Consider the following 144,179-nt stretch of genomic DNA (forward strand, 5'->3'; position numbering starts at 1 on the left):
CCACGACGTAATACGCGTGGATACTATAACCTATCATAGTGCTTGTTTGCACGTGTGCACAGAAGAAACGAATCAGTCACATCAAGTTAAATCTTCCTGTTGTACATAAACGGCGCCGTCAACTAATCATGGTGTAGGAATAGCGGGGGCGAAAGAGCCGTTGGACTGCCGTCGTGACTTGCCGTGTAAGTGCATGCCATGAGGTAGGTGGGCGGGCATCAGTCGGCCCTTTGATAGGAAAGGAAAGCGCTCATGCGCGATTGGGCTGGAGAGAGCTGACCAATGGCGCGTTACCCATCTCTTCGACTGTTTTTGCATTTATACTTGTTTGAACAGTGGTACCGCAAACACACGTGTCCTAGAAAAGACGAGGTTAAAGAAAAGAAAAATAAGGATCACGCTAGGCGGTAGAAAAAAAAGTGCGTTAAAGATAACCTCTGGATAAGGCGAGTCAATAACTTATTGGTGTTGGGGCACCGAAGAGGTCGGCACGTGGAAGATATTTCACAGAGCACTCAGAGCATACTCAGGATAAGCTATATCGCTACTTAGGAATCCAAGGCGATGAAAAGATGGATTGGATGCGCGATCCATCGGCTTATTTGCAAAACATTCCTTGTGTTAGCAACAACTGGTAAAATATCAAAGAAAAATATATTGTATTTGATTGTGGCGCATTTGTCAATTATACTTCAGTCATCTGGCACACTCCTTAGCGTAAATCCTGAGGGAGCTACCTTTGATTTCTAATAAATATCAGCTAAATATCCTGCCCCTAAATATACCCTTAAAGGGCAACTCCGCCTCATTTTCGATGCTGAAAAAACAACGCAGTTTTCTTTAGTATCACCTAGAAAGACTACACGTCAAGTTTTACGACGTAATTAAGCCTAAAAGTTTGTTAAACTGGTAAACAAAGTTTGAGATGCCTCAAGTCTCCGAAATCTGCTAATTCTAGCGGCCGATGTGCGGCGCAGAGAACAGCGCAGTCAATACCGCGTGTTGGCGCAGCCAACACTGCGCCGCACGTCATAGTCTGGGACCGCTTTTTTTTCTTGTTTTTTACTTTATTGAGGCGCAGCCTACAGGCGGCGCCAGCAGCGTGCATACCGATGTCCACGTGATCCAAAACGCGCATGCGCTGATGAGTGTCTGAGCGAGCGCGCTCGTCGTCGGGAAGACCGAACCTGCTGCGTCTCGGAGCAACGTTTTGTGCTGCGATGCCTGGCATATTACGAGTGGTTTACTTAACTTCAACTACTAATGGTTCCAAAACATAACTTTAAAACAACTTGCCTTTTTCTGCGTCAAAACACTCTGCGGCCGCGGTAGAGCACACGTCGTTGGATAGCAGAGACCGTGGAGCAGACGACACGGCGCGACGACGCTTGCTCCGCCGATCCGTCCGTCCGCGCGGTCGGCGAGGTCGTGCGGTGACGTTCGTACCACGTGGGTTGTCCCAGACTATGACGACGCGGGGCCAATGTTGCCAGGCGCGGGCGCAGTTTCGGTTTCGGTTTGTGATCAGGAGTAAATAAGGATTACGAGAATTATATTTCCTTTTTTGAGAAACAAACGACGTCGAGCCGTTTATTAGTATACCTTAGTGTATAATCACCAAAAACCCCGAAATTCCTGGAATTGAGCGGAGTTGTCCTTTAAATATCAGCTCAGAAATTTCTATATACCCCTAAATATCAGCTCAGACATTTTTTGCTAAGTATTGCGTGTTTGCTAAGTATTGCAGGACACGGTTTAATGTAGAAATATGCGTGACGCACGACTAGCACAACTGAAGAAATTGTTAGTAAAATGGAAGTACACATTCCATGTCAGTTCTGCTGCACACGCTGCATAAATCTTATAAATGCCCTTACAAAAAAAAAGTCATGCAGTTTATAAAAATCTTATCCACATTTTAATGACTAAACTTGTTATCCAGTCACGTCGTGTCGACAATTTTCATTTGAATTTTCGTAGACTTCTTTGAACCAAACTCTTTAGAGTACAGACGATGGAAATGAAGTCGAATTTCTATCGCATTTGTCAATAGATCTTCCGACGCCATATTTCTAGAAACTAGACTTTATACAATATTATGACGCAGAGCAGAGAAGCAACGTCACACACAATTAAAACGTCAGTGCGAAGTCAGATTTCTTTTTTTTTTTGTCAAGCTTTGTATTTGCACATTGGAAACCATATTGTGTATAAGTTATTGTCGAAAAAAAAAACTAATTGTAGTCTCTTTATCTTCTGGAGTGGTCCTCGCTCACGTGACTACTTTACAAGTGTCGGGTATATATGGCAGTGGTGTAGTCAATACTATGAATTACTGGTGTTACAAATGCTACATGGCGTGTGTATTTGTAATGTCTGCCTATGTTCACAAGGCAATTAGAGAGCGCATGTTTTTATGGATACGTTGTGAGAAGCCTGAAATAAATGTCTAGGATTGATTTATTTGGTTCTGAAAAGACTGTCCTATTGTCAATAGAAATGCAAGAGAAACGCTGTTACAATATTTACGTTTTCGATATAAAATCTATACTATTTCTGTCCCATCTCTATACACTGAATTCCATTACAAGACTACTGAAAAAACGGCCAAAAAGCAATACACAGTGGATGAATTTCCTTTAGAACATATCTAGCCTCCCTCTACATTTTTTTCTCTATACAAGTTCTATAGTAAGTGGATACATCATTTCGTAACGCTGGAGTAAATGTTTGCTTCGCAGTCACCGGAAAAAAAAATAAAGCGTTAAGAAGGTCCCACTGTATTTGGTCTCTCAACCCGAGAATTCAATAAGGATGACGCTAAAGATGCACTTTCAAAGAAAAGCTTGCATTGAGTAAGAGTGGGACCAACATTATACTGTGGTGAAGCAGAAAACACTATTTATTTCTAACCTAGTACGAAAGCAGAGAGTCAAAGGGTCGACGTGATTTATTTATGTCCCTAGTGTTCATAATATATATAAAAGCAAAATAAAACAGAAACGCAAGCTAAATGCAGCGCAGAAGACAAGCTGTAACCAGCATCAACTATATAATTTGAAGTAATGCAACAAAAGTATGCGCATATGCAAATACCATCGAATCGAACGCCTAAAACATGCTAAAAAGTATTATCACATGTGGCAATATACCCAACCCTGGTATAGACTGACACGCCGTTTACAAGCAAGGGTTCTACAAGTTCAGCACTCGGCGAGAAAATAGGCAATATCGCCGACTGCCGCGATTGGTCAGAGCCAAGGCAAAGCGCGGCCCTGGCCAATAACGGCGGCAAGCAATCTTGCGTATAGTCTCTCCCGGAGTGCCCGACTTGGAGCCCCAGGTCTGCGCTTCCACCAGGTGTGTGCATTGCGTTTGTAGAGAAACCCACAGATTGCAGTGAGGCGTAGCGTCTGCACATGCGCCGTCCCGACAACAGGACCACCACAGGAACGTGAAGTCGGCGTAGCTTGTCGGTTTAGGGAAGATAAAGGTTAATCGTTTCAGCAGATGCAGCAAAAGCTTATCAGTGTCATGTTATTATCATGTCTTCTATACACAAGTGCATGGAAGGAGCGCCTGGAAGGGGGGGGGGAGGTCACGTGACTTTTCTGATGCGCAGGCATAGAAAATAAAGTTTAAACCGTATATGAACCCACGATTACATGAGCAAATCAAAGACGAGGAAGGCGAGGCCGAAGTGGCGAGATCCTGAGGAGCAGACGACGAACCGCGACCAGCTAGTCGCGTCCCGACCGGCACCTGGAAGGTTTCGCCTGACAAAACTAGAGGAGCGGACGCGGTGCGCGTTATATCATTTGTGCGCGCCGGACTTCTGCGCTCGCTCGGATTGGTAGATTTAACGAGAGCGACGAGAAGAAAAGACAGGCGTGACGTGCGAGACCCCGATGAACGATGAACCATGACGAGAGGACGAGCCGACCCGCCGAGCAGTTTGAATAAACGAATGTGTGTGGCGTTGCCGAGGCCAAGATGGGGATTTGCATTGTGAACGGCTGCGAAAACCTTCCGCGTGGAGTTTCGTTCACCGGAGTCCCTGTTCGATTACGTCGCGAACTTCGCAGTAGCGTGAACGTATAAGCGGTTCTCTTGGATTTCCGGGAGCCACCGAGCTGCTCAGACGATGGATTTCGACCTTTTGTTGCAACAGCGACTCGACTTCATTGAAGTAGGGTTTCGTAAGCTTCAAATCTGATAACTTCAGGGGTCAAAATGCACATAAAAAATCACCGCCATAAAACTCGACTGCGCGGTTTAATGTTGGTTTGGATGCATACCAAGAATACCCGCACACGTACTTCGAAGTGCTGTGAGCGTTCCACAAAACCTTTTTCACGGGCATGCACAAAATATTCGCTGTCGAAATTAGTACATCAACAATTTTATCGATGCACAACATATTTATGAAGTTGAACGGAGTTTCACACATCGTTAGAACACCGGTATCCGCTGGCACAATGGTAGCTGAGCCTAGGAAACACGGCAGAACCTGGCAGCGCTCAGTTCGTAGGTGCAGCCTTGTACCATTCAAGGGTCACGTGTTGTTCATATATGAGAGAGGAATGGGCAAGGAGGATGAGAAAGATTCGAGCGAAACGGGACGATGGCTTGGACAAGCTACATAGCTGAAGGCATGCAACCCCCCCCCCCCCCCCCCCCCCTTCCCCAAACCCCGTACACTCGTAGACATCATTTTGGCCAAACAAGAGAGCGACAGGTAGCATCACAGCACTCGACAGAGATTATGGTATCAATGCAGACGTTGAGCTTTCCTGCGTCCTTCAAAAAAAATCACACGTGTATCCCAGACGTATCTACTGCAAGAAAAATAGATCGGGAGCTTTTCTCACCTTTTATTTGTGCACACGTGTGCCTCAGTACAGTCCGTAACAGGAGAGTTTTGACTGATCACTTCGCGTTAGTGGAGTATAGGAGGATGTCTTCTTTTGCTGCCCTCATCATGCTGACGGCTCTTTTAGTCACCGTTTTTCTCAGGTGAAGTAAGATTCATTTCTTGGTCGATGAGTCACAGTATTGTTTTGTGAATGAGACAAATCAACTGTCGCGTGTTTTCCTATTTTAACCTCTGTCGTAAGAACATTGCGTTCATCAATTAGAGCGTTTTAAGTTAGAGGAGCTAAGCAATTTCTTATTTCTCCTGAAGTTTTATCACGTTCAAAATGTTTGATATGAAATAAATATTTAATAGCTTTGAGTTACCTATTTTTTCTTCTCTAGCTGTGCTTACACGTTCACTTACATTTTAGAGAAGACGTTCCACTGTCTTGCTCCATTATCCATGCATTTATTTCTAAAACGGCAGAAATCCGAAATGGCAGAAAGGGACTTCCATTTCTAAAACGGAAGTCCGTGACCGCGAGTTGCTTTCTCGGCGCTACGGCCGGCAATATATATATATATATAACTGAGAAGAAAAAAACCCTTAGTGAAAACAGCAACAACGGACGATTTAATCTTCGACGTTTCGGCCGGAGTCCGGCCCACACACATATATATATATATATATATGTGTGTGTGTGTGTGTGTGTGTGCGTGTGTGTGTGTGTGTATGTGCACGTGTGTGCTAATTACAATGAAATCGCTGCGTTTGATTATCTCGCTATGTACATAAATGTTATGCCCTAATAACTGTTTATTTGCTTTTTATGGTCACTGACGAGTCAACACAGGCAACATGTGGCTAGTCTCGATCACCTTATTGCCCCTCAGGAACCAATGAATTGCGTCATTAGCCGACAAGGTCACCGAAAAGCAAAGGACAACCCACAATATTTATATATATTCATATTAAACACGCTCTGAGTTTCTTAAAGTGCCACCAACGATGCTATTGAACTTTCAAATCAAGGTGCTCATTAAGTGACTCTGCATTTACAACAAAAGCCAGGATGTGGTGTTATATTAAACAAACGTGATCAATCACCTTCATTTTGTCTTATCTGAAAGAACGCTGACTTTTTAAACTAAAATAGATATGTAATCACCTAGATCATAGTTTAAATTTGAGATTATAACTCCCTGTGAAAATTTTTCAATCTCTTTATTTCATTGTATGAGTAGTTCCTCACTGCTGCCTAACATCAGATCTACCGCCGACCCCTTTTTTTAACCTCGCAGATTGAGCAGATTTGTATTTAAGACAAAAGACAATATAGAAAAGCGTATTCTGAGCAAGGAATGCGTTTTGTTAAAAATCACACGCTCACACTCTTTTAACGCCCCTCAGTCTAAAACAAAACATTAATCTATAAGTTCTGTTAACATGCTCATCTGATATTATATCAAGTATTTTTTTTCTCTAGATGGAGAAAGAAAAACTTTGAATACTTCCGAAATTTAGGTATACCAGGACCGGAACCGAGCATTCTCTGCGGAAACCTCAGAGAATACCACCGAAAGGTAAACGTTGTTTTTGGCCTGGTCCTACTCCCTCCGCCGCTTTGTGCCCGCATCGCCGCCTTCGGAGGAGGGGGCGAAGCGAAAGTCTTCGTGCATTGTTGGGAAATATATGACCTTTGAGAGCCCACAAGAGCCAAGAAGGTATAGGCAAATCTTAGTTTATTTGGCCGAGGTCTGGACATATATACTTGTCCAATGTGTCCAAACAGCGCCGAAGGTAGGCTTCATTGCTGGTTGCTGGTTGTTTGACTGTCAAATGGAATCTTTTTGGACATGCTCGCCAAACATGTGCCAGAGCTATTCGGTTTTCACACGGCAACTTTGGGCCTCAATTGCCAATGAATTGTGAAATTCTGGCTTCACTGCTGGAACTTAGGTTCATACATGACATCTTTGGCTAAAGTATGAAATTTTAGAATTATGTGGGGAGCCAGAAAAAAAAACATAGAAACGTCAAGGAAAAGCCATCTGCCACTAACTAGAGCATTTGAGCAAAAACCATTTTAGACACAAGCCCTGGATTTCCAAGCTTGTGCCAAGTCAGACGTTTCGATGGCATGCTACCTGTGCAGGCTCACGTTTCTCAAGAGACGCCCGACCCTTATTTTTGTATATTATGCAATTACTTCGATAAAATATGTCATTCGCTGTTAATTCTGTGAAATGCTTTAGAAAGCTTTTCACTGCTGGCGCAAAGGTTAGTCGTAAGGATCACTGGTGCACACTTTCCCATTTTCAATAAAAATATTGGTCGTCTTTATTAATCACGTACTGCTTTCCACGTAGGGCCGACACCTGGCTTTGCAAAAATGGTGCGATACGTACGGCAACATATTTGGGTAAGTGCAGTCATTTAAAGGGACACTGAGATTTAAAAAAAAAAACCTTTAATGAGCCTCGAGAGTGCATAAATTGTTCCAAATTTCTTCACAAAAAATGAAAGCCGTTTACAACTCCCCGTAACGCCGGATTAGAGCACAGCTCTTGAGGAGGAGGAGGGAAGGGTACTGAGGGGAAGGTATAGGCTCCTTGCACATGACGTCATTTTCGATGCCCTCCAGAGAAGAGGGGAAGAAGGAACTCCCCTCTTATCAGGACCCTCCTTTGTGCCTCCCGGATTTGTACAGGCGTCGCTATTCTCCCCCCAGAAGATTATAGAAGATTAACCTGTCACTCAAAATTCTTACAAAAGCTAGCTTCCCTCTCCTCCTTTTACTTGGTGTTCAAAAGTATGCGATGTGACGTCAGTGCAAGGAGCCTATATCCTTCCTCCCTCCACCTCATCTCCTCATCCTGTCTGCTACTCCTCCCTCCGAGCGGCGTCGCCGTCGTCTCACGAGGGTCACGTGACCTCAAGGGGGTCACGTGACGTCACTGGGGTCACGTGGTGCTACCGGGGTCACGTGACGTCATTGGGGTCCCGTGATCCCTATTAGGTCACGTGCTGATGACGATGACGTTATTAGTGACGTTACTGATGACGTCATCAATGACGATGACGATGCCGGAGACGTCATCAGTGACGATGACGATGCGGATGTCGATGACGTCATCAGTGACGCCACTGATGACATCATCAGGGACGGCGATGATGACGATGCGGATGCCGATGACGTCAACAGTGACGATGCCGATGCCGATGACGTCACTGATGACGTCATCAGTGACCTCACGCGTCTCATAAAGTACCGCGTGGTTACGCCGACGGCGACCCGACGCCGACGCCGACGCCGTCGCCGCTCAATTCGGAAACAGGCGCCTAAGAGCTGCGCTCTAAAATGAAAGCCGTTTAGAAATCCCTGTAACGCCGAATTAGAGTGCAGCTGTTGAGGAGGAGGAGGGGAAGGTATGGAGAGGGGGCTATGCCCCTCCTCCTCTCCTGCTCGCCCCCATTTAAGGAAAATGTTCCCGCTAAATCTAGCGGGAAACTTTCACATCATGCACCGCGTGGTCACGGCGACGCCGACGCCGACGCCGACGCCGACACCGCTCAAGCCGGATACGGGCGCCTAAGAGGTGCGCTCTAAAAAACAACAAAAGGAACAGACACGTTTTCAGCAATATACATGCCATTAGACGAAGTTTAGTCGGGAGTAGCCCTGCTCTAGGCCCCGCCCATAACAAAACGTGCTTAGATAGGTAAGCAGACTTTCTCGGCTCTATTTAATTGATGAGGTGATTGACGTGTGAAATGTTCGCTGTGAAATTGTTTCCCCGTGCCGTAGTAGTATTTTTACTAACAGTTTATGTCTGAGAAACAAACAATCTAGATTTAAGTAAAGACTAATGCTAGAGTGCCTTTCTCGCTTCGGTTTCAAACGATAACAAGCATGGCTGCCCGCGTTTGCGGCATGCTCAACAAGCTACGCAAGTCAATCTTGCTTGTTTTTATGAGCCCGAGCCGCTCTGCGTTCAGAAAGGTGTTCTGAGGAAGATTTTATCATCCGAGTACGCGCCTTTGGAAGCGCTGTGAAGGAGCACGTTTTCGTAGCGGGACTGATTTAAGCCTAGCGTCTCACGTCAATTATATTTCTTGATCTGGCTAGATTTATCACAGAGCGTGCGTTTACTCTAAATTAGGATGTTGGTTCCAGTAGAAGCGACCCCGTTGCTCTGTGAATTGCCCTCCGTCGTGATTGCAACCATGGTTTCAATACCGAGAGATACTTACGCGGGTAAGAATTTGCGAGCCATTTGGCTGGAGAAAATCGGGCGTTCGCCTCGCACCAAGTTTGTCCAGGTATTTTCCCGTCATCTCGCTTCGAGAGGCTCGCAAGTTTCGCCATGCCTGCCAAAGCGAATATTTTTCATGTCACGTTTAATGGTGCGTCCTGACGCTCACCACCTTGCTCGCTGATGCCCTGTGGAAAATAGAACAAGAACAGATAAGCTGGGGGGACTTCATATTTATTTTGTTGATTTGTTAGTCCTCCCGGTAACTTTTTATCGTACGTCGACAGACACTGACACACGCTTGCATTTGAGCCTGGCTCGTGCATGAAGGAATGATAGAACGCCGCTTTTATGGTAGCGTCTTACGAGCGTCGCAGACGTTTGAGACGGTGCTGAATAGCACACAGACGAAGCCGAAAACGAACGCCGACGCGAACCTTCTATATCCGCGTCGGACATTGCAGACGATGATACACGGTGGTGGAGTAGCTGATGATGCCGGAGACTGCCAGGCGTGGGGTAGCAAGAAGAGGAGGCGACATAGCGGCTCAAGCCAGCGAAACTAGAAAATCCCAAGCGAAACCGGAAGTAGAGGTCGCGGTTGCTGGGAACGCCTTGAAGGGTGCCCAAGTCCCGTCCAAGGGTACCTAAATCCATTCAATAGCGTCTTTTGGTTTTGTTTGCCTTTGGCAATCGTTGGGGTTCTGTCCCTCAAACCACAAGTCTCTTTTGACTTCACCTATGGTTGCGTGATGCCGCCTCCAGAAGCTTCCTACCTCCATGCTGCCGCTCGTCTGCTCACACGAATAACAGGAGGTGTGAGACGCCAGACTAGACACATAGGATGTCGCCATAGGGTGACAACAAGCTCAGCGAGTGTGTTCAATCGATCAGCCATGCCAATCCAGTAGCAATGGTTGGTTCCACAAGTCTGTGGTAGGGGCTTAGAGCGGGCCCTGATCTCCACATAAATTGAGTCTAACGGCGTAAATATTTTGCGAATTAATTTTTTTCGTGGAAAATCTGCAAAAGGAAATGTTCGTCAGATTTATGCACTTCAAACTGTTTTTAAATAATTTCAGCGCCTCTTCAAGGACCTAAAATATATAGTCATTGGCCTAGAAAGTGCAAAGACGCTATCTTTTTTGATGCTTCTGTTTTGATAATTTATTTTTTTATATTACAAAAATAATGCATGACCGTACACTATCTAGACTTTATAAACATCACATTTGTCAACGTATTTATTATCCAGATTCTTTCACTCGTTTTGTAAGCTAGGCATTAATTACTTCTCCACAGGTTTTATAATGGCGATGTTCCGACCCTTGTAGTTAAGGACCTTGATTTTCTGCATTACGTCTTCGTCTCAAACTTCAAAAACTTTGCCGAACGCGGGGTAAGCTTTTTCAGCAATGGTAGAAAAAATATATATACTCAGGAATGTTATCCTCTTACACAATACATGCCTTTCTATTTTGATTGCTCATAATGTGTGTCTTGCCCCTACCTTTCAAAGAGGTACGGAAGTGTTTTTAGTTAGAATTTCGTTTTACATCATGATGTTTAACTTTTTATAAACACTCCCCTACTGAAAAAAACCATTTGGCGCCCATATGAAAATAAACGGGTCCATACCGGTAACCGTTTAACCATACTGGTCACCAGTTTGTCAAAGGGGTCGCCCGTATGGCTCAAAGGGGTCCCCCGTATGAGCCATAACGGTCACCTATTTGGCAAACGGGTCGCTCGTCTGGGCAAATGGGCGACTCGTTTGGGCAAAGTTGTCGCACGTTTGCTCAAACCGGCGACCATGTTGCAAACTGCACCGGTTTAATCAAACGGCTCTCCGGAGCCCGTTTGATATTGAACGTACAGATCGGCGGCGTGGGCACGCCTAGCGTTTCAGCCGTGGCAGCCAATGTTTTCCGGAAGGCTGGGAGCGCCGGTTCATCGATTTCAGATCGTCCGCGTAATGCAAGTAATTATATTTATATTTCAATTGCGCTGATTTTCGATTATACTGCAACTAAAACTAACACCTTTTTTTTTTGTTTTACGTAAACGCGCGACGTTGGTGAGCCAATATTTTTGACAGACCTTTAATACTTTGTCCATCTTTGTTGCCTAAATGTACTTATTCAGCTCGAATCTCTCTCGCAGAAGACGCGAACGCGTGAAAGAATGTACGTCTAGACTCCGTTTCACTTTAATTCAAGACGCAGCGAAGGTAGCACGCGTACACGCGGCTGCAAGAACATCGAGAATTGCGAGAGCACGCCCGCCGTTGCAGCACTCAAACTACGAGCTTGCGCTGAGTTCTTTCTTCGCTCGGGCGCAAGCCGAGCTTCTGGCAGCCCCGCCGCCATTTCCAAAGTTCGAGCGCGCCCGCGCGCGCGTTTGTTCTTCGGGACTACAAAAACGCATCTCCCTGGAATGCCTGGGGAGAGGGAGAGGGGCTGTCCTGGGCTGTCCCGGTGGTCCCAGCGCCTTGACCTCGCCCCCTCCCTCCTCTCTTGTCACCCCTGTCACGTGACCCACAGCAGCGCGCGAGCTACACGCTGATAAGCATCGAGATCCGGAAGGGCGCGCCTTGCAGCCGCTTTTTTCTTTGTCTGCTTGTTGTCAGTTGCTGCTCGAAGTTCGCTCGTCCTACCTGCTTCAATCTGTCGCCTAACCCTGCGGTCTTATTGGGACGCCTCTCGACAACGTATTGGATGTGCACCAAAGCTATCAGTGTTCGAAAAGACCCACGTGTATGTCGGCAACGAGCGATTCTTCAAAGAAGTCGCAAATTCTCGCGGTTTGGTTGGGTTCGGCAAATGACAGCTTGTGCGCCGCATCGTGTTGAACTTCCAAGGAGCCGTTCCCTCTCGTTTGTGTTTGTGTGGTTGTCCTGCTTTGACCGTGTCGACAAATATCACGGATTACCTCTTTCAAGTCCGCTATTGTTATGGTAAGTGCACTGCAACCTACGTGTTGGCAACGATTGACCGTTCTTCTACGCGTACTCTTCTAAATTATCTAAAGAATTATGCAGCGCCTATTCGCGCGGCAGCCAGGAGAATAATTTCCCCGAAAGTCTACCTGTATAGTGTTCACAGATCGCTTGCACGTTTGTACTTGTCTACAGAAGAGGTAATAAACTTCGAGGAGAATTGAAAACAATCTTTTGTGTCGGTTTTCCTGTCCACTTACAAGCACCTACGCGAGTGCATTTGTTCTACGTGTTTTCTCCATGTTATAAATACGTTTATGAGTTTCGGGACGTCTTAAATATGTTTAAGATAACCAACCTCCCAGACGATACCCATTTAGGGCTAGCGCATAATTTGCCATTTCGAAGGGCACGTTCAAACGTGGGGTCACGTGCCATGTCGAACGGGTACTCGTACCATACGGCACCCGTATCAAACGGGCACCTGTATCAAACGGGTACCGTTTCGAACGGGTACCGTTTCCAAACGGGTACCGTTTCCAAACGGGTACCCGTATCCCATAATCACGTTTGATCCAAACGGATCGACAGGTTTGATTCAAACGGGCGACCAGTTTGCCACCCGTTTGAATTTCAAATGGTTTTTTTCAGTAGGGTCGATTTAATTTTTTCTTATGATTGTAACTGTTGAAACGAATGCCTTAGAATTTTCGAATGTGCCTATTATGGGTGGTTCCTGTTTCGACCCATTCCCAATTCAATCTTCCCGTTTGTACCTTCCCGTTTCGACCCGGCTTAAAACGACCTTCTCGCTTCATCCTTTGCCATTTCGCCCTATCCCGAAACATTGACCTTCCCGCTTCGGCCATCATTTCTTCGCAGTTGGGTCAGTTCGTTTGTATTGTAGGTTCAAGTGTCCAATGTGTGGTCCTCCTTGCTGACCTCACTTCTCCTTCTCCCGAAACAACTTTGGAGATGGCACCGTAAGATAAACGCGGTGTCAAGGAGGACTCACCCGAACATTTGCAGCTTCATCGATTCGATCAAACGGGATGAGGCTTTGACAAGGGTGTCTTTTGCAACAGCTTGCAAATAGTGGTGCTGTGCGGGCCAGGGTGCACAAGTGGGTCAGCAAGGACCACGAACTATCAGAACTGGAGTGTCGCTTTTCTGATGGCACGATTTCCCTGTTCGACCTTTTCAACAAGGCGAAGGCATTGTCTGGTTTATGATGTTTTCCTTTGTGCGCAAGTGTTTTCTGTTCGAAAATGTAAAATAAAATAAAGTCGCGATCATATGCCTGTTACCGTGTCTGATTTATCGCTCTCCAGGGTATCAGGATCACTAATATGAGGTTTTAGAATGATGTACGAAAGCACTTTGGGTACGCTAAAAGTAGCATCGCAATGCTGACGCTAATTTTAGCTTACCGAATGTGCTTGTGTACTCAAGACTTATTGTACGTAGCGCGAACAAGCCATCAACGGTGTTGCTGTTTACTCGTAGAATTAGAAGGCTGCCATAAAAACTATTACTGCCTTTGGAAGTGCTCATCTGAAGCAGTAGCCTAAGTCCTAAAATGTGGTGCCTGGTAATACCATTTTGAAGTAAAATTAAAAAAAAAAACGACAAGGTCGTCTTTGCAGTAACGGTGTCGATTAGCGTACATAGACATTTTCGCGGTAGCACGTTATGAGGATCATCTTGAAATAAAAAAAGCAAAAGCACTTTAAGTGGTTGAAGTAAGAAAAATATATTACTTCGGATCTTTCCTAAAGAGGGGCATATTTTTATAATACATTTGCATGAAATAATGTTTCAGAACATATATTCTTAAACAGAAAAGGTGCGCAGACCAGGGGTAGGACGATTACCCTTTTCGCGAAAAGGTAGTGATGCACAGGGTCTTACTCAAAGGGGGTGAAAATGAACGAGTTCAAACGCAAAGGGTCTTTTGTGTATCGGTTGAGATGGGACGGGTTTAATGAGAAGGGTGTAGTATTTGTATATATTCCATAATGCCGGCAATGAAAAAGAAGGCGATGCCGCGCGTAAAATAAACTGGGCCGGGCGTTTCGGGCATGGGACAAAACAGGACGGGTTCAAACGGGAAGGTCGTTCCGAGAATGAATGGAAACGGGACAAGTTTAAAAGGGAAGGTCGATTCGGGAATTGGTTGAAGTGGGACGGGTTCAAACGGGAATGGGTTGTTTCGGGCTAAACCCACTATTATTTATCTAATTGATGAATTAAATTCGACATTTCATTCTTTGTGACTACAAGAACCTGAAACTATTTATCCTATATCCTAAAAAAAGTGACTAGAAAATTTCGGACAATGATTATTCTTTTATTGCTAGAAATTATTTCATGGCACTCTTGGAAGTTATCATGGACATTCTGATGTTCGGATTAGGTTCATGATGTGTTATAATTTACACCTGGGATCTGTAAAAATAAATGCTCATAAAGCACACGGAATTTTTAATTAAACTGCTTCAATCGTTACAAATTAAAGAGTGTTCCGGGTACGTTTTGTTAAAACAAGATGATAACTTCACTCTTTGCTGGTGGTTAGTCAGAGTTATAACTGGTAGTTTCATAGAAATGCCTCGTTAGTTAATTGACATCCCTTCAAAGAGTCTACTTAAAGAAAGGTTCCCAATGAGAAAAACAGATACTAAAATATTTTTACCCGACTTAAAATCTAAACGCAATAATATCGAAGTCACTGATTTATAAAAGCAACTTTAAAGTGTAAATTCTTTTACAGGCAAGCTTAACAAAATTGTTATTTCAGATCACCATGCGGACAGATCAGGTGCATTCTTCCCTAGGATCGTCCATGATTCATGCCAAGGAAAGTCAATGGCGTTTTCTTCGAGGCTGCACCTCGCCTGAATTTACTTCGTGCAAACTAAGAGAGGTAACTAAAAACTCCCAACACGATTCCACTTAAGGGGGTTACGAAACACAGAAAAAAGAAACCCGCCAAGAAAAGATCACTGTCGATATCATTGAGGTGAACGTATACGCTTCTAAAATGAAGTGACAACCCAAGGTCCTATTTTGTATTGTACCACGGGTCTGAAAATGTTCTCTATATATTATCATCAAAACTTAAGAACTAGAAACCGCGTAATTGCGATGGAAGAAATATTTAAAAAAATGCGTTTAATCTTTTTCATTGAGTCGAAAACGTAGATGGCGAACTGGGGAGTCCTTCTTTTTGGCTGCTCTCAAACGGAAGTGATGTGATAAGTAACTTTAGAACTCCCAATTTTGCGATGTGTATGCCGTTAGCAGTGTCTACGTCAGGGAGGATCATTGTGGCACCAAGTAAACAATCATTTTATAGCATCACAGCTAACTTGGTCGAACAAACAATAATATACCTTTCGAGGTGTTAAAGACACCTGGATAAGAAAATATTGACAGAGCGATCATAGGTGACTTTGTAAATCGTGCCAGCTTAATTAAGAGTAGAGCTGGTTAGGCCATTTAAAGTTACCATAATAATAAGAACCAGAGGACAAAGAGATGAAAAGTGCTTTCCTCCGCCAGTTCTGGCCCTTCTAATATTAACAAAAATGACCTGGTACATCGGTACGAGCTGCAAGAAATATGTATTAGAAATGTTATAAATGAGTGTTACACATTTTAACTTGCGAAATTTCTAAATTTGTTTCCCATATATGTTATGAAAAAACACTAGAAAGGAGGAGCCAAGTGAATACGTATATTGAAACGCACTCCACGCACTAGCAAATAAATTTTGGTAGTTTCTATTTTGTTTGCTGGGTTGCGCGTTTAAGCCAATAATAACACATTTATTTTGTGGTTCCATGCGGCATTTAAGGCAAAAAGAATATGTAAATAGGTTGCCGCGATAAAACCGTTCTAGCTGCAGACACAAACCATCTCGACGACATATAGGAAAAGGCAAGTGAAAAACGCCTCATGTTGAATTCCAGATGATGCCTTTCCTCACTGAACAAGGGGACGTATTCATGAAGGTGCTGGGCAAACTTGCCGATGAAAGGAGGGAGGAGTCAATGCTCGAATCCTTCCAAGCTCTGTCTATGGACTTCTTTTGTCGGGCCAATTTTGGAATAGACTCCAACTTTCAGCATACCACGGCAAGTCTGTTCTACGTCAAAGCCGAGAATGTCATCCCAGGAATGATGATAGGCCCCTTCCACGCAATTGCACGTAAGGAAAGTATCGTATTGAGCTTGTCACCTATATCACCACACGAGAAATTATCTGGTGTGATACCAATTTTGGTCATATAATTTTTTTTTCATGCCCAGTACCTTGAACATAAGGTTTTTATACAGAAAGATTGATACACCAACAATTATAATTTCAAAACCAGGAACGCTTAGTTTTAGGTTTCAAGGTTGATAATACCAAGTGTGACTTGAAAATGTCAGAATTATGCCTAGTATGAAGTTTCAGACATTAGCAGAATGAATATTTGAACGAGTTGGTACGCATTCATTTGAAAACGTCCCGAATTAACATGAACAAAATGAGAGACTCGACGCAACAAAGGTCAGACGTACTTTATAGTTTTTGGCTAAAACGCAATTTGAGCCCCGCCCTTTCCCCCGTAGATTGGAGTTTTTGGGTCAGCCCAGTGCCTTGCGGAAAATATAGTGCGGCTTCTATAGTATTATCGCATGATCTTTTTTGTGCATGGAGCCCTTGGCATGGCTATAGAAAATGTACGGAAGAACAGCGCAAAACTGGAATTTTGAAATATTACACTAAGCACGATGTGAGCTTATGAAGTACTGTCCTCAACGCCAAGTCGGGTACATTATTTTTCATTGAAAGCAGTTTTATGACCCCATCGATCGCTAATCTTCCTTTGTACAGCGTATTTATTGGTTTTCATGAGCTCTCTTAGGCAAGTAGATGCTTCAGAATTATTTAGAATATGCAGTACTGGTTTGCGTTTTGGTACCTTGGTACGATGAGCATTAAAATGCTATCCTAAGTTTTCTTCCGTCCCGACCACGAAAAGCAACTATCCTTCCTTGAAACAAATGGCAACGTTATGTTTTCTCAGCTAAGCAAAAACATTTGGTTTAGGTTATGCACAGCCTTAAGATGTCTTTAACAATATCCCGAAAGGGTCGACCGCTGCTGGGACGGTCAGCGCCGTACCCAGGCGTAGTGAGGTGACCCCTGCGAGTATGACCGTTAGCACACAAAGCACATTCATGTGCGAGCGCTGTCAGCTGGACTCCTCTGCTGACTGCATGCGGCTGCTGCTTCTTATCTGTCGATAAAGCTATCCGCCTCAGTGGCCGCGTCCATGGACAGACTCCGGTCAGTAGAGTTGCGGAAATGAAGTCCTTTGGTATTACGTCTGCATTCCTTCTCTCCAAGAAATATTCTACTCACGCATATTTTGGATTAATTTCAGCCGATAGATACTACGGGAGTGTATGACCGATAACAGAACAAGGCGACTTCTTTAACTCTGCGTTTTATTCTTTATCGAGAGCGTGTATCAGCGATACCTTAACTGTACAAAGATAACGTATCTCGTGTTGGCTTACTGTGCACCCTTTTTTTACGTCGACCGCAAAAAATGTACTTCTTTTGCGTATTTTCTTAAGCAGGTACGCAGTAGGTAGGTTAAACGCGATAAATTGGCGCGTAGGAGTATCGTTTTTGATGAGGCAACTGATTTTGTTAATTTCACTATTGGCGCCGAGGTATATCGCCGGCGCCCTCTTATCATTTCCGCTTGTGACATCACGACCAGGATGTACCTCGCCGTGATTGGCAGAATTTGCCTCCCTCTAAGCCGGCGACTTGGTAAGCATCATCAGTACACGAAGAAGCTATGGCTCGGCCAATCCCGAATGCCGACCACAGCGCCGCTTTTGGTCGGGCACGCCGCTAATAGTGAGTGTCAACGTAGGAAATGCATGGCGTATTGAGGACCCGAGTGTCTTATTTTCAGATTGCAGCCAATAAGGTTGCCGCATTCGCCGATTAGAACGCCGAAGAAGAAATCACGAAGAAAGAATCACACGTATAATAAGCCACTCCATGCGTTTTTTTTTTTTAATCTGTCACTGAGGAAAACGTTACTGAGAGCTTAGGGAGTTCAGAGAGTGGCAAATGTCGATCGCCCTTATTATCTCTGGTTATTCCATAGAATTTCAGCTTAAGCCAATAGGAACGCCAACCAACGATTCACAAAGAAGCGTGAACATTAGACGCGAATCCGTCTGCTTCTTAAGTTGCTAGTAACTCTGCATGTGCGTGGCTTGAAATGCACAACATTGCCGGAGTTGGGAACGGAGCTAGAGCGCTCCAAGGTTTCAGTTAACATTGAACTATAAGGTTGTGTTACTTTTGTTTCGAGGGTCCAGAAAGATTGTGAACGATTTTTGAACGCATCTCTCTACTCTCGCCTTTTGGTCTTCATTGTTCGCGCATGAAGAGATGGGCGACCCAGAAATAAAACCGGATCCACTGATGGTGATTTCCTTTTTTAAAAAAAAAATGAAAAAATTAACGAAGGTTTCAAAGCGGCCTCTTTTCGTGCGAGTGCTCTGCCTAGCGATGCACCTGTCGACTACAATATTTGAACCTTTGCCACGTACAGACAACTCCATGTGGCGAAAACTAGAACTATGGTTCGAATCCGGAAGTGGAGTTGCGATAGCTCTCCCGCCTCCTCCACCGCCTAGGAGGCAGGAAAGAAAGCGGAACACTTTTTCCCGACGCGAAGTGTAGTTCAAATTTTCGCCGCTGTGACGGAATTCTACTTGTAACTGCACCAGTACTTCATGCACCAGGCTTTTGGTATATGCTTGAGACTTTACGAAAGGCTCTTTCATTACATATATAGGGTAGGAAGGAAGCAGAACCATAAAAAGAGGTATCAAAGTAGATAACTCCAGCTTCACGTACTGTGAACTGGCATGATATTTATTTTTTATCAACGTGGTAGAAGGTGGGTTGCGGGTATATCTGCGTCAGACATGTTTTAATGCACAAAGCACAAATACTAAATAATAAGTCAAATTCAATAAGTATTTTAATCAGATCAACTTCAACACTCTAAATCGTGACCTGCTGAGTTTGAAGCACGTGCCCTCAATTGCATGCATCTCTGTTTCCACACGAGTTTAATTTATGAGATACAACTTATAGCTAGATACGTATACTGAGTAATTTTCAACTATCATATAACGGCGTTTTCTAAAATCTGTTTGAAATATAACTTTAAGTTATGTCTCTTATTATCTGAAAGACTAAGCCTGCACAAAACGCCGGGCGTGATTAAGAAATTGGCTAGTGTCTACAAAGTACTCCTTTCATAAAACTAAGCTCAAGACAAATGCACATCTAGCAAAAAATAACTTCAAAGCTAGCTGATGCCTTGAAGGACTGCTATTTAAATTTACTTAACTACCCTGACCGGGCTTTTACATACATTATAATTAAAATACACAAGAAGCAATCTTAAGTGTCATACAATAAAAATGACCTTTTATTTTTGCTTTTATGTAGGTACCAACAATAATTTTGAAAATATTTCCCATCTTTCTGCAGAATGCATGACGACACTCAGAGTGTTTATGAAGCCATTCTTTTGGATTAATCGTATACTCGGAAGTTTTACCATGAATATATTTGCCGAAGAGATGAAGAAGGTTGTTCGACTCAGAACAAAAAATCCTAAAGTATGCGACTTTTTTCTGTGACCATACCGCCCATGTGTCGAAGCAAAGCTTTAAATTCATTCTCAAAAAGTTTTAAAGATTGGATTTTGGCATTGCAATGGGAACGTGGATTGCAATACTGGGTTATACTACTTTTGTTAATCTTTATTGTTACTGTTAATGCCTTAAGTGATCTAGAAGCAACCCCTTGCACTGCGTTTATTGTTATCATAGGCATATGAAAACACTATCAACGTTTTCAGGCCGATGTTTCTGTTATAATTTGCATTGGAAAAACCTTGATATCATTATTAAGTAACAAAACTATCGCGCCTAAAATATTTTAGTTAATTGCTATACACCCGAAGTACGAAAGTAACAAACTAGCGGCTTTCAAATGTAATAGCTTACTTTTAATACCAGTCTACAACTAAAAACAAATTGCCACGCATAATTGTTGTGTACCTTATTAACGATTGCTTATGTGTGAACTGTGTGGTCGGTTTGCCTTGCTGCATACCCGACCCGGAGGAATAACACGGAGCCGACGGTTTCAACAACAAGAAACTACATTTAATGGGACGTGGACAAGACGATTAACATTGCTACCGGCGGTGCCGGAGTCCAGGCAGCGACTCCCCGTGCGCCGCCTCTGATCTGCCTTATCAAGGCGGCGCATCCGATGTGCGCGTGGCTGGCGTGACGTCGCCGCCACGCGGGAAAAGTTCGGCTTGAGCCTCGCAGTCGGGCAACTTGGCTTGGGAGCCGCCAGGGTGCCCACAACTGGTAGACTTTTTTCAGTTTTTATCACATTCATAGGCTATTCAATTTTTAATCTAAGTGCCGGTTCAGCCTCTTGTGACGGCTTACGGCTGAAGATGTTTGAAGTCATTTTTAAGCTTCTCCAGATGTAAGCAGTCCCAAGTGTGGGAACCAGCCTTAAGTGAGGGCCTCCGATGTTTCTGCAGTGATTCGAATTGTACACGTTGGCATAATTTAAAAATTTTCTCAGATATATATTTTGTAATTTAAAATAAAACTTTCGTCTTCATGCACATCACTCAATAAAAACTGCCATATGTCTTTCAGCTACGAAGAAACGACATGCTGCAGAACCTATTGGAAGCCGAACTGCATTCCAAGCACTTTACTAAAGGTATCGAATTCGAATCACCTAGGTGGTTCGTGGTAGAATCTTAAATCACATCCTAGTTTAGTATAAAAAATAACAATAAGTGTCTTTTACAATATTTTGTACTCCCAAAATACTTTGTTTGAAAGTAGACGCGAACACTTCACAAAAAAACGAGCCATGATCATGGTAATGAACTTTAAGATATATTTAGCTTTCACAAACCTCTTCTCAAAGAAAGATTTACTTAAAACAGCTGCAAGGTTTACAGAAAAACGTTTTTAGTCTCATGTTTGTGTGCATAATACAAGGTGAACGCAAAAGAAAAACTCTAGGCATGGAACCATTGTGTCTTTAACCTCAGTCTTTTTCTGGTCTGAAGGATATCTTATATGCAAATATATATATATATATATATATATATATATATATATATACTTTAAACAAACAGGCGGGCTTCAAGAATTTCGGCGCCTGTCCGAAGAAGAGTTGGTGTTGCTGACGACAGTTCTCTTTCTTGGAGGGTAAGCGAAAACGTTCGGCGGCATTTTGCCTTTTAATTAACACGTTTCTAACACCCTTTATCTTCACCACGGTTAATAAGAAATAAAATCTGATTAGACGTCTGTTTCCTTACGGCTTCTGAATGTTTAAAAAATGCTTGGCGAGGCTTGTGATATTCATCCTTCTTGCTTCTTGATTCCTTCAGTTATTTGCCTGTAATGCCTAAATATTACTGGCTGCTGTGTAAGAATAAGACGCTCAAAACGAGCCATGGTCAGTTCATCTTAAGCTCTCAGTAACGTAAGAGTGAGGAGGGCCGAAATTTATATGTCGCTGACGGCCAACCGGAGTGCGCCCGAATTCCCAATAATGGCGTTGTCGATCATAAGAGCGCTCAAACGAAAATGATTATTATGATTTTGGAACTAAGGAGAGCGGTTTTATTACATGCCTTTACTCTAGTGGTGGGCGTAGAAAGGATTTTTTTTGTTGTTTATTTGAGCATGTCAGCGTCCAACTGAAAGCGGGAATCTCCAGTCGTTTGTGGGAGCTTTATTTTTTACAGCATCAACTCAGGTACATTTAGAAATAATTATTGTAGATATTTTTGGTAAATCCGTGGTTCCAGAATTGAAGTTTCGCGCCATCAAGTTTAACGCAAACGTCGCAACGCGTTTTTTTTTAATTCTAAATCTATTTGAGGTGTCAAAGACAAGGGCGATCTTTGAAATGCCGCTTTCTCTTCACACTTTTTGACACTCATGATGATAAAAATATTCATGGGCATTTGGAGTCAAAGTGTGGTATCGCATTTTATTCGTAGTTGATATATGTATAGAAAATCGAAAATTAGAATGAACTTGAAATGCATATTTAAATACCATAATTCCAACAGTTTAAGAAGATTAAGAAATAAAAATTGACGGATGATTCTAGGTAATGTGTCATCCTGAAAATGTAACAATTTATAAAGTTTAAATGCTTATAAATCAATGATTATTTTTACAGATTTCAGACCACTGCGGTGACATTGAGCTTCATGTCCATGTTACTCGCTATGCATCCAGAAATTCAAGAGAAAGTGAGGCAGGAAGTGAAGGACGCAATTTCAAGTTCGGTAATGCTCCTGTAATATTTACTCACTACCAAGGGTACTAAATATTTAACTACACTACCTGTCAAACAAGTAATTCAATGTATGTATTTTCTTTGTCAAGACATCATAGGAAATGAGATCAGATCTTATTATTTTTCAGTAAGGGGCACGTTACATTTTGTTAACAGCGTGACACGTTTTGTTTCTGGGATTAAAATGTAAGAATCAAAAAGAACAATGTATTAGCTCATATTTAAAGAAAACAAGCATAAACACACACATCACCAATTTATGATTTAAGGAAAAGTCATAAGAGATTACACAATAATATTTTATTCAATTCAAATAACTCATAGGAAGACGGGATTTATTCATGTCAATAAGTAAATTTAACACAAAAACATACAAATTGACGCCACCTAAAAAACTAATTTAGTCCGCAGCCGTTCATGCACATTACATAATTCGGAAAACTGCTAGCTAAAAAAGTCATAAAATGAAGAAAGAAATAGTAAAGCCTTCTTCCTCCAAATTCTAAACACCCACGCCGAATATTTTTAAAATCTACACGAAGAATAAATAGTTCGTCTATATTAATGTATATATGTTCCTAATTTACAACAATAATGTTTTCCTATAGCGTTCATAGGTTACTCATCATTTAAATTATTCTTATTCAAAGTTACATTATATGTATAATCTTCATATTACACAGCGAAAAATCTTATTTAGACGCATAAAACCAACACATAATATTATATAAAATTGTACATATGAGCAGAGCCGTGTGTGCAGAGAGTTTGGTCAATGGGAGGCGCGGGCAGAGCCAGGGCGTGCGTCAGATTCCGAAAGAGGGCTTGGCATGCTCTCTTGACCGACCAGAAGCGGAAAAGAATCCCCTAGTGGTGGTAGCGAAAAACAGTTCTGATCAAAGGTATATGTTCGTATATGGTTTTAATAAGTACGTAAGATTGAAGTGTAGTGACTCTTCGTGGTTGAAAATAGGGTGCACGTGTTGTTTTGATCGTGATCATGCAGAAAGATGTAAGAAACGAATGCGCCGCTCAACTCTGTTTTGCGCGGACAGAGTGTGACCGCTCGGACGGCAGATTCCCGGCCCTCAGCGCTTGGCGTAAGGATTATGTCGATCTTTCCGCTAGTCGCACTCTTCCACCATCATTTTGGATGAGCGTGATTGAAACATCATGTGTACCATATTTTCAGTCACCGAGAGTTACTCCGATGCAGTTATCAGGTTTGTTTCTCACGACCACCGTCAGGGTATTATTTCCGGCTTCTGGTTGGTCCCATTCGCATTTCTCAAGACGCTCTGGAACACGCCCAGCCCGCTTTAGGCCAATAGCGCCTCCTCATTTGTCCACTAAACTTCCCAACGAATGACCAAACTCTCTACATATACGGCTCTGCATGTGAGCACCTACCGCTCATGTGATATATGTAACATTTGACATCTCAATTTGACGCATTTTAAATTAAATCTTTCTTTCTTAAAAGGTTAAACATCTGGGTCGTTAAGTATATGTTGTTACTCTCCTAACATGCGTCCATTTCTACATATTATTTAAATAGCAGAAGGTGTCTTATTTTACCCAGGTGTGTTGCGCTATTCAACGCAGAAAAAGGCGTGTTGGCTCCGTGTTATTAATTATATTATTTCTTGAATATATAATCCAACAGGGATGTCTGGATTATGACACCACGGTTCACAAACTGAAATACATGACGCAGGTCATGAACGAGACGCTGCGATTTTACCCCCCCTCACTTACGTGAGTTGGCATCACTTGGCTCGAATTCTTAAGGCAGCACTGTTTTGCATTTTATTCTTCCATATTTTCCAACGGACAAAGCGTAAACATTAGCTAAAGAAAACTCAGGTATGCGATCAGGAGTCTGTACGTACCCAGAATAGAGTGAAACCTTTCGGACGACGCAGTTGTTTCGGGTAGGTTCACCTAGGTACTGTTAGTATTGAAATTATGTGCGTTCTTGTAAATTCGTAAAATGTAGTAGAAGTCTAGAATAAATGCCCTCGTCTTTGAAAAAAAAATTACTGATGTGTAATGATAATAATATGTGTCCTCGTGGTGATTGTAAACTATGAAATTGTATACTTTCCGTCTTCACACTTCCGTAAGTGTTGCTAAATAAGCTAATTTTCGCAGAATAACCATCCATATATTCAATTTACGTAATTCAAATGTGGCACCTTTATTAGTTAAAAAGCTGGCAATTTTTAATACTCGAGAACTGATGTGCATCAAACATTAATGTGGAGTCAGTTACATAGGAGGGCTGCTTGTTAAGCCATATAATAGCCTCTCCCATTTAACACAAATCTGCTCATTTGCGTGAAATGTCATCAAAATTCCCAGGTTCCACACAAGAACTGCAAAGAACAGCTTTGAGTACAAGGGTACAACATTTAAGGCCGGAACGTGTATCATGGCACCCGTGATGCAACTACATAGAGATCCACAATATTGGACTGACCCAAACAAGTTTGATCCTGACAGGTAACTATGCACAGCGTTTTAATGGAGGGTTGGTTTACATCCCTAAATATTAGTTTTACCTTTCGTGATAGCCTTCACTTAATGCGTTAAAAAATTTTTTTGGTGGTTAAATGCAACGAAAATCAATCTTCATTTAAAAGACTGTACGAATGTACACTAGATGGGATGTGCCCATCATAGATTTATATGAAGGTACCGCTGACAGACTAATATCCTCCGATATGCCGGTACTGGCAACCACTGTTTTACTGAGAAACGCAGACTTCAAGTTCTGAAGAATGTACCAACCTGGGCACTTTTGAAGCAGCGCTTGCATTGAATTATTAATTTAATTTGCTCGTTTATTTGAAAGACAACTACCATCAATACATAACATTAAGTGCCCTTAAAACATTGACTATCTACGGTGGCAGCTTTTACTGTGTCGACAAACAATGAAAGCAGTGAGGGTGGCTAGAGAGATGCCATATCTCTTCGCTTCGTTTAAGCGAGGTTCCTAACATTTAAGCATTTTTACTCAAACTCTCAATAATTGAATGTATAAGAAAAATTGGTTTTCAGGTCATGGTCGCCTGCCACACGAGTGAAATCTACGCTTGTTTTCACTTTAGCGTACGTAATCTTATTTATACCATAAAACTAATTCAATAATATCTGTGCACGTTCTATCCGCTGCTTTGACCTCTCGATACTGGGTGTAGAAAAAAAAAAAAACGTGTGCCAAAACTTTTGGCCGACTGCTCATTTACTTGTTCTCCGCCATTCTGGGGAGTATTCCAAACCGCTATCTGTTTACCAAGACTGATGCGGTGTTGCGCACTGTCATTCATTATCTTACGGGTAAGAAAAAAAATAATACGTACCTCCTAATATATTTATTTAAACTTTGAAGACAAACTTACGGATGTAGTTGCACGGACACTACTAGTTATAACACGGCAGTCGTGGCCGTTCTGTACCCGTATCACCACACAAAAGGTTCATTCCGAAACACCGCGCCTATCCCGCCTACCCTTTGCGGTTAAATCACTTTTCCGGGTAGCGATCACACTCTCTTCTTGTCGTCTGCTAGGCGACACCGCCACAGCGCTTGCCGGTGTTTGCTTCCGCTTTTTGGGGTGCCTCTTTCAGTACGATGATTCCTCGAGTTAGCGAAACGAGTCGGGCAAACAACCAACGAAATGGAGACACCGAGCTAAGCATAAGTGTTGCCGCCTGTTCCTGGAGTGTCGTTTGTCAGAATCTGGAGCACAAGCTCGTCTGCTTCTTTTGCAAGGGTTGTGGTGACGTCAGAACGCAAAAACCTATATTGACTCTGATTGAAGAATAGTGAGTTGAGCTCAAAGCAACCTGCCTTAAGATCTACCACTATCCTTATATCAGAGTCAGTCAGAGCTCGGCGTTTTGAAGTCAGCGAAACCCCTGCAAAAGATGCAGACGAAGTTGCACTCCCATTGTTTTGCTAATTGTGCTTGTCTCGGTATGTCATCTTCGTTGGATGATTGGCTGATTCGTTTCTATCACATTGGGAATCTCAGTACCGAAAGAGGCACCCGCAAAAGCCCGTGAACCAAACACCTGCACGTGCTGCGACGGCGTCTGCTTTGTACCTAGCAGACAAGGAGATGGTGTTATTGCAACGTGAAAGAGCAATCCCATCGCGCAGAGTAGGCGGAGTAGGCGTGGTGTTTAAGAATATCCCTGCCATGTGGCGCTGTGGGTGCGGAACGGCCACGGCTGCCGTGCTACACGCCTCGCAAGTGGGCTCATTTTCGTCGACTGCGCATGAGAAAGGAAGTAGCAGTGACGTCAGAACGCCGAGCCCTGATTGGCTGATCGCGAACCCCTATCTCAGCGTCTTCTGCTCCTTTGCAACGTCGTCTGCTCGCAACGTCGCCTGTACGTTTCCTGCGACTTTCGAAAGTCGAGCGAGCTCAACTTCGCCTTTCAGAGAGGGCAGAGGAAATAATTTGAGCAGTACGTTGTTTTTGTCTAACAACTAGCAGACGCGCATCAAGGAGGGAAGTCAAAGGACTCACTGGCGAGGTGTAACGAGGCGCCGAGGTTTGTTTGCTAAGAACCGAGAGTGAGCGTGGTTAGTGTCCGCAAGTTCCCTCACAAATACTGTTTCCCTCCTTTCGTGTGCGGCGAGACTCCTCACTCTTTAACGGCGTCGGCGGGTTGGCGCAGTTAACGTCGTCTGCTTTACGTCTGCTAGTCAAAGCGATGGCTGCGTTACCTTTCCTGCGTTTGTCGGAGATCCACCGCCTTTTTACCGGCAAGAGTCACCGTTGCCTCGGAAAACAAGGAGATGACAAGAGGAAGAGATTGACCTCTTAACTTAAAATTGAGGTCAGCAATCAAAGTATAAGACGGGAAGGGTTCACAAGGGTCGCGCGGGCATATTCCATTCAGCACGCCAGCCGGTTGTGGGCAGACGGTCGCCGAGTCGGAGTGCCGAGCTCGCTTGGTCGTTGTCGGTGGAATCGTGGCCGTTGGAGCTCTTCCCGGGTGTTTGTGGATCCAGCGTTCTTGTTCGTCGTGGTCTGTTTTAAGTACCTTTTACGTTTTTCTTGCTGCTTGAAGTCGGGACGCGTGAGAAGGGCACGTAGAGAAATAATTGTCCGTCGGTCGTCGCGACCGCGACGCTGTCGGCCACGCTGATTTGATCGTAAGAAGTACGTAAGACAGCTTCGGAGCTGTCGTAGGATTTCGTTGTAACCTGCGCAAAACTTACGAAAATTTCGTTTCGTGAATACAAATTTGTACTCAAGTTTTGCCTTACGCATATTTCTGGCGTAAGATCGTTTTGTGAACCTGGCCTCTGGCCTCTGCACTTCCGAAAGTCGCAGGAAAGGTAAGAGAGACGCAGACGACGTTGCGAGCAGACGACGTTGCAAAGGAGCAGACGACGCTCAGATAGGGGGTCGCGATCAGCCAATCAGGGCTCGGCGTTCTGACGTCACCGCTACCCCCTGCGCAAGAAGCAGACGAACTTGCCCTCCGCATCGCTAGTAGTGTCTGCGAAAGTACTTGCGCGGAAACTATAAGCTGAAACAACCCTTCAGGCTTCTTCAGTTTACTGGTCCCTTTGTAAAGGACTTTCCATGAAAACATGTGATAGAACGCAAGGCTGGCCTCTCGGCTTCTCGTCGATTAAGAAGTTTAACCCTATTGATCGCAATCCTATAATCGAGTAATAAAACCATTAATCGGTTTCGTTCATTCCCATGCAAAATAGTTTTCAAAAAGTAAAAATTAACTGTTTTTTCTCTGCTGACTATTTAATAAACGGCGCAGTACAAATTAAAAGTTTAAATCAATCTTGATACGTGGTTTACAACAGTCAAAAGACACCCACACTCACAAATTATTACTTCAATCTCAGAGAACCGAGATGCGTTGATAATCTCCGGCAATAGCGAACTCCTTTGATTGTTCAGAATTGTCTTTGCTCTGCTAAACGGACACTCGCACGTGTTGAAGTTGCTGGGACACGTGTAACCTTCTTCACTCGTCTGGAGTTACAAAGTTCGCCGCTACAGTTTACTTTAAGTCGGCATTTTTTCGAAAGTGTGCTTTCATACTGGTGTACTCGTCCACGTCTGCGTGGTCAAACGTTGAAGTTTTCCGTCATTTTCTCAAATTGATCGGCTTAACCGGTTAAAAATTTTAATCGTGACTAAAGCATTGATTTTTTTATCGGTGGGTTGATCGGTCAAACGCGTAGCCGTAGTCTCAATCTTTAAAATATTTCATAATTTGAGACATAATATAGCCTGTGGCAAGTGATGCCAAGGAAGAGTTTGGAGTGGGAATTTCAGCCCATACTGTATAGGGGGCGGACATATTGACACAAAGGTATTGCTGCCCAGACGAACCTCAAAGTTTACCACCTAAGTTTCGCCCCGAAAACTCAGCGAATAAATATGAAACCATTCAATCATGAGGAAAAAGCTATGACTGGCTATCGCGAACTTGTTCCAGACATGTATAGTTACTGCAATAAAGTAATCAAACACCGTTACATGTAACTCAATCAAAAAGTAATTAAGTACGTTACTCTGTACTGAGATTTTAAAAAAAATGACGCATTGCCTCGGCTTGGAAATAACGCGTCATATTATCATTGCTCTGCATCTGTCGTTTTTCAGACAGTAGCACAGCAGGTCCCAACATCCGTAGTTTCTATATTTTTGTTTTGTTTCTATAACGCCTTCATTTAGGAGTAACTGTAGCTATGTTGATGCACCTTGTGTACAAAGTTTTACGGCCCTGTACACAATAAAAGCGCTAAAAAGACAACCCATAGGTCAAAGGACGACGACCACCGCAGAACGGTTTTCGTCGCCCTTTAACTACTCCGTGATCTTTTTAGCGCTTTTAACCTGTACAATAAATATCCAAGTAGTCCAAGTACATACCCTATTTATGGCCTATTGAGCATTTAATAGTCGTGCAGATTACAGGCGCGAGCTAAGGATGAGAACTGGGTTCAGTATTTTTATTGCAGACGTTCCCCTCCAGAAGTCATTCAATGCCATTACTAGTTAGTTTACCAAAAACACAAAATACTTTTACCCGTTCCTTCTTTTAAAAGTAACTAGGTTATTACTTCGTTACAATGGGTAACTAGGTAGAAGTAAGCCGTCACTAGGAACGGGTTGCGTAAAAGTCTGGTTCGCTCCGCGAGTATCACGCTCGCATTATGATTGTCAATTACAGGTTTAGTCCCGAAAACGAAGGAACGTACTGCAAGAGAGCATTCCAGCCTTTCGGTGTTGGACCGCGCTGTTGCGTCGGATATAAGTTGGCTCTTTTTCAAGTATTGTACTTCACCGCTAGTATGGTGCAAAACTTCAAGATGGAACTCGGAGACGCACACAAGGTAGCTTCTGTATTTGATTCAAAATTAGCTGTCATCTCCTAGATATTGCGTTAAGATAAACATTAAGGGTTTCGAGAGCACTTATTGGGCAAGCTAACCTCCTTCGTTTGAAGACGAACCATAATGTAGAGCAGCTCAGCTGGGGCAGCTAGATTAAAGATACTTGTCGTTGTTAATTAAATTTGCTTCCGAGTCATTTAATTAGCTTCTCGTCCAGTATCAAGACATTTAACGGACATATTGCGGTTCAGTTTGATTGGTGGAACTGCAGGGAATACGAATATAGTATTTAGCCTTTAAAACTTCATTCGCAAGGCTACCTGCATAAGCAACCTAAAGAATGCAGTTAAAGAGAAAATGTTCTTGTCAAGACCAGCTTCCATGAATTCTATTTTATTTGACATTTTATCTACTTTCAAGAAGTAGGAAAGAAGTAAGAAGTTCTATAAATCTTTAAATATAAATTATTACAGGGACTGCTTTTATGTTTACTGTATTGCTGTTGATCTTGATATATGCATATATATATTTAGGACCATAAATAGACCGAAGAAACTATTATATACATTGTCACCACAATTAGCTTTCTGATCATGAATATTGTCACGAGTGGTGACCAAAAAAAAAATAAACAGAAAAAAATAAACGTTTAATGTGGCGAACTTGTGCCAAAAATAAAAGGGTACGAAAGAAAACAGCAGAGCGTCGTGGGCGTCGATGTCGGCGAAACCGCAGGATCGAGCGCAGGGGCGAGACTGACTCGACAAGGTCGCGAACGGCGTCTTATCTAGAGTGAGTCACTATCTCGAAGATTCGGCGGAGAAGGTTCGAGCGTAGCACGCGCGGGGCGAGCATGAACACGCACTTTCTAGAACAACATAAGCAGGGATAAACGACATAATTTATGTCTGGAGCAAGAATAAACGAGAAAGTTCTAGAAGTCCGTGACCCTGCGCGCGGCATTATCCCCCGCTTTAAAAGCGCATCGTCCCGATGCACCACAAAACGAAAAAAAGCAAACAAAAACAAATCCAAAACAAAACGACAGCAGAATCGCGAGCCACAGTTCAGAGTTCACAGTTCACTCGTCGACAAGAGTAAAAAGTTCTATCGTTCGTAATACGGCTTCAGCCGGACGACGTGCACCACCTCGGGTCGCGGCTGACGTCTTGCAGATGGGCGCGTTCCGTCGGGAAGGACTTCGTAGTTCAGATCGCCGAGCCGTCGGATGATCTTGTAGGGTCCGAAATAGCGTTTCAGAAGCTTCTCGCTGAGACCGCGGCGCCGTATTGGTGTCCAAACCCATACCCGGTCTCCGGGTTGAAAGTGGACGTCCCGGCGACGAAGGTTATACCGGCTTGCGTCGACTCGCTGTTGGTCTTGAATCTAGATTCTTGCCAGCTGACGAGCTTCCTCCGCGCGCTGGGAGATCAGTTGAGCGTCGTTGTTGCCATAATCGGTTGGCACGTGAGGCAGCATGGCGTCGAGCATTGTGGTAACCGCCCGGCCGTGTACCAGTTGGAAAGGCGTCACTCCCGTGGTTTCTTGAACCGCTGTGTTGTACGCAAACGTAACGTGCGGCAACACCTCGTCCCACGTCTTGTGCTCCACGTCGACTTACATGGAGATCATGTCAGCGATCGTCTTGCTGAGCCGCTCTGTTAGTCCGTTGGTCTGCGGATGATAAGCGGTGGTTCGTCGATGGTTGGTGTGAGTAAGCCGAAGAACCTCTTGAGTCAGGTGTGCCATGAAAGATGATCCTCAATCTGTGATCAACACTTCGGGTGCGCCGTGTCGAAGGAGGATGGACTCGACGAAAAACTTTGCGACTTCCAGCGCTGTTCCCGATGGCAGGGCCTTCGTCTCGGCGTATCGTGTAAGATAATCGGTAGCGACGATAATCTACCAATTTCCTTGCGTTTAAATGTTCGGAACGGTCCAAGTAAGTCATTTCCGACCTGCTGGAAGGGCGTAGTCGGGGCGGGTATCGGCTGCAGGAGTCCTGCTGGCTTCGTCAGAGGCCTCTTTCGTCGTTGGCACTCATGGCACGACCTTGTGTACAGATGGACTGTTTTCGGGAGTCTCGGCCAGTAGTACTTGTCACGAATCCGGGCGAGCGTCCGGCTGTAGCCAAGGTGTCGAGCCGTCGGGTCGTCATGGCATGCTTGAAAGATTTCTTCTCGCAGGCTGGCCGGAACAACCAGCAGCCAGGCAGGGTCGCTCGTTCCGAAGTTCTCCTTGAAGAGCACGCCTCGCCGCGGAACGAAGCTTGACAAGTCTCGGGCCAAGACTCGCGGAATTGAACTTCCTCGGCCTTCAAGGTGTTCGATCACGGCGCGAAGTTCCGGGTTGTCTCGTTGAAGTTCTCCCATGTCGGCATCTGTCACTGCGCCGAGAAAACAGGCGTCATCGTCGTCGTCAGTGCTTTCGGGAGGAGATTCGACTGGGGCCCTAGAAAAACAGTCGGCGTCGTTATGTGCTTCGTTTTGTGCTGCATCGGGACAATGCGCTTTTAAAGCGGGGGTTAATGCCGCGCGCAGGGTCACGGACTTCTAGAACTTTCACAGATACACGATACGGCGACCGATGAGCAGGAAGTGCGTCGTCATCAGTAATAATTCGATGTTTCGCAACCGTCGTTTGGCGCACCTTTGACGACGTGGAGAAGCACTCACTGAACTCGGCGAGAAGGTCACTGAGTTGTCATCATTGTGGGGTAGGCAGGACTGGATCGATGTCAAACTGCGAATGCGGCGTTGTCTCGTGTGGCCCCGAAGAGATGTCTTATGCTATTCCGGCGATTGCGGCTGAGTCCATGAGTTCCTCGGCGTGACCCACGGCGGTGCCTTTCGTAAGGTACTTAGCCTCCTGTCGGAAGTTTGTTACGAGTGCAAAAGTGTGTCCGTCTTGGAGCTCCGCGAGGCCTCTTGCGACGCCGATTCCTCTTCCTAGAAGCAACTCGAGGCTTCCCTCGAGCAGAACGTCGCCGCAGAAAGCCCCGTCGATCCCGATGGGTACGAAAACACTGGACCGCGGCGGTAAGTTCACGTGATCTGCGAGGACTCGGACCGCGGATGACGTCGCTTCGGGTTCCTCCGGTGGTGAAACAGGTTTTCGCAGAGTTAGCCGGCTTGCTCTGAGGTCGATGACGGCGCCATACTCGCAGAGGAAGTCCATTCCGAGGATAACGTCCCTCGAACAGTCCTGCAGAACGACGAACTTCACAGGGCACGTCTCACCGTGGATCTCGACGCGAGCAGTGCATCGCCCGACTGGTGTGATGAGGTGCCCACCGGCGGTTCGTATTTGAGGGCCTTCCCACGGCGTTGTCACTTTTCGCAGGCGGTGAGAGAGCCTCCCACTAATGACTGAGAAGTCCGCTCCGGTGTCCACGAGTGCCGATGCGTCGTGGCCGTCGATAATGATGTTTAGGTTGTTGGACACCGATGCAGGGACGTCGTTGTGATGCGTAGTGTCGAGAGAGTGGGAGCGCTCCGGCGTTCTTGGAGACTCTTTACTTCGGTCGTCTTCGGCAACACCACCGCCAGGCGTTGCCGCACTTAGTTTTCCCGGCGACGCAAGGGCGACAGGCTATCTCCGCGGGGTCGTGGCGCTGGAGACGCTGAACGTCTGGGCGGCGGTGAGCGGGACTCACGGCGGAGCAGCGTTGAAGATGGCGAACGTCGGAGGTACTTTTCGAGGTCACGAGGGCGTTCGTCGTACGTTGGGCGCGGGTCGTTGGGGTAGAACCCGCGCAGCCCCAGTTCGGCGATTGAGGGCGTAGCCGGGCTTGTGGCAGCAGGTAGCAACTTCTTCAATTCCTCCTGGACGACTTCACGGATAACGTCACGGATGCCGGGGAGGGTGGTGCCCAGGTCGGATCTAGATGTCGCCAGAGTAGTTACGCCAGGGTGTCGTTGGTCGTGTCTGGCGTGGGCTAGCAGGGCCCGTTCCATATTTGTCGCCTCCGCGACGAACTCGTCGACTGTTGTCGGGGGATTCCGGATGAGACTGCCGAAAATCTCGCTTTTCATAGCCCTCATCAGGTGGTGCAGCTTTTTCTCCTCGGTAGCCTGAGGATCGGCGGGGGCGCTCAGGCGGAGAACATCCTCGACGAAGCTGGTGATGCTCTCATTTAGGCCTTGGGTTCTTGTTCGCAGGTGATCTTCGGCCCTCTCACGTCTGTGCTGGCAGGCAAACGTCTTCTTCAGTTCTTGCTTGCACAGTTCCCACGACGTCAAAGAAGCCTCGTGGTTTTCCAGCCAGTGCCTCGCGGTTCCTTCCAGCGAAAAGTAAAGGTTCTGCAAGCAGTGCTCAGCTGACTACCCGTTATGTCGGGCCACACGTTCATAATGTTGCAGCCAGTCCTCGATGTCCTCGTGGGCGTCTCCGTGGAAAGGCGTCGGAGTTTTGGGTGCGACGGGCAGGTATACGACGCTGGCGGTGGACGGGTTGTGTGACGACTGGCTGTCCATCGTTGGCCTCGTTGGCTGCTTAGTCTTGGGCGACAGAGGTCCGAATTCCGGGTGTAGGCCTTGGGTGCGACGACTGAACCGGATCTCGGAAGTGCTTTCTTTGGTTCTTCGTGGGCTAGGCGTCGGACTTGCACTGCGGGCCCTCGGAGGGGTACGCGGCAGGGGCATGCGGTACCCCGCACCTCTACCAAAATGTCACGGGTGTTTACAAAAAAAAAACAATAAATAAACAGAAAGAAATAAACGTTTAATGCCGCGAACTTGTGCCAAAAATAAAAGGGTACAAAAGAAAACAGCAGAGCGTAGCGGGCGTCGATGTCGGCGAAACCTCAGGATGGAGCGCAGGGGCGAGACTGACTCGACAAGGTCGCGAGAGGCGTCTTATCTAGAGTGAGTCACTATCTCGAAGATTCGGCGGAGAAGGTTCAAGCGTAGCGCGCGCGGGGCAAGAATGAACACGCACTTTCTAGAACAACATAAGCAGTGATAAACGACAGAAGTTATGTCCGGAGCAAGAATAAACGAGAAAGTTCTAGAAGTCCGTGACCCTGCGCGCGGCAATATTATGGTTTCTTCGGTCTATTTTTGGCCCTAAATTTCAAGACAAAAATAACTTCTGGCTCAGAGAGCTGTGCTACATGGAAAGGGACTAAAGAAAAAAAAAACGCACTTGACGGAGCTTAAATAATTTATGAGCTTTCGTGATGAGTTTAACTGAAACTGCGTTTTTATTGTTTATTTAGGGTGCCATCGAGGTACAAACCATCGGCATGATGGCTTCACCCGGCGATGGATCATGGATGAAATTTACACGGATTTGATATTGCTCCTTTTAAATCAAAGATTCTTGGAGCTAACTCGGATGCTGCAACTTTGGAAAATCATTAATTGAGACTGTGGCTTTGTCTGTGTATATTTATATTAAAAAAACTGTACAAAGCACGCTAAAAAATTGGGTAATCGAAAACAAGTACAGGGGACAAGCACTTACGTTAACTTGTTTTGTTAAGCTGACACATTCTACTTTGCGTTTGCCTTTTTTTTTTTTGTTTGTTTTTTGAGTGCCGCGTACATTTATACTATACATAACCTACCTCATTTCCAGAGATACTCTAAAGTAACTGCATCTACAACTATCTGCTTCAACTATTTTATTCTATACAGCTTAAGTAGAAGATATTAACTGGTTTGTTTAAATCACACACGTGGAATTTCGTACAAACTAAATAGCAATACCACCACAGTTTGAACATACACAGTGTGGATTATCTTACTGCACTGTATATACACCGAGCGACTGGGCGGCTTTAATGATTTTTACATTAGCAATTCATCTGATAGCGGCTTTTCTAAAGTATATGTTCATTAAAACTTCGTATCTTGAAAGACAGTAATAATGCTGCATTTTTGTGCGGTGGTCAAGAATATGCCGAAAAAAGCTCTGCTTATTCTAGCAAAGTATATCCTATCATTTACGGTATAAATGTTTATATCATTTAACGTGTTGTGTTTCAAGCACCCCCCCCCCCCCCCCCCCCATCACGCACGATTTCGTCAATAAAATTACTTACCTGTTCTACAACGAGACTGTGTTGTATTATTAAACTTACTTTTTTCAATTTGTGGCATACCGTCAGAATCAGTTACGCTAAATACGAGGTTAGGATATTTATCAGCAACCAACACTTCTGAACAAAAGGAGGTGAAATGATGGAGAAACTAGGTGGGAAATACCAGTAAGCCCGCACCAAAGATACAAATTATTATATATATATATAATTTAAACGAAAATCACTGAACAGCTGTATGATCCGATGTGCTTTAAATATTGCACCGAGTTCACTTTTCTGCAGATCACGGTGACAGACAATCACAGCAAACAGCAGCCAATCATATTAAGATTCCAGTGGGTGACGAAGCTGGGAATACCAGTACACCGAGAAAATCTGATGTGCAAGGAACAAATGCGCGCGACATTCATCTTGCACATTTTTCTTCGGCAAATAACAATATGAAGACCCGATCGATCGCTTACTGAGCCGCGTCGTTTGCTGGGGGAGGGAGGGGGGCGGGGTCGTTGTATTGTTTGCTGTGATTATCTGCTTTCACATTCTGAGGCGATCGAGAAAGTAAACTAGCAGACATTTTCTCTGCGGACAGTCGCTGACAAATTGATTGCGATAGCTTCTTCGAAGTTCTTATCGACTAATGACTTAATCTCATTGGTTTCGGAGCAACATTAAGATACAAGAAAACCGGCACGACCTCCGTTTCTCAAGCTGTCGGTAATTATAATAACTGAAGATTTAAAAAACGCAGGATTGGACCAGTACATACAGTGTTTTTGCAGGCTTTACAGATTTCTTTAACAAAATCCGTTAAATTTACACTAATGTGCTCTTTGCAGGTTTGTTATATGGTCAGGCGGACATCATAAAGGGGAATCATCGTCACGAGAAGTCGAATATTTAACTCAAATTTCCTAATTGACTTCGTAACGACTGAAAATAACTTTCCGGTTCCTATTGGATCATTCCACGTCAAACGTCCCAGACGTTGCGCTCAACCCCTTCCGATTTCTAAAAAAAAAAAGCATGGCCTTTTGCCGCAATGTCCGTAGCCATGCCCTAAAATATTTTGGCGAAAACAAAATTGTTGATGACGTGAGCGCGGTTTTAACTTTTAACAACAGCGTGAAACTAGGCATCACTCAATAATTGATGAGAAATCAACTTTTTAGTGGAACACCTAAAACTATTTTCTCTTAAATTTGCACGGCTTTTAACTTACAATGTGATTGGGCTTGTGAAGTTTTCTTTAAATTAAATATTAAAAAAAGATCTAAAAGTTTTTGAAATATTTAAAATTTTTGTTATTTTATTAAGAATATTTAATTGCTCCCGGGATTTAATAGAACTTTTTACCGGCTGCCCCTGCAGGTATATAATCTATAAAAAATGTTTAAAACCGCTCCATTAAATATATCGCAGCAAACAAAAGTCCTGAATTTGCAAAAAAAGTGCGTTTTGACGCATAAACAGCCGTTTATTTCACGCTGAGGTGGTCCAAGTAAAAATACAAAATATGGTGGGCTTGGAAGAACAATCGATAATCTTTCGATTTTGAAATATTAATCAAAGTGATTTTTGTTTAAAGTGAGAAAACAATTTTCGAAGTCGAACTCTCGTACCACAACCCGGCGTTGCTTCTTAACGCCTCTTCTCCGCACAGCACGCCACCTGCGACGATAGCTGACACGATTATTTCCAAAGAAGGAACGGAGTTTTCTGCCGCTTTCCCTTGTCCGTCTTTCCGGCTGCAAAAGAAGAAATGACCGCGTATCGTGTAATAATCGGAGGTGCCCCCAGCGCGTAGCAATAGCAGGCCCGTTGTGCCCTTTGTACCCGAGGGCGGCTCGAAACGCGATGCCTAAACGACGGGTGGCATCAAGTGACCCAGACTTCTCCATGCCACGCCAAAGGTCCTACGGCCACTTCTGATTCCTAAAATAAAATTAATGGCTCTTCACCGTAACGTTTGTGGTGCCTCTCTAACATATTTTTTTGACGAAAACAAATCTCATGGGGTGATGGCGGTTTGAACTAGTAAAAGGGGGGTGGAACTTCGAGTCATTCAATAATTGATGAAAAGTAAGAATTCTTTATGGAACACTGGAATATTTTTGCCTAAAAACCCTACGGTATTTGGATTGCTATGTAATAATTATCATGGCCACGGAATTTGGTATGCTCGAAGCAGTTAATAAATAAAAAAGGAATATATGAGTATTTTAGCACATTTTTAGTTTTGTTACAAAATATGGCTTTGCTGCATGCGACTGTAAATATTGTTATTGACAGCCCTTTAGGTGTACTGTACACAAAAAAAAGGTTTCAGGCCTTACAACTAAATATCTTGCAGGAAAAAAAAAGCGATATTGCGTTTTGCAGTTTAAAGAGCCGTCAATTCTGCCTTGACGTGGCCCAAAGAAAAATACGTAACATGGTGACTTCTACAAAAGAGTTTATTTCCTTTTGTTCTTGAAAGTTTAAGTAAAGTCATTTTGTTCTAAAGAGGAAAAAAAACATTTGAAGTTTAGCTTTCGCATCTCAACCTGGCGTCGTTCCTTGTGCCTGTTCTCTGCACAGCACGCCACCGTCGACCCAGGCAAAGCGTGTGACGGTGTCACGGTGTGCGCACGCAGGTAGAAAGCAGGACCTCGAGTTGTCGGGTACATCTTGGTTGAAGAGGCTTTTTTCTACTTTTATTGCTTTATGGCTTTTCCCATCTTGACCGTTTTGCGCGGCTGTGTCCTCCTTTGGACTTCCAGTGTCTTGATACCAACAAATGCTTAGCGCTGCCAGGTAAGAGCATCCGCTAGTAAGCTAGCTGTTTTTTACGTACACATCGCAATCACTCTCTCTTATCGACGTCAGGACAGATGTAGACAGCAACACAAAAGCCCCGTGAACGGGCATTCTCATACGACGATGCATTGTGGTGCTAACGAATGTGCGCAGTTGGAGGCTCACGCCTCGTTTGTGTTTTAATCGTCTTTGAAACAGCAAATTCTTGCGTCGCTGAACAGTTCCGCTTTTCCCCGCAGTATGATCAATTTCATCGCGTTTCCCTTTTAGGAGAAGTCTACGTCAACTGATGCCGCCCGTATTAGGCATCGCCTTTCGAGCCGCCCTAGGGTAAAAGGGAACAACGGGCCTCCTATGGCTACGCACTGGCAGCACCTCCGATTATTACACGATGCCCGCCGTTTCTAACTTGAAGCCGGAAAGACGGACAAGGGGAAGCGGCAGAAAACTCCCTTCTTTCTTTGGACCTAATCGTGTCAGCTATCGTCGCATGTGGCGTGCTGTGCGGCGATGAGGCGTTAAGAAGCGACGCCAGATTGTGGTGCGAGAGTTCAACTTCAAAAATTGTTTTCTCACTTTAAACAAAAATTACCTTGATTAAACTTGCAGAATCAAACGATTATCGATTGGTCTTTCAAACCAACCACACTTTGTATTTTTAGTTGGACCATCTCAGGGCTAAATAAACAGCTGCTTATGCGTCAAAACCCACTTTCTTGCAACTTCGGGATTTTTGTTTACTGCGAAATATTTAATTGAGTGGTTATAAACATTTTTTTAGATTATATACCTGCAGGGCAGCCGGTAAAAAGTTCTATTAAGTCCCACAGGCAATTAGATTCCCTTTGATAAAATAACAAAAATATTACATTTTTCAGAGTTGTTTCGTTTTTTTTTTTAAATATTTAAATTAAACAAAACTTTGCAAGCCCAACCCGTTGTAAGTCGAAAGCCGCGCAAATTTGACAAAGATATTGTTGGGTGTTTCACTAAAAAGCAGATTTTTCCTCAATTATCCAGTGATGCCTAGTTTCATTGTTTTTTAAAAGTTAAAACCGCGCTCACATCATCAAAACATTTCTTCGGCAAAAATATTTCAGGGCATGACTAGAGATATTGCGGCAAAAGGCCATGCATTTTTTTTTTTAAATCGGGAGGGGTCGAGCGTTACGTCTGGGACGTTTCACAGGGAATGATCCAATTAAAACTTGCTCAGCGTCATTGAAGACCACCGCAAACCAGCTATTTCTTAAAATACTTTTGACACGCGAGAAGCCCGGCACTGCGCTGAAGTCATCACCCGTGGAACACACAGGGTGATGGCGGTGCACCGGCAGCACTGTGTGTGTTGCGAGCGACGCTTACCGCTGCAATAACGCGCCCGCACTCTATTTCCGTCGATTATTGCCAGCGCTTTCACACTCTAAAAAAATGTCTGTGGGTCTACTTTCACGCACAACACTCCGAGAGCCAATCACCGCAACTGACGGAGGCAGCTCAGCGAATGACGATGCCGAAACATACGTTTAAACCAAAAACGCAGCCTGAGTTGTGACATTAAGCAATGCAAAACGTCACGCGTGCATTGCTTCATGTCACAAATCAGAGTGCTTTTCTTGGTCTAAAGATATGTTTCGGCATCGTCATTCGCTGAGCTGCATCCGTACGTTGCGTGATTGACTCTCCAAGTGTTGAATATGAAAGTAGACACACAGACTTTTTGTTAGTGTGAGAAGGCGCTGGCGATAAACGACGGAAATAGCGCGCGGACGCGGTATTCCAGCGGTAAGCGTTGCTATACTTCGTTTCAGCTTCGGTCCGAGCGCGGCCGATGTTATGAGGCGAAGGGCCAATCAAACAGCGCAAAAAGCGCAGCGTCATGGCGTGCTCTCTGCGCTTGATAGGACTAGCCGGCGGAGGAGCACGCACAGAGAGACGGCGAATACCGGCTGGTCCTATCAATTGCAGGGAGCACACCATGAGGTTGTGCCTCTTTCGCTGTTTGATTGGCCCTTCGGCTCATAACATCGGCCGCGCTCGGACCGAAGCTGAAACGAAGTATAGTGTAGAACGAGTGGTAACCTTAGCGCTCCAACAGGCACCTCACGTGCTACAAGTCTTTCTGAAATCGACGGTGTTGGTGGTATTGAACGACGATAAGCAAGTGACTAGTTAGAACCCTGTTTATTTTCATCAATTAATATATTAAACTATTTTATTTAATTAGCCAACTCATCATGAAGATAATCCTCCTACATTATGTCCTACTTGACCGTATGCTTCGCCAGCACAAATCGCATTAGAGTAGTTTTCGCGAATTTTGTTTTAAAATATCGGTAACACATAAAAAAAAAAAAACTGCATTCAGGCTTTTTGTCGATTATTCGTCCTCTTCTGTTGTTATTGGCTGACGCCACAGTTCTATGTGGAGTGAAAGTTTGTCTGCTTCATACGCGGGAGTTGTGACGTCAGAATGGCGCCGAGCTCTCATTGGCTCTGATTGAAGGATAGTGGGTAGACATCAAAGAAGCTAGCATTGAGGTCTACCCACTACCCTTCAATCAGAACCAATCAGAGCTCGGGGTTCTAACATCGCCAGCACCCCTGCGAAAAAAAAAGAAGCAGAGTAGTTTACGCTTTGCATTTACTGCGGATCTATAAGATGATGCTTGGGACGCTCAAGCCAAGAATACAAAAAGAGCTGTTAAAATTTTACAAACTATATAAACGTACTCGACTGTCTCACGTCACCCCACTGCGGTGGCGCTGGTGTTGCCACTGCGCATGCGCAGACGTTTCATCTCGTACGAATTAGGTTTCTGCCCACGCGCCGTCCCCTCGCTAGCTGATGTGGGCGAAGCGGGTATTTTGCTGGTAAACAGTGTTATATATACCGAGTGCAATGACACAAAACGCAGCGTAGCACACACGTGATTTCACCAAGAAGGCTTTTGTTTTGCGTGAAAAGACACCACTCCTTCGGGAAAGGGGAACTGATATCGAGTGATTAAATACCCATAGATGCATTGCCAGTGGGCTCATTTTCGTCTTCTGAGCACGGGAAAGAGGGTGCGAAGGTGGGAGAGGACATTGTTCATAATTCCGACTAAGCTTCTACCCCGCGTATGTCGGGAGGTCGGTTTGGGGGTATACAGCATCGGCATCGGTAATGGCGGCCGTGCCATAGCGGTGACCGTTAGTCTTTTGGTTATTGCAGCGCTGTTAAGATTTGCCGAGTTCGCAAGAACGAGCACCTTTGTGACCCCTACGCCTCCTTCTTTGTCTTCTCGAGACATTTCGACACAAGATAAAGACCAAGAAAAGCACAATAACGAACGCACGTGGCCAGTCTCGAAGTGAAAACGCCAATCGCCACAAATAACAAAAAAACAAAACAAAAAAAACGTCGTTCGATTGTGCCGGTGAGGGGCTTCTTGCGCTTACTTTACAATCACAACGCGTTTTAACTTCTACCAGGTCTTTGTAAATCTTGCGTCGTGGAGTCAGTAACCTTTTGCTTGAAAAACAGCCGTAAGATAAATATTTCGCGATCCTCCAAACCCCATCTCCGCAGGTGACAATGAAGAGTAGATACTCTCCATTTTGAGTCGAATCTGCATGGAGGCGTTATAAACCATATCCCGTCTCATTTTATATAAGGTCGAAGTCAAAAAGCTACATGTTCGATCATAGCTGCCAGCATGTGCGTTAGTGCAGAGAAAGCTTAGTTCACAACAGCTTCTCGCTTGTAATTTTAGCTTCGCTTGCACTTATGTGAAACGCAGTATAGTGTAGCACTGCCATAGCACTAAAAATAAATACATAGCGCGCGACATTTACCCCAAAGACATGATTACCTTTTTTTATTCGTTTTCAACTCAAGAATTAAATCTGAATGGCTGGTACGTGTAATAATACAGTGCACCAACTCACGGTAAAACTTTGGCGTTTCGCATTAACCAGTACAAGTTAATTGCAAAACAAAGTACCGATACCATCTATCTGCAATGTGTGTTGCATAGTGTATCTTCGAACCAGACATATCGGCCTAAAAATTCGGATATTTCGCACCATCTAAGCTTAGCTAATGAGCGCTCCACGGACATGACTATATTAGTAAACAATGACTAACATGTATGCTTTTTTGTTCTGTTCGCTCTGCAGATTAGGGTAAACAGAAACCAGTGGGCAAGCGACCACCTTTGCGACTTTCAAACATCATTCCTCTCCTCTAAGTCTCAGACAGGCTGTTGGCATCCTGAAACGAATTCCAACAGATGGCGGTCACTCTGCTATCGTAAAGAATGTCTGGAGGCAGTCTCCGATGTTGATCCATATTTATAGTCCACTCCCTTATGATCCGTCCGTGCTTCGTCAAGGTTAACCTAATTATGCTAGACAGTGAGTGACTACTCGCACTATGTTGTGTTAGTGACGCTGACATGAGAGACTTCAGTACTGTCGCTGCAGATAGGGCCTAACCCTCAAACCAAGCTGTTGGTGGTGTGTCTTCCCATATCATTTTTTTTTTTGAAAACACCAATATTATGTTGGTACGTCCTGCTTCTAACGTAGACTCGCCAAGGATGTCTCATCTGTTTCCTGGGGAGCGGTAGTATGTCAGATGCTCCCCATGTATCTTTTAGAAACTGCCTGGTCTGCTCTGCAGCATCTGTATCTGACCTTACGTTCCGTCGTCTGTGATTCCTATGCTCACGCTGAAAGCTAATAAGTCCACTGAAAAAAATTTTACGAATGAACAAACACATTTCACGGAAAGGCCCAATGGCTATTTTTTTCTTTCTCAAATCAGTTTGTTTCACACATAGCACATAAAGTCGCAAGTAACGTCGGATAAGCCTTTGTTGGCGTTAGACGGACAGAGAGTAGAAGCAGAAAAAAAAGAAGTCTGCTAAGATGCCCCGGCACGTGGGTACGGAAAAAGGGGGAAAGGAAAAGAAGAGCGACGACTATGAAACCTGAACGATTGACCGATTTGGCCTTACAAGCTTTCGAATTTCGATGTATTATTCTCAGCGGTGTAAATAGTAAAGTGTTGCTCGTTGGGTGAAAATGGAACCATTACTGTGACGACCCGCAGCGACTGCAACATAGAAGGCTGGCAAAGCTATTGGCGCCTGCACAAAACTTAGACGTTTGCCTTACCTGCACACGCTTTCAAATGAATGAGACATCAGGTGTAGCCACACTCGCAGCAGTAGCCTTTATAGTATTGCTTCCTGTGCTTTGTATGGAACAATATAGCGATGGTACAAATTTTAGTACATGTATGTAAAATGCATGTCTTGTAAAACATGTCTTTCCTGTATAAAAAAGTTCCGTGTTGTGCTCCGATCTAAAACCCCTAAATATAGGTATTCGCTTGCCCCTCCTGGTATATTCAGGCATTTTGTGAGTGGCACTTGTACCCTATTTATTCCTCGGAGCAGCACCGCTGTAAACATGTAGGACTAGAGTTGACCAGAAACAATGTCATAACTGAGAGTGCTTAAGAAAGGAGGCTGAGTTTATAACAGTTTGTTCAAATATGCCAACAATCTTTTTAATTGCAGTCCCATTGATTATGCAGCAGATTGTTCGTTCAGCCCACGAAGTTGCCATCTGAAACACTATGTACGAACAACATGGATCAAGCTGTTTTTAGACTTGCCACACAACCACCAGGATGTTATTTGCCGTCATCGATAAAGGGTCAAGTTTACTTTCACGGACGTTTACGCACATCAATTTTACATATAGCTTTTTTAAGTGCACGACTCACACAACCTCCATGCTGTGCGTGGACCCCTTCGCGAAACACAGAAGACCATGCCGCGGAACTCCTGTTATTTCTAACACTATGGCGCAAAGGCTGATATCTCTCGGCTTAGTTTCTGGTGACAGGTTATGTCTCAAATGTTATATGGAGTGTCCAAATCTGAAAGAAGCGTCCGAGCTAGACGGCCACGCAGCAGCTCAAATGTCATCCGGGGAGGATGCTATGGATGCACCTGACAACCCAACAACAGAGGCCTCAGGAAACAGAAAGCGTCCCGCAAAGGACCGCGAGAGCCCTAAGCTACCCAAGTGCACAAATGCGGATTCAAGGAAACCTGTAAAGATAAGGCGTGCCAGGGATCAAAAGCAAGAGCCAGAAGCCCTCAGGACGATAGGCAGTCGTTCGAAGAGCCGCCAGCCGTGCAACAACTGCTAACTCGAATAATGGGGATGTTGGCAGTATTTTTACCACTAAAGCAGCAAGTTGACGAGTTGGTAGAATTAAAAGAAACTGTGATGCACATTGAAAAATTGGTAAAGTTGATGTCGGATAGTTATGATAAAGTACTGAAATAAAAGGAAAGAACATGACAGCGACATCAAAGAAATAAAAAAGAAAATAAATGAACTAGAGCAAGAGCGAAAGACTGTTGAAACTGCTCAGCTAAAAAAAAAAAAAAAAAACTAAACAGGCGGAAGCAGTATGGACGAGTGAATAATCTCAAAGTACACGAACTCACTGAAATACCAAATGAGGATCTGCTTGATAAACTGAACCCGATCGCTTTTAAAGTCGAAGCGCCAAGGTTGACAAATTATAACGTAGAGGCTGTTCATCGCGTCCCAAATAAGGCAAAAGATGTGCCCAGGGTTATCGTGCGCTTTGTTAACGGAAACGAGCGAAATTTGTGGCTTCAGAACAAGCAGCAGTCAAGGCGCGAAGCAAGTGCAGATAATGTGTACCTGCAAGAGAACATGAGTGCGTCAAACAGGAAACTCTGGATGAATACCAAGTACCTTGGTTACAAGTTTGTGTGGCACCGAGAAGGAATTTCGTACGTAAAAAAACAAGATGGCGAAGGAATTATTCGAATCGAGCATGAAGGTGATCTCTCAAAATTAGATAAAAATTGCCTGAAGTGAAAGTTGTGTTTCTTTGTTTTTTGAGCTCATGGCAAAATTTACGTGTCCCACGCCAGTAGGTTTAAATGAGCACGGTCTTTACAACAGTCTTATTTTAATAGGTGCTTTCATAAAAAGAAAGGGCAGTTTGCTGCGGTTCATTTTAATATAAGAAGCATAAGAAATAAGACCGATGGCAATAACGATTTTTTTACTCACTTTGTTTACGTCTTGATGTAATAATGTTTACAGAAACATGGCTCACAGAAAGAGATCACGCGCCATATTTTGAAGGCTACAAATGTGAAAGCGTTGCAAGCACGCAAAAGCGATGTGCAAGCGTTGTGATTTATGTTAAAGGATCCATTAAACGAATTTAGGGTCGGGGTAAATCACTTTAGATCGGGATTTTACTAATAGCACATTGTTCATTGGGTCAAAAGAGAAAAAGGTAGAATATCAAAAGCCTGATTTTCAGAGCGAAAATTCGTAAACACAGCGGACTATTTCTTGCCTCCTCCCCTTCGTACCTTCTCCCATCGCCCTTTCACTGTGACACATCCGCGGTCCCAAAAGCGCGTCATCGGGTCCAAACGCACGTGACACGAAACCGGACCTCACTTAGTTCCTTCACCCCTCAGCTGACATTGTGGTGGAAGCTACGCGCTTGCCGGACCAATCAGCCGCCTCCCTTTCGTCACCTGACCTCATTCTCTGCGCGTGGGTATGTGCGAAGGAGCGTGATCACGTTGCAAGTCTGGCTGGCTCAACGAGCTCGTAGCTTCCACAGCACTGTCAGCTTCGGGGTAATCGGGTTGGGGAACGCAACTTTTGTCTGAACTTTGAGCGACGGGCTAATCTTCTAGGGGGACAATGGCTCTGTCCGGGCACACAAACCAGATTCCGAGCAAAAGGGGCCTCCTCTTTTCGTCTTCTTGAACTGTTTGGTGGAATGCGCGATTTATGAGTTGAGGGGAAAGCTAAACTGGAAGAAGTTGGAAAAGCGTCTCATGACCCCTTTAAAGGGCAACTCCGGCCAAAACTCAAAATCAATTAAATTACTGGTGAGCACCGAATAAACTATCTTCAGTGTGTAAAAGGATAAGCAGATTAGGAGAGGAATCGGATTTGCCAAAAGAGTCGTGCAAAAAACATGTCACTAAGTTCCGCGAGTGCGCCACCAGCGTCACGCACAAAATACCCTTGTCATGTGGTAAGGTGTACGTTGGCCAGACGGGGAGGTGCATTAATGATAGGGTCAGAGGGCATGCGTTGGCGATCAGGCAGTCCCCGTCTGGCCAATTAGCGGTCCATTGTGACCGTTGCGATTGCGGGCCCAACTCTGAAAAGTGCAGCCCCATCTTTGGTGACACCTGTGTCATGGGCCATTACAAAACAAAAACGGCAAGAGAAATTCACGAAGCCCTCCTGATTAGGTTCCACCACGACAATACTTGTATAAGCGCCCCCTCTTTGTCCTTGACTGATAAAGAATTCTACTATTTGAAGAACCAATGACGCTGGCATTTGAGGGGGGGGGGGGGGGGTGTTTTTAGACCATATCTTTGGGTGTTCTGCCAAGTGTGCCCGCTTTTATATTTCATAATTTTTTTTTTAATTCTGTCATCCAAATAAACAATTGAGTTGAAAGTTACGCCGCGTCCTGTCTAGTTCTCCCTTCGTTTTTTGTCCCTGTTGTTTTGGCGTATGACACGATTATCAACTGCGCTGTACTTCGATGCGTAGTGACTGCTCCAAACTGCGCAGCAAAAACTAACGAAAATAGAAAGATAACTGTAATAGGAAGGACGCAATCCCTTCAAAGCTGACACAGAGGAAATACGCAGCAGGGAAACCGTTCCCAAAACCTTAAAACATATGCATGCGTCGCACGTGCCTTGATTTTGACAAAAACGACAACAAAAAACATGTAAAATCACAAATGATCCAAGACTCATCATGATCATATAATAGGGAAAAACTTCTAACTTTGGCAACGAATTTTTTTCGCTTCTGTTTTTGACCTTTTAGAAACACCTGGCCGTGCACGCAAGTACCGCGGCGCTGCGAATCCCTCTAACCCAACTATTTCTGTTTTATTTTTCTCTCAGAGGTTACTCTGTATCAGGGTACGTGCACAACCGGATTTTGCTTATAGAACATACTGGGATACCATACTATGTATCTGCTTGCGAGTGGAATCGCCTTGACCGCGGCCTTAATTGTCATTTTGATCAGGTAAACAAATCTTTATTCCTTCACATCAAAGTAACAATATGATTCTTAAATAAAACAGCATACAACTGAAACACTAGTGTGTCCCTAAAACGCATTTAAGCTCTGGTTCGTATATGCTGTCCGATAATAAGCCTAGAACTAAAAAAGCGCTCCAGTTGAACTTTTCTCTTTGGGGGGGGAAGGTGCCGGTTTCGTACTAATGATATGCGTGCCTTACATTTTGTGACATAAGCTGATTTAGTGTTATTTGATCATGACCAGAATTAGGTGTATTTTCCAAACACAGATTTTCATTTAGAAGTACGAATTAATTGCACAATAATTGAGAACCCGATATTACCGTACCCTATTAGCGATTAGCTTTCTCAAGTGCTTTGGGCAAGGTTGATGCTCCGAAATGCTTACAGTGTATATATTATCTTCGTAATGTATATTATGTGAAGCAGTCATGCAGTCTTGATTTTTAAAGAAGTCGAACCCATTCTCTTTTGTAGGAAGAGAAAGAAAACCTTTGATTACTTCAAGGACCTCGGAATACCTGGACCTGAGCCGAGTATTATTTGGGGAAACCTTGCAGAGTACCACAGAAATGTTAGTTACGTTCGTTTGTATATGTTATTTCAAATAACCGTACCCTGTAAGCAAAACGTGCGTTAGTTCATTTTGCTGCAAAACACGGAGGCAGCCGATCACGGCGAACAAATGGAGGATTCCCGCAAATTTTGAAGCTTGGAATACGATTGGACAAAAAACAACGCGATGTTTAGCAGGTGAATGGCCTTTCTCTCTCTCATTATCTCTGCGCACGTAGCATTTGGTCAAATCTAAACGTAATCTGATTTCCGTTACTCGCTGGGATCCTTTCGCTCTCCGCCGTTGTCAGCTGTCTTTAGGTGCTGAAGGAAAGTAGACTCAAAGTCTTCCTTTAGAGTGTCGGATTTGTTAAATAATTTCGCTGCCGTAAAAAAACAAAACAAAAAACAACAACCTTAAAAGTAGGTAATCTAATACCTCTGTCAGACGTTAAAGTAAATGTCATTTTGATCGAATGTGATTCACCGCACGGCGAATCAGCTCGTGATACTGATTCTGCACGTGGCGCGAGCACGCGCAGCGTGGTGTATTAAACCCGCGGATTCGCCGAGCTCTAATGTCATTTTGTTTAAATGTCATTTAACTTGCCCGTCTGACAGGGGTATAATACTGTTTCCGACCGCTTTGAGTGCCAGGCCCGAGTATACTCGGGCGCGTTCTCTTGTGGATTCTGTTTTGGTTCTCTCCCTACCCCTCCCAACTGAACAGCTATATTTTTTTCTATGTATGAGCAAGCGATAAAAAACAATGGGTTATCTCGGGTGTCAATTTTTGATTGCGTGCTTTGGCCGACTTCTATTTCCGTATGAGCCTTCATTGTTACAATATGGCGAATTTGTGTAGTTTTACCACGCGCCATATGGCGAAAACTGATATATTGAAATTAGTAATAAACTCGGTATTCCATGACTGCGAAAACTACTAAGTTACAGTTTCGAATAAACAAAGGCCCCGTGAGGTCATTCAAAAGAGTGACCTCGAGGCGCGCTCGAAATTCCACTGCATAATACCGTGTCTCGAAAAGCAGAATACGAGAAATATGGCCTAGGTTGGAGGCACACAGGCCTTAACTTACTTTATGCCCACACAATAGTCTGTCTCCTATAAATAAATATTTTTTTTCACAGATTATGCTACAGCCTTAGTCGGATCAAAATTTTCGTTCTGCATGTGTTGAGCTGTGCCCTAGCGTAGAGGTAGGGCACAGCTTATTTGCCCACTCAAAATGTTTAGCTGTACTCTAGCGTAGAGCCTCTTCCTAGGGCACCGCCTAGGGAACACTCGAAGAGTTAAGCTGTATTCTAGCGTAGAGCCTCTTCTGTATTGCTTAACCTCTTCGGCGTTTTCAGTAAACTACAGGTTCTGTCGAGAAAACACAACCGCGTTTTCTTGCCAATCGCTGGCATAAACGGCGCATCGTCTCAAGCTCAGGATACAGCTGTATCTAGGACCAACCGCTTGAATAACACGCCAATATTTCAGAACATAATTTCATTCCCGACAAAGTGTTTCATCAATACTAAAAAAGTTCCTATGCGAAGACTGCGACTCGCGAATCCCGGAAATGCACAATAGAAATAGTGGTGGCTGTCAAGAACAAAACTACTTTTTCCAGTGAAAATCGTTTCTGACAGTTTAATCAGGTGACATTAAGCGCTGAACCAGTGTCATCTTGACCACGGTTTTCTCTTTTCCTGTGCAGTCTGACAAATTCGCGCTGCAAGTATGTTTTCCTGGAGTGTTCGATTTCTCTGTAGTGTTTCGCATTTGCGACCCAGCAAATAATCGCCTTAATGTATTGTGCCACTCCCTGATATAAGTTCGAAATGCTTTTGTTTCGAGGCTTTGCCTTACGAATCCTTATTTCTTTTCTGCATCAATATATGAGTATAATGTCACTCATCCGACTGTGTTCTTTGTGTAGGGCCGTCACTATGCTTTGCAACAGTGGTGTGATAAATACGGTAATATATTTGGGTAAGTGCAACGATTTCGAAGCAATAATGTTTTATTTATTACTTTAACGTGCCAGGCAAGTGCCATGATAAATTTTTATACTTTAATGGTTTTTGCACTTATAATTATGATATAGACTGTATAAATATAAGTTTTATTTGGAATGACTCGCAGGGTGGATTGTATACATTCATTCGTAGATATTTTGGAACCATTGAATGTTGATATCACTACAGGTTTTACAACGGTGATGTTCCCATTCTCGTGATCAAGGACATTGACTTTTTGGATTATGTTTTTGTGACAAACTTCAAAAACTTCGTGGACCGCGGGGTAAGTTGTTTTAGCGATGGTAAAAAAATAGAATCGGTCGATATAAATGAACCAAGGTTTATGATGTTTACTCAATACTCTAACAGTCCATGAGGTCTTTGCCTTTCTGTACCAATGTAGACTTAAAGAAGAGCAATATTTCTAAGTATTCAATACGTAGAGCGCACGAATAGCGCAGTTGTCAGCGTAGGATTTGTTTTTGTGAATACATAAATTATGACTAGAATTGAGACTGATGTAGGCGTTCTTTTTTATAACAACATAAGCGGCTTTAGGGCTATCATGAGCGAACACCATTACTAGCTTATTCGTCTGACACACTTTGAAACCGAAGAGCGACAAAGGTTTTAAAGATAGGTTGGAAGCTTAGTTTGTTATTTTTATTGATTACTTTATTTAATGGATGTGGGAATTTAGTTTGACAATTTATATTCATTAAAGGTAAAGAAAATTTACCAGGGATGTATATTCCTGTTTCCTTCTAGTGATTTGACAGCATTATTTTTGCTCCACCATAAAACCCCAAATGCATTCATTCACTGCATTATTTTATCTTACTTTTTTAACCGTACGATATTACACGCGCCACTTTAAATATGCTCGGTTTTCTGCTCTATTTTAAATTTCGAGGGCACCGCAAGGTGCTGCCAATAAGCCAAATCGAAATGACGACGAAAGCACATCAAACAACAATGATTAATATCTTGACGGTGTTTATACCGATGAACAGCAAATTAATAATTTTATATGATGTCCTTGGAGTCGTGTAATTATAACAGACCTTTATATTTAAAGGGGTAAATTTTAATCTAATCGTCTTATAAAACGCATGCCCGTTTAAATTCTAAAAGAACATGCGTTTTTTTTTGTTAGCAACCAATATTTTAAAGTTAAGACGTTTGTTCCTATGTTATTGCGGCATTTCAGGTAGTTGTTTGTGGTTTACCTTCGTTTCATCCCCATTATGTCTCAACCTCCGCGTGTGAATCGTTTTTTTTCAAAATTTGTTTTTTAAACCTTTGTAAGACTACATAATTCGTCACAGACTTAACAGAAATAATTAAAATAAGATCATCGTTTTTTTAAAGCATTCTTAACGCTGCCCTCAATCCCAACATTTTGTCCGTCAGTCCGCCCGTTTTCCCGTCCCTGCATTTTCCCCTATGTTCAGCCGAGGAAATGTGGTTACATGACGACGTCTGATATCATGTGACCTATAGGTCAACTCAACTTCCCCGCTAAATTTAGCATGAAAATTGAGGTCTCGTTACCTTGACACCAACGCAGTTTCCCCGCCAAATTTAGCCGGGGAAAATCGACGGCAGATAACCTGACGTCGCGTGCGTGACCTATACAACTGGGTCGCTAAACTCGTCAACAAAGATAGTCTTTGTGTTATGACATAGTGGGGGGAGGAGCCGAAAGATTGCTGCGAAGTTTTCTTTTCTCACAAACCCGCAGATCCGTCTGTCTTCGTGACGTTTTTCGTTGAGGGGGCGAAAAATCCCTACGCCTCCCTAGGCACCGAACAAGAGCAGCACGAGAGAGCGCGCGGAGACGACCGTGGCTCATACATGTGACGTCACAACAAAGATTATCAGCTGCGACCGTCATGTTTGATGGTCTCTAAAAAGCACGATGGATTCTTGGGAATTGCATTTTAAAATCAACACCGTCGAAGTTGATAGTCTGGTATCGTTCTTATTTCCGCCGATAAAGCAGAATTTACTAAAAAGCGTCCCTGCCGTTCTTTTGATTTATCTCGGCTTTTCGAATCTGGCCAAAGTGTAGCCCGACGTGGCTAGGTCACAACCAGCCGACTACCGTTGTCCACTTTTGGGGCAAATTTCGCCTCCGGGCAGTTGTCTCTTCATCGGCGGGATAAAATCATAATATGGTAGACATTCGAAGATCAGACAGTTTGGGATTAAGTATGTTTATCAACGGAAATAAGGAAATAAAAGTAATGTCAAGTTGTCAATATTGGCGGTGATGCTTCAAGAACGCAAGGTCACTAAACTTGCATCGACGATTTGAACACGCACCATCAAATTTGTCGTTCACAACTGATAATCCTGACTCCATCGTCAAAGGTATCAACTATAAAATGACGTCACTGAACGCGCCAGCACACTATATACGTGCCCTGGCACGAGTCTTTCGCTTGAAAGTCTGTCATGGCCACTCTTGAGTTCATGGAACGCGAGCCGTTTTAATTCCACAATCTCTTGAACCGTTATTTCGAAAATTGCAGGCTGTGCTGTTCCTGGTCACTGCTCATTGGACCACCTCTAAGCAGGGTCATCGAAACAGGAGAATGGGGAGGGGGGGATTTAGCCCCCCTCCCCTAGTTGCGTCGAAAGAGGGGGCAAGGGGCATAAGGGTGGAAGGGGGGGGGGGTTATCGCCCCAGCCCCGAACCATCATAGCATTTCAGAGCTATAATAAAATATAAGGGGAAAGGAATATGACCCTTCTTCACCACCATCACCTCCTTTCTCTCTCTCTCTCCCGAACAATTTCTACGGCCCCTCTTGAGACTCCTATTTGTGTGTGTGTGTGTGTGTGTGTGTGTGTGTGTGTGTGTGTGTGTGTGTGTGTGTGTGTGTGTGTGTGTGTGTGTGTGTGTGTGTGTGTGTGTTTGTGTTGGTCGTTCCTTAATTCTTTCTTTAGAGCGCAGCTCTTCGGCGCCCGTTTCAGGGTTTCGCGGCGTGGGCGTCGCCGTCGGCGTAACAGCCCGCTACATTTAGCGCGAAATTGACGTCACATGACCTCAACACCAATTCAATTCCCGGCTACGTGACTTCAACGCCATTCACTTCTCCACTAGACTGTCATGCGATGTCCTTTTCCCTGCTAAATTTAGCGGAGAAACTGAATGGGAGGAGGAGAGGAGGAGAGGAAGAGGGGAGGAGGAGGGGCATACGCTCCGCTCCGTACCCTCCCTTATTCCTCCTCAAAAGTTGAGCTCTAATTTCGCAACGCAAAGATTTGTAAACGTCTTTAATTTTTTTATTTCCCTTTCTTCGGCTTTTTTTTTTTTTTTTTTTTTTTTTTGTTATCCTTCGTTTTTTGTCATCTCTCAGACATTACCGACGTCTACACAAACCGCCTGTGGGTGACCCCGGTGGCGTTGTTGACGGTGGCGGAAGATGAGCTCTATAAAGCCGCCCGCGTACGGCTCCACAACATCACAAAGTTCAATCTTCGCCTCGATTCCGAAGCGAAGATTTTGGCCTCGAATAACTCCTTCCCAAAGTTGTGAAACGTCACTTTGTCGTCACCAATAACTTCCAGAAACGACGATCTTGCGACGAGAAAGTTCAGAGTATTTTCCGGCCGCCTAGGTACAATCTACGCATCATTGACTCTAACGCGGCGTAGGGATGTAGGGACACTCGGGCGAGACGTCATCAGTGCAGCCGTTCAATCGGCTGGCACCACGGTGTTTCTCGCACGCGCTTCGATGGAGCTCGCTACGACTTTATGTTTTACATTCTCGCTGGAATTTGAGCACCGAGAGAGCTTGGATGATTGACACCTCGCTCGGCTTGACGTCAGCGTCGCGAGAGTCCAATCAGCGCGTTCCGCAACTTTCAGGCACAAAGTTGTGCTCGACGAGTTTAGCTACCCTGTTCGTTCAAAATATCCCGCTATATTTAGTGCGAAGATATGCATCACGTGACAGGCCAATTAACTCCCAAATTCTCTATAATGCGTTTTTCTACATTGTAAGACTTTGAAGGTAAATGTGGCTGCCATATTAAACGCAGCTCTTAAGCGACCGTTTCCGTGTTTTGCGACTTCGGCGTCGGCATCGCCGTAACCGCGCTAAATTTAGCGGGAAAATTGACGTCACCTCCCTTTAACACCAATTTCATTCCCGGTAAATTTGGCGGGGAAATTCAGTTTCTTCGAAAGATTTATGGGATAAATTCAGTTTCTCGGCTAGATGCAGCGAAGAAATTCAGTTTCTCCGTTAGATTTAGCGGGAAAATGTACGTCACATGATCTCAACAACAATTCGCTTGCCCGCTAGAACTGAAATGGTGTTGAGGTCACGTGACGCCAATTTTCACGCTAAATCTAGCGGAGAAACTGAATATGTTCATAGGTGACATGACACCACCAAGTCAGGCGACATCATTTTCCCCGCTCTATTTAGCTGGAAAGCTAAATTGGTATTCACGTCAGGTTGCATCAATTTTATAGCTAAATTTAGCGGAAAACTGGGAGGAGAGGGGGGTATGAAGGAGGAGGAGGATGCGAGGGTACGCAGGACGAGGAGGGGAGTGTATGGAGGAGAAGGAGGGAATGAGGGGGAATCAGGAGGAGAGTAGGAAGAGGGGACAGAGGAGGAGGACGTGGTGGAAAGAAGAAGGGGAAGAGGTGAAGGTACGAGAGAGGGAAAGGGGCGTACCCTCTCCTCCGTACCCTCCCCTTCTCCTCCTCAAGAGCTGCACTCTAATTTCGCGTTACAGAGATTTGTAAACCTCTCATTTTTTTCTGATATAGTAGATCAACTCTGGCTCTTTGAAACTTTCTAAAGACTCATACCAATGTCACTAGCAACTTAAAATCCAAGGGTGCGGGTAATTGTGATAGCGTTTCTTGCATCGTTATCCGTCCTTGTGCGTTCATATCGGCTAGCGTCGCAATCTGATTGGATAAGGTGCAATAAAAAGATGAGGCAGACTCACCTTATCCCTCGTTTTTTTAAAACTTGTCAAGTAATTTACATAATAAACTTTCTATTCCAGGTTGCAATGAGAACAGATCAGGTGCACCCTTTCCTTGGAGAGTCATTGATTCACGCCAAGGGATCGCAATGGCGATTTCTTCGAAGCTGCACCTCGCCGGAGTTTACTTCGCACAAACTGAAACAGGTAGCTGAAGCAGGAGTAGACTTCGTAGGTTCAGGTTGTAAGACAAGAAATCGCATAAGTCACGCGAAAAAAAAAAGACCATCGCTCTAAATTGAAACAAAGAACTACTTGGTCTAACGGAAATATTATTCAGTTTTGCCGCTTTCGTAAATAGACTAAGCAATGCAGAAGTTTTAACTCCGTCTGCCTATTACGATAGTGGTGGTAATTGAATCCGTATGTTTAAGAATACGACTCCACCTGGACAGGAAATAAAAAGAGAAAATGAAATTGTTCTGAACCGACGTTCACCTAGTCCTCTAACAAAGGAATGGCTTTGTTGGTGCAAGTGGCATTTCTTTCAGTGAACCGAATTTCTGCAAGGAGAACGTCCCGTCTTCTTTCTAAGTGAGACGAATATTTCATGAAAACAAATGTCGCGTTGCACATTTTTGAAAAACCGGAGACAACGGAGGAAAAAGGGGACAACACACAAAACGTCTCCTGGGCGTTTTGTGTGTTTTTCGTCCGTCGTCTCCGGTTTTTCAAAAATGTGCAACATCAACCAACTTACCTGCCTACTCACTCTATCTTCAAATGTCACGTGCTTTCAAAGTGACGTTTTTGTGCCGACAAATATTCGGCCTACGTGGACCTCGGTTCACAAATAAATACCAATTTTCTTTTATGTTGCGATACAGGTGAAGTCCTCTCAAACTTTCGTACTCTATCATGATCGCTAGATTCATATCCGCGTGGCATTCGAACTTTTAATGTGAAGCGATAAAAAAGGGTGTTTCTTCTCCTATCAGACCCTGTATTCTTACCTATATGAGGCTGATGTATATATATATACAAATATCACTACGTTTTCTGTATGTCACCCCTCCATTTCCATGTAGAAAAACCCGGGACGTCATTCCGAAAGCGAAGACCGACTTGCTCTTCATCTTTATTTTCAGATGATGCCTTCTCTCGTTGAGCAAGGAGACATCTTTATAAATCAACTTGGCAAACTTGCCGATGAAAGGAGAGAAGAATCAATGCTCGACGCTTTCCAAGCTCTTTCCATGGACTTCATATGTCGAGCCGCTTTCGGAATAGACACCGACTTTCAGCATAACATGAAAAATCCTTTTTACGTCCAAGCTGAAAGTGTTATTCCCGGTATGATGAAAGGCCCTTTTCACGCCGTAGCACGTAAGATATACTTTTTTCCGGCATATGCACCTTGTTCCTCAATATTATATTTTAAGTCGTCACTCGCACAAGTGCCGACGATAAGTAATTTCTTTTGGGTGACACTCTGAAGAGCAACTTAGTTTTTTTTTTCTACAAGAGAGAACCAAACCAGAAAATGCTCCAAATTAAGAGATATATTTTATTTCGTGGGCAAATATTTCTTAAACCTACTCTTTTCGTCGCGCCCAAGTCACCTAGCGGTGTTATGAGTACTATGTGTGTCCTTTGATTCCTTGTTATTTTTTTCCAGGGATTAATATCGCTATTCTTACCCAGCTCGTTTGCATTTTTGCAATAACAGCATCATCCTCATAACCTTAAAATGCATGCCGTTACCCTTTTGGTGTTAGCCTGGTTGCATCTGATACAACCCGTTTGCTCTACTGACAACTCCTGGCTAGCTCAGTCGGTAAAGCGCTCCAATGGAAGTTGAGCGGTCCCTATGCTGTGCTCGGAGATTTGTGTTTGTCCTTTCTCCCCCTTGTTTTTCTTCTCCGGGGATGAATATCGTTATTATTTTCAATCTCGCTTGCACCTCTGCATTAGTAACATTATCCTCAAGTAGTTCTTTTTTTAAATACAGCTAAATTGCACCTGATCGACAAGTCGCTTAAATTTCGAAAGTTTTAAAACATTAATTGAAAACAAGTGTGTTCGTGAATTAGATACGAAAACACGATAGAATAAAACATAGAGGACAAACCGTCCTGTATGTTTTATACCTTCATATATTCGTGTTTATTCGTATTCATGCCCGTTCTCTATTAATTATCGTTTCATGTATTTATATTTAAAATATAGTGTTCTTTTGCGATGACCGGGAACTTGTTTTTTTATTTATTAAAATCGTTCGATAATAAAATATTCCCAATTTGTCCCTGCACCCGTGTTCAAACCTTTTAACACACCAATAGCGCAACGGAATATCCTTTCACCTCAAATTTTGTATAATTTCTGGCAAACCTCAAATATCTTTCCCTGTATCATTACCGAGCTATCAGCACTTCAAGAGCACGTAACATGAAAATTGAATGAAATAATGAATGGGCGAGTGAATGAATAAATGACAGTAAACACATTCTAGAAAAAAAAATTCCAATCAAAAATAGGTTAAAAAATTTATGCGACTATGTACACTGCCAATTATTTACAGACGGCTTTTTTAAAGAAAAAATGAGTTGTATATAGCCTTGTAAAATCAAAACTTTCTGTCGCTATCTACTTTTGCTCCAATTTCCTTTCTCAGAGTGCACGACAACACTTGGAGGATTTATCAAACCATTATCATGGCTTAACCGTATGCTCGGAAGTTTCACCATGGAAATATTTGCTCAAGAGATGAAGAAGGTTGTAAGACTGAGAACGCAAAATCTTGGTGTATGTGTTCCTTTTTCTTGCATTTATATCTTTAATTGTCAAACTAAAGGTTCGAATTGCGTTTAAAGAGAACCGAATAGTAGTTAGTGATATTTTATTAAGAACGTTTATTGTAATGACATTAAATGTGAAGGTACCACTGTTTGCCATTTTATTATATGCTGAAAGCTTAACTCTGCTTCAGAAGTTTTTAGAGTATGTTTCTAGTTATCAGCAAGAGAATAGAATTGTGAAACTGAGAACGCTAAATCTTGCTGCATGTGTTCCTTTTTCTCGGTATATGTATAATGTTATAAAGTTGTCATGCCACAGGTTACCATTTGTTTTAAGTACAAAATGAAGGGTTGTGGTTTTTAAATGAGAAAGTTTACAGAATTAAAATCAAATTGACAAGGAAATCTGTTAGTTATTTTAATCTCGTCGTTAATATCTAGACAATGTTCGACATCTGATCTTGATGTGTTTGCCATTATCATTGAGTTTGCAACTGGACTCCAAACGTGCTTAGGGCTTAAATATTTAGTGTATTTTTGCCATAGCTGAGACAGTGAACCGCTGAACTATTAACAAAAAATTACCCTTGCACCATCGACCCTTTGCTTACTAAATTTTCATATGCTGAATCATCCTTTGATATATTGGTACTAGAAAGGTTTGGTTTCGCACATCATTAAGAAATTGCAGGTCAACTTCTTCACTTATATTTAGGATCGTTCCAAATGTAAAACTCTATTTTTTAAACTAAGTATTACCTATGTTCCTTAGTTTAGTCATGTATAACCTCTTAAATATTTTATATGCATTTATATATAGATTGTCTTTTTTTTCCTGTGTAGCGTTTTCTACGTAGGTGTAATATATAGAGCACTTGCAATTATCGGCGATATTTCTTCCAGATACAAAGAAATGATATGTTGCAACGTTTCTTGGAAGTGGAAGTAATTAACAAGCACCCCTTCAATAAAATCGCATTGATGAACGCCAAAAGCTCCGAGGGTAAAATATAATTTTTATTTTTAATAGATAGTTCAAAGAGCAATGGCCTTTGTCGGACAATTCAACATTAGAGTTCTTAAAATATAGAGGGAAATTTTTACGACACGAAATAAATGAGGAACGTGGCTCATGGCACTACATTCTTAAACGGGCCCTGCAACCATATTTAAGCGCCTACCTTTTTTGCGGTTTCCACGTCTCTTGGGGTTCGGGCAAGCCAGCGGGCACGGCGAGAGTAACTAAATATCAGTGCGTCATATTTTAACCGGACGACGCAGAAACATCCTCCGCCTACGGGGGCGACCCACGGTGCCGAAAGCGCGCGATATACCACGGCTTTGGTCCTGGGCTTACTACTGGTCAGAACCGCTAAAATCTTTTTTTTAGTCGATATACAAAATATAAGTGTCGTGAACCGTTTCAATTATGTATGAAAGTAGTTTTTGCTCAGTATTTGAGATCATAGAAGAAACAAATACAGTTTATAAAGTAGGGAAACAAGAAATGACCCGTCGACATACCCGCCACCAAGCGGCGGAAAAAACGGCGCATACTAGATAGGGCTAGTGGGATAAGGCGTCAACGAATGGCGAGCATAGAAAGGTCCCGGATCTACGCGGCGGCGCTGCGGTTCTATAGACCGTTTTACTGAAAGAGGGCGAGAGAGAAAAGGGGAAAGGGCTACCGGCGCTTTCCTTCTTTCTGGTTGTGTAGAAAGAGTGAAAGTCCCGGATGAGAGGCTTGGCCGGTGTTGGGTGTCTGCTGTGCCCCAACTTCGTTCGCGCTTTCTTTTCTGTTTTGAACTCGCAAACTTAATTAGGGTAACGAGATTCGATGGTAACAGTCCCCCGGTCATCGGGACACCATTGCTCGGTCATAGGGTGCACGAATAACGACAGAAAGCTTCGAATACTGCCCGAGGACCTATGTAGCTTGCAAGGAATCCGGCAAGGCGAGAGCGGCTGCATTGTCTTTAAGCTCCATCGCTTTCCACATGACCCCGGTCTTGGCGGCAGTGGATTGCGTCCGTAAACCGAAAAGACATTTCCTCAACACCATCCTCTCGACTGTGCTCGGAACATCTTGTGAATGGAGCGCGCACCGAACGCTGTACCGCCGATGAACATGGGGAACGCTCGCAAGGTGCGTGCCAGTTTTCTCGTGATAATTGCTGTTTCAGCTTGTAAAATTTTATAACTGAATTTATCTTAATATTGATCATTTGCAGTGGTGACTGCCTCGATTTCATCATTTACAACACTTAGTTGAAGGCTTATTTCCGCCGCCGGGTGAGGCTAGACATTGTTGAAAAGGTAGTTCTATCGGTTTTCCTGAATCGCGATCTCCTGCGCGATACGAGAGAGCCGGCAAAAGAGCTCCTTGTATTGCCGTTGGTGAGTTGTTTCCGTTGATTGGGCGCTTCGAAGCGCTGGATAGTCGCTGCAGACTACGTCTCGTGTGTTGCGATCTGCGTCTTCGAGCCCAGTGTGCACGTTTCTTTGTTCGAGTCATGGCATCCGTCAGTGCGGCAACGGGGGGAACAGCGGCAACGAACGTGTCAGTGATAGAAATTGGAGGTTAGTACTCAAAATATTTCATCAAATAGTAAAATAATTCGTGACTGCTTTGAGGCTTTCTGCGGTTCGATATAAGCACATCTAGAACGTCTTCGTCGTTCATCCACAATGAAATATAAGAACACGGACATGCGAGAGAAAAGCAGCGCAGCAAAACGATCTGTTGCAGCTCCGGGTGTTTACAAAAGTTAATTGAGGTTGCCGTTTCATGTATCGCTTGTTCATTACTAAAAACGGCTACGTTAAAATGGGCCTATTGCAAGCAAAAATTGATGAATGGTTCATCATTTCCAGTCATGCGGAAAGCGGTGAAGCTTGAAAACATTGCAGCCGCACTTGCCTTGCCAGATTCCATGCAAGCTACGAGGTCCTTGGGCAGTATTCGACGCTTTCTGTCGTTATTCGTGCACCCTATGACCGAGCAATGGTGTCCCGATGACCGGGGGACTGTTGCCATTGAAGCCCGTGGCTCTAATTAAGTTTGCGAGTTCAAAACAGAAAAGAAAGCGCGAACGAAGTTGGGGCACAGCAGACACCCAACACCGGCCAAGCCTCTCATCCGGGACTTTCCGAATTGTGATATGCCTAGGGAACAGAAATAAATTATTTTTATTGCAATCTTTAAATTTCTGAGATTGTTAACCTTCTTGAGTTTGAAGTTGATCTCACTGTAAACGTTAAGGTATATCTATCATTTTCTAAGCTCTTACATTGTTTTCTGAGTTCATTTTACAGGGACAAAATCTACAGTTGAAGGACGAAGAAAGCATGGGGGTAGGCTATCAGGAGAAAACTTAAAGCCAGTGTTTTTTTACAACTGGCCCGCTGGTTTTGCCGAGATCGCTGCACGAAGTTTCACAGCACTCCAGCTTCACCAGTGTTACCTTACTGATTTATCCAAAGCATTTATATTGCATACTTTAACAAACAAACAAAAAAATCCCCACAGGTGAACAGGAAAATATTCGTCGTCTCTCCGAAGAAGATGTTGTGTTGCTGACGACTGTTCTTTTTCTCGGAGGGTAAGAACCGATCTATAGAGCGTTTTCAGGGCACGTATTTTTATGTCCACTAGGCCATGCTTTGCCATGTCAAATAACAGCACCCCCGACTTTTTCAATTAGTTTTCATGCGGAAGATTAATCATTGCCGTCATCGTTGGTGTTAGTGAGACGCAGATGCAAGGCAAGTGGCTCAATCGACAACACAGTTCCACTAGCGACGTATACGGCCCGACTGAACCCACGCTTAAACTACACCTTTTTTTAAGTCGTTCTAAGGGGATTTACAGTCACTGAGAAGGTCAGAATAACAAACTTGGATTGAGCGCGTTGGTCATAGATTCAAAAATGCGAAAAAGTTAGACAAAGAGAACGGACAGGACAAACATCTTTCGACTTTTAACACATTCAGGTCTTTATTGCCAGGCCGACAAGCAACGAGCTGCCAGAAGTTTGGGGAAAGGGTTAGTTGGAAAGATTAGACCAGCGAAAGGGAGGGGGGAGGGAGAGCGAAGAAAAGAGCGAAGGGGCCAACCGTGAGGCCGCAACCGGCTTATTGAAGTTAGATTTTGTAGTTTTCTAACACTCTGTGGGGAAATCAACACCAGGTGAACGTATCGAATAGCAAAAAAATTGCCTTATTATCAGGCAATCTTACTGTGTACCCTTTAACTTTGGCACATTAGGACCATATCAAATCTCATTACCCTTTCGATTGCTCTATATGAACTGGGGACCGCGGGAAAAAAATGTAGAGAACAAACTCTAGCAGCGTCCTTGCCCCTATATGTGGTGTTTACAATCTCACCACAGGAAATTTGATGTTATCAAAACTGTCACTGATGGTTAAAGAGGCTTGTGACATGTGCACTCAAATGTCACTCCGCAGCTAATGAAAATGTTGCTATAAGCAAATAAGAACGCCAGAGTACAATTAAGGAAGTGAGCGACGCATATATAAGAGGCCACGCTCCGCATCTTTTAAGCAGCCTGTGACCCTAATATTGCCTCTAAATAGAAAAGCGCTTTAAGACCAGTGGTTGAGAACGCACAAGAGGAGATGCACCCAATGATTGGTCCACGACAGCTTGCAATTCGGTATTGCAAAGAATCCCGAGCTGCGTATCGCATTAAGCACGTTGATAAGCTGTTTTGTCTCTTGAATAAAGCAACAGGCCGGATGAGGCCGGTTAGGTCCACGATTCTTGCTTTCTGCTTGTTTATTGGCCATACCGATCAGCGAATAAGGCAAAGTGATAGACAGTGAAGTGATAATGGATTGCACCGGTTTTTCAAACAATCCGGTCTTCTTACGTTTTTGGCTCTTATGATTAAGCTGCTTCTAAATCAAAACCGAAATTTCAGCTTTGCGTAAATCCATGGTTTCGAAACTATTGCTTGTTCGTACCCGTTTTCAATGAGGTGTGCGAGGTTTGACCATTCAAACTCGTGCCTTTTATTAAAACGTTTACAGAACAAAGTAGGGTAGTATTTGTGTTTTTTACAAGGGTTTACAAAAAAAATTAGTAAAATAATAACGCCGCAAACGTTTAAGAAGCTTAATTTCACACGATTCAAAGCCCAACTTTCCTAAATAAAAAAAAAAAAAGAAAACGAAAAGCTTGTGAACAATTAAATTTGGAAATAATTTTCAACGACTGCGTTTTTGAATGTATGATAAATCTTAATTTTTGTAATTAAATATAAATTTCAGTATTAAAGGCTTTTTACATCAGTAGCAATTGCCGACTAAAGTATTTTGTTCTTGAAGCTTCCAGACCACGTCGATAACGCTAAGCTTCATGTCCTTGCTACTGGCTATGCATCCGGAAGTTCAAGAAAAAGTCAGGCAGGAAGTAAAGGCTGCCATTGAAAGTTCGGTAATGATATTCCATTCGTTCTCCGCCCATTAAAAAAGAAAAAAAAAAGAATTCGCAATTTAAGGCACGCTCCCTCGCGCGTTTGAGAGAGGAGGCATGCCCTAACTACGTTGTTTAATGCTATACTCGTTTTCACTTCAAGTCTGAGCAAGGCCGACGCCAGGCACGTAGCCAGGGGGAGGTCCATGGGGCGCCCCCCCCCCCCCCCCCCCCTGAAATCATTCATTTTGCTGGAACCTCCTCTCCCCCCTTCCCCTCATACAGCATTCTGTCATGGGTGGGCCCCCCCGAACCAAAATCCTGGCTACGTGCCTGGCCGACGCTCCGAACTAATGGAGCTATTTGAAAAGCAGCGCGAAAAATGAATCATCACTGCGCTCATGGGGTTGTACGTTTTTCTATAAGAGAGTTTGACGAAACCGTCTTTGCAGATCTCATAAGGTACGATGGGCCCTCCGGTACCAACTGCGCATATTGTGGTAGCGCAGGCGCAGTTAGGTACCAACTGCGCCTGCGCCCGGTATCGACTGCGCTACCATTGTGGTAGCGCAGGCGCAGTTAGTACCCGAGGGCCCATCGTACAATATCGGATATGCAAGGATGGTAGCCTAAAACTCCCCAATGTAAAGCTGAGTACACTCAAAGTTAAGCGCGCCGTGTTTTAAATTAAATTCGATTCGCGTTCTTTTCGCGCCACGATTCCTTCTCGTGGTGCGTTATCGCGGTCTCACTTCGTCCGCAACGCCTTTAAATTCCCCCAGACTGCACAATATAGATTATATTAGAGTGATTCTATCTATCATTTAATGCACATGAATTAGAAAGTACTCGTCTATATTGTAGTGGGGGCGTTTGTTCCACGTCTTTTTTTTATTGTCGCCATGAAATGTGCGTTATCTTCGAAAGTCGTGAACCAGAACAAATAAAATCCTGGCGTGCATCCGTTCACCTTTCTAAAACATTTAAGTTTTCGAACGCGCTACATGCTTTCCTTGTCAATTTGAAATTCCTACATAACGTACTTTTAAGAAGCATGCAACGCAAGCGGGCAGAAAATCTCCCTAGGGATAATCGACATCAGGAAATACTCTTCAGTGTTACTGAGGCGAACTGATGTGTTACCAGCACCTTGTTTGACACCTTGACTATTTTTACTGTTCTCCTTATACTGTTCTTTTTTATTTAACCTATATAAGCTCATCACTCCCTCCACTTTAGTGTGCCATATTTAAAAATCAGAAAAAAACATGCAATTCATACCTCTAAACATTTCTCCCAAAATAGGTTGCAATCAATACATGTAATTTTATATTTGTTGATATTTCAATCAATGTAATCTTACTCTTATATGTAATATCAATGCCGATTCAACCTTTCTTGACTTTTTATTGGAACTCGCGCCATATTACTTTTTTGTTTGATAGTGATAGATGGGTGAATTTGTCTAGACGATACACATATAGAGAAAAGTGTACATAAAAATGATATTTATTGATGTATTACTTCGTGCAGGTACAATAGTGTTATCCGATTCATTAAAACATTCCGAATTGTTATTGATGCAACTATTGTTTTTTTTATTTCTTAAAACAGGGATGCTTGGATTACGATACGACTATACACAAACTCAAATATACAACCCAGGTCATGAACGAGACGTTGAGATTATATCCACCATCACTCACGTGAGTTGGCATTAATTGGCTAGTGTTATTTATAGATCCTGTGAAATGATCTCATTAACTCAACGTTGTATATTAAAGTGATAAGATATAAACATAGATCAGGTGTCACACCTACTCTAATGAGAATGTAAAAAAAAGAGCACAATTAGTGAAAATCGTTGTATCATATTAACATAGGTTCTGCTCCTTAAGGGGGTGCGTCGTAAATGTAGCCATGACGTATATTGAAGCATTATGTACATTATGTGTGTAGTAATTCCGATATTGTTGAAAACCATAAATATTTGCTCGCGTAATTGTATTTTACGTGTGTATTATGTACGTAGGTCATCTTATATTTTTCGTCTACACCAAGTAAGGTGAGATGTAGGCCCGAAAATTATATGTATATCGTCATATACTTTTGAAGATGCTAGTATTTTTTTGAGGTGAATAAGTAATTACGCGTACTCGTTAACCTAATTCAATCTAATCTATTAGGTTCATTCTCGGTTATAAGAAAATCACGTTTGCATCCAACAGAAAAACAATTTTGGAACGTGAGAAGAATGAATTGATTAGGGTGAATTCAGATAAGATCGACCAAAGGGTGGCTGGTCGCCATTTTTAAATCAATTGATGTTCTTGTATGCCATTGTCTAATGTCTTGTATAAACGTATTAAAATTTAGTTTTGATCAGAAAAAAAAATTGAGCACAGAAAAAATCGTAAGTCATGAAGCGGTGGACAGTTGCATTAACGCGCACTGATGGAGGGGGCACGTTTGAAAGTGAATAACTAGAACGATAACATTAGGAGAATTCTAATACTTTTTAGAAACAAACTGTGGCTACAGCTTGCTTGTAATATATCATAAGTATATTTATTTAACTTATGTTTTTTCTAACAATTACCAAAGGTGCCTGCTCAAACGACAAATGGAAAAATTTGGAGGCTTGAGTCTCATGAAATAATTTAATCACCATCCTATCTCTTTCAGATTTTATTCTACTTATATATGGCTATTATTTAAAAAAATATTTTAGGTGTCTGAGTGATACGATAGTCGTGATGTATTTAGGCAAACTTGGGGGGGGGGGGGGGGGGGGGAATAAAGAAGCGAAAAATTCCGATGCAAATTAAGAAAACAAACACCAGCTTCGATTTTTTTAATTTTAATATCCTGTGATAATCTATTTCGGCATTCATTTCTGTTAAAAACATGTTGCATTATTTTATTGAGCGAGAAGATAACTCCCCAATGTAGGGTACTTTTTAAAGCCTACTCCTAGCAGTGTCCTATGCAAGATGTGACTCGGAGTGCAGTTGCAAAAAACTAACGCGCATCTTTTATATATTTTTTATTCAGATGAGGCTATTGATAACTATAGCAATCGTTCACACAGTAAACGTCAGGAGAAACTACGGTGTACAAAGATCTATTACATTACGAACTAGTGATCCGAGAGAAGATACTGAAGCCATCGGCCACTGGGAACTTTGTTTACTTTATTTTCCTACGACACTATATGCTCCTCTCGCTTCTTCTCCATCTATATATCTCTCTCGTATATATACCACCGACGTATATCTAGAATAAAATCATATCCAAGCATATCCTTTCTGCGTGATGGTGTTCTGTGGCTAGCAACAATCATTTCCTCGCGAAGATCACGATTATGGCGCAATAGTTGACGTAAGTAGCAGACGACGCTCGTCGCTAGTTCTGGCTAGAGTCACTAAGTAAAGCTACGCTTTCAGAGTACCGAAACTCCCCAAAACTACGCGTCTGAAGCACGTCAGGTGACGCCATCTTGGGTCCACGCGAAGATGGAGGAGTGACTGTAGCTGAGCCAAGCCGAGCTGTAACCGTCGCCTGCGCCAGCTGCCGTAGCCGCAGCTGTGGCAGCGAGTCAAGGTCGAGTTGTTCGTTTCTCGACGTAAGAAGGAAAAAATGCATGCTGAGCGACAGACTTGAGCGTGCGCGCGCAGTAAAAAGTAAAACAGCAGCGGGCAGCGGATCGCTGGACCGAAGGTGGTAGTGTTGAAAAAAACGCGATGATGATGATAGCGGCTCACGTGAATGCGATTGTCCAATGATGCCACAGCGAACCAGAGTATTGTTGAATAGAGCGACTGTATTGTCGCAAAATGCCAAAGAAAAGGAATGCGGTACTCTGAAAGCGTAGCTTATTTAGTGACTCTAGTTCTGGCAAAAGAGCCAGTACAATCTTTTTGCGCATTTCCCGGCTCACTTCAAACAGTCACATATGGCCGCCGATGCCTGTTTACATAACAGACGTGCCTTTCACCATCGTACTCGCTGGCGTCACGGGCGATAATATCAGGCACAAAGGGGCACACCGATAGACAGCAGACTCCCCAAATACTCTAGCCCCGCCTAAATACAATTGAACGTATACACTGTGGCCATGTTAACCTAGGAAAGGTTAACACGGCGACCTTTTTTACACTCTAGGTAAGGAAAAGCGTAGCGTGTGGTTTGAGCCGGATCCTTATACGAAGTGCCAGGTGAGCTTTGAGAACGTCTTTACTGCCCTAGAGTACTTCACGAAAGACGAGAGACAATGTTCGCGCCAAGGTCCCAACCAGAAGAACATGATCTCTGTCATGATCGACGGGGAGAAAACGTCCGTGCCAAAGCACTTCCTGACACGCTCAATCCGAGAGGCCTTTCGTGTATAGAAAGAAAAGCGTCCTGATTCAGGTGTATGGCTAACGAACTTCTATTCCTTTTGCCCTAGATGGGTCAAATGTATTCCACGCTAGCATGTGTGTGTTTGTGTGCGCTGCGCCAACTATTCTTTTTGTATTGCCGCTCTATAGAACATTACGGGCTCAACGTTCAAAACTGGTGAATTGAACTCAGCATTTCTGTATGACCCACTAACATGTCTGTGTCTTTAAGGAAACTGTGATCAATGACCAAAAGGCCAGTCTCTTACACTCGAGGAACTTCATATTCCAGAGGATGCTGAAATTGTGCTTAGAACATGGGAGTCCGGCTACCTTGCGAAAAAAACAGTGGAGCCTGAGACTTTCCTAAAAGTCGTTCAAGTATTGGTTGAAAGATGGATATTTCAAGACCATATCCGAGAAACTAAGATTAAGCGATTTACGATGAAAATCACTGCATGGAACGCGGGAGCATTGTCTTTCATTTTAAACTTGCTGAAAACTGGACTACCTTCTTCCTGACAGAGTTCAAGCATACCACTAGAAAAAAAAAGTTACGATATTTACATTTGTAGCGACGACAAGAAAATCTTCAAATAGTTTTGCTCTCATCAGTGAGAAACTGTGTGACAACGCCTCTCACACGTGGTTGGCCCTAGAAAAAGTGAAGAGTGGGTTAAAGACAATGTCGCGGTATACTCACACGTGACGTACTTAAGTGACGGGGCCGCCAGTCCTATTAACAATCGCTACAAGCTTGACCAGTTCTCACAGACCCATTTTCCACAAACCCAGTGGTTATTTTCTGCATCTGGACATGGGAAAATGCACGCGATGGAGTTGGCGGACTCGTGAAGCACCAGTCCATGCTGTACAACCCGAGAGAACGTTCAATAAACGCATTTGAGACGGCCAGGACAATGGTGAGAGTTCTATCCAAGAAACTGAAAGGCGTACAGCTTGAGTATCTGGACGAAAATGAGGTTGTTCAGTATGAGCAAAGAAAGAAGAGTGGCTGACGGTGCACGTTTTTCCTTGCATTCAGTCTTGGCACGTGTTGCGGCTGTGCAAGTCATCAACAGAAGAGACCTGTGACCTATATGTAGCACGGAGAGTCGTATCTGGCTAGAAGAAACTGTATTAAATAGGTACAGCGCGGAAAGGCTTAGCGAGCGTAAAGTGCTGAACTTGATTCCACAAGGACTGCCCAATTTGAGTGCATGGACATCTTATTTATCGCAGTTTTCTTCGCGGGGTATTTAGCCTACCGTTTTACTTTATGATTTTTTATAATCTTTATTTCATCCCCATGCGAGAATCACGAAACTTTATCCTCGCGCAAGATACAATATCTCGGCTTGCCACGATCCAATCGTAGATCGAGGGTATCGAAGCTGCTACAGCCGGGCGCGGTGGCACCCCTGACTTGAAATGGTTTCTCCCCGGAAATACATAGCTAACCTTAACAATTTTAGTGTTCTACCTTTTTTTTTATGCGTGAAAGTAATTTCTTTTATTCTGATGATAAAATATACAAAAAAGAACTTCGCATTGTATCATCTTTTCTTAAATCACTAGTCTCTATGATACCTCTTTGTACTTTGTATGTAAACTGCTGTATATTGTTTCTCCTCACTTTTATTGTGTGACCGATTCCCCTAGTTGTCAATGACCACACGTGAATAAAAATATATGAAAGATTTGAGTTAGTTTCCTGAAACTGGAACTCAGACTCACTTCTCGTATAAAGCACTGCTAAGTGTAGGCTTTGAAAAAGGACCCTACTTTGAAAAGTTATGTCTTCAATAAAAAAAAATGGAAAGTGTTTTTTATCGAAATGAATGCGGAAATAGAATATTAAGGGTACCGAAGTTTAAAGAAAAATCAACGGTGGTGTTCTTTTTTTATTCTCATCGAAATATTTCGTCTGATTTTTTCCCCATGTTTCCCTAAAGATATCACGGCTATCGCTTCACTAAGATACCTAAATTATATATTTAAATAATAATCATATATAAGTAGAATACTATCTGAAAAGTATGCGATCGTGGCTAAATTATTGCATGAGATACAGGCCTCCGATTTCGCCATTTGTCGTTTGAGTAGGCATGTTTGGCAATTTTTAGAAAAATAAATATAATCGAAATAAATATTACTACTATATAATACAAGCAAGCTGTACCCATTGTTTGTTTTTTTGAAAAAAATAGTGGAATTCTTCTAAATTTATCGTTTTAGTTATTCATTTTCAAACGTGCCCCCTCCATCAGTGCGCGATAATACAACTGTCCATCTCTTCATGCCTTACTTTTCCTGTCCCTAAATTGTTTGCTGGTCAAAACTAAGTGTGCATTCGTTTATAGCAGGCACTAGACAGTGGCATCTAAAAATATCCGTTGATTTATAAATGTCGACAAATTACTTTTTGATCGATCTTTCCTGGAATCACTTTGTAGGAATTTGACGATCTTAAAACCGGCTTGGTTTCTAACATCTCTAATTTCAAGTCGCTATGTTACCAGCATCCCTTTGTTTCCGTAACGACACCAGTGGAAGCACACTGTTACTACATTCAACTAGATTACGATTCTTTTTTACAGGTTTCACACAAGAATTGCCAAGGAAAGTTTTGAATACAACGGCACGACATTCAAGGCCGGGACATGCATTCTTGCTCCCGTCAGCCAAATACATAGAGACCCGCAGTATTGGCCCGAGCCAGACAAGTTTGACCCTGACAGGTGCACAAGTGTTTCACTGTTGCGTTCACCGTCTACTTGTATACATTTTAGTATTAGCTATCCTGCGAACTGTTTAGCGTTTGCAATATGCGCTGAATTCACAGCTCGTTCGTATCTTTTAAATTGAGCCCAGCAAATAGTTTTTATTTCGTAGTGTAGAACCATCTGAAAATAATTTGATGGGGCGATCGTGAATGAAAGCGAAGTGGTTAGGAGCTCTTCTTACTTCAACGAAACCTATACGCGAAGGGCGACACAGTTAGCACAAAGAAGATATCCTACATTTTTTCATATTTATCTAGTACTTTTTAGTATAGAACGACCAGACTTGTAGGTAACTTAAATACTCTACTCAAGTTACTGTATCTTAAATACTTTTGTAAGTAACTTGGTATCTCGCAAAAACTTTCTTACGTCAGAATTTAGTACTCTAACTTAAATACTTTTCTCAAGTAACTTGTACTCATTTTAAAGTCACTTTTAAGTTACTTATCTTGGCTAGGCGCCCTGCCACTGCAGATACATCTTGTGCCAGGTATTACAGTGCGCTTCCGTGCTTCTGCTGAAAGATGTGACACCTAGAAGCAGGTGTGGCAGCCTCAAGCCGAGCGGACGCATCGTGTCTTCTAACTGCGCAAAACGTCAAAGCACATTTCCTTACAATTTGTTTGTAGCCAAGCTCAAGAGAAACATAGATTCCGAAGCAAAAGGGCATGCGGGTGAAAGCATAAGATGTGTACAAGGCTACAAGCCAGAGGGAAGGCGCTTGTGTCGGAAAGAGGGTGGGTTCTAGAAGTGTCTGCTAAGAGTCGACAATAAACCGGAGTTTATTTTTCTATGTTATGGAGTGAAATCATATAAAAGAAAGCCTTCCAGCTTCAGAAATGCCTTTTGCATCCGCACGCAGTCGCACACACCGCTCGTTCGTTTCACTAAGCTCTCTTCGCACACAAGACTCGTAAGACGCGACTACACGCCTCCACTCCGGCGGCCCAACGCTCGCGGCGTACGCAGCATTAGCAAGTTTTAGTAGACCGTGTTTCCCCCTCCGCTACGAACAAACTGCCACTGCGCCTCCGTGCCGATGGCCTTGGCTGTAGAGTTTCGCGCAGCGGAGGGGCTTAGCGGATGGGGAAACACGGTGTACTAAAACTCTCTATTGTCTTCAGTAGCACGAATCGCCGCCGGCGCCCACCACGATGGTGCCCGCTCTCCCCTGGCCTGGACTCCCCGAGCCCGACTGCACGGCACCGCCAGTGCACTGACGGGGGAAGCGGAAATGAACACCTGACACAAGGGGAGCGTCGGAGGCGATCCTCTGTATAGAAACTCCCTCCGCAGGCGAACGGGCCTCACGCTGGCCCCGTTTATGCCCTCGCCATAGCAAGGGTATAAAAGAAAAAAACATTTTTATTTTTGTTTCATTCGTAGTTACTTGGGACCTCCTAGAAGCCTGAGTGGCAGTCAAAGTCTAGCTAAGAGATTTCCAAAAGATTTCATAGTAGCTGGGAGGAAGAATTTTTTCTGACTTCGGTTGTGCGTGACAATGAATTGCAGAGAAAATTGTAACTTGAGAGTATCTTGAAAGTAACCAGTTGCTTTTTGGAGTATTTTGTACTTTACAGAATTACTTTAAAAATTTGAGTATTTAGTACTCTACTCAGCTACTATTTTTCGTGGTACTCAGTAACTTAACCGAAATACTTTTATTGAGTTCTTGTAGAAGCCTGAGAACGACACAGTTTGCTGCGTTGAAACAGGTACAAGCCGCTCTAAATGTGCATCGTCACGGCGCTTATCTCCGTTGTGCGTCCGCAATCACCAACTAAACTAACCATTAAAAAATTACACCATTTTTGATAAAATATAAAAATGTGAAAAAGCCTTTATTTCGTTGCATGCCTTCGGTTGAAAATACTGCAGCTTTTCACAACAAACGACCATGAAAATTCAGTAAGTAAACTAACAACTGAAGTATTAAAAAAAAACAGTATAGAGACTTCCAAAAGCTGGCTCCACAGATAAATTTGTTATAAAATGAGAGTTTTCGTGAATCTAAATGCGGTGCCAGAAAGTGAAACTGAGATGAACGCATTTGAAAGTCCAGAAGGTTACATTTTAGGTGGTGCCGGCGCGTTTAATATAGTTTATTCAAACAAAATGGGCCAGCCTCAGGAGGGAAACGTTCGGACAGACTCATCAGAACATTTAAAAGCTGATAAAGCTACTTGCCCATATGCTACTTTAGAAATAAAATTGCAGTTTTATCGTAGTTTTTTTTCCCTTAAAGTACAACGCAGTATAGTTTCTTTTAGGTATCGAATCGTGCATTTAAGAGCTTCGCTAGAGGTGAAAATATTTATTATCAACGGCTCATTATGTCTGTCGACAAAAGTATGGACATGGGCAGACAAAATAAATAATAAAAACTGCGTTAGAGTGTTTGTTTTATAGTACCTTACACTGAAAAACACACACAAGGTGTAGATTATGTGGTTCTTCGTGATTTTTTTGTCACACTTATCGGCCGATGCCTCTCATTGCTTACAGAGCGATCGTAAAATACTCGAGACTAGTAACACCTCTTATCGCTTAACGTGAGGGAGACTGTCCGTGTCACGTTCTTAAGATAATCCCAAATTGCAGGTTTAGTCCAGAAAACAAGGGAAGTTACCGCAAGACGGCGTTCCAACCCTTCGGTGTTGGACCACGATGTTGTGTCGGCTACAAGTTGGCTCTCGTGCAAGCATTGTATATCACGGCGAGGATGGTTGCCGACTTTAATATGGAACTCGGAGAAGCACAAAAGGTATTGTATGTGTTACACTCTGAATTAACCCTCATCTATCGGACTCGTACTCGAAAACACTCGAGACGTTAGTCAACGGTTCAATGTCAGTACCCTGATTGGCGAGTTTTTATGCATGTGCTTACCCGATATGCGTGATGGAGTCAAGGAACCGGCAAACGTTTCATAAATACACCGGTCGCCATCTAAACATCTATATTATATGCCACTTGACAGCTATCACAACCCAGTAGGTTGGAGTACTATAGGTGATTCGCAATAATGGCAGTAAGAAATGCCCCAATTAGGAGACAAGGTGCTCCTAGATATGGCTCAATGATCTCTGTTCAACGCAGTAGACGACCCCGCTGCGTTGCATGCCTGACTTAAATCATGTACGAAATATTAAAAGGCGTCTAAAGTACTTCATGAACGAGATTCACTTGGTCGACTCCGAAGACTTTACGTTAGACACGCCGTTATTTTTGTTTCAGGGTGTCATTGAGATGCGCTCTTCCGGCATGATGGCTGCACCCGGCAATGGACCCTGGATAAAATTCACACGGCTCTGAATCTTTATTAACTTAGCACGTGTATGCTCGAACGCAGCGTTAGAGTTTGAATGATGCCTCGCACAATTGTGCACCTTCTACGTCGTTTTCTTCTTCAAGCTGGTTGAAGCATTCCGGTTTGGATGTGAAATCGTGCGTTATGACCGCTTACTAGTGCTTACTAGGAGATAACACACTGGCGCCATATATTGGTGAATCTTGTCCTACTTTAGTTTTAAGTATATTGCCCTAGTTTTATTTTTATTATCATTTTGTCGATATGATCCGGAAAATGTTCTGGCAATGTTATCAGCGATCATTTTTCATTGCTAATGCGGAGATCTAGTCTCGTATACACGGTAAAACCTTCAGCCTAGTTGAGGATACGAATCATTTGAAGAAGTATTAACACACTTGCGCGTCAATTTTATGTGCCCACATATTTTAACCAACTTCCTGAAAATCTACATACTTTCCACATCTGAACTTCTGAAAAAAACATTTAAAAAAATCAGGGAATGGTGTACACAAGTAAATGAGGGCTGACAAATCGCTCTCGCGATTTTTTTTATTTGTTACGTCTCTTTTGTCTACATGGAATTAAAATGTTACTGCGTTCCTTAAACTCCCTTAGTACTGTATCACATAATTACTTCCGAATTATCATCTGGTTATAGTGATTAAACGTTGTAGTTTATTGATTGCCATTGTGTGTTATCCCTTCCGATAGCGCGTTCTCACTTGTGTAGTTTGTCGGGAATTGTGACTGCTCTTTTGATCTTTTCGAATATTTTAGTGTGTGGATCACTTCTACCATCCTATTACTGTTTCCTTTATGCTATACTTTGCACCTGCTGTGTGAGTTGTAACGCAGATAGCTTTGTTTATTTTTGTCGTAATGCTGTATAAGTGTTTGAAGACAATGATCGTAGAATTATACTAGTAAGTACCCGCTTATAACTATTGTTCAGAATTGAATGGCGAGCACAAACTAAATTTATATGTATTATTCTGTTGTTTTTGTTTAAATTTTCTTTTCAAAAGTGCGTATCCGAATGGGCTGCCCTTTCTCACGCGCAAGCACACAAGGGCTTTTGTGAGGCAGCTTTCTGTACCTTGATGCGGATCTGTTTGCGGATTACTTTGAGTCAGTCTCCATGAACAATAATAACTGCTCCTCAACTATTTTGCCTCACTGGGATGGGTTTGGGGACCCATCAGGTTCTGTCGTTGTCGATGAGGAGCGTGTTAGACTATGTATTAAGAAAACGAGACCCACACTGTCTGCAGGTGATGATGGGATTCCCGATGCAATCGTTAAGGGTTATCATAAATGATTTACACCTATACTGTACACAATTTTTAATTACTCCTTGACGTTACGAATATTTCCTGACGACTTGAAAGTGGCAGTGATTGTTCCGGTCCTGATATATGAAAATAGTGGTGACGTGCTATTACAGACCGATTTTTCTTTCTTTTTCATTTTTGAACTCTTTGAAATGGTCATCCATCAATTCTTCTCCTTCCAGTGTTGTAGTATAATCATTCATAACCAGCATGGCTTCATGTCCAACAGATCGACATCTATCGATCTCGTATCTTTTAAGTCTGATGATGCAGCAGACTCAGTCCGCTTGACTTTTTTTAAAATTTTGATCTGAGTAAGGCATTTGACGCAGTCAACCGCAACATCCTCTTATACAAGCTTTCCCCTTACGGAGTGTGGGGTTCGGTGTACAATTTGTTAAAAGTTATGCGGAGCGCAAGTTCATCTGCTTCTTTTGCAGGGGTTGTGGTGACGTCAGAACACCGAGCTTTGATTGGTTCTAAATGAAGGATAGCGGGTAGCCCTCGAGGCAGCTTGCTTTGAGCTCTACCCACTACCCTTCAATTAGAGCCAATCATAGCTCGGTGTCTTTCTGACGTCATCGCACATCATGTGCGAGAAGTAGACGACGTGCTCTCTGCATTTATATAATAGGCAAGCCTACGTCCGTTTCAAGGATACTACCTCATCCTTTTAGAAGGCAAGCACTGCAGTGCCTCAGGGATCTGTCTTGGGTCCCCTCCTTTTCAATATTCTTGTAAATGATGCTTCTCGGGCTACACCCTACTCCTCATTCCTGCAGTACGCTGATTACATAAAAATTTACAAAAAAATATCGACCCTAGAGAATTGCATGACGTTTCAGAGTGACGCATATTCCTTTGGTCATTGGTGTTTATACCGTCACCTCCGTTTGAATCATTCTAAAATAAAAGTAATAGCATATTCTTGCAAAACCGACGATATATCTTTTTCCAAATAGTTACCATGGCGAACTGCTGTCACGTCTAAATGAACTGAGGGACCTTGGTGTTGTTTTTGATTCAACTCTGAAATTTGACGCTCACGTAACCAGAGTGGTTCAATCGGCCTTGCGGACGTTAGGTGCAGCGTCTTGCATAACGAAGGAATTCAGAGGACCGTCCGCTTCTTCTTCACGCTGTACTGTTCTTTAGTTATATCCCAGCTAGAGTACGCCTCGGTTGTTTCGAACGGCATTTCCAAAACTAAAAGTTTATCTGTCGAGCGAGTCCAAAACAAATTTTTCAGCTTTAGATATCCTTACCATGAGAAAGGTGATCCTTGTTTAAACGTTAGGTGTAACTTCCAATTCGTCAACTTGTTGAGCCTGCAGCAGCATCGGGTGATGGCAGATCTGTTGCTTTTATTTAAGACCCTGCCCGGCTTGATTAAGCCTGCCAAACGTTCAGTCCGGAGTGAGCCTTAGAGTTCCACTTGTTTCTACAGTGCTTTAATAATATTTTTATATAGTTGGACGTTTTAGCCATTTAAACGCGATCCAGAGATTGCCTGAGTGTTATAACCCTTACTCTGATCCACTTGATATTTTTAAATCATGCAAGAGCGAGTTCGGCAACGCTGTTCGAAGCTTCTTAATGCAAGAAAAGGGTCAGGAGTTGAAAGGTTAATGTTTTTTCTGTACGTTATCCAGGTATTTGCATTTTGCTCTAACACCTGGTGATGTCTCTGTTTTGTGATTTTCATTTGCCTTATTGATTTGAGTGTCTTTCGCACTTGTTAATATATTTAGCCTCAGACTGACGGACTACGTTCGCCCTCTGCACTCTTATGTGGGTTTGAATGTGTGTGTCTTTGCTTGTTTTTGTAAAGTGTGTTAGCACTAAGACATATTGGTTGTACCTTGAGACTGTAATAAACACTGATTGATTGAGTGATTGATTGACTGATTCTTCTTCTTATTATTATTATTGTTATTATTATGATTACTATTATTATAAGCCATATCAGTGCGTGTGGGTAAAAAACGCTAACGTTTTTGCAAAGAAGAAGGAAGGTTCTCCGGTTATTCGCGTTAATAGCGTAAATGACATTGACAATATGGCCTAGAGTGATTGAAGAACGTTTTGTTTTTAAATGTCCCGACTTACTATCTTTCCAGCAAGTGTTATGTCTTAATTATGGAGAGGCGTTTGTTTTATTGCATGTAAATATCAGGTGTCTAAGAAAATACTGGGATCAGTTCTCGGTACTCGTTAGAATAGTAGCAGAGTTTTTGATGTTTTGGTTTTAACTGAAATTAACAGCGATAATAAGCTGTGTGATAGTTTTCTTTTTCTTTCTAGGTACAAAATTCCTGTCGCACACGACAAGGCGTCAGGGGAGGTGGAGCAGGAACTCTAGTTAGGGGAGTTTTGGTTAGTGAGGTTGCCGATATTTATTTCGCTAATTCAAAGTCAATCTTTATTAACCTAAGAATGAAAAACTCCTGGTCTATTTTCGGTGATGGGCTAAAAACAGTACCAATGGGACTCCCGTCACTAGGAAAGATTTCCCTAGTTGGGGAGTTTAGTATCGATTCTTTGAAAACATCAATTTCAATTATCTGCGACTGTCTTCATGTGATATCCAACGTTGGATTTGTGAACGTCATTAACTCGCCAACACGGGAAGAATCAATATCAGATAAATTAGTATCGTCTTGCATAGATCATATTCATTTGTGCGCGTCATATTGTATTATTACTTGAGTAGTAATATTACAAAAACTGGCAGGTCATTATTTCGCAGTGTGTCAAGTTGTTTGTGAAAAGACGGTAAAAACACAAGTTCTATAATAAAGGAAATTGAGATTGTAGATGAAAAAAATTTGACGAACTGGTGTCGGCTTACCAGTGGCAAGATTTGTTACGGAGCGTGGAACTACGACCAAGCCTACTCTAATTTCAAATTAACTTGGAATGTTTTTATAGAAGAGCCTAAAAAGGTTCTTACAATCCGACAACGCCGTGAGGAGGAGGTATTTTTTAATGCAGATATTCTACGAGCTTTTTACAATAAAGGTACTTTATGAAGAAAAGGGAGGCGTCCTCCCCAAAATGCACAACTGAAAACAGAATTTCGTAGCGCACGTAATCGTGCAAATGCGCTCCTCCGGGCCGCCAGCAAAAGGCACTTTCAAAACAAAATTGTTTCCGTGCAAGATCAAATGTAGCAAAAACTTTGTCTCTACTCAACCAGCTCTGCGGACATAATTCCTCAAATTCAGTGTATGAGGAGCTTGAAAAAGAATTTGGTCCAATTACATGCTCAGTTGTCAATAAATATAAGGCAAATTTCGCACACTTTTCAGGCGTTTCGCAGAATTATCTTGCCTATTCAATTACCTCAACAGATTCAAACAAGGCGTCAGCTTTTCTTCCTGAGTTATCAGAATACGATCTGAAAAGTATGATATTTAGTTTTAAGCCTGGAAAATCACGTGGAGTTGATAATATCAAAGCAAATGATCTCATCATCAATTTTGATGCAATTAAAGACGTCGCTCTGCAGATGTTAAATGGTTTCACAGCAAAGGAAAAAAATTCTAATAACTTGAAAACTGCGAAAGTTAAGCCTCTTCATGAAGGAGGAGATCGTCCTAAGGTCGAAAATTATCGTCCCATCTCGATATTTTTTTTATTATAAGCCTTATCTTAAAGAAAGACCTGTTCCAAGTAATGAGTCAGTTCCTTGATAAGTTTGACACCATATCCAATAATCAATATTGTTTTGTCAACAGATGGGGTACACAGCCATTACTTAAAGTTTTTGCAAATGAATTGCATTACGCATTTGGAAAAAAAACGAAAAAGAAACAAGGTCGTATGTGCCCCTTGTCAATGTAGCAAGGGAATTTTACAGCGTTAACCATAGCATTCTATTGAAAATCTTTATCATATTGGTCTCCGAGGTACATTTATGGAAGTACTAAAACATTATATAGCTGTAAACTCTCAACGAGTTTTCATAGGCCACAAAAGAAGTTCGAAGATCGCTCTGAAATGCGGAGTTACACAAGGATCCCTCTTGTCTCACTTACCTTTAATGCGTTTGTTAATGATATGTCAAATTCAACGGTTAGATACAGACTAAATCAGTATGCTGACGACACTGTGCTCTTGTCACGCCATATAGAATCCGAAAAATCCAATTTTATTTTCCAACGTGAAACCACACATTTGATTGAGTGGTTAAGCAAAATGCAATCAAAATTAACAACACAGACACGTTTCGTGTGTTTCCGGAATCCGTTGAAAGTTGTTATCTCATATACGACACTATTCTTGCATTCATCAATCTGTCCTTCGTGTGAATGCACTCCAGTGGGTTATGTAAACCATGTGAATTATCTAAGTACTGAATTCGATAGTAACCTGTCATGGTATACGCGCATGGGAACTGTATTTAGAAAGCTCAGACGTGTTTCCTGTCTACTTTATAATGTGAGATCTCTTGTTCCACAATATGTTAAAAATATGGTTATCAATACTTTAAAATACAGCGTTCTTCGCTACGGAATAACCATTTTTGGTGGCTGTTCTACGTTATGGCAAAAGAAAATTGACAACATGTTTTAAGACATTTTAGGAGTAACAGTTTTAAAGTTCTCCACATCGCACCTCGGGCACTAAGACATACCACTGGTTTTGAGGTACCAAAAATGTCAACAAGGTATATCAGAAGACAAAGAATATTTTATGTACCGGATATTTGAATGGTCTTCCTAAAAGAGTATTGGAGTTGAACTCCAAAACAAAATTGGAACTAGACCCACAAGGCCTATTTTAAATGAATTGTGCCTGCATCTACCAGATTCCATATCTGGGCGTCTCAAAACTATGCTGTGATGTTTATTACACTTAACTGTGTTGTGATGTTTATTACAACTCAAGTACTGTGGCAGTTTGACACAACTTGTGCTTCAATGTTGCTGGGTTTTTTTTTTTTTTTAAATTGTGATGTGTGTTTGTGTACGTTTTGCATGTGATATATCTCTTTATCCACGTGACAACTCCGGAAACTTTGACTTGACCAATGTTTCAACGTATTTTTTTCTGAAATTGTGTGTGCGTTTTGTAATAATCCACCTTTCTCACTGTTGGAAATAATTTTTTATACAGACTAATTTTGGCTTAGGCAGACAGTAACCATACTTCGTGGCAACCGAAAATAAACCAATATTATAATTACAAACGTTATTATTATTATTATTATTATTATTATTACCATTATTATTACCACTCACATTGGCTAACATCATTGCTGGGTCGTGTCACACAAGCCAACCCTGGCTTCGACAGACCCGAGTCTAACATAATGAAAAAAATCAAATGCTGGAATAAAATATTATTATTATTATTATTATTATTATTATTATTTGTCTAAAGCCTTAGCGTAAGATTACAGAGTTTAAAGCAATATAGTGGCCGTTCAGGGGGAACAGTGCACCCGCAGAACAGTAATTCAAATCAACATACACACAAAAGAAAGAAACACTTACTCAGCGCTGTATGTTGATTTGAATGACTGTTCTGCGGGTGCGCTGTTCCCCCTGTACATCATGAGCAACCAACTCGCCCGAACCTCTGTGTTAACAAGTGGCCGTTCACATCCGTGTCAAGAAGGGACGGTACTTTCTGCAGCAGTTCAATGAATCGGCGAGAAATGCGGCGGAAACATGGTCTGTGATAAATCATCTTCGAGGACGAGATAATAACTGTCTCGCTACTTTGTGTCATTTTGCTGGAAATCCAACTGCAGTGGTCGATAATTTTAGTCACTACTTGGCACGGAGTTGGGAAAGCTCACCTTCGGTGCAAAATGGCTGGTGCATCCAATCACGAACAAGCAAGGTAAATTCCCGAAGACACATGGAAATATCCAGGTGATGTTACTTATTGGAGGTCAACCAAATCCGTGACAAACGAGATACAGGGGAAATGAAAGATGGATAAAACGTTAATACATTCCGGCTGGGCCTTGATGGAACATAGAAGTCAATGGATCGTAGTAAATCCATTGACTTGACGTGACCATGAAACAATTGTGTGAAGAAAAACAAAATCTCCGGACTGCCTCCACACGGCAAGTTTATACAATGTAAAATGGAGAAGTAACGTTTTATAATGATAAAAAGACCTTTCAATAGAGCGGTCATAAGATAATTAAGGAAGTAACTTCAGTGGCACAAAAATGATTTCTTTACTTTTGAGCTACGTTAAATATATTCCGAAATAGCGTTTTTAATATAAGTAATATACATGTGATAGGTTTTGAAAGGCGATTCTATTTTAATAATAATAATAATCTTTATTTTTGCGTGCCCCAAAACAACCACATTGGTCATCTCATTGGTGCACCAACACAAACCAACAAAACCAGGAAGCAAATACAGATGCTCTAAACACATTTACTAAAAACATAAAACATCTAGCACAAACATAATGCTAAGGGGTTTGAATAATTCCATACAAATCGCGCGGTAGACAGAAATTCATGCAGTTATATCAAGGTAGGGTGGAGCGACGGTATTATATAATGACCGAATCCGGGAGAGAGGTGGGGTATTACATGGCAAGCAAACTTCGAAACAAACAAGGTGTCTGGTTATTTGGAATGGATTATGGAAGTTCACTTTCGCAAGGAGTTGCCCTGAATTAACTACGCAATTTGCAACATTGTGCGGAAAAATTAAATCTCGAACAGTCGCTCTTTTAGACAGTGCTGAAAGTGAAAACATTTTCATGATATGTTCATACGTATAATAAAAGCGCCGCTCAAGATGTCTGTCATAAACAAACCGGACCACTATTTTTTGAACTTTTTCTATGCTCATAGCCTGTGTTTTAGATATCAAGTTCCATACGACAGAAGCAAACTCGAAGTGTGACCTCACTAAAGAAATAAAAAAGGTGAATCAATGAATGAGGGTTTCTAAAATTACGCGTCAATCGAGAAATTACCCCTAACACTTTAAAAGCATTCACCACGACCAGCGACACGTGATTTCTAAAAGATAAAACGCTGTCAACACAAACACCAAGGTCTTTTACGATTGACACACGCTGTATTGGCAATCCATCGAGATAATAAGAACACTCAAAAGAAGAACGCCGAATGGCGAGAATGGTGCGAAAAAGAACGCCAATTGTGCGGGCAATTGAAACAGTAATTCATCTCACCGAGTCCGAGTTTTGCTTTTTTTCTAGTTGGGGAAATATAACTCACTCCGCGGTTCACTAAGTTTTCGAAGTGCTATACGAATATGTAATTAATGAAATCAAGGTCTTTAACCCCGACGGTGCCAACATCGCCGTTGTAAAAGCTGAAAAAAAAAATATTACGAACTTAAAGATTTATTACAAAAGAATCGGGAAACCTTGGTGTCAAATTTTGTGATTTTAAAACAGTTTGGTACTAAGGAATATGCACTAATCTACATGGGTACTAAAACATCAGAATTAATCTAGAATATAAGAACGATAGCGTTTTAATATTGTAGCCGAAACCTCTAGGAATTTCGCGCTTTTGAGCCGTATTTTTCGCACCATTGTTCCAAAGCTTTGTGTCCGCCTTGTATCGAAAACACCAGGTTAATTCATTTTATCATAACTTTGTGAAAACTCAATGCAAATGTAAAATTCTAGAGACGGTAGGCTTCCAAATATCTCGAGATAGCATCTGCAAAATTTGAGAGGAAGACAATGCCAATATTGAAGATGTCATTAACATAACATCAAATAAGTGAGACAATGAAATAAAAAAAAATTTATTCAAAATTTACACCATGTGGAGAATTAAAACCACCAATCATCACAGCTACAAAAATGCTTTCTTTTTTCGGGAGGCGCTATGATGTCGATACAGAGGCAGGAAGACTGAAACCATTATCAAACCAACAATACGATGTGAAGTTAGTTGTTCAGTCGTTATAAACACCTCCCGCAAAACATTACCTGCGTATTAAAAATAACAACAAAAAAAAACTTTGCACCGCCGAACACGCATTCTCAGCCAAAATTTACCGCTAGCGGAGCACGCGCCAAGGTTTCAGAACTAACCAGACTTACTCAAATGTTTAGGTGGTTACCTTAAATATTTAACAAGAAAATGGGACCTTTTCCTTGTTGTTGATGCCATTAGTACCCATGCATTCGTGGGCTCCGTCGCCTAAAGTTTTTCCAATTCAAAATGGCCGGAAATTGATTATAAGCGTTAAATATTATAATGGTTTTCTTTTTTAATTTCACATCTGCTCCGGGGTATTAGAAATACTTCTCATCTTAAGCTGAGGGTTCAGAGAATGTGTAGTTTATTTTTGCGGTGAAAAAAAAAACATTTTTTTTCGGGGGGACAACTCTTTACATAGTATATTTTACGCTTTTTCCTTTCGACAAGAATCTGGGTACAGCATAAAAATTAGTTTGTTTAAAAACAAGGTGCACATTTTGGAGGTATTCCCTAAGATTTCCCTAGATAATATTCGGTTCAGGTCCAGGTATACCGAGACTGCTGATGTACTGAGTCGTTGTTTCTCCACCTAAAGATAAATAAAAGATAAATATGCTAAAGACAAATATGCCGGAGGTTTCACGTGCCTCACGCATATACATAAAAAATACTTTAGGTACCACAGCAATACAAGGTTTATTATTAGTCTGAATTTCATTTTTTGATTATTGAGTGCGTGCAACACCTAAAGGGGGCGCGCCCTCTGTTTTGGCATCAAAGATTTTTGCTAAATTTTACGATTTGCGTTCATTACAATTACCGCCAACCACATTGCTGTGCAAACGGGCCAAACACGAAACTTATAATTTCAGATATAATGAAATTCTTATTGCGCAGGTTATCAAAACAAGTCACGGTAAAAAATATTATTAAACTTTTTTTGGGACCCAAATTAAGGAATGTTACCTTACACGCAGCGCGTAAAATAATATTGGCGTATTCAGTAAAGAGAAAACGTCACATTACATTATTGGCAGCTTTTATAGAAATGTTAATTCATAACAAATTATTAAAACGAAACTAAACAGTTGTCATCTTATTTATCTGCAGGAAACAATCTTGGAAACACTTATTTAATTTGAGGGTCCTGCATAATATGTAAATTCAAAAACATAAGACGGCTCTTTTACGAACCAAATATGGTCATGGGACATCTTTTAATAATCTTAAGAGGGAGCTTTGGCAAGCAAACATTACCAGAGGGCCGCATTGCCCCATATTTATTTACGCCTGCAAGTTCCATCATATAACAAATACTATGGAAGAGGAACCTCGTCAAATGCTTGTTATCTGACAAAGAGCGCAAAACCAAGGATAATTGTGCTTTTGGAAAGATGACTTGACAAAAGGCTCAAGTAAACACAGGGTTCTTGTTTTAGCCGCCTCTAACTTAGAATTATACTGAACCTAACCAAAATGATGTACTTACAGAGTACGTATAAATCGCAAGAGGTCGCTTGCTTTGAAAGACACAATTTAAGAATTTGTCCTGTTTACATGTCTAACGGTTCTAATGTAAAGACATGACGCGTAAAGGTAGTATTTCGAATGATCGACTAAGGCGTACATATTGCTTTGCTGAGAAGAAAAATCACTAAAACGGCCGTCAATGTGCAGAAGATTGCAACCAGATATATCTTCGAGGACTGCAATATGACAGATAAACCAGCTTAAAATACGTTGTTTCAGTTTCGACTGAAGTGAAAGCGTACCTCGAAAGCAATATTTTTCAAGGTACGTTATTAGGCCCGGCTAGTAATGACGCACACAGAAAAAAAGAAAAAAGAAAAAAAAGCTTATTGTTCTGAGTATTTTAGTACAGCCGGAGGTCCGGCTGTACAAAATACCTGGATGAGCACCGCATGCCGGTGCAGTGCTCATCCAGATCGAAACGGGTTAGGGTAGGGGTTGAGCCCATGATCCCTGGATTCTGCAGCGCGAGCTTTTGCTCCCCATGTTTCCAGCTGGAGTGCGCAAGCCCACTCGGCCACCAATACCCCTGATGCACTTAAAATTTTGGAAACAAATTACAAAAACAAAGCTTGAAACTCAGTGGCAATATCCTGCCGATGCTGGCAGGTGTTTGCTTGACGTCGAGAGGCTTTCGAAATGTCTTGTTTATTTTGCAGCCGATATCATGAACGAGAGTAGCGATAAAACAGGCCCTCGGAGCATTTCAGAGGACAGCAGATGTGATCGAACAATCTGCCGTGCGGGACATAAAAAAAAGATAAAACATTTTTGAGAAACTAGTTTGTTTCGTTTCTTCTATTTCTCACACCACGCACATCTCCATCTGAATCTCACGTATTTGCCATCTAGTCTCAACAGATAGAGCGTGAGCCTCTGCTTGGTGTTAAAGCAAAACCAATAATCTCAATTCAATAGTAGTCGTAAACAAACTTCGTATGAGCGGCTGGTTTTTCTCTAGCTACCGCTATTGATTATAAAGTTATTTGAGTAGAGGGGTCCCTCAAAACACACTCATTTCAGAAACTGGAATGCCAGTTACAGAAAAGAAAAAAGCCTTCCATATTTCAAGCTCAGATGATTGAATAAACTTGCGTTGAAAGTATTATGAAACACATGTACACCAACTAAAACACCCCCATCCACTACAACCGCTGCCGTTGTGACTACAGCGATTACTGCGCGCTATTTTAAAATAATTACATCTACACAAGTGTCATTTTTAACAGTATACGTTCGCTTAATCTTACCTTCGTTTGAAGCTTCAAAATGTTCATTGGAACAAAGACGGCAACTAAACTACGCGCCTTGCGCGGCTCAACCCTATCACCATGGATGAATTTCGGAAAGCTACGAATACGTAATTAGCTCCAATGGCTGCTACTGGCAGCAAGACAATTTATGTAGCTGCTGCATACTGAATCGACGCCGTCGACAATAGAACTTGTTTCATAACATAAGCATTAGTTATTGAAAATTCGTTCCTTGATCTCTTTCTTGTTTTCAATTTGTTTACTTTTATATGACCTAAACGAAAAACATTTTATTCAGACCATTAATGTTACGTGAGTCTAAATAGATGGCCAAAAATAATCCTAATTCCTTTTAGAAAGCAAAGTATGTTCTCCGATTTGCTTGAAAGTTTACCAAACACACCAACAAACATCGCTGAACTAATAACGCCAATTTTAGGCCAAAGTATTCTTTGCTAATTTATTAAATTTACAATTGCGGTCCTCACGGTGTTTTTTAAACTTAAATCTCTATTCAGAACTACTAGAAAGCGATGTGAGAGGCAGGACAGGGATCCATCGACTCAGAGAACACAACTTGGAAGCACCAAAGGCTTCAAATGAGTCGTATCACCCCATTGTCGTTCACAGCCGCACATGCGATGACTGTACTCCTCATTTTTCTGATACTAAAATACTGGGCGGGCACAACAACAGATTTGGGAGAGAAATCATTGAATCATTTGCCATGAGGAATGTAAACAACAACATTTCTGCACCTTTATTATCATTGACAAAGACAGAGGTCGAATTCTTAGCACCAGAGATGACTAGATTAATGACACATCGTCGCGATGCTACAGCTTTTTAAAATCTTATATTTATAGTACATTTCCCTTTTGGATTGCAAACAAGAATAATTCTGCATTATCAATGACAATGACAAAGGTCGAATTCTAAGTAATCAGAGTTAACTAGATTAGTGATGCGCCTTTCAAACTTTTATATTTAGTGTAATCTCTTTCCTTTATAACTAGTATCTCCTTTCCCTCTTTGAAAACGTTGAGACTCTTGGGGGGGCGGTTTTATCGTTGTGCCATTCTATGTTGTTGCTAAATGAAAGATCTCCTGTTCCCGTTCTTGTCCTCTCTGTTATATACTTTCAAGTTTTGTATCTATTAACCAACACGCTCGTTTTCAATTGTAAAAGAAGCCTGGAATCTTTCCCGATAGTATCTCCATTTGTTTCTGGAAGATAGCAGGGGCTGAGGCGATCCCATAAGGTAGACGCTTGGATCTGTAGAGTCCTTTATGCGGGTTTATGGTGACGTGCTGGCGATACTTCTCATTCAACACCAGTTGCTCGTAGGCGTGTCTTAAAGCCAACTTTGTGAACTTCTGCCCACCGTTCAAAGTTGTGAACAAGTCATTGGCTGTTTGCAGAGAGTACTGGTCCACCTCAAGTTGTGGATTTACCGTGAGCTTGTTGTCGCCACATATCTGGACCTTTTTTCCTCCTTTTGGAATGTTGACAGTAGGCGCTCACCACTCACTGTAGTTTATTAGCTCTATGCCGTCTCTTTTTATCATGCCATCTAACTGCGCTTCGAGGAGATGCTGGAGTGCATAGAGAACTTTCCGGCTTTTCATGAACTTTAGATGGGCGTCTGGCTTCAGCTGCAGATTGACTTCAATCTTTTGAAGCACCCTAGTTCCTCTTCGAAAAGTTCGTGACACTCGGCAATACGCATCTTTCACAGTATTCACCTGGTGTGCTGGCATCCATGTCTCGTCCAAGACTTGCGTCCAATTTCATCCCAACAGTGGTGGCACCTCTGCATTCACCACGACTAGTGATAGCGTCCAGCTCTTCTGGTTGCTCGTGGCATGGACATCAGCAGTAACACAGGCGTTCAAGCTTTGTCCTGAGCAAGTGCGAAGCTTGGTTCTGAAAGGCTCCAGTGTGCGAATATTCTGTTTTCCTTGCAGCCGCTTTGGAATCACTGTCACCGTAGCTCCGGTGTCCAATTTCATCTCCAGAGTCACTAGTAAAGATGCTTTTCTTGAGGGGTGGTACAGTCAGTAATTCCGCGTTTGTCCGTAGGAGTAAATCTTTCGCTTTCTCCTCCTCTTTCAGCTATTCCACCGCTCCCTCTCTTTTCTTGGCTGGTCCCTTGCGTTTGCCTTTTCCATGCTGATTGGACGTTTTCCCTCCTGTTTGTTGCACGCTGCTGTTTTTGCAGGCTTCCGGTAGGTGACCCTTTTGTCCACATGCGTCAGAGCCGTAGCCTCTGTAGCGGCAATATTGAGGAGTGTGGTGGTTTTGAGACAACGCCAGCAGACAGCGCTTGTGCTTCTAATTGTTTACTTCGTCTCCAGCGGTGGCGCGCGCATCCTTAAGAATTTTCATCAATTACTCCGCCGCTTCCAATCCCGCTACCAATTCCACAGCTTGCGTCAAAGTCAGATTTTCAATTGTTAGGCACTGCTTCCGGGCGATCGTGTGATTGAGATCACAAACAAATTGGTCGCGCAGATGTTCCTCGAGTTTGTCTCCAAATTAACAGACCTGCACCAACCGTCTTAGTTCTGCCAGGGGCGTGGTTGAGGGTTGACCTGATCTTTAATTCCTCGTTCCAAATCTTAAGCGTTCAGCTATCCCTAATCGCTTTGGTGAATAGAATCAACTTCGGAGTTGTACGAGCTCTTCATAAGTCCTCTTGCTCGGTTGCTCGGGAGACGACAGATCCCGAAGTCTTGAGTAAGTTTTCTGTCCGACGATAGTGATCAAGACAAAAACTTTACCCGATCGGTCTTGATTTTCTTTTTTTTTTTTTTTGCAACTCCAAATATTCTTGAAGGCGTTCCTCGTACTCGTCCGAGCTTGTCCCTTCCTCATAAGGTACGATCGAACGTGATAGGTCGTCCAGGATGCATAGTACCTGGTTCGGTCGATACTTGCCTTGATTAATAAGGTCCAGGTTGACTCCCCGTCGCCACTTTGTTGTGTTTTTAAAACCATGAAGTAATCATAGTTGTTACGAATAATCCTTTTTATACATAGAACCGACTATTTACAGTCAGGGTGATTCCAGTATCGGCAGACGGCAGCGTTCGGCTGATTCGCTGGCTCGCGTCGGTCAGCTCGAGCTTGCTTCTTCCGCGTCGTTCCCTGCGTCTACTCTTGCACAACAGCTTTAAGAGACTATAAGAGGCAGAAATTTGCAGGATCACGGACATTTTGCTCTGTGTCATTCATTGCCTTAGCCGGTAATAAAAAAAGGTCATACAAAATGTGCGCCGTGACTGTATACTTTTCGAAATGTTTGATTAGTTACGGGCTTCAGTTGAGTAACTGGATACATTTTACTGCTGCGTGACCTTGAACGTAAAGAAACAAAAGTTGAAAGGACGGGACAAACAAAAGCATCTTCATTGGATCCAGTCACTTGTATCGTCGGCCGCTCTCGGACATGGGGTGAAATAGAGCACAGTTGTTTCTAAGGGGTTCAGCAAAGGCTACACGTAACCGCGACCAGGGGCAGAGCATCTATGGAAATGTTCGCGACCTGACCAGTACCGATGGGCACGCACCGGCTTGCCGCACAGCTCCCGCGATGTCCTTCTCGTGTGCTGGGCACCACGTATATAGACCAGGACACTGTTTATAAACTAGCTCGCGCTTTGCCCGCAACAGGCGTGGGCACTACTCCTGCGCAGAAACTAGATACGGGTGAGAGGCGGAATCTACGGATGCGCCGAGACAACGGCAGCGCCGCCGCAGCGGAGTGGTGTCAGAACCGCGTGGTGGTGTTTAGCTACGTCTGTCAACTTAGAAACCACTCGATGTCTTTCGTGTTTAATATGCAGGACTTCCGCATCTTCCCAATGCGACAATAACCACGCTGGGCTCCCCCCAGCCCCCTTTCAAGATAAACTCATTGTGATTGCTCGTATATTGTGGAGCCAAGCCGCGTATACTCCTTGCACTGCTCTTACACGAGCAGCCCTGGCCCGTTCGCAACGCTGCTCGCCGCTGTGAGAAGCACCAATCTTTCGCTGCTGCGACGACCCGCACCAGTACTTGTTTGGGTGGTACCAATAGGGCGTGAACTCCTCAGCTGGTGGGCACTGAGTCCGCAATTTGGTTGCATATAAGGGTGGCTGCTCTGTCTGTCACCCTTATATGCCTACCCTTATATCCATACAGTGCCTGGACATATTTCACTTCGTACACGGCAATCCAGAAACAAACCCCGCGAAAAAAGCCGTAAATTTTGCCTCGACTGTTGACACTATGCCGGAGTAGTGGCGCAAGTCAAAATACAAAACATGCGCAGTGCTCTCCGCGGGTATTGTTGATTCATGGTTGATTCACTTGATTAAAAAGAGTTTGCGTTAAAAAACGAAAAACCGCAACATAGATACTGCTTTAAGATACTCAGATGTAAGTGTTCAGTCACAAAGTAGAAGCGCGTGCGTAAAGATGACGATTTTTACATCAAATCTACACGTGGCTATATTCGGGTCGTGACTCGCGAGACAGACCTTATTCACAAGTTTGTGCGAGGACAACTGGGCACACGAAATGGCGGAAACGACACTTTGGAAGGTGCAAGGTGTAGCTAGATTGTACTCGTTCAACCATATATTTTTCATAAAAACTGGAAAGTAACGCGAAAAGTAACGTCGATACTTACATCGTTACCTCAGAAAAAGTAATAGAAATACAGCGACAAGTTTTATATTTTTAAACTAATTCGTTACAGTTACAAGTTACCAAGAAAGTAACGAAGTTACACTAACGCGTTACTAGTAGCGCGTTACTACCCAGGACTGCGCAGAGCACGTGATGGTAGTGCACAGGGAGAGGGAGTGCGAATTTCCGCTCCCCCTCCACCCACCTCCCTCGGGATCTCCGGCGAGCACGCGCCACCCTGTTCTGTTTACCGGCTAGGGGGCAGACTTGGAAGTAATCCGTTACAAGTAACGGGATTACTTGTAATGAATTACTTTTTGAGTAATTTTGTAACTAGTCCATTACTTTTCTAGAAATGTAATTTCTAACGTAGTTCAATTACTTTTTTAGTAACGGATTACCGCAAGTTACTCGTTACATTCTTTTGTTATTTGGATTTCTTTTTTAATATTTGAAGCATAATTGTAACAATATGATTTGTGAGTAGCGCCACCGAGTTGGCGCGGAAAGAGGAAGGGGGGAGGGAGGCACATAGACTGAAGCCAAAAGCTTGTGACGGGATCTCGCTAAAGAAAGAAAGAAGGTGGAAAGAGGGAAACAGAGGGGGGAGTTGACTCTGCTATCCCGGGCCTTAGCACGGTAACAAGAGGAGGGCCCCGACAAATGTAGACAAAGAAAGAAAAACGGGAGTTTTCACACAGCTAAAGAGGTTTCTTAAGACAACCGAAGGGTCGCTTACACGATGCAAAAACGTCGCGTTTCGGTGGCTTTTTCTGTAAAAGAGAAGCCCCTTCTGAGCCTTGGGCACATGATTCGGAGTGGGGCGAAAGAAGAATAGAAGAGTTATGGCCCAATAAAAATGTCACATGACACGGATCTCCCAAACTGGAACTGTGGGGTGGGTCTGCTGCGTTTGCTGTTTCTTTTTGCTAAGATCGTTACCGGAAAGTTTGTGCGATCCAGTCCCCGCCCGCGCTCCAATTTCAGAAGCGGAAGGACGTGAGTAAAGACCTAAGCAACAGCCTGTGAATAAGCTCGAAGTTCAACTAATAGCTTTCCTTCGCGTCTTTTTCTTTAAATAAAAACAGGATCCACTACAACTTCGTGTGCACGGTGGACGGTGGGGAGTCAGCCTCCCCTCCTATTTTTGCTTGTTCGCGCTTTGTGCGGGGGAGAAGTCGAAGTCGCCGGGAGTTCCAAGTACGGGGCTTTACGGGACAGAAGGCCAGATGCCGTCCAGTTCCAAGGACGATTTTAGAACTCCAGTGCCTTCTGATGTTTTTACGTGACATTTTTCTTATATTTTCTTGTTACACGGCAAAGAAAGCATATCGTTTCCTTCCCGTGTTGGAGACTAGTTTTCTAGCTTTCCGGTCAAGTATAGACAAACACAAGAGGCCTATAGCTCAGTCTACAAGCGAACCTAGTGTCGTCTTGGAGAACGATGCTCACAATAGTTACAACATCCGCTGATGAGTTTTCTGCGAATTTTTTCTGTTTCTCTTGCTTAGCTTTGTTGTTGTTGTTGTTTTTTTTTTTGTTTTTTTGCAAGAACCTCGCGTTTTCGTCGTCTTAGTACGGTGTAGCCCTTGTCAAATCCTGTCTCTGTAAACTCTCCTTTTCTCTTTCCACTTATGTAGGAATGTTTTATCTATATGAATTGTTTTTTTTCTGCTGTTAAATATTTTCTACTGAGGTCCCGCCTCTAGCTCGCTGATCCACGGCTAAAAATACGCGAGAGGTCCCAGCAGTGAGCATTCAGCATGTCTCTTGCACTGTCGCCATGGCCCTCTTTGGAGGGTCATGGCGACAGTGCAAGAGACATGATGTGACGACAACGGATAATGTGACGACAACGCCACATTATGAACTGAAAGGCACCAAGGGAACTGCGAATATAGAGTTTCACTGCCTACTCTGCCTCCCCGAAAGAAAGTTTTTTCATCTGCGAAGTCCACGAATTCGAACCGACTGAAACACGCAAAGGTAAGCGCTTTTTAATTTTTTTTTTTTTGTGGAAACCAGTGATTTTGAAGATAAGATTTTTGTGTAGTTCATAATGTGGCGTTTGCATCCCAAATTTACACTCGCAACATTGCCTTTGGTTATTTTTTTCAGCCCGAGTGTATCCGCTGACGTATGGCGTAAAGTACGTTTTGAACAGTTGATAAGTATATTGATATTTATTTGAGCTTAGGGGAGCCTCGGCGAATTGCTGATGGAGTTCACGGAAATTGTATGTTCGCATATCGGCAGCTCATAATGCTACTTCCACGCACACCATTAATTGTGACATGAGCGATATGGGTGTGCGATTTGGTAAAATATTTGATCTTCTTAAACGTACCATACTCGGTTTCCACTTTAAGTGTGAGCGTAGCAGAAGCTATAAAAGCGAGCTCCGGGCCTTCAGTGTTACTGCCAAGCACGCGCGCTCGTGCACTCCAATCAGGTTGTTCAGGGCCGTTCATTTTTCCTCTTTCTATCGAAAGAGAGGAAAGATGAACGACCTCAACTTCCAACGCCAACTGCTCTTGATGTGCAATAAATACTAAACACAAAACTTAAACGACTTTTTACATTGTTTGCTGCTAGTAATATTTGTCTACGTATAGCTAATAAGTTACCTTATTACCGGATAAAGGGATAATAAGTGAAAAATCGCATTTTTGCATGCATTTCTTAAAGTAATTGAAAAGTAATCGAGTAAAGTAACGAAGTAGTCAATCGATTACATTTAAAAGCCAGTAAATTGTAACGGTAATCTGGTACTTTGATGGCCAAGTAATTGTAATTGTAATTAATTACTTTTGCAAGTAACGGGCACAAGTCTGTTAGGGTGCCACAGAGCCACGGAGAAAGCTTCTCTGTGAGGTGGAGCTCCTTTAGACTATGACGCACGGCAGCCAATGGGGATTTCTCCATCCATTCGCTGCTTCAGACTACAGGCTTCGCTTCATCACACAGGGGAATTTGCGTGCCGTATGGCGCGGCTACAAAAGCTGATAACGTCGGTTCGCTCCATGGTACAGTTAATGCTCTCGCATTAAAACGGCTTATGGACGTAGTACTCAAAGAAACAGTTTGAAAAAAGAGGACGCTCGCTCAATGCTAAGACGCGGCTGTACCTTGGACATCGTTTTTTCGGCAGTTGTATGACGGGGGTGGCGAAAAGAGTAGGTCGCGCGGCAAGAATAATTGCTGAAACCACCCCCAGGTCGAGCCATTATTTCAAACTTGGAGGAGGTACCTGCCCTGACTGGGAGGTTCTATTATTATATTAAGTGCTACGGTATGAAGCGGTTTTGTGGTTGCCGCCTCGATAGCTCTCCCACGGGGTTACGCAAATTTGGGGTGTTCAGTACGTGTTTGGTGAGCACTTTACGTTTGGACATTCATTACGGAAGTAAACCCGCAATAAAAGTATCAGTTTTTTGTAACTTGGAAGGGTCTTGGTGTTCTGTGGACGTAGAGCCGAGAAGACTGCTTCGACGTTCTTTTGGACAAGTATGCAAGAATTCTTTTGTAATAACATGTCTCAACCAATCTAAAGGCCTTTCGGCATAACCACACAATTATGAGAACAACAAAGTCGATCGAAATGCTTCGTTCGTTGATATCATTGCAGGAACATAAATCAGAGTCCTGGGCATGCTGGATGACCTGCCCATCAGGGGGAGGGGCGGCCGCCTCAGGCGTGTGAATGCCTTTTGTAGCGGCCCCGCAGATAACTCAATTCCTCGTCAGCTGCCTCAATAAACTTTGATTTTATCCTGCATGATGAAATTAACTAGATGTGTTCAAGCAAAATTGGCTTCAAGTAGAAGGAGCACCGGGCTTCCAGCATCCTACCAGGCACGCGCGCTCGTGTAGTACATGCATCATTCAGGTAATGATGCTCAGGCAAGTAGCTTCGGTTTCGGTTGATATGAACTAAAAAAAATATATGGTACAGGATCCACAAAGCAAACAAAGATATTAGATTACGCTTTTTTTTTAACAAAAAAACTGGGAAAGTTTGAGTGGCATTCATACATCATCAATCTTATTGTGAAATTTTAGAACATTCTGATCAATCTTAGTGGAGATTTCAAGATACTAGACACCTAAAAACAACAACAAAAAAAATATCTGTTTCAGCCGGGACACATTGAAGGGCAGCTCCGTCAAAAATAGCCTAGACAGAATGTTTTAAAAGCTTTTTTTTTCATTTGTTAAATGACACCTTTGATCTACAGCAAGCATAGATGATATCGTCTAAAGCTCAACTTCCCGACTGGTCACAGTCAGCCTCTAGCGAGCCATGGCGGGCGTAGGATGACGTAAGAGATGAGTTACGAGCTGCACCGTCGGTGATATTGTAGTACTTGCTCTTGTTTGTTATGTCCTTCTGTTGACTGATATATATATACACGCTTCTCCTCGTGAACAATCTATTCGCGCGGGATCAACGATACCTAAAAAAACAGTAACAGGGCGACAGTTCACTTTCTTTCAAACAATACGTCCTGTGATATCGGCTTTTCTTTTCAATTTTTTTTTAAGGTTCTGAGTCTTGCTTTTCTATTTAAAACTCAGATTTAAAAACAAAAACATATTGCAAGGTATAATTTTAGACTTACATAAGATTCGGTTTCTCAACTTTAATGAGATCGCAATATTATAGGCTAAAGATTTATTCATACATGTTTCGGTGTCTATTTAAACCGCGATGCTTATAACCATCTGTTTCTTGCACTTGGACGCGCGACACTAAACCTGGTTTGGTACTCAATCTGCAGAAAAGCATTTGAACATTATCTTTTGCGTAGTATATATTATTATAATGTTTGACCCAATTGTAATGAACCCGTGGAGGCTTTGGACTTATGGTTCCATATATTGAAGGAATTTGTCAGTTTCAGCTCTTTAATCCGGAATAAAAGTTCTTATGATGTCAATGTTCTGGCGTTTTTCCCCGTTAATATACTGCATAGGCCTATCATCTTTCAATTGTAAAGCAGATTTAGGTGTTATAACGTAACATATAACAAACCTTCTGTCCCGCAGTATAACTGAAAAGTGGTGGAAGCGGCCGGCACTGGGCAGTAGATTTTTGCAATTTCAAATAATTTTGGGGTCGAACAGAGTCGCCACCGTGCGGCCGATGTGGAAACACTGCCAGTGTGGATACCGCCGACCGTCGTCTGCTCTTGAAGCACTTTGAAACATGAATCTTCGCGACGACGAACGCTTGCTTTCGGGTAAACTCCGCTATCTGCGTTGTGAAGGCCTATCTCTTGGAAAAAGATTGTATCGTTCCCGTAGAGTTTTTACACGTGAAGGCAAGGAATACCAAACCGGATGGATGCTTATATAATGTTGCTACGGTGGTTGTTGTCGTGATGCGATTATTTGTTCCAGTTTCAGTACCATTCCATACTATTATGGAGTACATTGCTGAGGGAAAGCGGTGCCTTGTCGAAGGTGAACAAGTTGTGAACTAGAGCTCCGTACTTTAGGCGGCGGCTCTCAGCAGGGATTTCCAAACTTTGGATCAAAAACTCACGACCGGTGCCACGATTGATGAACTTTCGTGCACTCACCCTGCCGAATAACTATTGTATCTCCAACGGCCGGATACGTCTTTGAGAGAATCGCACTATTTCTCCTCTCAATCGTTTTAAATGCTGCATACATAAAACCCTTTATTTTTGGGGTCTAATTATTCGAAAATTTAACATGCGAACCTATTCGCGGCCACAAACTCTTGCGAATTCTAAAGAATTGAATTCTTGCCTCAGAACAAGAGGGGTAGACGCGTACCTTTATTTATCACTAATTTTGTAAGTCCCGAAATTATGGGGCTCGCGAAGGGTATTGCAGCAGGCGGTGCATTCACTTCGAAAAAGGATGGCTCGAGCTTCGTACGTCGCACCCATGTCCTTTAGTGAGCTGTTAACATTAGATGTAATCATGCCGTTTTCATGTAGCGTGATTTGCTGCTGAAAATTTTGTTTGTCAAGCGAAGTGGTACGAAACCTTCGTCACGCGGAGGGTAAGCAAAATTCATGGATCATAAACAAGTAATTCAATAGGCTCGGTAGTCCCTGTTGCTCCTGGGTAGATTGACCAGTTACCATCAGCCCTATTTACCGCGTACCTCCAACCAAACTTCAAGACAATTGATCAGGTGCGTCCGACGCACACGCAAGCACTGAGCGAGTCAATTCCGCTGCAGTCGATGACTCCTTTAGTGTGGCTTTGTGTAGGAGTGCTCGTAGGAGTGACAATTCTACATTGTTTTAAAAGTCGGATTCTCACGCAGTAATAAGTTTATGGCGTTCGCATCCTCTCCCAAAACATCGCAGACGGAGAACACACACTAAGGACGATCCCACTGCCCAGCAGCGAGCGATTCTCCGCACTCACGTTTTAAGCGTGCCATTCTTTGGCCCACTCGTGATATTTATGTAAACAGTTTTATTTTCCCACTTACCTTGGTTGTCATGCATCGTTTGTTTAACGTCCCCGGCGGCGAAAGTTTTAGTGCAAACCATCGCGTGAATCAGGTCACAACTTCGAGAGCCAATATTTCCTTAGAGGGCCGGCCGCTGCCTATCGGTGAAAACTGACCCCACCTCGGTGCAGTAGTCATTTCGCTGAGGCAATGAACAGTATGGCACCATTTTCTGTTGAAATTGCTTTCACAATGATACTGTACGAGGCAATGAACGCGATATTTTGTAGGCTCTTGGCCGTGACCGCGGATATCCCATAGAGAAATATAGTCCTACGTAAAGAGTGGCCACTCAAGCCGTTTCGCGGCCCAGGAGTTAGGGACTCTACTGGCCGCTAGTAGGCGCAACAGTGCCACTTATTCTGAACATTTTTCGGATATATAATATTAATGAATAACTTCGTTGTATAGAGTAAACTTTTAAAATTATTACGAACTTTGAAAACTTTCAAAAACGGCTTCAACGGCTGTGGCTATGGCTGCGGCGCGACGGTTGGCTTCGTAGTCGTGGTCGTGGACTCGACGGAGGGCGGTTACTTCGGCTGCTTGGTCTGTGTCTCTTGCCTCGTTGTGTGAGTTGAGTTGGTTCCGTAGCTTGGTTGTCTCGTGCGGGTTCCTAGTCATTCTTCCATTGCGGTCATGGTATACGGTATACGTAAGAAGTATTGTGACTGTAATTTCTTTGTTCGCGGATGTCACTGAATTTAGAAGCCGCTGGGGCAGTCATATATGTGTAAGCGTCGTTCAGCAGCGCCTTTCATGGAACTTGGACGGTAATTTTTTTTAAATGCCCTCCATTGTATTGCATTTGTCGCAGTAAGTCTCGCTGTAACTGTATTTTTTTCCAGTGTACATCTTTTTTTTCTTCATTTTCACTTCCACCTTGTCGCTCTCTAGATGCTCTACTAAATTTGACAGTTGTAAGCAAGCACTCTGTCCTGTCCCCTCCTTCCCTTCTTAGTCCTTTGCGCTTTTTAAAACCACCGTCTAGATGTTCTACCAACTAGCCCCCAATTAATTCTGGTATAACTGTTGACGCGGTATTGATACATTTCGCATCTGTATTCTTATTTTTGTAATGTATGAATAACATGCATCACTTCTTGTTTTCAGAGTTGATGTTTGTTTTGCTTGTCCTAGTTACAAAAATAAATCCTTTTGTGTGTCAAACCCTGGTGTCGTCTTATGCCGTCCCTTCAAGGGAGTTAGCACAAACGTGAAAATAACCTTTTCGGTCTGCGGTCAGTTTGAATTATATGTAGCGCAGGATGACTTTTCTTCTGGAGTACAATTAAGGTATGCTGATAAAAAAAGTTCTGTTTTAAACAAAAAACCATGCTAGTTACAATAACACTGGCTCGTTAAATTAGAGGGCGCATGCTACTGCCCGATACAAAAATGCCGCCAGAACTCGCCTTGAATCCATTAATTCATCTGGCCAGCGGTTACTGCGTGTATCCATCCATTCAACACTCAACTAGGGACTATACTGGCCGCTGGGAGCGCTCGCTGAGGCTGAATTGGGGGCCGCTGGGGCCTATGGAAGTGTCCGCCCTTTACGTAGTACTATATTTCTCTATGAATATCTTATGGGGCAGCCATCTTCCTATCCACACATTGATGATGATGATAGCGCCACAGTAGCGCCACCTTGAGTTCGATCTCAAGGCGAATATTTATGAGAAAAAAAATATATTTATCATTCGGGGTGTCATATAATTTAACAAACATACATATATGTGCACCCTTCATAATCAGCAAGCGACAAAATGGCGCATGCTGAAGTTGGCACCCGAATATATCGACTTTTATAGGGCACAGATAGCAGGAAAACTTCGATAGGGCTCTGATAAAACGTACGACCATTGACGCACTCCATGCTGGCCAAAGCTCTTCACAAAACTTTGGAAGAACAGAAGACGTTGCGGCCGAGATACTTTTGTATAGAGATATATCACAGTGAATTTGTTTTGTGAAAACGATGATTGCCCAACGACCTAGAATGTAGTTTTCAGTAACGGACGGACGATACGTGAATGATGTAACGACTGGCTACCTCTCTCGTCTCGCCTCTGAACGGACGGCAGCAGAAGCTCTCGCGCCACCTGTCGGGCTCTTCAAGGACACTGACAGTGCCGAGGGGCCCGCTTTTTTAAGTAAAGGGAGGTCACGCCGATCCGTTTCCGCCACGTGCGATGCTGGTAACCGCGTCTTTGTCGAGTGGACAGTGTGGCGCACATTTTTCAAACGTGTCGTGCAATTTTTTTTTTTTTTTTTGGCGGGGAGGGGGGGGGGGGAGGGCATTTCGAATGTACATACCGCATTGTCAACTCAGTGTTTAGCGCCGAATATGGTTGAAGGCCGAGTGACGTTGCCAGGAATGTCATTTACCGAAAGGGCCGGTCGCTTGGAGCGGTAACTACCTTCAAAGAGGACTACAGGCAGTACGACAACTACCGCTATCGACCGGTGAGCGGCACGGCGAGGGCAAGAATCTGTCCTTCCGTCGTTCGCGTTTGTTCTGTTCAGCGTCACGTTTTTGAGAAACATATTTACTGATCAAGGTATGTGTTTTTGCATGTCAGAAGAAATTTGTCAGGTGTGTTACTGCGAACTGAAATTAGTAAACTTATTAATAAAACACGACGAGACTGTAAGGAGCAAAATGTTTTATTAGCAACCTGTGAAATAAAATGAAATTGTTATGGCGGTAACTTCATAGCTGAAGCGTAACGGCCGTGCTGCGCATCTCGGCGCAACACGCTCGAGGAATGTTGTGCACAACCCTGCTTTTGGTCTTGCGGTTAAAGCAGCAATATTATATTCGTGTGAATTTTATCCAAGGTCCATTATCCAGCATCGTCATCATGCCGACATTATGTATCGCAATGGCACCCTAAAAAAAAGATATACATGGTTTAGTAGACCTTTTTGTTTACACCAGAGCACATGCAAAATTTTCCTTCGTTAGATCATTGCATTTTCTACAAACCCTTCTAGGCACATGAAGGTTGCTTTATTATTATAAAAAGGAAATTGTTTCTATTCGTTTTTTTTTTCATGACACATGCCTCCAGATGAGAGAATTAGAGAATCCTCAGTAAAAGTGTCTGAAACTCATTCGGTTTCTTTGTTTTAAACCAAAGTTATCTTAAGTTGGTGTATTTGTGAGCTGTAGTAATGGATAACCTTCATTAGTATAATTGAGAGATGTCAAGCAATGTAAGACATTTTGCAAAGAATAATAGATACTTAATTGTTGACTAGATCATTAGTTATTTTTTAAAGACTAGTACTATCACTGATGCGCTCAGCGATTTCTCTGATATTGAACAAAGTGATACACCTCAGAAAGTGAATAGATTGCAGATTTACTGTTATCTATAAGGGTATTTGCATTCAACTATGATTAACACGAAATATTTATTAGGATTCCAATAAAATTGACAACGTCTTTTCAGGAATGATGGAATTTCGAGTTTTGCCTGGAATTTAGAAGTTACTAAAACGTGCCGTTGATTACAATACTGGTGTATTGACAAAACGCGCAAAAAGAAAAAAAAATTCAGATGTTATGCTAGTTTTGTAAGTTTTTAATATATTTTGTAATTAGGCATACGTAACACTCACTCTGTAGGTATGTGTGCTAAATCTAGTCTCGGTATGTTAGGCGTAGAATTTGAATAAATTTTGCAGCTTTTTTTTAATCTTTCAGTGCGATAAAACGCAAATGGTATCTGGAATTTAGCGCACCTGCCCCTGCTAAGAAAAACTAACAAAAGGAAATTGTTTCGAAATGTTCTCGAGAGAAATCTAGATTTTTGTTGCTTTGTGTCAAATTCCCAAATTTGTATTACAATCTTTGCGTCTCCCGTAGTCGCGCTAGCCACCTCCGAGCCTAGTTGGCTTACTGTAGACACTCCTGTGACTGATAAGAAAAGTGAGGATTAAATTCTTGAAAAAACGGCACGAATCGATGCCAGATGGTAAGATTACGAAGGCACAAGGTGTCACACCCGAGTCACCATATCCAACGGTTATGCTTCTTAGGAACATGGTTAACCTCCCTAAATTTGGTAGGATAACTTTTGTACTATTCATAGGAATGTCTGTTAGATTGCAGTTGCATCTAAATTGAACACGAGGTCTACCTTCTGGGCTTCGCCGAGTTCCATCTTGAAGTTGGCAACCATCCTCGCGGTGAAGTACAGAACTTGAAAGACTGCCAAATTGTATCCGACGCAGCAGCGTGGTCCAATACCAAAAGGCTGGAAAGCAGCCTTGCAGTATCGCCCTTCATTTTCAGGACCAAATCTGTAATCGTGATTCACGAGCGTGTGCGGCGAGCGACACCGTTAGTGGAAATAGCTGTAGTCGGCGTTCATTTATATCAAAATAACTTTTTTGTAAAGTATACAAGTCTATTAAAATACTCTTATGTGGCGCTCCAACATAGACGCTAAAGATTGTCTCTTACAAAAAAATCGTAAAAAAAATCAGTGGGTTGACAGAATTATGTAATATCCTTTTTTTTATTTTGTACTTTATTGTGCCCAGTCGCCACTAAATGAATATAGCACAAACTAGTTTCCGCCGGGCCCGTAAAGGCGGACACGTTGCGACACCTTCATGGAGGTAGATTGGGAGTGATATTGCCTTTCAGTTTCCACCTCTGTAGCACGCGGGAGGTCGGCAGGCAGCCGGCGTTGCCACAGCTAGCGCGCTTTTGGAATGTTTCTTCTTTGCTTCAGGCTTTCATTGGCCATCCATCACTGCGCTACAGCAATGTAGGCCTTAACAAACAAATAACAAAATAGGTTGCAAATAAAAGAAAAGCGTTGCCGTAAACCTCACCAATAAAACGCAACGCACGCTTTTGAGTTACTTTTGATTAATTAACTAAAATGCTTTATGTGTTTATTCACTTACCCTCAGCGCCAAATGGCATTACTTTGGGGGAAGGGGATATACATAAAGTGAAACAATAAGACAATATGAAAAAAAAAACATAAGAGAAAGCGCACATGTATACTCTAAGAAAAGTAAAAAATGAGGACACTGGAGACAAAAAAACAACAACAAAACTTCTTACTGTGCAGCAAAAAAAGCATATCATGATCCGAAATGTCTACAACCTTGAAAGACAATTGGTGGAGTTTCTATTGGTTTTGGGTAAAAACACTGATTTAAACTTCTTTTTGCTGCATTTGTATTTTCGAATCTTTAGTTCGTGATTAAAACGATGAGATATATAATGGTGGGAGAACATGTAGTTTTTACGGTGTATCCTAACTCTACAGGAATAGATGTTAGGAAATAAATTTTGGCCGTAGTTTCTTCCTTCTTATATCAAGAGCTTCCCAAACTAAAGAACGTGACAAACCTCGAAAACGATCTACTAAAATTTATTTTGACGGCTACAGCGTTTGGAACAAAGGGCGTCCCGCTGGAGGTTTTGTAAAGCGGAAGTCTTTACTTGGGGTAGAGAGGGAAAACGTTGAATATACGTGGGAGGTGTGAAAGGATGAATGACTCAGCGCCTAGAAACACCAAACACCTTCAGCTATACTTTTTTTAGGTCTTTGGAAAAATATGCGATGGGTACCGTAGCTACTTTACCAGCAACTGGAAGTAAGTAGCAAAACTGCGTTATTTGTTTTTGCTTTAAAAGATAACGAGTAGGCTACTAAGTTACCGACAAAATTACGGCGTATTGGTGACGCCATTACTGGCAAAGCGTTGGCGCCAAAGCTGCTGTTCACGTGGTGCCTGTTTTCTATCTTGTTGGGTGCAATGATATCTCCCTTTCTATGCACCGTTGTACCGACATTAGTGGCCTCTAAGACGTCGAGCTGACAAGAATCATAGATGTCAGTATCGATGCAGTGCAACAATCTTTAGCCAGTGATGACTGGCTGTCGAGGCACCCCTGAGACTAAACGTTGCGAGCGGAATGGCCACTCTCGCTCAGTGCATTCGTGGCAACGCAGAGCCGCGTACGGTGATTTCACCATTCTGGTAGTCGATTGCTGATGCTAATTTGGTTAAGTTCCGAGAGTACTTTGTAAGCGCGTATTTGATAATCAGTAATAGAGCTTATTTATAACTCTCTCTAGAATCAACGAGCACACTAAGGGCACTGTGTTTGGCCAATCAAAAATTAATTGGGTTTCCATTAATAGACGAGAGAGGAAGACACAACATCAAATATCAACAAAGCTATGAATTGAGCTTTCGTCCCTCCCAATACTGTGCTCTCAGGACGGGATGTAGAAATGATCAATATTATTTTCGATTTCTCTGATGTAGGGCATACGATGACGGAATCTGAACACCAAATGAGCCTAGCTTGCAGTTAAATCGGCGTAGCGATCTTGGTTAGAAATCCCTGAAAAATCTTGACAAGTTGGAAATGTAAAGCATAAGATATGCCGGTACTATAACTCCGGGTTACCCAAGAACAGGACACCCTTAGCTGAAAACCTTTGCAGGAAGGTTGTGAACGGCGTTGCATGCAGTGAAAGCGCTTGAAGGAGTCAATTTTTGTCAGTCCTACAACCACGATGACACGAGATGTACTACATATATATCTGTTTTTAGAGGCGTGTAATGCTTGACATTCTCATCGTTTTTGGTTTGTTGAAAAAAGAAGGAAATTTAGGTCAAGGTCAATGTTTTACAAGGGTGGCGACGTCGGCTTCTCATCAGGAAATTTGTATAACAACTAATTTAATATCGTGGCAGTATTTAAAAAAAAAAAATGCTACATCTCATCAGAGGTATGTACCCTACATAAAAAAATTGCGGTGGCTTAGCTCGGCTATGCCAGGATATACGTAGCGTGAGCTTATGCGCACAAAATGAGAGGGGCTATTAAGCGGCTCCGGGGCAGCGTCAGACTTGGCTACTGCGCAACGGAGGCGCACAGCTGGGCTCGCGGCGGCGCCAGTGCGTTTGCCGCGGCTATGACATCACTCCTCTGGAATCCGCAGACCGGCGAGGCGTGCGCGCGGCGTCGGACCGCGTGGCGGCGGCGGCGCGTCAGGTGTGCGCCGTGTGAGGTCACTGCTTTTCGCGCATGCTTAGCCAGGAGCACGGCTCGTTATGCGAGCCACGCGAAACTGCTCAACCTCGGCTAGTGTAGCTCACTCTACAAAAATGGCAGCTTTTAAATTTTAACTACTAGAAAACAGATGCGTAGCAAACAGACTGTTTGCCATCGCAAGTGATAGGCCAAGTTTGGAGGATAATATATGCATTAAGAATAAAGGTACAAATATAAGCCCAGGTCTGAAGCACTCTAGGTAATTTTTGTTTCTGCCTCTCCGCGTTTTCTCCTGTACAACACAATCTTTTTCTTTTTTTTTTATAAAGTTACCTGTCAGGGTTGAACTTGCTGGGTTCGTGCCAATAATCTGGATCTTGATGTAGTTGGAGTACGGGAGCCATTATACATGTTCCAGCCTTGAATGTCTTGTTTTTGTACTCAAAGCTTTCCTTTGCAGTTCTTGTGTGAAACCTGGAATTGTAGATGCAGGTCTGTGTGAATTGCAAAAAGACGTCTTTCCATTCGTGTACCGACACAAGCAAAGAAAGTATATTGTTACTACTAAAAATTTAAACGACGATAAAAATAATCTCAGCACACAGGGATCAGCGACACTTACAGTACCTAAATGTACGTATTGATTATGTGAAGATGTCTCTTTTGTAATAATCTACATCTTGTGGTTTTAAAGATATTTATCACCACTTTTCTTTTTACCCAGTTTATTGTGGATTGAAAAAGTCGTCGGAGATATGAGCGAATTAATGTGAACATACGTGACAGAGGGTGGATACAATCGAAGAGTCTCATTGATGACCTGCCGCGTATATTTTAGCTTCTGGATCACTGTGTTATAATCCAAACATCCCTGTTCAGAGAAATATCAAAATATAAGGATTGATTACACAGTACTGATGTGTAACTTCAGCATGGCGTTAATATACCGACGTAAAATGGTACACTCTACAAAGAATGCAACAATATTTAAAACAAATATGTTCCTGCGCTTAACGCGGCCACAAAACAAACTAGTCGAATGTTACATAAAAATGTGAAATGTTAAGGTGGTGCCTCAGCCTAACTTAGGCTGAAAGAAACAAAACTATTCTTGAAAGCCATTGATGCCTCTGTGATGAAGAGCACGAGTAAAGAGGAAAGTAGTAGGAGCTTGTAGGAAAAAATTGAAACTGCGCCTCTTCATTGGACTTATTCGTTGCAAACGTTTCTCTGAGACGGGTCTTTATGGTATTTAAAAGCTAACTTTTCAATAAAGTATGTTTTTCATTGAACAAACTTTTCATAAAGCGGCGGAGTTTCCAGGGGACACTTTTCAGATATAAACAAAAGTAAAATTATATCTAAGGGATACATTATCTAAGATATTTTAAGTTAATTATAGAACTATAGTTTTGTTTATTTTAGGTGTTTTCAACCTCAACAATTAATGTGACGGATGTTTATAACCTGCTTTGCACCACAATTAGGTCCCTCCTGTAAAGTTAGGTAGTAATGAGTTTGTGTTCCCGATTATACACCCTCCCCCCCCCCCTCATGCGCATAATACGATATATTTCGGGCGCTTCAATATTATTGATGCGATCACGCGTTCTTGCGCTCTCTTTTATAGTATAGAGTATGGGTAGCAAACTCAAATGAATACTGGAAGAAGTCAGTGCAGAATTATTTAGCATCCAGAGAGAGCGATACATGACATGCCATTTTTCGTTTGTACTCTGCACAATAGACAAATACACTGCAAAAGCAAACAGAGGGGCAAGCGCTAGCTCGCAGCTCAATATTTAGGAACGAAGGATAAGACGTGTAAGAACTTATATGATCTACTACGCAGTACGAAGAGAAGTAAGGATGCAAGTGAGCTTTTGAATACTGACTATTTTGATTTAACCGGAGACTGAGAAATACCAATGTGGACACCAAGATAAGAGAAAAAGAACGTGCCAAGACTCGTTCCCATTCTATTCTCTTGGTGTCAACTTTCGTATTGAGTCTCGGGTTACCTCAAAATGTTATTTATTGCCTAGAACAAAAAATAATTTAAATCATGTTAAATGTTTTCGTCAATATATCCGACACCCCCCCCCCCCCCCCCCCCCCCCCCCATCATGCGCATAATACGATATATTTCGGGCGCTTCAATATTATCTATAGCTTAATATTTTGAGTTAAATAAAAATATAGTTACCGAACTTTCAATCGCCGCCTTCACCTCTCCTCTCACTTTTTCTTGGATATCCGGGTGCATGGCTAGTAACAATGAGATGAAGCCGAGCGTTACGGACGTTGTCTGAAAGCTACAAAAATAAAGCTGCGTTAGTTTTCATTTGTACTTACTTATTTGGTGCACGTTTGAAGGAGAGGATCATATCCTTTGACAATTTAGTAATATTGGAATCAAAAGATATTCAAACTTTCATTATTGCAGCGAATAAGTGGCTACTTTAGGTTTCAAGGCAATTTTTTAACACAAAAGTGAAAGCGAGCTGGACAAAAGTGACGAAAATAAATTGTGGAGAAGTGGTTCGACTGCTGGCAGCTGATAAAGCCCGCTTGCTCTACGTGACGTCTAGCTTCTAATTTGCTTTATTGGTAGAGATTTCCACTAAAAACGATGAGGTCCCTGGTTCGATACAAAAACCAGGCGGATTTTTTCGGACGCACACCAGTTACGTGGCTGTGTTTTCAGATTTGTGTTTGTTCTTTGTGCGCCTTGCTCCTCTTCTGCAGGGGTTATTTACGAAACTTTTTTTTATATTATTAACAATTCGTATATCAGATTGATATATATATATTTCTGCATTTTATTTTTTTTTGCTTCTATTTGATGAATTTGATATTTGTGCCCTATGTGCTAAAACTTAAAAAAATTAAAGATGTTTCATTACACGCCTATGACTCCGGCAGCTTTTCGTGAAGGTATAATGGGGAGAGATCGAACGTCGCGGCGTTTTCTTTAGATTCCGGGTGTAGAACGGGGGTCACTGAGTTAGCAGCTTTAAAAGTATGGACTCAGCCATCTTTTCAATTGTTTGCTTTTTCGGTTGCGTAGAAAGACATTCAGCTCACAGTGCAGTCCCCTTTAAAATCTAAGCAGCTTGATTGTAAACATGCTTTGAGTCTGTTTTAGCTACATTACTTTATGTACCCTAACCTTCTGTGGTGCACCTATTTTCAGCGCCTGTTTGATTACGCTGCCTTTAACAGTTCTCGGTCTTGCCGTCTGTATCAAGAAAAACTAAAATAGTTTAATTTTATTCAAATTGCACAGTGTCGAAGGTAATGGGCTACGTAAACGTCCTTATTAAGCCGCTCTTTATTGATATAAATCAGCGCTTACCCTCCAATCAATACAACTGTCGTCAGCAATACCACTTCTTCTTCAGAAAGGTGCCCAACGTCCTCAAGCTTGTTACCTGGTAAAAAAGAAAAGTAGCTGAAGTAAATTGTTGGTAATTAATATTTTATTTGATAACTGGTAACGTTGGTGTTTAGTTGGTTAACCTCTTCCTAAAGGAATCTAGAGCCAAATAAAGATGGTGAGCGAGTTTCGACTCAGAAGAACCGGCTTCTTTCCCTAGTAATGCAGCTTAAGATTTTATTATTGTAGTATGAAGCCAAGCATAAACTGACGTTTTATAAAATAGAGTTAAACAAGACAATCGGTTTCATAATGATCACATCTGAGTTTTCTTGTTTTTTTTTTTTTTTTTTTTTTTTTGCGAAAGGTGGGTAAAGATTCCCCTCAAGAAGAATTTTTAACGTTTTAATGCAATTATATTTCAGCATCTGTATGGGTTATGGACGCCGGAGCTGGAATCAGAAGGTCAACCAATGTGGACCTAATGGTGTTCGTGCCCCGCACGCTTTACAGACACCTACGGTTATTCGGAACTTCCAACTTGGGCGTCGCCGCCCTGGCGGTGAACCCGAAAAACGCAGAGGGGGATTGTTTTGCCGTGTAGGCTCGGAACGTAGGAGAACGAAGCTCACAAACACCGCTAGAACTAATGTTACGCGGCAATAGTACGACAAACGGGCAACTTGATGTGCTAATATACCTCACGCGGCAACAAGACGTTGAAGAAAGCACTGTCTGCGTCCGCTCGCCACCGGACCCGCCGCTCGACGGCGATCGCTTGGCCCACTGGCATGAGTTTCCCCCTCCAAGAAGCTTCGCTGCTTCGCTCCTAGTTGACACTGAGAACGTCGCCTTCCCGTTCTGTGTGTGCTCGGTGGCTGTATGACTCTCATTGAGCTGTATTCAGTCGTGACAGTGGCCTTAAAAGCGAATAAGCCGGTGTGATATCGTCGGTGCTCCCGGTTTACCGCGAAGCATTAGCCATTAACAAAAGCTATTACGGCCAACGGAGGGACAAAACGTGCTGTCGCGTAGAATCTGAAAAATGAATACTGAAAACAAAGCTGAATTGAACGTTTCTTTATCTTGTATATAACAAATGTAAGTACACTACGAGCATTCGGAAGCTTAATGGCGGTTTTAGTGCGCGCGCATAACGACCCTGACAAATCTGCTCCATCGATTTTGTCCTGTAGCCTTTGAACGGTTGTCTTTGAAGATGACCCGTTTCTTCTAATAGAATTCGCAATTGATAGCGTTGTTTTACTGGGATTTGTTTTTATGTTTTGTATGAGTAGTGTAGAAACGTATTGGCCGAAGGGCTATTGCTGCTGCGCCTTCTGTTCGCTCGATTCCTAGCCTATCATAAATAAACCCCTAACGCATCGAAATTATGCTGTTTGACGTCACATAAAGTGGTATAAATTCCGAGAATTCCCTGTGATTCCGGTATTAGTGGAAAAGAATTGCGTATTAGTCCAGTGTTTTGCCGTGCTTAAGGCATATAATGTTTGTGGTACCGAGCAAAATATATGCGAACGATGCGGTGCTTCTAAGGGCTATTCAGTGCCTTCAAAGTGGCAACGTAGCCATCCAATTTCGAGCCACCGTATTTTAATACGAGTGCAAACATAATAGTGCAGATTTTAATGATGTTCACGAGGCGAAATTATCGCAGCCCGCTTGTTGGATTCCTTTTTTTTTTTTTCGAACATTATAAGCGCTTAACCAAGATGGACATTAATCATGCTTTGTTCGCTCGTCTCGCGAGATGTCACCGATCGCTTGCCGTCTTCTCTGCTTGATGCCAATCAACGCTCACCACAAAAAAAAAAAATCGTGACATAAATTAAAATACGTTTAACGCAGCGGCGCCTCGGTTAGTATATACGAGACGTAGTCCGGAATAGCGGCGTATCAAAGTGCTCGCAGTGCTAATCGTTTGACGTTTACGTTGCGCGACCAGTCAGCGGTTGGTGTCCTTAAATGTGCTGGCTGCACTTCACCATAAAGGAAAATTCGACTGCCCATAGCATCAAATTTCGTGTCGCGAGCGTCAGACGACTGGTCTTGCTGAAAAGCAGTGCTCATGTTCGAGCGATTCCCATTTCGACCGTGCCGGTGCTGATATTTTACACCTTTGCGTTGCGTAGCCTAGAGGTATAAAGTGTTTTTAATAGACTACTTCCATAAACCCCTGCATGTAACGCGGCGCGCGCTGCACTCTGGGAACTAGTTGCCCAGGGAGTAGAGTGGCATGGTTTCGGTTCCGATCGACACTTCGACGAGCGTGGCATGTTTTCTGGTCCCGAGAGCGTCATTTTTGGTCTCTAAACTAACCTAAATGGCCAGACCTCGAAGCTATAGCGCAAGTCCGAGACGTATAGCTTGTCTTAACACATGCTTGTTGTATTTTTGTACTTGAGCCTTTCTGTTAGGGTTTCGAGGTATGTGAAAACGCCAGTGCTGGAAATCTTGATTCTGCGAACCTCGGGGATATCTTGTTTGTGTACGAGTCAACAAGCTGTTACAACCAATAAGTATGCATACATCGAGCTCACATCTTTACATTAGAGTTGCTGGTCAGGAAGTTTGTTTGTTTCGCGCGTCTATAGACGAAATATAAATTTCTGCAATTACTGTTTTTCTTAATTCGCCTGAGTTCGCGAGGTAAAACTCGGAAGCTCGATTGAAAAGCTCAATCGGAACACACTTTTCATCTCTTATCTGTACTGACCCGGAGCACTGCACGAAGCGAAGTCCCCACCCGCTTGCATTCCACTAATATTCAACATCGCGTATGTGCATTAAGTTATCCTGCCATCATATAGGCGCACATTTGTACATACAAACCTTTTTAAGAAAGCAAAAGTCGAGCACTTGTGTGAAAAATGTCGCACGGTTCGCCGGAAGTGTGCCGGGCGGGCGTGAACCCCTATGCTGTGCGCCAAACGAAAGAAATTATTCAAAGCTCATTTGACGGTTGCTAATGGTCATAATATTTGCTGTGTGTTTTCTTTCTTCTTGACTGAATATGCCGATATAATCTCAGTCACACCGTTCAGACATCTTGGGCATCAGTAAAAGCTCGCCCAAAAGGCTTAGCGAGGAGTATGGGGACGCTTGTTAGAGCCTCCATCGTAACTAGCCGATTTTAGCGTTTGCGAAAACTTAATCTTTTATCAGTCTAAAAATTGAGTGGGAGATATACGGTAACACGAGGAACACATCATAATAAGTTTTGTGCAGTAGTGAGGTCGAATTTATTGCGTTTCCTTAACAGTTCATGTGTCAAGGATGGCTTCAATTTTTATACGCGGTGAGCACGTGGCTTTTTCGCCCACTGGAGTAACAAAAAGCGGACGTTTGGAAACAAAATACGTGTAAGGCTCAAGGTGACTAAGTTTTAGTTGTAGTTCTCTGAGATGCACTCGTGGGTGAGGTGACTAAGCCACGTCTTACTACGTTTGCACACGTACGCACAATATCCGGTGTTTCGGGAACCAAGGAAAGGGCCCCAGTTTTTGTTTTGTATCGCTCGAGAATCACCCGCAACCCCAGTCGTGAAAAGTCAGATAATGGAAAACGCAAACAGCGCGTTTCGTCACGGCTTGATAGCATGAAAGGAAGCTGCTCAACCTAAACCGAAACTGATTGGCCAACTAGTTCCCAGAGTGCACTGCGTGGTATTTCGCCAGGATGGGGCGCTGCGATTTTGGAAAAAGTCTATTGTCGACTAGCCCGTGCATCTGAAAGAACAGAGTAATGAAATAATGAAGTTAATCGCACAGTATTCTTCGTCGCAAAACACGTGGATTTCAACAAATTGTGATGGCCACGTCGAACCGATCCTCATTTTGTTCTCCATCTTTGATAACCGCATTGTCCCCTATATTCGCTGGAACTTGCGAATACAAAAATAACAAGATATATTTCAGGAAAAAAGAATAATAAATTCATAAAATACATAAAAGGTTCACAAGTTTACTTCATATACTATACACAAAGTAGATACAATGATTTAAGATTGATAGAGTAGATATCCACATTACCACTGAGATGTTTATTAGCAATGAAGGTAGCTTATATTTTAAAGACTAGAAACTGTAGTTTGGGCGAAAAGGAAACATTTTTTGTTCCTCGAGGCAACGGGAGGGGATGATGAGTATATTTTTAAAGAATCCTTATGTTTGTTTAAGAGAGTTAATGAATTCAGGAGAGCAGAAACAAGACTATTTTGTATCATGAAACAAGACTTTCTCTGTGAGCTAAAAAATGAAGGTTTCCACTATAACGCAAACCTCTTTTTAGTTTAATATGTTTTTTTTTTTAATTTGCTTTCCTGGTCATACTCCAATCAAGATTGCGATAACATATTAGTCTAAAAATCAGACGTTAAAGGAATGCAATACGTGGTAATTGATTTAAGTGATTTCTTCCTTTACATTCGTGACTCCTTTATGAATTAAGATTTGACGTTAGAAAAACAAAATATTGTATCCGTAAAAATGTATAAGCTCCTTAACCGCCAGCGTTAAATAAAAATTAAAAAAATATAAGAATTAAATAGGTATTTTTACTCTCTGAATTATTGTTGTTCTTTAGTGTCATTCCATTCTTGGACTGAAAGGCATGCACATCCGCTTCCAAAAAGTTCTGTAGCATGTCTTTTTGTCGTGTCTGAAAAAAAAAATACGCGTTATTTTGTCAAGCGCGGTGTAAATTAGACCCACTTACGTATTAATAGAAAGAAATTGTCATTAGCTCCCTGAATTTAATGCCGCATACCAATATTCGAACACTTTACTACACAATACAATACAATAAACTTTATTTTTCCTGAAGTGTTGGAGGGGCTCCCAGAAAAACGCTGCTAAGAGCAGCTTGACTGCATCTGGGATCCCCTTATACACCGACAGCAGCTCGAACAACAAACATATAAAACACTTTAGCAGGAAGATAAGAAAAACAAAACAAAGTGACATTACACTGAAGTAGGCGAAGAGCAAAATTAGTTATCGATAGTTAAAACAGTAGGCACGTAGGTCTTTTTTTTGCCAATTGTGTAGATGTTTATGTTGTTCGTGAAACATTCATTTAACCCCTACGGCACTTTGTAATGCAATGACTGCAGTGTAGGTTGTAATTTGTACGGCACCGAGGAAGGAGCCAAGTGTCTATATATACACAGTGTGTGTTTATATTGCTTTCCTGTTTCTCAGGTTCAGAAATCAATATCAAAATATCTATGAATGTTGGTGATGAGAAAAGAAGGGTACAGAGTAAACGATAATTGTACAGGCATTCTACGGGAAGTATTTGATATCTAGAAAAGAATGGTTCTGTACGGTCTGTACATGAGACACCCGCAATAAAACGTAACACTTTTTTCGCCAATAATAGTATATTCGAGCAGGTATCAAGTGTTTTGGCAAGGCAATCTTTTTCATAGGAGCTGAATAGCACACATACCGCCGCATTTTGTGTTTTGAGTTTCACAACTTTCTTCATCTCTTGAGCAAATATTTCCATGGAAAAATTTCCCAGCATTTTGTTAAGCCAAAAGAATGGTTTCATGACCTTTCCAAGTGTTGTCGAAGATTCTGAGGACAAAATAAGAGTACTTGGTTGACTTACTTCCCTTTCTTGGTAAAAAATAATAAACCGTAGGGGTTGCAACATGAAAGATGTTAAAGCGCGTGAGTGGAAGCAGTGCTGCAGGGAGTAGGATAACAATCAAGCAATTGGTCTTATGCAGAAGAAAAGGACTTCCTCACGTGCAACAGCGTGGAAAAAACCTTTCATCATTCCTGGAACAATGCTCTTGGCTTTGACATAGAAAGGACATGCCAAGTTATGCTGGAAGTCGGTGTCAATTCCGAACGCTGCCCGACAGACAAAGTCAAGGGATAGAGCTTGGAACGCGTCATTCATTGATGCCTGCCTTCCTTCGCCGGCAAGTTTATCCAAGATGTCCATGAAGATGTCTCCCTGCTCAACGAGGTGTGGCATCATCTGCGAAATTGACATAAGTTGTCATTTAGGGTGCATATCCTAAACAATTTCACGGAGCCTAACGAGTATAACTACAAACGTTACATTCCGTGCAAATCTGCCCGCCGGAGGGCATGCCCCATCACACTTAAGCCTACACTACGGGGTAGCTACTTCCGTGCGCTAGCCACCCCCGTGGTCCCACGTGTGCATTTCTAGCGCGTGCGTTCGTTCTGCTAAAGAACGCTACGAAGTCACAATCTCCTGCTCTCGTGCACTCGGTATTGGCTGCAGTATCAACTTATGTTAGAACACAGTATCGACAATTGCAAGCATGGTGCCCCGACTGCTGCACCGTGAGTGCAAGCTCGAGCTGCGTGCTCGTGAACATAGCTTTGGGAAGCTTGTAATTGCACGCCCTTTCCCGCACTAGTCGTCGCCACGCTTGTATTGGCAACGTGCGCGATCGAAAGCGTCGCTGTGGTCAGCTTCCAGGATTGCTCGAATGATGACTATGACGTCAGCAAAGGTTTTGCTGACGTCATAAGAGGAATGCAAGAACTTTAATTTTGACGGTGTTGGCAATGTTATTTTGAGAGCGCAACGATTTTGAGCTTCCCCCATGCCTATTACAAACACCATCGAACTTGTTGTTCACAACGTAATGACGTCACGAAAGGGAACCATAGGAGGGCGCCTTCAAGACGTCTCGCCGCTAATAGGGGGTATTCCCTGGACGCCATATTTGAGTACGTTGTTTAGAGCGCATGCTCAGAAGGAGCTCGCATTGATAGCCTGCTAAGACTGACAATCTTTATGGCGCGGAATAAACGTTCCAAAAGAAATTAACTGCGGATGCTTACCGTCAGCACACGCTCAGCAGCCGCGCACACAGATAGGACCGCCAGTGAATACTCCCTATAGGTGTGAAGGTAAACATGTTCGGCAGATATCTGCCTGGTTGGGTGAATTTAAATGTAAAGAATAAAGAAATACGCCAACCAAAAAGGCGAAACGAAGACAACCAGCAATCGACAATGAAGAAGAAGAGATAGCCAGTTCAAAGAAAGACAAAGAAGCTATTATCCCGTTTAGTCGCCCCTGAGGAAGAAACGACAATTTTTCGACTTTTTGGTTGGCGTATTTCTTTATTCTTTACATCCCTATAGGTGGTGTGAGGTACACGCTTAAAACACGTTCCCTGTTATGTTAAACTTGTTCCTTATAATTTACTAATAACATCGCGGTTAGAGTGCGATTATTGGCAACGTGAGCGATTGAAAGCCTCGCTGTGGTCGGCCCACCAAAATTGGCCGAGTACTGACAATGACGTCAGCAAAGGATTTCTCAGCGACGCAAATAAGAGGAATGCAAGAACTTCAATTTCGACGGTGTTGGCAGTGTTGCTTTGAGAGCGCTATGATTTCAGGCTTCCACAATGCCCATTACTAACACCATCGAACTTGTTGTTCACAAGGTAATTGGTTACCTTGTGAACACAATGCCCTCGTTTGGTTACGAAAGGTAACCAAACGAGGGCACCACCGAAACATCTCGCCGCTAATACCATGTGGGATTCTTTCACGAAAGGCGCATATTTATAAGCTTGAACTTGTTCAGTGACATACATTTCACTTTTTAACGCTGTAGCCCTTTAGGGCCTCCTGTCGCAAAAAATGCCGCAGTCGGTGCCGGCGTCGGCGGGTCCAACGAATCTTATAATGCAAAGCGCGCAGACACGCGTGACGTCGACGTCATGACCTTATCGATCCGCTAAATGTTGTGGGAAAACTTTCCGCTATATTTAGCGGAAACATTTATCGCCAAGCTTAGCGAAAACGTTTCCCGCAAAATTTGCCAAAAATTGCCTCGTCAAATTTAGCAGAGACGATTCGCGCCAAATTAGGCAAATATTTTCGGCAATATTTGGCGGGAAAGTTGCAATTAAAACACGTGATGTCACGTCACGTCAGTGTGACGTCAGGTGACACCTGACGCTACCGGCTGGACCACGCACACACCCTTGTACAACGTGGGGGCGAGCGCAGCTTTAATGAGGAGCCTTTGCGTACGGTGCCCGACAACGCTATTGCGTTTTACTCGTAAAGTCAACGCTTAAGCGTCCCCGAAGTTTCAGAGCGCAGCTCTTAGGGGCCCGTTCCCGGCTTGAGCGGCGTCGCCGTCGGCGTCGGCGTCGGCGTAACCGCAACCCTCGTAACCCTCGTGAGGGTTACGAGGGTTAATCTCATGAGGGTTACCCTCACGAGGATCACGAGGGCCACGAGGGTTACTTACCCTCGTAACCCTCACGAGGGTTACGAGGGTTAGTTACCCTCAAAAGGGTTACCTTCACGAGGGTTACAAGCCTTTGCGTACGGTGCCCGACAACGCTATTGCGTTTTACTCGTAAAGTCAACGCTTAAGCGTCCCCGAAGTTTTTTAAACATAATAATTACCTTCGGCTTGAGTTTGCTACTGTATTTATTAGAAATAAAGTAATGATCAATCCGGAGTATTCTAGAAACCTAGCGAAATTGAAATTTATTTATCAACTCCAGTTAAACAAACTTCAGCTTGAATCATCATCTTACATTCAAATATCATTGTCTAGACACACTAGACGCGACCATCCCTTTAAAAAACTATTTTTGTTCTCTCAAATAGATTTATGTACTCTTTCTTTCCCAGGGCCATAGGAGAGAGAGGTGACGTTTTATTAAAATATTTGGGCGGACTTAGCCTTGCCGATTAGCAGAATAGATGTCATGTTTGTGGATCTCCGAGTAGCAGTAGAGAAAGAAAACTAAATTATCGCGGTAAAAAGAAGAGGGGTCGAGAGTACGAGCAGGATGGGTGCATCTTCGGCTACGCTCCGAAGCGAGACTACCTTTGTCCGGCAAGGCTACAGACCAGCTACAGGCCAGGACTACAGACCTCGAAGCAACTTCGGCCAAGCATCCAGAAGGGAAGAAAACGTTTCGCCAAGGCCTGTGGCCTAAGCCGAGGTAGTGAGTGGCAGCTTAGTGGGAACTGGTTCTGGGGCACTTGACTGACACGTCTGTCTAGATCTTCTACCCTTTATCGGTCTTAACCTCTAATTTTTTTCGCGCTGTCATTTTTCTTTTATACCTGTATATGCATCATCTCCTCTGCGCTCTCTTGTCGTGCATCAACTGAATTTGACCGTCAGTCTGAACAAATGTGGAAAAAGAAAGGCCCGTCTGCTCATATATTTACTTCATACGGTAAGCTCGAATAAGAAAAGAACGTAATTTTGACATGTACGCATAATAATTTGGGCTTCGGCGAATATTTTCACCTTCTCAGCCCTCCCCTCCCTTTTATGTGTTGCAGTGCATTCAATCTGGTACTTATAATGTTTTGTGTAACTTTCTGTTCTACTTGCCCTCCTGTGTCGTATTGTATGTGATATATTATGTTTCTACTAATCTAACGCCTAGTAACGCGTGGCCAATAATACTGATCTTCAGTATCTTGTAAATAAAAGATAGATACTACAATATTCACTTACGTCACTACGCTCCAAAAGGACAAGAGGTGATCATTGATGAAAAAAAAGCGCGAAAAACACTTGGACACAGAGAGAATTATACACAGGACAGTGCGCTCGCTATCCGCTTTCTTATTTCGAAAAACACGCCGGCACAAGGTCTCATTTTTCTTTCACAGTGGGGCCACTCCTTCCTCGTTCCGTCGAAGGAGAAGTTATCCATGGTCCAAAACGACCCATCTCACTGTCCCTGAGGTTTACAGATAATTGGCTCACTCACGTAGATTTCTTTTTTTGTTATTTATTAGGCCTCAATTATTTTCCTAAATGGCTGAGCTTGATGGTTCCACAAGATATGTGTGTCTCTTAAACGTAGCTCGCAAGCTGCAGTTACGGCAGTGCATTGCTAAATGGGTATATGCTCCACCTTTAACGAACTTTGATGTCCGCGAAGTCTGATGTTTAAGCACATCGCCGTTTTTTCGATGTATCAGTGTCTGCAGGAGAATGGGATCTCATAGACTGTCCCTTTTGCAAGGTACGAACTTCATGCCGTGCCTAATAGTAATAAGTCACTCGTTGTTCACTTTTTAACTTCTTATGTTTGCGCGTTATTTTACCGATGCTGTAATACTGCTCAGTTTGTTGTGGGCTGAGGATACGACATTGACCCCGTATATCGAGGCGAATCGCTTTATTCCATGAGAGAGGCGGTGAATATATGGTATGCCTGCGACATTCTTTTTCTATTTCTTGGCTTTATCTTTGGGCTCTTTGTTGTGATCAACCTTGATGCTCCGGATTACCTTGTCACATGGCGATTTGATAACTGTGTCAGGAAAGTTCGAGTTTCTCAGTCTGGCGATTTGGCCAGAGAATCGTACTTTCATGTTGCATATGCAGGACTTGGCTAGCGTTGACCGTTTGCATGAATGAGCGATATCGTTCTTGAGGAGTTTCGAATGTGTTGGTGATTATAGTGTGGTGCATACAGCATGCATCTTCTTTGTTCTTTGACATCCACTAGGAGATCCAAAAATGAGTGTACAACCACCGAGTTCAATTGTCTAGGGATATAATTGAAGCCTACTAAATAGCAAACAAGAAAACAACGTGCGTGAGCCAACCGATCTCTACTGAAAAAAGTATATGAATCTATATAAGAACTGATATGAAATATCCAGAAACTGATATGCCACATATGAAACTGATATGAAATATCCAAAACCTGATATGCGATATAAGAACTGATATGAAATACCCAAAAACTGATATGCGACATATAAGAACTGATATGAATGTGTCCAATAAACATATCAGAAATGAATTCATATATTTTTTTTTCAGTATACTACGTGCCGCGCGGCAAAGCAAACACGTGGCTTGGAACCGCAGTGGAGCGGCTTGATTTAGCGGCTTTTAAATAATTACGGCATGAGCGTTTACTTTTTATTAAAAGATTCGTTCCTTGAGTCGTTCTAAATACTCTCAGAGGTAGGACATTACTGAAAAAAATCCAACACGCTGAAAATATTATTTGTTGCGTAGGTGGTCACCGAAAAACTCCGTACTTACAAAACGACCTGTATAAAAGGCGGAAACGCAGAGCTCAGTGGTACTTATTGGGTGTGCTGTTGTATTCATGTTTGTTGTGCCGCGTATGTGTATATGCACTCAATGTATTTGTTCAACTGATGCTAGTGGTGTGCGTAATGTAACTACATGTTGGCGCGAGTAAATAAATATATTCTTGTAGCACATGAATTTGGCGGTACCTAGCGCCACCTAGCCTAGTGTAACTGATATGCGGCATATGAAACTGATATGAAATAATAAGTTCTGATATGAAAAAGGTGTCCAATAAACATCAGAAAAAAAATCATATAATTTTTTTCAGTAGATGGCCTTTTTGGACCTTGGATAATTTCTCCTTCGAAGAAACGAGAAACGAGCGACCCCACAGTAAAAGAAAAAGAAGACCTTATGCCCGCGTGTTTTTCAAAATAAGAAAGTTGATAATCAGTGCCTTGTCCTGTGTATAATTCTCTCGTCTGTGTCCTTGTGCGTTTCGTGCTGTATTAAATCATGAAGGTATATCAACTAGCCCCACTCTCCATTCTAGTGAGGTTATTCAGAACGTATTCATCACCGCGTGTACTTTGAAGTGCTGATTTTTAAAAGTTTTGCACGCTGTGTTTTATAACTGGAGCTAAATGCATTAAATAACTTTATAGGCACCCGTCTTAGTTTGTACGGAGTGAACTCCTTCGATGTGATGCTACGAAGAATCCGCCACTGGGGTTCCTTGGCATGAACGATGGCCTGTCCAAGGAACGAATGCTCCTGATCCGACCTCATCGTTATCTGAAAGAGGAATTCAGTTAAGTGTACCGCAATAAAGCTTTACAGTTCGAAACGTCTCTAAAATATTGAACGTCTCTATATCCTAAATATTAATGTGTTTGTTACAACTTTTTGCCCTCCTAATATCAGTGATGATAATTGTTTTTATGAGAACTTAAAATAAAAGAAATGTAGACGTGCACACGCCTCGAGGCATTCGGAATCAAATTAGGGCGAAATAAACAACCTTCTAAAGATGGCACCACCACCAGCACACGAAGTTAATAATTGATGCTTGTTTGAAACCATTTTATATAGCAACGCATCCTTTCATGGAGGCCTATAGCAGTTCTACCGTGTTATCTTATATTGCGCAAAATATATGAGACTACTGCGATAATCGTTTCTTTTAGATATACGAACATATTTTTGGAGATCCGGCAACACTGAAGTCTAGCATCGTCAAATATTTTAAAAAGAGTTCTACGGTACCAGTCGGAACTGATGTCGAATAAGGTTTGAGACTTTCCTAAAGGCTTAACAAGCTGCATTTAAAGCATTAGAATTTATTCTCCCTTTTTTTTTACTTTCCAGAGCAAATTTTACATATGGTGCCAGCTGAGCGGCATGCAATGTTTCGCGGATTTATAGGTAGAGGCCGTGTCACATGGTGTGATTTTTCTTCTATCACATAGCGGTTTTCATTGTTTTGCGGTTAGTATCGCATTCCCACGGCAAACGTACTTTTCGCGATAAAAAAAAAAACAACAACATGTGGCGGTGGTTGAAGTACGTGCTGTGTCCACAAGATGTTGGCCGCTCGAGCCTGTTGCTCCGTGCGAAACGGCCTTGACGTGTGCATCTCTACTTTTTGGCCAACACGACCCAGAATAATCGAAGCCCGCGGCTCCACTATCGTTTCAACGTCATCACGATGTCTCGTGTCCATTCAATGCGCCGAAGAAAGTTCCTACGTCAAGCTTGGGAAGTCAGTTTGCTGAGTGGTCTCCATCCGAATGTAATTACTTTACGCAGACGCAAATGAGGTTAGGTATATACAGGTTTTGAATATTCTATAGACCAGTGTCTGCACTGTTCCGTGGGCGCCGCCATGTTTGTTCATGCCGACGCCATGACACAATAGGGGGGCTGCGCTTTTTGCAAGCCACCGTTCTTTTAGAAACCTTCGTACATATCCTAGTGCAAGAACGTCGGAAATGCAAAGTCACGAAACCCCAAGAACAACGCAGGTGCAAAGATGTCTCCAAAAAGATAAAGTCTTGTTTATGCGCAGCCCCTCTCTTGAGAAGGGCCTGGGTTTGAGATTATTATTTCCCATTTTTATCACTGGGGGTTAGGGTTTCGGACACTGGTCTATAATCAGCGACACCTCAAGAGACGCAGGGCGTAGCGATGTCAGAGTATCTCAACAATGTTCAGCAGCCAATCAAATTGCGGCTTGAGCCAGAAAAAATCTCAAAGTATAAATCACAAATCGCGAAGACCACGAGCCACTCCTTTTGTTTCGTAAGATTTCACTCACTGTGCTTTTTGCGTTCATATTAGGAAATAAAGTTAGCACCGCTTTCTCCTGCGTTAGTGCTGTAGACTTAAGGGTAACTTAATAAATGAAATTTCGATAATTACCTTATTCATTAATTTATACGGGTAATATTTTAGAAGCTTAACAGATTCGTTTTTGAAAAGCCGTGAAAGCTACCGTTATGCTGTTCCTGTGAGTGAATTTTCGCGGCCAAGGGGGACATAGTATAGAAGTCTGAACGTAACAGTCAGTCCGCTAGTTGAGTAAGATTTTTTCATTAATTTTATAATTAGTGGAAATAGACACGGTTATAATTAGGAACTTCCTGAGCTTCATCGAAATGTACTGTATCAATCAATTTAAAACTACTTTGAGCGCGTGAGCAGCACGAGTCAGCTAAATTTACCGCGCGTAGAGCAGGTGTAAGGTCGGGTTTAAATATAAGGGAGGAAAATGACGCGGACTCGTTATCGCACGGGTAGCCTTGCACCTGCTGCACCAGAGCGGACTAGTGCGCTTCTCACGCACTCAATGTTTTGTTTCTAAAAACTACTTATTTAGTGGTTTTTGTTTTCTATTAACGCTAGACCATGTCTCTATCGTTAATATTAAAGATGTAATTAACAATTTTTACTTTATTAGAGCACTGACCGGTACCTTAGCCTTCTACAGCATGTACCCATGGCCGTATGACTCCACTGCACCGATCGCGAAAATGGAGCTTTCACGTCTTTTCTTTGTTAACAGATCTGGTAAGCTTAAAAAAAGGACCCTATATTCGGTCTCTTCTGCTTTGCTAACGCCGGAGCATACATGGCTAACTTAATTTTTATTTTTTATCCACATGAACTCGAAACTTGTAAGGGGAGTTGCCTAGGGGAAGTTTTGTGAACGTGCAAAGGAGACATCTGTGGTGTGTGATTAAGCTTTATTAAAGCCGTTCACTCCAACGAGGCGTACTCCTTTATCCTGATTGGTTCTGATATCGTTCAGCTCACAAACTATGGCTGTGTTTATTAAGGACAGGTACGGAAAACACCCTTGTGTTAGAGATGCCGTTGAATTTACAAGCTTGCTGCCATTTTGACGACGCTTGCGCAACACCCATTCGCGTGATAGACTACGCGCCAGCTTGTAACACGTGGGTGGACCATGTGGTTGGCAACACGGGCTCATAATTTCTAATCGGCGACGAGCATGTGCTTTCGGTAGGAATTATATATGTAAGAAACAAAATTCTTCAACAAAATTTTGTGAATTACTTTATTCTTAAAAAGAACTTCATTTTGCTTCAACAAAATGCTTCTCATTTTGCTTCTCGAAATGAAAATCAAAATGCTTCCTCAGGATCTTGTGGAAGCATTTCGAGTGGAACCAGATACAGATAGGAAAGAAGGAGGAAGAGGAGAAAAGACGAAGGACCGCTGTGGAAGCGAAAGGCAGCGTTACTCACCCCACGATCGACGAAGTTTTTGAAGTTCTCAACAAAGACGTAATTCAAGAAATCAATGTCACTGACCACGAGAGTCGGAACATCGCCGTTGTAAAACCTAGAACAAATTCAACAGCTTAAAAAAAAATACTGCGAGAAAGTTGGGATAAGAGAGTAAGGACGCAAACGGGAGCTGGTGAGGATTGAACATAATAAACGGAGTAGAGAAACCGCTGAGTCATACGCAAACATCATAAAAACATTTGAATATTAGAATCGCAAACACTAGTTTATGATTATTATATCAACATTATCAACTAAACAAACCGAAAGATTATACTGATTTTATAATTTCAACTAGTGCCTATATGATGTTTGCATTCGTGGTTTTAAATCACAAAACTTACCCGAACACCTTGCCGTATTTGTCGTACCATCGCTTCAGAGCATTGTCTCTGCCCTAAGCAGAAAACAGTTGATAAGACCAGTAAAGTGAACAAAATTGTGTCAAACCACATGTTTAGTTTAGTTGTATCTTGAACTTTTATTGAATTTTGTTGAATTACACGGTGTACCAAATACGGTATTTGTTCATTTCTTAGCTGCTCTCTGTATGCCACTTTACGGGGCATGCAGATTTTTTCCATGCCTGCTTTTTGTCACGAACGAATTAAAAAGAAGTGCTTTGTATACGTGCAAGACAAAATTAGCAGACATAAGGTCACCACGAACGTGAACTATCGAGAGGCATTCAAAACCGGTATAATCAAAATCATATCAGTGGAATTTCGAGAAAACTCATATGACCAAATAAAAACTGCGTTCTTCAGAAAAAAGTTAAGCCTAGTTTTATCACACGCATAAAAAAAAACTTGTACGCAACACCAAGCAGTCTGATTCGGCATAAAGCGAACTTCAGAGACAGAAAGCATCTGTCGAATTCCTGGACCTTATTAAAGATTTATAATTGGTTTTAGAGAACTTGAAATAAAATCAATTTGTTTCGGCAGCAGAAATTATTATGTTTGTTGTGTCGACAGCACCTACTTGCTGTACACATAAAAGTTACTCTTCCCCGCAAAAAAGAAAAAAAAAGAGAAAGATTATTTTGTATAAGGTTAATTTATGCATCGTGGACGAATCACAGCCACTTTAGCTAGTGTAAGGGCGAAGAAGCTTGGCTGTAAGCAGTGTAGCTATTTTTTTTTTTTTTAGTTAGGCAAACAATATACGGTTTCCGTTTTTTCTGGGTAGGAACCCTATCTCCTAAAGAGAGAGATAAAAAAGGAAACAGATTAGACATTTAAATAGCTTCTACAATTACAAGGTTAGGTATTAAGTTGTATTGTGAAATATAATTTTAACGCGGGGCGAGCTCGCGTATCTGGGATTCAATTGACATTTATTTGTGAAGAAGGATGGTCTACATTTCGGTGGTATTCCAGAAGATTTCCCCAGAAAATGTTGGGTTCAGGTCCAGGGATTCCAATATTTTTGAAGTACTCGAAGGTTTTCTTTCTCCACCTAGAGTGAAAAGAGCCGTTACTTTCGAAAGCAAAAATTCTGCATGAGTGCTTGACGTAATGTATAAGTTTAGAAAAATACCGAGGTTATGACGAAAAAAACAACTTGCGCTTCATATGCGCAGTTTTGTCTGGATAGAAATGCCGAACGATAAGAACAAAGTGAAGAAGGTAACGGCAACACGGAGCGCACTGGCAACTGAAAGTGTGTTAGGAAAAACTGACCTAAATACCTCAATAAAAGGACGTCACTTCCAGACATACAGTTAATTCTCTCTCTTCATATATATTTCCTGTGCCTTCCAAGGGTTTTTGTGTACGACCGGCTGTCTTTCCTTACCATCCTGCTATCTCCCACAACTTGAAGAATGGTTGCGGGGCGTTAAAACGTTCCGCAATTTTTTGGAAGAATGAATGCCGCAGAAAAGGATAGTGATCAATGCAAAAAGAAAAACAAAAATAATTTTTTTTGCAGTGTGCAACTCATTTTGTAAACGGCATTCCGCTATCCTGCGGGCACACCTACGCAGGGCAAACAGCCCGCAGCGTAAATGACAACGCGAGAGAACTCGCAGCAGCTGTCAAACAGGCGGCGTCTGGGCATTTCGCAGTGCATTGCGGTCGATGCCCGTGCATCCCTTGTTAAAATCAACCGTCCTGGGAAGGCATAATGGAAAAAAAACTAGGCAAATTCAAGTACCGATTGTGCTAAATACAAGGGTCGCCGTTCATTCTATCAGTGAGCCGTCTGTGGCCCCATAAAATAAGGAAACAATACTTTAAGGGAGAGAGGAAGAAAACAAAGGGGGTGGCTGGAAGGTACTCGAGCACAAAAACAAACTGTCAAATAAAAAATAAAAAATCTACTTCAAAACTTGACAGCTTTACTGATGGCTCAATGACGCAACCTTTCTCTTGAATGTATCTGTAGTACTCGAGTACCTCCGGTCGTCAGTTTAGCAATCACTGGACGGCATACTCTGCGATTGGCTACTAGCCCAGCTATCAACCTTACTCGATGTGCTCGATGGTTCGCCCCAATAAGGAATTTTGATAGTCAATCTTTCAAAGTCCTATTGCTCAAACTCTCAAACTTTTTATTGGAAACATTGCTCCGCTCTATATGAGGCTATTTACAGGCGATGGACATGTAGGAGCTAACAGTCTCAATATATTTAGTTGAAAGTAAGCATTTACGTGACACCAGTATTTTGAGACGGTTAGCTGTTTACGTGTTTAGTCCTTAAAGCGTTATCATATCGCGTGGGGTTACATTATTCCCGATGACCCATAAATGTATTCACATTACTTTACCTGACCAGAATGACGACTGGAACGACGATCAGAGTGCAGAGAATGGCAAGCAAATACATTCTCCAGGACTGATGTATAATGCAGAGATCGGCTTTAGCGATCTTGTTTCAAGATCGACTGAAATAAAAACATAATAAACGGTTTGTTGAATATTTGGGTCGCAGTATAGAGTAGTGCCTGCTCCGTTTGAACGCGCAAAATGTCTTTTACACATCTTCACAGGAAAGCACAACATAACATGGCGTGTGCACTGTCTGAAGACGCTCACAACTGTGAATGCGAGTTGAAAAAGCTTTTAGAATGTTCCCATCTGGGCTTGGTAGGTCAATTAAAGGGAAACTCTGGACAATAGTTTGTAATTTGAGATGACGACTGTTTTCAGCTAAATCTGAAAACAGTCCCTGAATTACTAGGTATAATTTTGTTTTCGATATTGCGTGTAGTATTATAAATATCACGGTACAAAGTTTGGGTTTGGTTATTTACGGCAAAATCGAAACTATCCGCTAGCGGGAAGGCGACAGCGATTATTAGCCGTACAGTCGCCATGTGACATCACAAGGGTGTTGCGCTACTCGGTACAACCAATCCACCGCAGTGCCAATCAACGTCATTTGGTCAGCTCAGTTACGGAACTGTTCATAGACGTTGCATGCACGCGCACTACCTCTCCCCCCCCCCCGCTCACTCAGCACGGCTCGCCTCCCGTCGTTGGACGCGTCACACAGCTGCTATGATAACTGCAGTGTATTCTATGGAATTTATACATTTCGAAGCGCAGCGTCTAGATGGCGCTTTACCGCACTCTATAGAGCACACAGTTCGTAAAGGAGAATATAGATGGCGCTTCGACCGACGGGAGGCGGACTGAAGTGAGAGAGGGGGGTACCCCCTTCCGCGGGGAGTTCCGGAACTGAAGGAATCTAGAAACGTTGGTGCCTCTGCAACATGACTTCACGAGGGCGCTGTGTCAGTGTTCCTTGATTAAGAGCTAACCACTTGCCATCTCCTAAAGAGGAGCTGGTCAAATTTTAAAAATAGGCTTGAGTGGAGTTCGCGGCCTTACTTGGACATGATATTTCATAATATTTCAACTGTGATAATATTTTGTGCAACAAAGCGATACAAGTCATTTATTTTTGGCCTTGTTTTGACCGGAGTTGCTCTTTAAGCAGTCGCAACAGTCATCGTGGCCTGTACAGCATCTCACAAGACACTAGGTGCGGAATAATGAGCAGCCAAGTACGAAACTTAAACAGCAACTTTTTTTCAATCTAGGAGGTAATGTCGCCATTCGTTTCTCCTATCCCACAGATTAGTCACGTGATCACTTTAAGCTTTCCTATCTGCCACATTCAAGGTCTAATCGACAATATTTTTGGGGGAGGCTCCAACTTGCCGTTGAACGAACTACACTTGAAGGAGTTGGAGCGTCTACTCTATCCCAACATCGGAGAGCCAATCGCTGAAATCTACGGAGAAAACTCGGTCAACAGATCGGTCTCACCAGCCAGTTTTGCTACGTCGCCGCTGCCGGCATGCATCCTGGGAACTGTAGTCTTTCTGCACGCGCGACAACCCCTTTGAAGGTCGGCTGGAGCAGATCACGAGAAGGCATGAGCTGCCTCGTGTGCGCTGTAACGAGGCTGAGTGCAGAACGCGCCGATCTAACCTTCTTTTCTTTCGCTTCCCCGATGCTGATAAAGAGATTTGGCCTCAATCGAAAAAAGAAAAAAAAGCTTTTCTCGAGACGTGCGTCGAAAAATTTGGTTTAGAACTTCCCCATAAGTGATCATAAGGCAAGCATCACTCTAGTCACTAAGAATTAAATAAAAACATTCAACGACGAAGTCCTGTACGTGTTGTCATTGCAATCAAATATAAATCGCGGAGATGTCCTACAGTTATCGTAAAGTTGTCGTAAAAGTGTCGTAAAGTTGCTTTAAAGATAGCAGCTTCACTGGTCCTTCATCTTCACGTGAAGTGGATGGGCTCCAAAATCTTCGTCTAAACTTATTTTAAACTTCCTCCTTCGCCGAGGCATAGCCTCCTATACACCAACAAAGCCTGGCAGATCGCCACGAGGAGTGGCCACTGAAATGGAGAAGGTGGAGTGGCAGACAACGGATGTTAAGAGAGCCACGTGACTGGCGCCCCGCTGTGGCGAAACGCGCAAACACATTTCTCCCGAGCGAACTAGTGTGTTTCGGGTCCTCGCCGCTGCAAAATCTGTGCGCCGACGTTCAGGTTCCCCGCGAAATGGTTCTTTGGTGATCTGTGCTACCATATCCTTGCGCTCCAAATCTGCGACCGGGCACTCTATGGCTCCGTTGTCGAACTGCCGGGCTTTGTGAGTATAGAGGAGGCTATGGCCGAGGTTACACCCGTATATTACAGCGATCGGCTCTCCTAAGTAGGGTTGTGGGAAAGCAGACACTTCAAGTTTCTTAGGTTAAATACGGATTTCGAAATTTCAAAAAATCTTGGTTATAGGAGCGCTTTCTTTAACTCTAACACACCTCTTTCAGCAGTTTTAGGTGCTGTTCCTTTATTTAAAACAATTTGGAAAAATACAGAAAACTCCAGAATACACAAATATAGGGTTAACAAAAATTATAGTTACAGGGGTCTGCCCAAGTCGCACACCAGAGAAACGCCTAGCTTGGTGCAAGCTTGGCAGTCTTAGTGGCTTAGATGGGCTGTAATGAACGGTGTTTTGACCAGCTGCGTGAATTCCAACGAGCCGGTGTTTTCGTGAGACTCTTGGCGCCGTCTAGACCGACGGTAAAGTGCTTACGGCGGCTGAGTGTGCGTAATCATGGAATGTGGGGCGGTGTTTGAACTGAACACCTTTCTAGGATTGGCCGACTATCCACCGATGTGGGGGTCCCTAACCAGGGACCCAGGGAGAACCAAGTGTTTAAAATGAGCGAACTTTGACAAGCAAATGTCTTCTCTTCTCTGGTCTTGAATCAACTGCACAAATGTAAATTAAACGTCCATCAAAAGTAACCCTGCTTCCGAGGCCCATCTTCCTGATGTCCTGGTCGGTACCTGGCTCCGGCGGAGCCCGACAACAAGGACTACCCTGGGTTCGCTACAGGGTCTAATACAAATATGCTCTAATGCGGTACTTAGTGCGAAAGTACTTTTCTTTAGGGTGTCTTAGGCTTTTTTTTTTTTTTGACTCGTCACATTATTTCAAAGACACAGACCTGATCTCAAGAAGTCACGTATGGAACTAAGTACCAGCATTGAAGCCATAATATGGTACCTGATTGGTAATTTGTGACCAAAGTTGTCACACGACAATTTCTGAACCAGAAGTCGAAGAAAGATGTCATATGACTGCACAATTACTAGCAATGAAAGCTGGTTTTGGCCCTTGTATGCAAAAAAGGTACAAAATACAAATGCTATGACAAAAAAAGGTCACGTTTGGCTCCTGGGGATTTGTTTAGCCGCAAACACCAAAAAAAATTGTCCCGATGAACTGTGCTAGCTGGGTGAGCGTACGTCACGGCAGCTACTTCGGGCAAAAAAAAAAAAAAAAACTAAAACTGGTGCAGATGCACATTCAACAGTTACCGCGCGCCTAGTGAAACCTATTTTCGAACCATTATTTGTTGTAGTTTACTTTTAAAACAGCTGCTTGAATTTGTATTTTGAACCCCGAAACACTCAGAGGCAAAATAACAGTTGTAACCTCAGTATCAAAACTCTTTTAGTTTCTCTGTAAGGTTCGAAGAATTTGGGGACACGCGAATAAGTTTATAACCCTGAAAAATGCAGCAAAAAGTGGAGAATCAATACACTTTCTGCTAAGAAGCTTCCTTTCGTTTTTGTTTCGCTCATAAAAAACAAAAACATATTAGGAGTACCACACAAATGCGGCAAGTATCGCGACGACGATAACACCAGAGTTCTGCTGTCTGTGTATTAAAAAAAAAAAACGATTCTTACTGTGAAAGCAAATAAAATCATTTCGGAGATTTTACTTCAGACATGTAACCACTGGCGAATAAAACGAGAAAAAAAAAAAGCGACACGGAATGTACCTTGTGAAGGCTCTCATCGTCTTTCTGTGTTTGCTATATGAACAAATAAATCAATGCCCCACAATAAATGCGCCATAATCGTGCGCCTTTTTGTTTGTTTGTCTTGTGGCAGATTTAGACAGGTGTAGCACACGCACAAAGACGACTAGTGTCGTGATAGTGCACGTTTGGAACGGCTTGATTGGCTCTCATTATATCGTTGTGTTGTCTGTTGGAAGACTTTTAAGTTAAACGGATTAGCGACGCTTTAAGGCTGGGGTACCACGGCGGCAACAATACTGCCTGTGCTGGCTATACCTCGGCTCATGGCCGCGGTACAAACTGTCGCGCGTGCGTGACACTAAACGCAATTACTTATAATTGAAAATGAGCGCCCATTCATCTTCAATGCCTTAGGACAAAATATGATATATATCTCCGCAAACAAAACTCGAAATGAAAAGAAAAAATGCGCTGGTTTTGATAATTTTCTGAGACATGCCTCTATCAGATCTAGGTTTATAGATTACTAATGCAACCAAGTCGCGTTCTAGTTTAATAGTAAATAGATAAAAGACACATGCAGCTTCCTATTTACGTTTTTTCTTTCGAACTAATGTGCACTAATCTTTATACATATTTTTCAGAAGTGCTTTTTTTTTTTTTTACACAAATGGGAAGTGTCATTACTTAGTGTAGCCTTGTAAGTGAGCAACGAAATTTGAGGGCTTATTTCTTGTAAACCTATCAACTCAGCATAAAAATATGAGAAGCACAACTGCCGCCCGTTAGTCGTAAATTCTGCCTAAAATTGCTTGAATTTCAAAATTTCATCTTAGGAGCCGACATTTCCGGGTAGCATTTTATAGCTGCTCTGAATTTTGTTTAATTGGGTTCGAACGGAACTGGTTTGGTACCCTCCAAGGTTATTTTATTTAATTTTTGCATTTGTGTTCAAAGCCGTTTAAAATAATTTCACAACGGAGCAATAGTTTGAAGCTTAACTATGTACGCGAAAAACGCAATTTAAAAACAAAGAGCAGGAATTTTTAATAGAAATTTGTCATGAAAGCTTTTCTCAACACAATTGAGATTACTTTCCACGATTATAATTTTTAAAAGCCAACAGATTGTTCTATGTGTTGAATATCATTTCAGCTGTAGCAGCCGATGCACACTTGCGCCATCGTTATTTCTATAGATGAGCAGTTTTTAGTGATGTTCCCGAACACGACACGGATGGTGGCACTAATCATAGTTACCATGCTACCAACTTCAGGCGTTTCAGTACCGATGCTATTACTGCTTTGTCCATAGAGTGGCATATTGCGACCTCCAGCTTAATGCCGGCATAAATCGGCATATTATTCTTTCCACACTTTTTATTTTATTTTAAAGTTGTTCCAAACTTCACTTCACTTCATTTTCAAATATGCAAAGCACGCCACACGTACCCCAATATTACGGACCACGTAACCGCTCACCTGCACAGATCTGCGCAGGTGGCTTTTACCGTCCGGTGGCCGGGACAACATCATAAGATCGTCGAAGCGCAGCTAGCACAGCCTTCAAAAGAAGTCAGCGCCGGAGTGCTAGAGACAACACAGTAACTGTGCTCGGGATTTCTCAAAGGCCGGAGATGATCGTTGCGCGTTCATAGTTTTCGCTAGACGTGCTACTCGCAGTGTGTATGTTTCCATGTGGTGTACCCGCTCGGGTTGATTAGTTGAACTATCGTACATCTCAGGAATTTACCCAGCGGCATTGTGTCTACCTCGAAGGATATTGTTTTGCAAATAAGAACTTGGTTGTCCCCATTTCACCTGATCGCTTTTGTATAGAACTGCTTACGCCCGGATTTGAGCATGCATTGGTTCTTATCGTCTTTTTTAGTTATAATATGCATGTAAGATTCAATTTCAGAAATAAAATTCCAATAACGTTTAAACTGCATTTTCGGTCTATCGTTCACTCATTTCGGCGTTTAAAAGGCTGGAGGGCTGATAGAGTCTTAAGAACTAAGAGCCTGAAGGGCAGAAAGGGTTTGGAGGGCCAAAGTGGTTTTAAGGGCTGAGTTGTTTAATGAGGTTGAAGCACTGAGAGGGTTCTCTAAAACCTCAGGTTGAATTGTTATATTCAATAGGGTAGTGAATCCGGATTTTTATTTTCAATAAGGAATCAACCAAATCAAAGAATGGTTTCTGATAGTGCCTCTGCGTTCGAGCACCTCGTCTGGAAAAAATATCAATCGTTGAGGTAACTGGGGTGGAGGTGTTATTGTAGTTACCATAGTTCGAAAGGTAGTGATGAGCTTAGACTAGCCACTGGAGTGCCCAAAATATAAGAAACAGATATCGTTAATCTTACGGTCACATTTTTGTGAGATAATAACGGGTATCTTACTTAAAGATATAGAGAATGTAGAAGCTAGAAATTTCTATTGGAAAGAACACTTCAGCCCTGATGTGTTGTAAGACCCTATCTGCCCTTAAAATCCCTTCAAACCACATCAGCTTTTCAGCCCCGTCAGCCTTTATTACCCCTTCAGCCCTTCAACCATTGAGACACCCAAATGACTGTAAACCATAGACCGAAAATTCAGTTTAACGCGTTATTAGGAATGTATTTTAGACATTGAGTTTTACATCCACGTTGTAGCACAAAACCACAATAAGAACCAATTATTGTTCTCAAAACATGGTGGATGCAGCCGTGGCCAAAATAGATCAGACTAAATAAAACAACCGAGTACTCTTTCGCAAAACCCTCTCCTGAGGTACTCACAATTATGCTGGACATATTCCTGAGATCTACTGTAGTTCAACTAATAAAAAAGTAGGTGCACTACACGCACATATACACACTCTCCGTAGCCCGTTGTGCGCAAATCACGAACACGAAAACACGGCCGCTGCTGTTGAGAAATCCTGGTAACGGTTACTACGTCGTCTTAGCGCCGTTGCAGTGAGGTTTCCAGCGTTTTTTTTTATCGCTGAATGGGTTTGTGAAGCCCGACGTACGAAGAGGCGCGAGAAACAGGGCACTGAGAGTCATTTTCCTCCATCCGCACACTGAGATGCTTTAGTGCATAGGTTCCAAACATGCAAGGGGAAGTTTACATTCATATTCAATTCGTAGCGGCCGCCCGATACAAAATGGCTAAGCGGCCTCCCCGACGCGTATATCCTGAAGGGTCACGGAATTTTCTCGCAGAACCGTTAAAACAATTTTTATGGGTGCCGTGTTATTATGGAAGTGTTGGGAGTGACGCCATAGGCCTTCAAAAATTATGACGGTGTCTTATACCCTTCAGAAATTCTTGAAGGCTACGTCAGGTCACTTTTGATAACTTTGAAGGATACCTCAAACACTTGAAAAAATGTTAAAGCGCATGTCAAAATATTTTAGAATTACTGTTGGGTTAAATATGCAGTTTTTTCAATATTGATGTCTATCTTCCGCTATAAAATATATGTTCCCACATGCTTCCGTGATAAAAGAAAGCCGAGGACATATGAAGTTATCGACGACTTAATTCCAGCAATATTTTGAGGTAACTCTAGTTCAAGCTAACACGAGATGAATCTCAAATCTGTTTCTTTTGTTAAACACTAAAGGAGTTATGACACGCCACAAATAAAATATGAGAAAACTATACTGCTAGGACCCATTGTATGTTCCTCTAGTCCTGCTAAATTTGTTTTAAAAATGGCGTGATATTTTCGTGGATAAATCGATTTATATGCGGGTCCCTCGGAGGGGAAGATCCGGGCGGAGCTGGAGGCTGGCTACGTAGCCAGCCTCCAGCGCGGTGTCTTCTTGCACGCACTCACAGACTTGGCTTTCTTGGCGTCTCGAGCCTCAGCTTCCTCCCACGTTCCGAGAATGCGGTCCGTGACGATTACGTCTACGGCATCGCTCGCCTTGTCAAAGTGTTCGACATTGATCGCAGCAGCGATGAGTGATTGCTATCAAAAGATGTTGAAGGCTGTTCATTTTGACTGCGACCCGCTGGCGACCAGCTCCAGCGACGACGAGCTACGGACGAACTAGCCGTGGTCACCGTCGCTCGGGGATATCTCGCAGGCACATGCAGGGTGGAAGGTCATGGTGCAGGGGGCGAGAGCGAGAATAGCTTTCGGGTTACCGAGTTGCATGAGCGGCTTTGATCGTACCGCGGCGAGGGCGCTTGGGCGATCATGGGGGCGCCTAAATTAAAAGGAAGCGCTTCCATCGTCACGTGGTTTATGGACACCATAGTGTGACCAACTGTGTCAGTGTTGCCTGGTCACCAGATGAAAATACTAAAAATTCGTAAATTGAATATTGCAATTACCAGAGCTCCAAAAATTTCGTAACTTGGTGGATATACTAAGTAGCCTATGAGCATTCCATTTCAAGAATAACCGATCCGTTTAATTTCCCTGTCATAACCCTTTAAGCCTCGTTTAATAGATTAAAACCCCACCCGATAGGACCGAACGTCATTTTATAGTAGTTAATGTTAACACCAGTATAAACTACTCGCTGCTCATTATGCATCCATCAGCAATCCATAATGTGCAAAACATTACAGACGACTGCGAGACCTCACGTTAGTTTGTCAAAACACTTGACAAGAATTGGAGACGAGGTGCAGCCTCTTAAATTCGGTACCAGCTTTGCACAAAAAGCATCCGTTTTTTTTTTAACAGGGCTGGTCTGTGTCTAGTCTAGAAAGATGAAAACTGCACTTCCGTGGGAGAGCTTCAAGCCAAAACTTACTTGCAGTGCCTGATGGAGCCGGCTAGTGTATCCTTCTTCGTTGCTGAACTTGAGTGTCAACCTCGTCAGTTGCTAGACGTTTTTCTCTTTTGTCAGTGGCATAGATATCTTGAAGCTTATCGTTATCTGGAAAGAGTTCATCGGTCCAAACCTACAGAGGTTATTTGTCGCATTCAACCCTTTGTGCCTCTTGTTTTGTACACGAAAGGATGCAAACGAGCGGAGCACAGCAGCTTTGCTGATATCGTGATAATAACAACTCAAGTGAGGCCAGTACACCACACGGTGCCCCAGGAAGCCGTTTTGGAATAGCGAAGCACGCAAAAGAGCAGCGTATCGTGTTGCGTTGTCAACGCCCATTCCTGGGATGCTAGGCCGTCTACCTTCGAGCAGCGTTTCAGAATGGCCACTCGAATGATATTACTGCAAAGATACTTAATAAAGTTTGATGTCTTGAGGCCTGTGAATAGTTTCCACACTTGTACGTAACGTGTCATAAGTAACACGTTTCTTTCATCTGGCTATTGTTAGCAAACGATTCAGTTCCTTTTCGAGATACGAAAGAAGGAATCCGTTCTTTTTCGTTTTTTAATGGAGTAACCAGTAAGAGAATTGAGTTACCTCTGAAAAGAAACGTCTACAGCAGCAGTTACTTCGCTTGGTTTTCAGCCCAGCCCGCGCTTGCTACATTGACGGCAAGAAAGCGCCGACAAGGAAGTCAACATAATACCCCTAAATGCATTAAAACCCAGGCTTCATTAACGACAGAAAATAGTAAAAGACGGCTGCTGCTTTAGAAAAACAACACATCCAGAGTAACGAAAACTTATCTTGCCGATATTTGAGCTAAGGGGCCCTAAACTCGTCAAACACAAAGTTCGAGCCGAAAGTTTGCAGAGCGCGCTGATTGGACGTTGGCGAAAAAAGCGCGAAGTCATCGTCGTGATAGACCAATCGGTGCGCTCCGTCAACTTCGGCCCCAACTTTGTGTTTGACGAGTTTAGGGGCCAAGGAATGTGCTCCCTCACACCGAATGTGCGCTCCGGCACGCTCAGTTGGAAGAGAGCTGTGAGATACGTCCCGATTCTCTTTTTTCACCGAACGTGCCAGGAAGAAGGGGTTCAGCAGTATTGGCTCATTGGCTCAACTTGGCTCATTAATCTGAAATATAATTTTGATAAATGCGATCTTTAGAAATCAAATGATTCCGATTTAGGTATTTAACTTTTTTATGGTTCAAATACATCGTCATCAATAACTAAAGTTTGAAGACCCCTACGGGCATTACAGTAGTTGGGGTACAAGCTGGAGTACAATGTTACATAAAGCAGAGATACAGAAAAAAATTAACACCCCAACATTTTAGGAAAAAACAGCCAATTGCACATAAAAATACAATCTAGAAACACGAATTGAATTTGCTATTATTGCAACTGCAAATTGATGGTTAGTTGGGATATGAATAACAAAATGACAAAGTAACCGACTATGAAGACAGAACACGTCGCTCTGTTTGTTTGGAGCCTTCGAGAATCACCCAAAGAAACAGCAGTTCAACAAGAGTGAATTACGACTTTTTTCTTCGGAAATTTGGAGTGCCTTGTTTATTTGTTCTCAGAAAAAACAAAGAAAAAATCTTTGTGATATTGTTTTTTTAAGACTATGTTGAAAAGCTTAAGGTACCTCGTGAAGATAAAATAACTAGAATGATCACTCATATATATTAAGAATGATTATTCACGAACCAGTGTATCGAATGACACTCTGGCACCCTGACATGACAAAATTTTATTGAGGCAATTAAAATTAAACAACGTAAAATACTTAAGTCTCGTTAATGAGGTATTTAACTTTGAACAATTATTAGTTTAGAATGACACAGACAGTGTGGTAATAAGAGAAACATGGCTACATACTGCAGTAACACAGAGTGAAATTTCCCACCTGGGTAATATTTTGCGTCGTGATCGTGGGTCGCGGAAAGGAGGCCTTTCGCCTAATAAAAAAAACACAATCACAGCTTACAAGAGCTTAACAATTTGCACGAAGTCGATTCTGCTCTTCTTAACATTACTTTCTTGCCACTCATAATTATTGGCGTGGACTGCCACCCACCTACCTCTCCTAGATCCGTCCTAGAGTATCTTAGCGATTACGTTTTCAACTTGCTAAAAATATATAATTGCTTTATTTTAACTCGTGGTCTTATTTTGATGTTAATTCAGAAAGTTCACATTGTGTATAGGGCGACACTTCTGCAAACTAGGAGCTCTTAGTTGATTTGGCATTGAATGCGAACATTCCTCAAGTTGTACAAAACTATACAAGGGCACAGGTCGAGTTTGAGAGAATATATCTCACCATCGACATGTGGTTTACGACTTTACAAGCGGTTCTCATATCACACCACCTCCCCGAGGCTGAAGTTATATTATTACATTTTTAAAGGCGGACGACGTGTTTATTTTAAGCGGATTTAAACTCTACCTAATTTTTTTTTACTCTTTGCGAGAACGTTGATATGAATATAGATCACCTCAGGGAAAAGTTTTTTTGGCAAAATCAGGGAGTGTCTGATGAAGTTTGTTCCACTCAAAGCAAATAATTTGGAGAAGCCCAACCTTTGGATTAATCGCTTCACCATGCACATTCAAAGAAAAATTAAGCGGCTCAAAAATAAACCGCGCTGGTTTGTCCTGTTCTATCAGAATTCTGGATATTCATTGCACTGATTAAGCGCATCATACAATCTCTCATAGTTTCTGATATTGCTTTTGATAATGGCCTCGCAATCCCCAACCATTTGAACAGCTAATTTACAGCCGAGTTCTGGGTTGATAATGTTACTACTCCGAATGTCGCCGCGACTATCAGCGAGCCTATAACTGATATTGCTTTATTTCGTAAATGTATTTTCGAAGATTTACTTTATTTGTGTGTGAAGAAATCTCCTGATATAAACAATACTACAAACGTTTTTTTCTGGTTATGTATGCTGTATTGTGCTTCCAATATTTACTTTTGGTTGATCGACACATCTTTTACCAATTCTAGTGTTCCCTAGAATTGGAAGTGTGGCAAGGTCGTTCGTATTTATAATTCGGGCTCGGACAAATCTGCCTCGAACTTCCGTTTCAGTTGATTGCAAAGTTCAGTTTTTTTAACTCTTGAAGCATACTATCTCCAAACACATTGTGGAGTTCCTTGAGACCAGAACTCTTTTTAACCCGAATTACCGTCGTTTCCGAACGGGGATTATCAACAACAACGCAACTTGTTGAAACCAATCATAAGTTCTCCCGCTTCAAATTTTTTTTTTGTTTTTATCAGGGGGACATTATATTTATTTATCTCGATCTATTCGACACATTTCTCCACCGTTGCTGAAAGTTCCATACCCTAAGCGTTTAGGAAAACTGTCCTTTGTTTCACTGAATGAAAATATAAAATTTTGGTTTCAAGACTACCTCAGCAGCAGGCTTCAATATGTTGAAGGCACTAGCTGCACAGGATAAAACAGCGCACCAAATGACGAGTACAAGGTCAGGAACGGAAGAAGGAAGAAAGACAAGCGCTATTTTTTTCTATCAGCGCTTGCCTGTGTTCTGTGTTCCGTTCCGGCCCTTGTACTTGTCACTTCATGCGCTATTTTTTTTTTTTTCAGCCAGTACTTACCCCTTTAGCTTAATACCTTACAACAGAAATAGCTGCAAACCAGTTCGATGCATACTCGGCAGTTCCCGTATGATAATTGTTCGAGCCTTTACTTTTTTTTAATTTTTATTATAGACATTGCGTATAATATATCAGTGACCATCGTGACGTCACAAGGATTACTTTACGTGTGACGCCACCCTCGTGACGTCACAAGCCGCTGATATTTGGCGAAATTGTTCCGTCTCAAAATGTTATATAAATTGTTTTTACAACAATAGCGCAATTAGTAGGTCCACGTATATTTTTTGAGCCCGCCTATGTATCAGGAAGAGATAATTCATGAAACGCTTGTCCAGTTCACAGCAGAACAGATGTTTTCAAAGGCTCTTTTTTCCCGCGGTCCATTGAGGATTGGGATAACCTGCCAAGTGACATTGTTGAAACGGCATTGTGTGAGCTTTTTTTTCTTCAAAAGATTCAAAGTTTCTTCTAAATACCGTTGTGCATTATTTCTTGAATAATTGTGTTTCACCTTGTGTCTGTAGTGTACAAATTTTATGTATATGCCCCTCCCTACTATAATGCCGCTTCAGGCGATGTTGGTATGCAAATAAATTAAAATAAATAAAATAAATATTGTTTCGCTAATTTTAGGGGGAAAACTTGCCCGCTAAATTTAGATAAAAATTTTCCCGCAAGATTTAGCGGGAAAATTTCGCACTAAATTTAGAGGGAAAGCTTTCCGCCAAATTTAGCGTGCAGTTTCTTTTTTCTTTTATTTTAGGGGAATATTTTTCCACCACATTTAGCGAGACAAATTTTCCGCCAACTTTAACGGATAAATATTTCCGCTACATTTAGTGCGTGAATTTTTCCACCAAATTTAGTGGAATTTACCAGAAAATTGTCCCAGAATGTCATGGAAAATGCCCCTCCGCACCCTTCCCCCTCCCCCTCCGTAGCCTTCCCTCCCCTCCTCAAGAGCTGCGCTCTAACTCGGCATTACAAAGAACTGTAAATGTATTTCATTTCTTTAATTGGCTGCTAAAGTATGAGACCGTTTACAACATATAACGTTAATTTAATTGAAAAAAGTTAAAATAAAAAGTTTACTATTGATTTAAAATAACTACACTCGCACCGACTACGTAACAGAACTCCAAGCGATCGCTGGCTTTTAACTAAGTTCGTCGCAAAATCAACAGGCCAAAATTTTTAAATTATGTTCATATTATGAGGTCCTGGAGAGAGAAACAACTCTTCTGGGTTAGGTCGTCATTCCGAACTATTTTTTGTTCGCGTTCCGCACATTGAAAATCATGCGGGAAGCGCCTCAGTACGCGCCTCGTAACGCTGCGCCGCAATGCTCTTCCGCATCATAAAGGCCGTCTGCTTTCATCACCGTCATTGTAGCAACAAACGCCGAAGGACCTCTTTGGACGGCGCCTGTATCACTGGGGAGCCTATTAACCTCCCCCCCCCTCTTCCTGGCCTACGTTCACGTCACTCCGCGGCGACAGTCTGCGGCTGCTCATTACATAACTATTAAACTTAGCAGACGGCGTTCGTTGCCTTAGCGGCGACGATGAAACGAGGCGGTCTTTATGCTGCGGTAGACCACCATGGCGCAGCCATGCGAGGTGCGTGCTGAGGCCCTTCCTGCATGCTTTTCAATGGGCGTAAGGCGAGCGAAAGGAGTAGTAAATAAGGATTCAACGCAGAAGGCTCGTTTTCTCAGCGCCTCATAATTTGACAAGCCTTACAAAAAATAATGTTTCTAAACCGGAGTTTAAAAATTTATCTTTTTTTTCACAACAACATGGTTTCAAAGTATAAATGTGCCAAATATTGTTTCCTATGTAACCCGCAAGGTTATGACACTTTGAATGCTGTAATACTTATAGCGCTGACACTGTTGATTTGTCTTGTGTTTTGGAGTGATGAATGTTTGCTGCTTACCTCTGGCAAAATCTCTAACTTGAGATGTAGTATCTATAAATATATAAATGAATGAATAGATAAACATATAAATAAATGAAGTAAGCAACCAAAAGGTACGTCTTGAAGTTGAAATTGCTAGGTATCGACAGTTATAGTGCTCAGAGAGTTACATGCGAACCGTTTAACTTTATTAGGGTGATCCTGGCGTGGCAAAAATATTGTGAGGCGTCTGAAGAATTGAGAGAGCTCTTACACCCTGTGAAGAGAGGAGTACAGCGAAGCTAGCACTCTGGTAGCGAAAATTACGTTTTATTATAGCGCAGCTACGCCAATCACGGCTCAGACTCTACTGCGCCGCCAAGGTGGCCGCCGAAGAGCGCGCGGCATTGCGCAATGACAGGGGGGAGAGGGACGCCGCGCGTGTCGAGGTGTATACAGTTCTCAGGAAAGAGGCGAAGACGATGGAGAGAAGTATGAAGTGGGGCATACAGCGTTATGTTGGAAAATTGCTTGTCTACGTTCGGTCTGTCGCCTGAGACGATCCGCCAGAACCTAGCCATAAACAGCTTCGCTGTAAGAAATCACCATGAAGCGAGACCTGACGATGAAGTTTGTAGAACAGTGTTAGACGAGTGAGTTTCCGGCGATGTGATAAGGCTTTCAATTCTTCAGGATATTGCCACGCGCGTCGCCGAGCGAGCGTGTGCGTGGCCGAATGCATCCCGTGCTTGGCTTTGCGCGGAGGCTCCTGTTTCGAGTACAGGGAGGAACCTCGTCTTTTATTTACTCTTTCAACTTGGCGTTCTCGGAAGTTCAAGAGCCTTGTCGTCTGGTCGAGCAACGAATGTTCTACGCACCGAATGTTCTGCGCCAAATGTTTAGGAAACTCACGGGCTACAAAAGGCCCTTAGAGTGGCAAACGGAGTCAGTCTCGCCCCAGCGCTCGATCCTGTGTGACGCCGCCATCGACGCCAGTGACGCCAGCCTTCTCCGATTTTGTTTTGGGCACAAGTCCGCGTCGTTAAACGTCTAATTTCCTTCCGTTATCCGTCGCCTCATCAATTGTTGTTTGTGACAATATTTTAATTATCTGATACTGGAAAACAATGAATAATCTGATCAAAAGAAACGAACAGCACGGCATTGCAGATATTCAATGTTATCAATCATGTAGGCCTGGTCTGGATAGCAAATAGCAGAAGCATATTCTATTTTGAGGTGAATAATTGTGACGTGAGCAAACGTTCTTAAGTGATCAAGAACCTGTTTAAGGTTTCGCCGAATGAATCCAAGGGAACGATTAGCGGATGCAAGAGTGTGACTAATGTGCCATGTGGTTGTGTCATTTGAAATTATGCCTATGGTTAATATCTAGGTACTTATATGTAGAAGTAAGTTCCGCAATATTGTGCTTTAGTAAGTATTATGTTATAATTGGAGTTGATCAATTAGTAAATGACATAATCTCTGTTATGTCATGGTCCAGTCTGATGAGCCAGGATCAACACCCTGCGCTTACTGCTCTAGGGTCGAACCGAAGGGCCTGGCTCTTGGTGTTATTACAAATGTGACGATAAATGAAGCAGTCATCTGCATATAGTCGAACTCGGAAGGAAAGACTGGTAGGCAAGACGTTCATATAGATAAGAAAAGTAAGGAGCCAACCACGCTGCCCTCAGGAACTCCAGACGTCGCTTGCACAAGGGAAGTAATAATTAGCGGAAGTGGACTAAAGTCCAGATGAGAGGAAATTGTCTATTCATCCGAGGACATAAGATAGGATATGAAATTGGGGAATACTTAGTAGGGGCCTGTGGTAAGGAACGCGGTCAGACGGCTTAAATAATTCGAGAAAAATTGCATCAACGTAAATTCCACTACCTACATGCGATGCATGACATATATCTGAAATAAAAAGCTGACGTAAAAACATGCGCAAAGAATATTTTGCACAGCCCAGCTTTTGGTTTGTGGATCCTTGCGGAGAAAGAGCAACACTATTATGATGTGATTTTTATCCAGGGTCCATTATCCAACATCGACATAATGCCGAAAGTACGTATTGAAGTGGCACACTAAACAAAAATCAACAACAACAGATGTACGTGTTTAAAACAGGTCCTCACAACAGAACACCAGCACAATATTTCTACAATACATCACACCTTGAGCGATAATCGTGGAGCCACGTCACCTGAGGTGTGTGCGAACGTTGCCACTTACCCGTAGAGCCAGCAGGTGATTTATCCGCCCCAGGGCTGGAAGCATGGTGGTGAAACTAGCTGCTCGGATTCGGTCAGCAAGTGATGTGTTTCTTTTCTGTGCAAGGAACGTCTTCTTTATACATTTAAAACAAAATGTTCCAAAGCATGGTTGCCAAAACACTTTTGTTCAAGCTGCTTTCTTTGTCTTTTATTGTTTGCGTAGCACCTGTACTGCAGACAAGACTAGATTTTGTGAATTCTACTGTGTACAGTTCTAGAAGCCTTGTAACAGTTTTAAGGGAGATGCAAGGCCGCGGTAAATAGCGTGCATGTAATGGCTGCTGTGTGTGTTATTTTATTATTATTTTTCGCTCCCAACACCGTCGTCTCGAGCGTTTGGAGCGCGCGCGCTATCCGATCCGGGCAGTCGGCGCTCAGCCGCAAGCCAGGCGACGAGCAATGCATGGCCCGATTAAACAAGGAATTCGGGTTATCGCCGTTGGATAGCCGACGTACGGGGTGTTGTATTTACTGTCGGGCGTTTATTGGATAGGTGGGTACCATGTGATCTCGTTCGGTTATAAAATTATTGGTCGGTCCTGGCCAGAGGAAGAGAAGGACCTTTCCTACAAAAGCCCGTGTCGGGCGAGGGAAAGGGTATTCGTGTATGAGCTGGACACGCACGCGGACTTTTAGGCTCGCAGCAGTGGGGCCGGATCCCTCATTTTTTGCACGAGAAACAAATGTACAGAGTCAGTAATTATTCGGTCTAATAAAAACCGTGAAAGCGTTAACCAGCCAACGGCTCCTGGATTCCACATCACCAGCGAAAGACGCCGAGAACCATCGTCACCAGACAAGTACGAAGAACCAAAGACACTTTTACTACTTTTGAACTTAAAAATATGAGTCCATCTAATATTTGAAATTTCAATTACAACAAGCTTCAAACCTGTCACAGATTTCAGCGAAGACTTTACGTTCAGAACTACAAAAGAAAACTAGAACCTATTCTAGATTAGCTTAACAATCTCATTGGCAACATTTTCACTCCAACTGTATTTTAAGCAAAAAAAAAAAAAATAGAAGCGATCGCTGGTATACACGATGCTTTTTACTTGGATATAGATATAAAAGAGAGCAGTGAAAGCAGCAAAAATGCGGTCTGTGCAAGTGAGTTGTATGGCCAGGCGGACATTATACTCAAGAGAGACTGCAAAATAATTGAAGAAAATGCACTAATTAATTTTGGTTAGACAATATAGCGCACATGTTTCTAATGAGAAAGCCAAGGCAGTCAATGTAGAAGGCCAGTCAGTCAGTCAGTACAACTGTATTGGTGCCCGCAAAAGGAATTAGGATGTGGTGAGGAACCAAGGGTCCCCCCCACCCCTCAGACGACGGCCAGGATCCCCTGGACCCCGGCGGCGTCTTCGGCCAGTCGGACTAAGTCTTCTTGGACCCGAGGGGCTGAGCTGAGCAGCGTGGTCTCCCAGCTCTCTTCATCTCTGAGCTGCGTGAGTAATTTATTCGCGCAAGCGCCCCTGTCTATGTTACTACACTCTCACACCATGTGTTCCAAGTTCGCCCTTTGCCGACATACTTTGCACGCGCCCGTGTATCTGTCCGGGTAGCACCGATTTAGTAAAGCCGGACACGGATAGGTGTTCGTTTGCAGACGCCTCCACACCGTGGATTGTCTCTTGTTCAGCGAGTGGTGCGCGGGGGGAAACCTCCTCCTCCCGTCCGTGTAGTGGTCGAGAATATTTCCAAACGTCACCAGCCTGTCTCTCCCGGATGACGCGATGGGGCCCCAGACGTTGCGCCGGCCCGGACGGTAAGTCCTCGGGCCGCGTCGTGAGCCTCCTCGTTGCCAGGAAGCGACGCGTGTGCTGGTGTCCACACGAGTTTCAATCCGTCTCTCCCACCGAAGCACGTCGCACCCCTGACGACACGCAGAGTCTTCGGCGACACTCTCCCTTTGGCGAAGTTGCGAACCGCGCTCTGCGAGTCGCACACGATTGTCCTGACGCCGGGCATGCTTAGCACGAGCGCCACTTCGCCGTCTCCGGGTCGTCGGTCTT

At 42.7% G+C, this 144,179-nt stretch overlaps 3 protein-coding genes across 4 annotated transcripts; 2 read left to right on the top strand and 1 right to left on the bottom strand.

Moving 5' to 3' along the window:
- The first annotated feature begins 4,957 nt into the window (after nucleotides 1-4,957).
- LOC121838287 (cytochrome P450 3A6-like) lies at nucleotides 4,958-35,244 on the top strand. The gene is made up of 14 exons (XM_042294426.1): nucleotides 4,958-5,016; nucleotides 6,345-6,441; nucleotides 7,228-7,280; nucleotides 10,417-10,513; nucleotides 14,853-14,978; nucleotides 16,027-16,264; nucleotides 19,640-19,770; nucleotides 20,839-20,905; nucleotides 21,333-21,405; nucleotides 22,394-22,502; nucleotides 24,180-24,271; nucleotides 24,878-25,018; nucleotides 29,744-29,906; nucleotides 35,125-35,244. The coding sequence occupies exons 1-14, from the start codon at nucleotides 4,958-4,960 to the stop codon at nucleotides 35,200-35,202; spliced, it is 1,524 nt and encodes a 507-aa protein (XP_042150360.1). The 3' UTR covers nucleotides 35,203-35,244.
- Nucleotides 35,245-47,827: 12,583 nt separating this feature from the next.
- On the top strand, nucleotides 47,828-74,168 carry LOC8050997 (cytochrome P450 3A14). The gene is made up of 14 exons (XM_042294427.1): nucleotides 47,828-47,886; nucleotides 48,381-48,477; nucleotides 50,405-50,457; nucleotides 50,673-50,769; nucleotides 55,529-55,654; nucleotides 56,596-56,833; nucleotides 58,122-58,252; nucleotides 59,149-59,220; nucleotides 61,783-61,847; nucleotides 63,598-63,706; nucleotides 65,300-65,391; nucleotides 70,668-70,808; nucleotides 73,455-73,617; nucleotides 74,091-74,168. The coding sequence occupies exons 1-14, from the start codon at nucleotides 47,828-47,830 to the stop codon at nucleotides 74,166-74,168; spliced, it is 1,521 nt and encodes a 506-aa protein (XP_042150361.1).
- A 25,892-nt stretch (nucleotides 74,169-100,060) lies between these two features.
- LOC8024933 (cytochrome P450 3A4) lies at nucleotides 100,061-134,399 on the bottom strand. Of its 2 annotated transcripts, XM_042294399.1 has the most exons (15): nucleotides 134,294-134,399; nucleotides 125,493-125,609; nucleotides 124,083-124,179; nucleotides 123,063-123,115; nucleotides 122,677-122,773; nucleotides 119,576-119,701; nucleotides 113,610-113,847; nucleotides 113,305-113,435; nucleotides 112,413-112,512; nucleotides 107,812-107,887; nucleotides 106,660-106,768; nucleotides 105,233-105,324; nucleotides 104,787-104,927; nucleotides 101,560-101,722; nucleotides 100,061-100,304 (listed from the first exon to the last, which is right to left on the bottom strand). In XM_042294399.1, exons 2-15 carry the CDS (start codon nucleotides 125,549-125,551, stop codon nucleotides 100,227-100,229), a joined length of 1,560 nt encoding a protein of 519 aa, XP_042150333.1. In that variant the 5' UTR covers nucleotides 125,552-125,609; nucleotides 134,294-134,399; the 3' UTR covers nucleotides 100,061-100,226. The 2 variants fall into 2 exon arrangements, with proteins under 2 accessions (XP_042150333.1, XP_042150334.1); XM_042294400.1 differs by lacking the exons at nucleotides 100,061-100,304; nucleotides 101,560-101,722 and adding an exon at nucleotides 102,141-102,180.
- Between the last annotated feature and the right edge of the window lie 9,780 nt (nucleotides 134,400-144,179).

The sequence above is a fragment of the Ixodes scapularis genome, unplaced genomic scaffold (assembly GCF_016920785.2).
Source record: "Ixodes scapularis isolate PalLabHiFi unplaced genomic scaffold, ASM1692078v2 PGA_scaffold6__148_contigs__length_123643588, whole genome shotgun sequence".
In the NCBI taxonomy this organism is placed as follows: domain Eukaryota; kingdom Metazoa; phylum Arthropoda; class Arachnida; order Ixodida; family Ixodidae; genus Ixodes; species Ixodes scapularis.

Coding starts and splice junctions, on each gene's coding strand:
- LOC121838287 (XM_042294426.1), top strand. CDS start 4,958: ATGTCTTCTTTTGCTGCCCTCATCATGCTGACGGCTCTTTTAGTCACC. Junction 7,281..10,416: donor ACGTACGGCAACATATTTGG/GTAAGTGCAGTC, acceptor ACTTCTCCACAG/GTTTTATAATGGCGATGTTC. Junction 20,906..21,332: donor TTCCAAGCACTTTACTAAAG/GTATCGAATTCG, acceptor TTAAACAAACAG/GCGGGCTTCAAGAATTTCGG.
- LOC8050997 (XM_042294427.1), top strand. CDS start 47,828: ATGTATCTGCTTGCGAGTGGAATCGCCTTGACCGCGGCCTTAATTGTC. Junction 56,834..58,121: donor CCCTTTTCACGCCGTAGCAC/GTAAGATATACT, acceptor TTCCTTTCTCAG/AGTGCACGACAACACTTGGA. Junction 61,848..63,597: donor ACTGTTCTTTTTCTCGGAGG/GTAAGAACCGAT, acceptor TTGTTCTTGAAG/CTTCCAGACCACGTCGATAA.
- LOC8024933 (XM_042294399.1), bottom strand. CDS start 125,551: ATGTATTTGCTTGCCATTCTCTGCACTCTGATCGTCGTTCCAGTCGTC. Junction 113,848..119,575: donor CTCCGTACAAACTAAGACGG/GTGCCTATAAAG, acceptor TCAATTTCGCAG/ATGATGCCACACCTCGTTGA. Junction 112,513..113,304: donor TCAAAACACAAAATGCGGCG/GTATGTGTGCTA, acceptor TTTTTTTTTCAG/ACACGACAAAAAGACATGCT.